This window comes from Orcinus orca, chromosome 11 (genome assembly GCF_937001465.1).
Source record: "Orcinus orca chromosome 11, mOrcOrc1.1, whole genome shotgun sequence".
Taxonomy (NCBI): domain Eukaryota; kingdom Metazoa; phylum Chordata; class Mammalia; order Artiodactyla; family Delphinidae; genus Orcinus; species Orcinus orca.
In genome coordinates, this window is record NC_064569.1 from 96,464,812 (window position 1) to 96,590,925 (window position 126,114).

Below are 126,114 nucleotides of genomic sequence, written 5' to 3' on the forward strand. Positions count from 1 at the left end.
TACAGATTGAAGATGACAGAAGAAATAAAGAACCTGAAGACAGATGAATAAAAATTATCCAATCTGAAAAACAGAAAAAGATTGAACAATATATATGTATTAGTTTCCTGTCACTGCTGTAACAAACTTAGTGGCTTAAAAACAACACAAATGTATTATCTCACAGTTCTGTAGGTCAGAAGCCTGACACAGGTCTCACTGAGCTGAAAATCGATGTGTCCACAGAGCTGTGTTTCTTTCTGAGGCTCTAGAGGAGAATCCATTGCTGGCCCTTTCCAGCGTCTCGAGGCCACCCACATTGCTCAGCTCATGACTGCTTCCTTCTTCTAAGCCGGCAACATTTCACATCGCTGTGCCTTTCTTCTGTAATCACACGTGCCACTCTGACTTTTCTATTTTGCCCCCTTTTCTGCTTTCAAGGACCTTTGTGATTTCTTTGAGCCCACTTAGATAATCCACATTAATCTCCCCGTCTTAAGGTCCTTATTATTGCATCTGCAAGGTCTCTTTTGCCACGTGAAGTAACACATTCACAGGTTCCAGGTATTAGGACACGAGCGTCTTTGGGAGGCTTTTTTCTGCCTACTACAATGTACTTTATAGTTTTTCTCCTTTTTGAACTCCTTGTAAAGTGTATTACACTGTCATTCTCTCTCTTTAAAAAAATAAGTTTATTTATTTATTTTTGGCTGCGTTGGGTCTTCGTTGCTGTGCGGGCTTTCTCTAGTTGTGTCGAGCATGCGCTACTCTTCGTTGAGGTGCACGGGCTTCTCATTGCGGTGGCTTCTCGTTGCGGGGCACGGACTGTAGGCACGCAGGCTTCAGTAGTTGCAGCATGTGGACTCAGTAGTTGTGGCGTACAGGCTTAGTTGCTCTGCGGCATGTGGGATCTTCCTGGACCAGGGCTCGAACCCGCGTCCCCTGCATTGGCAGGCGGATTCTTAACCACTGCTCCACCAGAGAAGTCCCTGTCATTCTCTTTTGTGTACTGCTGCTTTCACTCACCATGATGTTTGTAACTTCCATGTCTGGTAATGTGTGTAGCGCTCATTCATTTTTTTGTCATTGCTATATTGTAGTCCATCAAATTTCATATACCACAATTTATTCATCTTTGTCGATGGACATTTAGATCATTCATCTTTTGGCTTTCACAAGCAATACTACTTGTACATATATCTTAATGCATATGTATACCATTTTCTCTACGTTTTATACCTAAAAGATAAACTGTTGGGTCATAGAGTATCAATCTTCAACTTTAATAGCTGATGTCAAACTGTTTTTCAAAGTGCCTCAATTTATACACACACACACCCCCCACCCCTGCCACCAGCAGCTTCAATTGCTCCACATCCTACCCAATACTTGGTATTATCAAACTCTAAAAATGTTGCCAGACTTCCCTGGTGGTGCAGTGGCTAAGAATATGCCTGCCAATGCAGGGGACACGTGTTCGAGCCCTGGCCCGGGAAGATCCCACATGCCACGGAGCAACTAAGCCCATGCGCCACAACTACTGAGGCTGTGCTCTAGAGCCCGCGAGCCACAGCTACTGAGCCCTCGCACCACTACTACTGAAGCCCACGTGCCTAGAGCCCGTGCTCTGCAATAAGAGAAGCCACCTCACTGAGAAGCACGCACACCGCAATGAAGAGTAGCCCCCACTCGCCGCAACTAGAGAAAGCCCGCGCGCAGCAACAAAGACCCAACGCAGCCAAAAATAAATAAATAAATTGATAAAATTAAAAAAATTTTTTTTTGCTGATCTGGTGGGTATGTAATCACAGCAACCAGTGTCTAGTTAAGTCAACAGAAAAACTAGGTATTTCAACAGAGGGAATTTAATGAGGGAAATTGTTTACAAAAATGTTGATACAGAAGGAAGGGCAAACTAAGAAAGATTGCAAGATTAGTAATTGCAAGAAGCTGACACAGCTCCTAGGGCTGATGCAACAGGAGGAAGGTTGACACATCCTCCAACACTGGCTGCTCAGAACTGATAGAGGCGCACTTGACATTCTCTGGGAACACAGAAGGGGCTCCTCCTATGATGCTGTTCCTACAGTTCTGCAAGGACAGTCACTATTTCTGGTACATTCACTGTAGCTTGTGAGAGCACCTCTTTGTAGCCGATGGCTCAATCCCAGTATCCACCCGGTCACCCTGGTCAGAATCCTTGGAGCCATCCTGATGCCCTCCTCTTCCAGTCTCTTCCCCACTCCTCAGCCACCCCAAACCCTGTCTGTTCTACCTTCCAAATCTCTCTAACCTGGGCTGTCTCCTCCCTCCTGTCATCGCGGACTGCAGGGACTCCTGACACATCTCTCTACTCCAGCTCCCAGTACTGGGTCTGGCGAAAACTGCCTGCCCACAAGATGTTTCTTTGATGATCTGAAAACAGAAGGGTTGGGGGCAGATGAACCATAAGATCCCCTCCAGTTAGACATTCTGGGATAAAGAGACAAAGCGGCTTCCCTTTCTAACCTGAGTCAACAGGAGGACAGTGGTGGCCACACTGATGGTGCAGCTGGACCAGTTGTTGAGCTACTGAGATGTTCTCACACCTGCTAGTGAGGAGCCTCCGCGAGCCCCTCCAGGGACGCCCTGCAGACCTCCCCAGCACTGAGGGGTTAAGGTGGACCCCAGCCTGGTGAGTGCTTAAACATTTGAACATCACTCTGGAAGGGTGAGTCTGGGAGGAGAGTTAGTTTCACTGAGTCAAGGTCTGTTGGTTTGGGTGAACTCTATTCTGTGACTTTTTAAATTAATTGATTAATTAATTATACAGTAGGTCCTTGGTTATCTATTTTAAATATAGCAGTGTGTCTTTTGTGACTTTTTGTTTTGTTTTAATAGAGGTATAACTGACATTCAATAATATTTTTAGTTTCAGTTGTATAACATAGTGATTCAACGTGTGTACACATTGTGAAGTGGTCACTACAATAAGCTTAGTTACCATGTGTCACCTTACAAAGTTAATACAATATTACTGATTATATTCCCCATGCTGTTTTTTTATTATTATTTTACTAACATCTTTATTGGAGTATAATTGCTTTACAATGTTGTATTAGTTTCTGCTGTATAACAAAGTGAATCAGCTATACATATACATATATCCCCATATCCCCTCCCTCGCCCCCTCCCTATCCCACCCCTCTAGGTGGTCACAAAGCACCGAGCTGATCTCCCTGTGCTATGCAGCTGCTTCCCACTAGCTATCTATTTTACATTTGGTAGTGGATATATGTCATTTTGTGACTTTTAAAGTCTAAATGAAATGAGGTGAAAACCCAGACTCCCTGGGCAAAAGGGAAGCTGTGGGTATTCTCAGAAGGGGCTTGCTATTTAGCCCCTCAAAGAAGGGGCTTGGGCTTAGTTGCTCCGTAGCATGTGGGATCTTCCCGGACCAGGGCTTCCCTGGTGGCGCAGTGGTTGAGAGTCCGCCTGCCGATGCAGGGGACACGGGTTCGTGCCCCGGTCCGGGAGGGTCCCGCATCCCACGGAGCCGCTGGGCCCGTGAGCCATGGCCGCTGAGCCTGCGCGTCCGGAGCCTGTGCTCCGCAACGGGAGAGGCCACAGCAGTGAGAGGCCCGCGTACTGCAAAAAAAAAAAAAAGTTTCCTTGCCTTGTTTGTGGCAAGGAAACAGAGAGCAGAGTCAATTCCCTCCATCTCATCAGTCACCTTGGGGCTCTAAGGAAACAGGTCAGGCCCTGCCTCAGGGCAGGAAGGTGGGGGGAGGAGGGAACAGCTGGCTTGGCAGACGGTGCTTCAGGCCCGTAGGACAGGGCAGGCTGGCAGCCAACTCAGCCTAAGGACAGCAGGGCAGACGCAGCTCTTGTGACTACACGTAGTGGAGTGACAGAGTGTATTAGCAGCCCTGAGCTCAGGTTTCAGCAAAGGCTTTTAATAGCTCCGGAGGGTTTGCCAAGCTGCCCTGGACTATGTCACTTACTCTGAAGCTACTTGCCCAGGGCCAGGCACACCACAGGGACCCAGCATTTCTGTCCATCCCCATCTTCAGGCATTCAAGTAGCCCTCGCTGAGACCCCGGGCACACCAGCCCCTCAGTCCGACCAGGTTGGGCCAACATCCGTCACTGTTTCAGTTGGCTCTGGCTATACCCTATGTCCTCTAAGTTACAACCAGCATCCCTGAATCCGTGCCCAAACCAAAGAGGATCTGCTGTCCTGAAGCCTCAGGAGTGTGCGGGCGCTCCCTCCACGCAGAGCCCCGTCTTCAGGGGGTGAAGGGGGGAACTGCCCTGAGCCCATGAGGGTCACCCTCTGTCAGGGCCCCCGTGACAGGGTGTGTATTTGTGTAGAGTAGGGAACTCCCTAACGTTTTTTTCTAACGGTGTGAAACTACCTGACCCACAGGGGACTGAAAATGAGATATGTGCAACGTCCCACACAGAGACTGACCCACAAAACTGGAGACCAGAGGCCCACTCTCCGGGCACTCTAAGGAACTAAAAAGAAAAATACAATTTTTGAGGTGCACTGGTTTTCCGAGGTTATGTATCATTCCTTATTCTTTCATTTATTAATTCATTTAACAAACAAACTTCCAAGCTCCTTTCACGTGCCATAGCTGTTCCAGTAAACCTACTGCTGTGTGACCATCCACCCAAGGCTTAATGACAAAGGCCTGTCTGCGGATGACTCAAATCTACAAGTGAAATAAGAAAAGATGGCTGATTTGACTACATAAAAATTTAAAAACTTCTGTGTGGCAATAGATTCAAATGACAAGCATTTAGGAAAAAAATATGCAACTCATATCACAAAAAAAGAACTAATCTCTCAAATAATTAAGAGTTCTAAGAAATGGGGGGGGTGGGAATAGCAAAAATAGAGACAGCACATTCTAAAAACACAAATGGCCCTTAAGTTCATAAAGAGATCAAGCCCATTAACCCAAAAAGAGAACTTCTAATTATAAGTACCCTGTGATACAATTTCTCATCTATCAGACTGACATAAATTCAAAAGCTGGATACTGGCCCCCTCTGTCAAGGCCACAGGGGAGTAGGCAGGCTTGTCCAGCACAGGTAGAGGGCAGAATGAGACAGTCTGGCGATGTGGAAGCATCCAGCAACTTCACAGTTGTGTTAGCCTTTGCTCTAGCTCTCCCTCCTCTGGGAGATAACTTACAGTGATCCCTGACCGTGGTATACTATGCAGCATTGCTGTGAAGCAAAAAAATGGGAAACATTTCTTTTGAGAATCAATTTTCTCCCCGTAAGGGACAGATAAATAAAACTGTGGCTTATTCACACAGTTGAAGACTACATAAGTATAAAAATAGCATGAGGAAACTTTTTTTTTTTTAATGAATGTGGACAAGGCTCAAGGATATACTGCTAAGGCACAGAATAGTGAGTATAGCAAGCTATTCCTAGTGCCAGAAAAGTGGGAAGATTTGCCCACACGTACATTACAAACAAAAAACAAAAAACCCCACGGGGCTTCCCTGGTGGCACAGTGGTTGAGAGTCCGCCTGCCGATGCAGGGGACACAGGTCCGTGCCCCGGTCCGGGAAGATCCCACATGCCGCGGAGCCTGCGCGTCCGGAGCCTGTGCTCCGCAACAGGAGAGGCCACAACAGTGAGAGGACCGCGCACCACAAAAAAAAAAAACCCCCGAAGAATACTAAGAAATTAATAGAAGTTTCCTGAAGTGAGTGGTGGGAGTGGGTTGGCCAGGGATGGGGTGAAAACAAGATACCCCACTGCACACCTTCTTGTGTGTTTCTTCTTTGAACTACATGAGTGTGTTATCTCTTTAAAAAATTAAATATGCATAACTCAATGAGAAGGAAATATACCATGTCGAGTTATATGGGACACAGCTAAAATCGTCTTTAGAAGTTTAAAGCTTTAAATACATTGAATAAGATACAAGGGGGAAACTTTTTTTTTTTAGTTAAAGTTGGAACAGAGCAAAACAGGCTTGTTAATAATGGCTGTACATTTCACAGTGCAACACACAGGCTATATTATATTTAATCAAATTAAACTATAAGTCAAGTTTCTTGTCAGGGTTGTTTTTTCTTTAATGAAACTCTTAAGTTTTGGTATAATTTTAACTCACAGAAAAAGTTGCAGAGGTACTACAGAATTTCCTCTATGCCCTTCACCTAGTTTCCTGTGATGTTAATGCCTTGCATAACCATGATACAAAGCTAGAAATTAACATTGGTACATTACTGTGAACTAAACTCTAGATTTTAGATTTTTCCAAGAATGTCCCTTTCCTGTTCCAGGATCCAATCCAGGATACCACACTGCATTTAGTATCAAGGATTGCTTTTATTTCATAAACTTAGCCGAGGGACTTTCCTCTTGCTGATGAAGGAGGAACTCCTGGGCACATTTCTGGCTCTCACTTATTAATCCCTTCCCACCTCTCTGGATGTGGTCACTATTTTAACCTGAGGAACATAGCAAGGTAGTAAGGACGTAAGACCTTAAGACTTACTCCCTGACTTCCCGCACTGTGTGCTGCTGCTTTGGTGAGCCCAGAGGGACAGGCTGGGAGGGAATGTTCTTTGTAATTCTCAGCCAATTCAATCGGCAGAAGTTGACTGAGCCTCAACTGTGTGCAAGGTACTCTGGTAGATGCTAAGGGGGAAAACAGAGTTGAGTAAGACCTTTTCCTAATTTTAGGAGCTGACCCACCCAGGGAGTGGACCCAGTTGAATACACCACCACACAGGGGGTGAAAGGCAGCATACCAGCAGCAAAAACAAGAGATGGGGAGATGCATCCCACCTGAGAGGACTGAAGAGGGCTTCCTGGAGCAGGTGACTTTCGAACCATGCCTTGAAAGAAGGGTAGGGTTTCAAGGGTTGGCAAAGGGGAACGGAATTCTGGACCGAAGAAATGGTGTAAGCAAAGGTGCAGCAGCGTGAAAATGTGGGCACATGCAGAGAACCAGTAGCCCGGGATTCCTGGTGCTGGATATGTGTGTTAAAAGGAGGGAGACTGACCTCAGGGAGGGCCTCCAGTGCTGGGCGGGAGATCCACCTCCCTCCAGAGGGTAGTGATGCCAAAGGTCAGAGCTGCAGCCATGCTGTAGGGTGAGCTGGTGGCAATGGGATACGTGGGGTGGAGCAGGGGGCCTGGGGGAAGGGATTTCTCTTGTCTTCCTGGGGTGATGGGCACCCAGCCCAGGGGGGTCACTGGAATGGAAGGGGGCAGAGGCAGGCAGGGAAAGGCCGCGATGGGATCACGGTCAGGATGTGAATGTGAGGATGAGGAAGGAGGCGGAGGTGGGTGACTGAGGCGAGCCTGAGGGACAGAGATGAGGCAGCGGATATGGTCTGTGCTGAAGGGGCCGGTTGGGCTGAGGGAATTTGAGGTCAAATGTGCTAGAAGTCCCCACTCAGAGGTCAGGCTGGAGCCTGGTGCCAGGTATAAATGTGGCATCATCCATGAAGAGGTGGCAGTGTGTCCCCAGGGCAGAGGAGGAAGGAGCCTCTTCACAGGGGCCATGTCCCCATTACTTCCGTCAGCTAAAAAAATATATTCACAACCTAAAAGTTGAGAGTTATGTTTTATTCGGTGGGAATTTTTTAGGACTTCAAGCCTGGGAGGCAGCATCTCAAGTAACCCTGAGAGAACTGCTCCGAGGAGGTGAGGGGTGGGGGGACCCAGGATAGATGGGAGTTTTGCAACAAAGGGCAGGTAGTCTGAACATCAAAAGATTATTGTTAATTAAAGAAAACCAGGGACTTCCCTGGTGTTCCAGTGGCTAGGGCTCCGCGCTCCCAATGCAGGGGGCCCGGGTTTGATCCCAGGTCGGGGAACTAGATCCCGCATGCCGCAAGGAAGATCGCACATGAGGCAACTTGAAAAAAAAAAAAAAGATCCCACATGCTGCAAGGAAGATCCCGCATGTGGCAACGAAGAGCCCTCGTGCTGCAACTAAGACGCAGCGCAGCCAAATAAATAAATATTAAAAAAAAATAAAATAAAAAATAAAACCAGATATCTCAAGTTAAGGCATTCAGTACTTTTCTGTGTATGGGAAGATGCAAGAGTCTGGGCTCACTGAGATCATTCCTTTGATACACAACCTCAGCTATCTGGGGCCAGTATCCCGTGTTTTCACATCCTGAGTTTCCTCAGGGCTCACCGTAGGGAGTGGCTGCAGTCTGATGGCTGCTAGATGGCAGGTGTTCTTTCCTTCCTAAGTCCGCTTAGGACTCACCAGCTCACCACTGGCTGTGGCTGCAACTGCTGATGAACTGTGACATATAGCGGTCAATATTCCATTGATCACTTCTGTCACCTCAGGATCTGTGACCCCCTGCATAACTTGTCAAGGAAGCCAAAGCATTTCTGGAACTCATGGACACCACTGTGCATGTAACCACCTAGAGATGGTCTCGTCAACCCCAGCTCCCAGCCTCCCCAGACCCCCACCACTCAGTAAGGTCCAAAATCCTTAGCTCCACACTCAGACCCATCCTCACCCTTATCCACATTTTCCAGCCACCAACTTTCCCTGCATTGTGACCCGCCCCCCAGCATGTCCACCAGCCCTGTCTTCAGGACCAGGGTCTCTGATCACCTCCCCCCCTCGCCCCCGCACACACACACCCCAGGGAGAATTTACTGTACAGCTCTCTCTCCAGCCCTCAGCCGGCTGGATTCTGGTTCCAGTTAGGAGCTCTGCTGGACTGTGACCCCTCAGGGACCACATGGATTCTCTCCTAGGCTTTCCAACTAGCAAATGGTCCTGAGTGAATAGGAAATATTTTCCCTTACTTGTCCTAGACTAGCCACTTTCAGAGACTCAAAGGATGCACACTACAGTGCCTTTATTATAGGATTTAGCACCCCAAACATCCCCTTGGGGTACTTGATCCTCTCCAGGCTCAATCGTCTATAACCCTTCCTCACCTGGGGGGTTCCTCATGTTCCCAATTTATACATTCATTCCTTCACCCATACAACAACTATTAAGGCTGGCTCATGCCAGGCAGGGTGAGGACCCCAGGACACAGTGAGAACACGGTGGACGCAACCCCTCCTTCCAGGAGGACATTAAACCACTAAATAAAGAGTCACCCCACCTTTAGGCCTACGGTACTGGTCAGTGAGGACCCACGGGGTGCCCCGCTCGCTGGGGCAGCTCCTGGGCCTTCGCCAGCTCCTGGTCCCGCGCAGGGGCAGGGGTGGCCATGTGGACTGTCCAAGGGTCGCGGTTCCACCACCCACGTGTCAAGCAGGGCCGGCTCCGCTCCCTGCGACGCGGCCCCGGGTGTAGCCCGAGATTTTGAAGGTCGTTTGGCCACAGCCCCCGGGTTCCCCAGCCACTCGGCTCACAGCCTGCGCCGGGCGGGCGGGGACGGCTTTCCCCGCGCGGCGGCGGCGGCGGGAGCTGAAGGTCAATTCCGACCACCTTCGGGATCCAGCCAGCCCGCCGGAAGTCCTGCGGGCGGGGCGGGGCGGGGCGGGGCGGGGGTCTGGCCGCTGAAGGGCGGAACCCGGAACTCTGGCGTCCCTAGGCTCCGGCGCGTCTTAGCTGGATGGAGAGACGGCCGCCTTGAGACCGCGGGACGCGAGCGATGGGTGAAGGTTCCCAGTCCGGGGCCCCCGAGACCGGAGTGTGATGGGGGAGGCCACGTGGGCGCTTCCATCCGCCCACCCACTTACTTGGGACCGCGGGGGGGAGGGGCTCGCCGCCCTCCTGGCGGTAGCAAGTCCTGCGTCCGCAGCCTCTGGAGCAGGCCGAGCCACACCGGCGGTGGGGGGCGCGGGGGGACGGGGGGGGCGGGGACCTGGCCTCACTTGACCTCCCAGGGTTCCGGGAGCCCCAGGTCAGAGAGGCAAATTCGCGGGCGTCTGGGGGTAGGCAGGTCTCAGGCCCGGCCGGGAGAGCCTGAAGGGTGAAAATGTTAGCCCTGGGCGACGGAGGAAGCAGCCCTGACTTGAGCAGGCCGGAGACAGTGTAGTGCCCGGTGGTCGGGACTGGGGCCTGGGGTCGTGCCGCCCGCGCTAAATCCTCGCTCCGCCCCATTCTCTCTGTGTGACCTGGAGAATGGCCTGCACCTCCCTGTGCCTCAGTTTCTGGGTTTGCGAAGGGACAGAAAAGGAAACTGAGGGTTGAGAGGTTTTACTAACTTGCTCAAGGTCACACAGCCAGCAAGTGGCAGAGCCCAGGCCTAGCTAACCCCCCAACCTATTCTAGAAAGTTCTGCTGTGAAGCCCTCCCAAGGTTTTCCTCACCCAGTGGACCCAGCTTAGCTTTCCTCATCTGGCTCTCTCCCCATAACCCCCGGGGGCAGCGCAGGCAGCTGAGCCCCCTGGGTAGTGCCAATGCTCTGGACACACTGGGTGTGGATGAGGGGCTCCGGAAGTGCAGGCTCCATGAATGGTCGCTCTGTGTTTCAGGTCTAATCTCAGAGCTGAAGCTCGCTATGCCCTGGGGCCACATTGCTGCCAAAGCCTGGGGCTCCCATAAGAGCCCCCCAGTTCTCTGCCTTCACGGGTGGCTGGACAATGCCAACTCCTTTGACAGACTCATCCCTCTTCTCCCAAAAGGTGGGCGTGAGGCTGAATGGAAGCCAAGGGGTGAGGCAGTGGGACTGCAGGAGAATCAGGAAGGGGAGGTGGCTGACCTAGACGCCTTCCCCTACCCTTTCCCTCTGTCTCAGACTTTTATTACGTTGCCATGGATTTCGGGGGTCATGGGCTGTCATCCCATTATAGCCCAGGTTTCCCGTATGACCACCAAAACTTTGTGAGTGAGGTCCGAAGGGTTGCAGCAGGTGAGTAAGAGACAGAGCCTGTATGTTCATCTCTGTGTGTTGTGGGTGTGTGTGTGTGGGGGGGGGTGCTCTGGGACATGCCCTCATCCTTGGAGTTGGTTGTGGTGGCCAGGAAACAACGCTGGCTTGGGCGTGACTTGAGGTCTGGCCCCAGTTCTGCCAGGAATTCATGGGTGACTTTGGGAAAGCTGGAGAGAGCTGGCAAGAAGAGCTCGCTTCTCCCTGCGAGTTCCACCCCTGCTGTGGAACTGGGACTCCTTTAAGTGGGTTTCCTGAGTGGGGCATCCCAGATGCTGGGGAGGGATTTCCAGAGCACAGCGACTGCAGGACAGAGGGTGCGGGGAGGCTGGGCCCATCCAGACCTGGCTCCGTGTGTTTTCAGCCCTGAAATGGAACCGTTTTTCCCTCCTGGGCCACAGTTTTGGTGAGTACGCTTTGGCCAAGACCTGACTGGTCTTGGGCTGTGGGGCTGTGAGGAAGGGAGGGGAGTTGGTACACAGGTATCTTTCCCTTGCACTTCTGGAACCGCAAGGAGAGATGGAGGGGGTTCATCAGACATTGACCCTTGGGCACCATGCCCTCTGGCCTCAGGTAGCTCCCCAAGGACACGTGGCCCCGTAGATAGCAGTCTCCGGATCTGACGAGGGAAACAGGGTCATGTCTGATGCAGGGAGCCCGTGGCCCCAGAGAGGGAGCCTCAAGTTTGATAGTGAATGCAGAGCCCGGCCTGCTGGTGGGGGACAGGAGCCTGGCCCCTGGCTCGGGGCTGGCTCGACCCCTGGGAAGGAGTTTTAGAAGGACTTTGAGAGCTGGGGAATATCAGCTAACTACTCTTTTGTCCCCCCAGGTGGCACTGTGGGTGGAATGGTGAGTAGATTACAGTGACCGTCCCTGCTCGTGCTCCAGGTGGGGTGGGGAGAGCAGGACGACGAAGGGGAACTTGCCTGGAAAGGGGAGTGCCTCCTCACATCGGGAGTTCCAGGCAGCGTTTTAGTGACTGTGCCAGCTTCCTTTGTAGTCCCGTGATAATCACTGTTGTGAGGGCATTCCTGATGGAGTTAAGTGTTCCAACAGTGCCCATCTCCTCCGTCACAGAGAACCCTGGAGTCCAGCCCAGGGTCGGGAGCTTGATGCTGAATGCGGACTGGGAGTAGGGGAGAGAAGGGTGCCCTGAAGGGATAGGAGATTCTTGCTGGCCTCTTGGGCAGCACCCTTTCCCTAGCCTAAAACACCGGTGTCCCCACAGGAAAGTGAGTCCCTTTCCCTGCCTACTCTCCCCTTCATCTTTCCCCTTTTGTGTCACATTATAGTTTTCCTGTATCTTCCCTGAGATGGTGGATAAACTTGTCTTGCTGGAATCCTCGCCATTTATCCTGGAAACTAACGTAAGGACAGGGCTTTTCATGCATGCTGTCGCTGGGGAAGACCTGGGTCCGGTCCCAGGTAGTGCCCTCAGCCCTGCCTCCCTCAGTGGGGCGGGAGGAGGTGGCAGAGGGTAGACAAAGGGCCTCAGGGCCCCCCCCCCCAGAGGACAGGGTTATGCTACTTACACCCTAGGAGTGGGCAAGGAACAGGGCGTGTGGGCCTGGGTCATCCTTGGGAACCCTGTGTGTGGCCTGGAGTCTGCAGGATGCCAGGTGGGTCACGAGGCGGCAGGGGTGAGAGAGGTAGAAGCAGTGGGTTGAGGAAGCTCTGGGGGCGCACGGTTGGGTGCGCCCACCTGCACTTGTGCTCAGTCAAGTACCTTTGAGCTGTGCACACACTGCACAACTGCACACAGTAGACCTGAGTGTGGACCCGTGGGAAAAGTGCTGACCCCTCTCGCCACCACCACCAATGACAACAACCAGTGCTAACTCTGCATCTGAGTGCTGGCTCTGCCGTTTCCCTGCTCTGTGACCCTAGGCAGGTCACTTTGCCTCTCTGGGCCTCAGTTTCCTCACCTGTAAAATGAGGAGGTTGGAGTAGAGGACTGTGGAGGTGCCCTCCAGCTCTGACAGGTGGTCATTCTGTTCCCGAGGGCTCAGCCTCACATGGGTCCTTCATCAGTTTCAGTTTTCTTGTCCATAAAATGATCACAGATTCCATAAGGGCAAGAACCATAGCTGTCTCTTTACCACCACCTGCCGAGTCCCGGCACACCGTAAGTGCTTGATAAACGTGCGTTGCATGAGCAGAGAGCTCGTAGGTTACTGTGAGGATTCACTGAGACAGCGGTGGCTGCCACTCTTGCTTCTTTACTGGTTTCACCCACTGAGTTGACACACACAGTGCCCCCAGGGGCTTCCTCCATCTTCAACCTGATCCGTCCAGCTGTCCCAGGCCTCAGGCAGGGCTGGGATGGCTGTGACCGAGGCAGTCACAGGGCTAACTGGCAGGGACTGATCCCATGCCGCCGCCCGCTGGGTCAGAATGCATCTTGGGCCAGGCGGGTGTGCAGCTTTGGGGCTCTTGAGGGTGGAGGGTGGGGCTGGGCGAGGGAGCAGGCCCCTTTGCGTGCGTGCAGCTGGGAGCCCCGCCCTGCCCACCCAGCAGAACCCATGAATCCTTAGGAACTGGAGAACATGCTGAGCTACAAGCGGAAAGCCATAGAGAACATGCTGCAGGTGGAGGCCTCCAAGAAGCCCTCTCAAGTGGTCAGCCCAGAGGAGATGCTGCAGGGGTGGGTGCCGGCGGGTGAGACTGGTAGCGTCAGAGGCCTGGGGGAGCTCTGGACCACGGAGGGAAGAGATCTCTGGGGCACGGAGGAAGCTTCCTTCTCCTACTGGCAAATCCACAGCAAGCCTGCTTCTCCCTGTGCTCACCTGGCGCTCCTTAGCCGCCCCAGCTGGGGCTTGAGCTGCGTTCTCCCCACCCCTCCGCATGCTCTCTGCCCCCCTCTCCACACACACACACACCCACACCGATGCGAACATCCCCATCGGTACAGGCCTGTGTCCTAGTGGGGTAGCCTTTTCCCTGCCCTCCTCTCCTTTCATCTGGCCTCCCCTGCCCCAAGGCATCCAGTGTCCTCCTTGTCTCCCCCAGGTTCCTGAAGAACAACAGTCATGTGGGAGAAGAGTGTGGGAAACTCCTCCTGCAGAGAGGAACCACACAGGTGGCCACAGGTAAGGGACTCGCTGTCCAAGGCCGTTGCTTATTGGCACTGTGCTTACTGAGGAATGATGATGGCTAGGCTTTATGGCTGCTTGCTCTGGCCCAGGCATGATACTTAGTGCTTTACAAAAAGTATCTCCTTTAGCGCTCCTACTGCCCTATTTTCATCCCGTTTAAAGCAGGGGAAACTGAGGCTCAGAAGGGCCAAGCGGCTTGTGCCAGGTCAGGCGGCTACTGCCTATCCTGGAAAGCCACGTCCTGCGGGGAGCTTGGTCAGGGGTCTTGGGACTAAATGTTGGGGTGCAGCACAGCCCTGCTCTGCTGATCCTGTGTGGTGGGTGCCTGGTGTCCGAGGCTAGGCTTTGAGGACTCCCGTGGGGCAAGCGACTTTGAAGGTGGTTTTCAGAATGGAGAAGTGGAGGTGGGGGCACCTTGGCTTCAGGGCAGCATCAGCCCTGTGTTTTCTACACTTTATCTCCCAACATATTCATTGAAGAAACCTTTTACTCGGAGTCCGCTCTGTGCCCAGCCCCTTGCGAGGCTGCAGGAGCATGGTGAACCAGAGCAGACACCCGCCCTCTCCTGGTGGCCCAGTACCCGGCCAGCACAACTCCAGGGGGCGCCACCCACAGGCGCCCTTGCTGGCAGCGACTGCCCCAGGAACTCAGAGATTGTGGGCAAGCTCCTTCCCACAGTCAGACTCCCTGGTCTTCTTAGGTGACTTCAGTTTGTAAAGAACCAAACGAGGCAGGGGTCAAAACCCCAAATGCCTGTGGGAGCTGAATAAGTTGTGAAATTATGCCGGCTGCTGGGAGTGGGGCCGTGAGAAGTGGTGGGGATTGTGGCACTGAGACCGTGCGCCCTGCAGGAGGGCGGCTCCCAGGGCTTATCACATGGGAACTCGGGGCTCCTGTGGCCAGAATTTCTAGCTGCTCAAAAGGAGCCAGAGGTCTGCTGTGCTGTAATTTTTTTTTTGGCTGCACCACGTGGCACGCAGGATCTTAGTTCCCCAACCAGGGATCGAACTCGTGCCCCCTGCAGTGGCAGCGCGGAGTCTTAACCACTGGACCGCCAGGGAAGTCCCTGCTGTGTTGTAATGTTTCTCAAAAGTTGCCAACACACCATTAGGTCAAGTGGAATATACCTAAGGGGGTTGGAGACCCGTTCTTGTCTTGGTTACCGTCTCTGAGCGTTTGTCTGGCCCTTCCTGCAAATCCATCATGGAGGAGGGAGGTCGATGGCAGAGGGCGTGGGCCCCAGCTTCCCTGATGTGCTGGTACAGATGGCGGGCCAGAGGGGCCCCCGTGCAGAAGTGGGCTAATCCAGAATTAGACGTGCACCTGGCCTGGGAAGCCGATTTGGCCAGCCCAGGGTCACATGAAACAGTGAGCAGACGTCCGCTAAGCCACTTGTCAAGGGGGTGGGCAGAGGAGGTGGGAGGGGTGGGCAGTGGGCAGGCGGCTGGATCGTTGTGTCGGGCCCAGCTATTCCGCAGCAGTGTGGCCCTTTGAGGCCCGGGGTTAACCTAAAAGAAGACCAAGCAGGCTCCCAGACCCAAGTGGGCGGGGTGACAGCGGGGGAGCCGGCATTCCAGGACCCTCCTGAGCCCGTTCCCTCAGGCCCCAGAGCCTCCGAGAGCCCCCATTCCGTTCTGGAGCTGCACACACCTCCGTCATCCAACCCCATACCCCCCAACTCTGAATTCCTTCCCTAGGGCTGCCGTCACAAAGTCCCACAGATGGGGCAGCTTCAACAGCAGACATTTACGTTTACTGTCTCACTGTTTCAGAGGCCAGAAGCCAAGGCCAGAGTGTTGGCAGGGCTGTGACAGGCTGTCCGTGCCTGTCTCCTGGCTTCTGGTGGCCTCAGGTGTTCCTTGGCTCATGTGTGACCCTCTCCCCACGTCTTCACAGAGTGTGAGGTGAGAGCGCTTTGGAAAAAACGGGGTAAGGGGCTCAGGATGTTCAGTAGAAGGGCCTGGGTTGGCCTTGTGGAGAAGGTGACTCCTGAACCCCATGATGCAGATGAGCTGCCGGCAAGGGCTTGGTGCACGAGCTCCATCAGGCTTGTGGGAGAAACGAGGCCGTGAGCCAGGGCAAGGAGGGAGGCCAGCTCCTATCTTATCTACCTCTTATCTGCGTTCCCATCACAGCCCTGGCCCAGGCCTTCGAAATGAGGTCAACGTGTTAGCGTTAGCGTGAAGGAGGGAAGGTCCAGCTCCGGGTGGGGTTAATGACCAAGGACTGTGTGTTGTCAGTATCCACGGCCTGCAGCCGGCCCACCATGGGGGTGCTCAGACCCTGTCACAGGCTGGGCTGCCCTGGGGCTGTGGGCATGATTTCTTTTGACTTGCGCAGTTTAAACACAACAATTTGGCACGAGGGGGATTTTGAATAGGTTGCTCATATTTAGAATAGAGAGAGTTTATGTAAAAATGGAGATTTCCGGTTTCTTTTGAAAAATGGCAACACCTGGCAGCACATTCTGCCTTCCGCATAGGCAAGAACAGCTGCGCGGAGACCCTGCTGTGTGCGAGCGGGCGCTGCACCCACTCTGCCCAGCCTCTGCGGTGAGTCCGTGACCTTGGCAGGTCCCAGCAGAGGAAGCGGGTGGTGCACCCACCATCCTGATACCTCCCGGTATCCACCAACATAGAGGCTCTCCAAACTCAGAGATTTTTATGGGGGCTTTATCACATAGGCGTGAATGATGGTTAACCCAGGCTCTAGCCGCTCTCCCTTCCCCGAAGGGCTGGGCTGGAAGTTCCACGTTCCTAATCATGGCTTGATCTTTCTGGTGACCAGCCCCCATCCTGAAGCCATCAAGAACCCACCAAGGGTCACCTCATTAGAACAAAAGACACTCCTATCGCTCAGGAAATTCCAAGGGATTTAGGAGCTCTGTGTCAGAGATCAAATGTTCGGACAAAAGATGCTTCTTGCACTTTCACCACTTTAGGAAATAACAACAGTTTTTAGGAGCTCTGGCTAGGAGCCAAGGACCAGGACTAAAATATATGTTTTGTTATATCACAGTGTCACAGTCCCTAACTGTTGGCAGGGAAGTGGGGAGTCTATGGTCCTGATAATATCTCCTGCGTTCAAGACCATTTCATTTTTTAAAATTATTTGTTTAATTATTTATTTATTAATTTTTGGCTGCGTTGGGGCATTGTTGCTGCGTGCGGGCCTTCTGTAGTTGCCGCGAGCAGGGGCTACTCTTCGTTGCGGTGTGCGGGCTTCTCATTGCGGTGGCTTCTCTTGTCGTGGAGCACGGGCTCTAGGCGCACAGGCTTCAACAGTTGTGGCACGAGGGCTCAGTAGTCGTGGCTCGCAGGCTCTAGAGCGCAGGCTCAGTAGTTGTGGTGCACGGGCTTAGTTGTTCCACGGCATGTCGAATCTTCCTGGACCAGGGCTCAAACCCGTGTCCCCTGCATTGGCAGGCGGATTCTTAACCACTGCGCCACCAGGGAAGCCCCTGGACTCCTTATTTAAGTGACATCTGCGCTGGCCCACTGGTCTGAGAAACACCATTCCTGCCCTCATAAAGGTCATTGTCACAGGAGAGGCAGACAGAAAAGCAGCCAGCTGCGGGAGTGCCTGGGGCCACGTCAGGATGTGTCAGGTGGAAGCAGGCTTGAAAAGAGCTGGAGGACTTGACCACAGGGAGGAGCAATTCTTAGGGCAGAGAAAACAGCATGATGGGGGTCCCTAATACCTGGGGGGTCACCCCACCCCCAAGAAAACCCCCTTTTTAAGTCTTTTCACATCCTCTCAGCACCTGAAACCCAGGCCTGGAGGAAGGAGGAGGGCAGTGAGCCTGGGAGCAGGGGCACCCAGGGGTCACCCCTGGTCCTGTACATGCAGCAGGGCCAGTCATCTGTGCAGGGAGGTCGTGGCCGGAGCTGAAGGCAGCCCAGAAGCCTCAGCCGCGGTTTGATCAGGCTGAGATGATCTAGTAGTGTGGAAACCAGAAAACCTTCCAACGACATGGTCCTTCTAAGTATTTTGAGTCACAGATGCCGAAGAACCTCTATCAACAATTAGCTGTGGGGCTTCCCTGGTAGCGCAGTGGTTAAGAATCTGCCTGCCAGTGCAGGGGACACGGGTTCGAGCCCTGGTCTGGGAAGATCCCACATGCCGCGGAGCAACTAAGCCCGTGAGCCACAACTACTGAGCCTGTGCTCTAGAGCCCACGAGCCATAACTACTAAGCCCGTACACCACAACTACTGGATCCCACGTGCCTGGTGCCCGTGCTCCACAATAAGAGAAGCCACTGAAACAACGAAGAGTAGCCCCCGCTCGCCGCAACTAGAGAAAGCCCGCGCACAGCAGCAAAGACCCAACACAGCCAAAAATAAATAAATAAAATAAATTTAAAAAAAAAACAGCTGTGAATTAAAAAGAGACCAAACCCCTTGTTGTCCTGGAAGATATGATCTAGCAGAGGGTAAATGATAGAGTGCATTAGAAAGTGCCGGGAGGGACTTCCCTGGTGGTCCAGTGGTTAAGAATCCACCTTCCAGTGCAGGGGATGCGGGTTTGATCCCTCGTCGGGGAACTAATATCCTACATGCCACGGGGCAGCTAAGCCTGCGCCACAACTACTGAGCCAACATGCTCTGGAGCCCGTGAGTCACAACTAGAGAGAAGCCTGCGCACCACGATGAAGATCCCAGGTGCAGCAGCTGAGACCCGATGCAGCCAAATAATAAATACTAAAGAAAGAAAGAAAGTGCTGGGAGTTACGGAGAGAAATAAATCAGCGGGGGATGGAGGGGCTCTGGTAAGATGTTTGTGGGTGTAAAGGGGAGGTCCAGGAGGCCTGGCTGGGATGGTGGCATTTGAGCAAAGGTGTGTAGGGAGGAGGGAGCAGCCTTGCTTCTCCTGGCCGGCACGTTCTCCTGGGGTGACCCACGTCACCGTATCATCTCCCTTTGTCACTCCCTGCGCTGCTCACATCAGGCAGCCTCCAGGGTCTGAGATTCTGTGACCTCCCTGAGACCCTGCAGCCCTTTTTTTTGTTTATTTTTAGTATTTATTTATGCATGCATGCTGCGCCGGCTCTTAGTTGCGGCACATGGGAGTTTCGTTGTGGCACACGGGCTTCTTAGTTGCCGTATGTGGACTCTTAGTTGCGGTACGTGGACTCTTAGTTGCAGCATGCAGACTTTTAGTTGTGGCAGGCATGCGGGATCTAGTTCTCCGACCAGGGATCGAACCCGGGCCCCTTGCATTGGGAGCACAGAGTCTTATCCACTGAACCACCAGGGAAGTCCCCTGGCAGCCCTTCCTTGAGGAGACATTGCCCAGGCGGGAACTGCTGGGTGTCCATCCTCATTAGGTGAGGCCAAGTTGCCCCCACTGGGACCGTGGCAGAGAACCCAGCTGGAGCTGGGACGACCCAGGCCTCTCAACCCCTCCAGCCTTTCTTTTTTGGCTCGATTTCTCTCCAACAAGTGAGGATGCAATCCTTAGCTCTTAGGCACTTCCTGGTGCTTAAAGATCCGAGTGAACATTTTAAGGTTCTCAGAGATGAGACTACGATGCCGGGTGGGTAATTGTCCCACCACCATCATTCTGTGCTGCCCTCTGGGATGGCCGGGGAGGCACCTGCATGGGCGTTCCTGTCCGTGGCAGGGTAGCTGTGGGCAAGCTCTGCTCTGGCTGAACCCCAAGAGGATATTGGGGGTGGTCTCTGCAGGTCCAGGCTGAAGAAATGAGCCCTGGCTGCACGGGGCCCAGGGTCCCAGGGGAGCCGAGCTGAGTTCCCCCCGCCCCCCGCCCCCTGACAGGCGGCGCTGAGGCCATGTCTCCATGCTTCCTTCCAGGTCTGTTTCTGAACAGAGATCGGAGGATCACTAGGGTGAGTGCTGCTGTCTTCCCACCCTTCACAGTGTGCCTGTCAGCTTTTTTCTTTTTCTTTTTTTATGGTAGTAAAATATACATAGTACGATATTTATGCTATATGTAAATTCTGTGCCCAGTAATCCCAGTCCTAGATATGTACCCGGCAACAGTGTGTGCTGTGCGCTCCATAAGACATGTATGAGAACATTCCTGGCAGCTTTATTCATCATAGCCCCAAAAGAGGAATCACCCAAATGTCCATCAACAATAGAATGCATAAACTGTTACACATTCATACAATGGAACACCACACAGGAATGAAAAAAGCACAGTTACAGAGCAAAAGAAGCCCAAACCAAAAAAGAACACAATGATTCTATGTATATGAAGTTCAAAAAGTGGCAAAATTGATCTAGGGGGGTGCCCTTGGAGAAAACCCCTGAAGGGAGCCTGCTGGGTGCTGAGGGGTTCCAGGCCTTCATCCGGGTCATGGCTGCACGGCCGCATCCGTATGTCAAAGGCCATAATGGACTGACACCCAGGTCTGTGGACTTTGCTGTAAGTTATACTTAAATTACAAAAGAAAAATACAGATCTGAGGATGTAAGTGGACTAGGAAAAGGAGGTCAAAGGAGAGATGGAGAGGAAGAGAAAAAAGAAGCCAGAGGGACTTCCCTGGTGGTGCAGTGGTTAAGAATACACCTGCCAATGCAGAGGACACGGGTTTGAGCCCTGGTCCGGGAAGATCCCACATGCCACGGAGCAACTAAGTCCGTGCACCACAACTACTGAGCCTGCCCTCTAGAGCCCGCGAGCCACAACTACTGAGCCCACGTGCCACAACAGCTGAAGCCTGCGCGCCTAGAGCCCATGCTCTGCAGCAAGAGAAGCCACCGCAATGAGAAGCCCGCACACCTCAACGAAGAGTAGCCCCCGCTCGCCGCAACTAGAGAAAGCCCGCGCGCAGCAACGAAGACCCAATGCAGCCAAAACATAAATAAATTAATTTAAAAAACGAGGCTGAGAAGCTGGGGTAGGAGGAGGTGAGGGGCAGTTCACGCCTGAGCTGAGTCCTGGCACCACCTCCTGTTAGCTGTTGACTGTGACATAAGGACTTAGCGTTTCTGATCCTTTGGGGAGGAGATAATGTGTGACGTGTCTGGGTCCTCAGTAAATGCTCATTCATTGGGCCTCGTGGTTGATAGGGGAGCCTCTGCTTCTGGAAAAGCCCCTGAGGTCACTGTGGCCCGAGGAGCAGGAGGTGGCTGGGAGGGGTTAGTGCAGAACGACGACAGTAAGTGGCTGAGCAGGCAGCTGTGTGCCTGTGTCTTCACAGGAGTCGCAGCTTCATCGTGATGCTGTAGCACAGCGCGACAGTCCGTCCGTATGGGAGCTCTCTTGAATTAACCCGCTCAGTACACGCTCACTGAGCCCGCCTCTGTCGCGCCGTGTGCCGAGAGCTGTGAACACAGAGAAAATCCTGAGAGCTGCTGCCCTCAGAGGCTTCTTGGCCTAGAGCGGCACAGTCCAATAGAAGTATAATGTGAGCTCGTGTTAATGTCACGTCTTCTAGTGGCCGTATGAACAGTGAAAACAGGTGAAATCAACTTTAATAATATTTTCTAACTCAGTGTATCCAAGGTGTTACCACTTCAGCATGTAATCAACATAAAAAATTATTGAGATATTTGACATTGTTTTCTTATACTAAGTCTTCGAAATCCAGTGTGCAGTTTACACCTACAGTGTGTCTCAGGCTGGACTAGCCCCATTTCAAGCTCTCAGTAGCCACAGATGGCAGATGGTTACCGTGTGGACAGTATAGACCTCTTAAATGGTCGTAAGACGGGGAGGTCAGGGCTGTGATGGAGGCCAGCAGTGGCTGCGGGGACACCAAGGTGCACTCTTTCTGCACTGTGGCCTAAGCAGGTTTCTTTCTCATGGAAACAGTCGGTGGAGGTAAGTGGGCTGTGCTTGCCGAGAGTCCAGAGACCAGGCTGGCTGGGCAGCGTTACAGGGTAGCCCGTGGACCAGGAAAGGAGGTGTGGAGGGGCCACGCCTCAGTCCCAAACCTAAGCCCAGAAGTAGCCCAGGTCACTTGTCTGCATTTAGTTGCATGGCCACACCTGGCTGAGGGGAGTCTGGGACATGTCTAGCTGGGCAGCCATGAGCCCAGGAAGAGGGAGAACAGATTTGGAGGTGGAGGGGGGGGAAGTCTCTGGCCTGAGGGAGTTAAAGCCCTCTGTTGAGGCAGTGATACGGTTGGGCAGTGGGCTTGGTCCTGGTTAGGTGGCGGAAGGGGCCCCCACTGTTCCCAAGAGAGACCGGTTTCTGCCCCCGCAATGCCAGAGCCTTGTGGTGAGAATTCTCTGGGGTTTTGTCTCTGCAGCCAGAGTATTACTTCAATTTCATCAGCAGGGAGCTGTTTGTGCATTCCATCAGGAAGCTGCAGGCCCGCGTCCTGTTCATCAAGTAAGTCTGAACCAAGCGCCCCAGACAGACGTGAGTGCCAGGAATCTCCAGGTCTCCTGGTGTGAGACCTCTCCACCATCTTTCTTGGGCAGCCCCCCGGCCGCTGGTGTGTGGAAGGCAGGCAAGGCAGTGGGAGGGCTTGGGCAGCTGGGGATGGGAAAGGACCGCACCACACTTTTCAGCAGGTGTCTGTATCTGTGGGGGGCACGCCCAGGTAAGGCAAAGAGACTGGCAGACACTGGAGTCTGGCCCTTGCCCTCCCCAGTCCTCCAGCCATCCCGGGTCCCTGACATCCCCAGGCCTACACTGCTCCTGTCTGTCCTCCCTTCCCCCACCTGCTAGCCAGAAGCCATCCACTGCCTCTGGGTGCCACAGCACGGTGAACATCCTTTGGTGTGGCTTAGGTGCCACCACCCACTCCACTGCAGCCATCCTGGACTGGCAGGAACTGTGACTTCCAGGGACACATCTGCCGAGCACAGGGGTTTAGAAGGCATGGACTCGATAGGGGCAGATCCAGACCACAGTGAGATACACTGCACACCCCTAGGATGGCCAGACTCTCAAAGTGAGATAACAAGTGTTGGTGAGGATGCGGAGAAACTAGAACCCTTGCATGCTGCTGTAGGATTGTAAACTTTTTTTTTTTTTTAAATGGCTGCATTGGGTCTTCGTTGCTGCGCATGGGCTTCCTGTAGTTGCGGCGAGCGGGGGCTACTCTTCGTGGCGGTGCGCGGTCTTCTCATTGTGGTGGCTTCTCTTGTTGCAGAGCACGGGCTCTAGGCGCTCGGGCTTCAGTAGTTGCGGCGCGTGGGCTCTAGGGCATGCGGGCTTCAGTAGTTGTGGCGCACGGGCTTAGTTGCTCCACGGCATGTAGGATCTTCCCGGACCAGGGCTCAAACCCATGTCCCCTGCCTTGGCAGGCAGATTCTTAACCACTGTGCCACCAGGGAAGCTCCTGGTATTGTAAAATGGTGCAGCCGCTTTGGAAAAGTCTGGCAGTTTCTCAAGCCATTAAATTACCATGACCCCGCAGTTCCACTCGTAGGTGTTTCCAGCATCTGTGCACACAACAGCTTGTACTGATGGCACACAGCAGCATCTTTCCTAATCGAATGAATAGTGTTGGAGGCAACCCATATGTCGTCCATCAATGGACAGATAAGCAAAACATGCTCCATCCATACAACGGACTACAGTGACAAGCGGAATGAAGCACTGATACACTATGACATGGACGGACCTTGACAACATTAGGCTAATTGAAGGAAGCCAGTCACAGGAGTCCAGGGAGCGTATGAGTCCATTCACATGCAAGTCCAGATAGGGAAACATACAGAGACAAGGCCGATCAGTGGTTGTGTAAGACGGGGAGCTCTATGTGGAAACTGTAGGTGCGGGACTTTCTGTTGTTGTTGAGGTGATTAATTATGTTCTAAAATTGACAGTGGTGATGCTTGCACAACTCTGAATATACCAAAATCCATGGAATTGTACACTTTAAATGGGTGAAATTATCTCCATAAAGCTGCTAAAAGAGAAAGAGAATGCACGGACTCTGAGCCCGTTCAGATCCCAGCTCTGCCATTCAGTGGCTGTGACCATGGCCAGGTCCCCTGAGATAAACCTGAATTGCTTCACTTGAGCAGGCCTCAGTGAGCTGTGAGTGCCTGCAGGGACTGAATAACTCAATCCTGAATTAAACCTGGGCTCCAAGGGACCCAGCTGTGGGAAGATTGGAGGGACGCCCAGGCCGGTCTCAGTCTCAGAGCCTGGAGCCCGGGGCTGGGGGAGAGCATGCAAGGAGGTGGTCCCAGATGAACCTTTCTTCTCGTTTCCCAGAGCAACCCAAGGGTTTTACGACCTGAGGAGAGAGAATGATGCCAACACGGAGCTCGTGCTATTCGTGACCAGCTCACTGAGATCCACCCTGAAAGAGGTGGGTACGCCGGGCTCAGGGCAGCTGGGCTGCAGGAGGGGCTGCCAGGCTGCCCCGGGCTCCAGCTCACCCATCTCTTCTCTTTTCTTGCACTGGGACCTCTGGTCTGGCCCTAGGTCTAACAGGTGACCCCCAGGAGCTACCAGGCCTCACTCCCTGCTGCGGTCCCTGGAGACCTGGGGGTCACATGAATCAGCACAGAAAGCAGACTTCTCATTGGCAGAATCGCCTGGCTTTACTGTCCTCACATACTCCCTGCGCCACACCCAACTCAGCACCGCCACGATTTCCTAGGGTCCCACACGGGAACAGATGACCAGTCTCATCAGTGGGTGCTGGCCTCCCAGTTGGAGGGCTGGGACGTGTGCTGTGACTTTGCCCTTTGCCTGGGTTCCTGGGAGCACCTGGCATTTTATGACCATCATCCACCATAAACACCTGACCCTGGGGCCTGTGCAGACGACTGGGTGTCACTAGAGGGAAGCCCGTGTGGCTGGCTGGCCAACTGCAGTGCCTTCCTGCCTTGTCGGCCTTTCTCCCGAGCAAGGGCGAGTTTGAAAGGCTGATGGTCTATTCCTTTTGCAAGTGGACCTTATAAGATGCTCAGAACCAGCAGCAGCCCCGACTACCAGCCCCCTCCCCAGCCTAGCTCTACAACTTCAGCTCAGAATGGCCTAGAACCCCAGGGTTTGGGCTCTTCCCTCCCAGACAGGCCTTTCTCACTGGTTTTGAGCCAGGCCCTGACACCCCCCAGGGGGTGCTGTGACTGACTGGGGCCCGCGAGGCCACGGGTCAGGCATTGCCAAGGCTCCTATGGTGGACACTTGGAACCACTGGGAGGCAGCAGGCCATGGGAAAGCCCCAGTGCGCCAGAGGGGCCTGCAGAGCCCTCCACTGGGTCACCTCACCACGTGTCCCCTCCCTTCCCCAGAGGTTCCAGTACGAGCAAGTCCCCGGCAACCACTACGTCCACATGAACCAACCCCAGCACGTGGCTGGTATCATCAGCTCCTTTTTACAGAGCAAGGAGAGGATCCCAGCCCACCTGTAGCCCTGGGCCAGGGGCTACAGACGCCTGCTCAGCCCCAGACTCCCAGCTCCCAAGCCCAGGCCAGGCGTGGTGGGGACAGGGCCCCCTGGTCCTGAAGACCAGCGTGGCCGGAAGAGAATCCTGTGGCAGAGCTGGGGGGGGGGGGGACGGCGGGGGGGATACAAGATTCTGACGCTAACATCTGTGACTTCAAGGGGGAGACGGTGTCTGGGTGTGGGAGTTACCTGTTTTGTGACTGGGTAGCAGGCAGAGGGAGGGGCTGGGATAGGCCCACTGGCCTTTTGTAGCCTTCTCTTGCCGCCCAGCTGGATGAAAAATAAAATGTTCTTGTATTCTTTCTGCGTTTGAGGCTGTCTCACTGCCCATGGGGCTTCTCCGTTAGGCGGAAGGGAAGAACACAGCAGACACTTAGCCCTGAGAGGAGAGTCCAGAGACAGGGTGGGGACAGAGCCCATGACAGGGAAGGAGCCACTTCCTGGGCCAGTGGCTTCCGGAGTCCAGGTCCTTGCGCCGGGCCCCAGGACTGCCGAAGCACAGGAGCCAAGGGGTGACACTGTCCTGTACCCCACATCACGTGGGCTCAGATCTCTGGGGCTGACGTGTGGTCCCTCAGCCTGGGCACGGCCGCTGAGATGAGTGTTGCAGGCCCTGTGTCCTCGCTGGCCACGCACTGCCACCCAGTCCCCACCCCTCTCCACAGGGCCCGTGGGGGGGTGAGGCTCAGTAGGGTCGGAACTTGCGCTGGGCCCGCATCAGCTCGATCCTCTGCTTGTCCTCCTGGAACTTCTTGCGCAGCTGCGCGAGATCTGGGGCGAGAGGGGGTAAGACGAGACAGGGCCGGGATCAGACAGGCCGGGCGGAAGCTGCCCCCGCTGCCCCCCACTCGCGAGGGCAGCAGCCCCTCCCTCAGTCCCCACTCCCCGCTGGGGGCGCTCCGCACGGCCGCCCCCCTCCCCCGTCGCCTCTGCGGTGGGAACGGGAACCAGACTGCAGCCCAGTTGGAGGGCAGAGGCTGAAGTGGAGCAGAAGGGACACCCGAGGTTTCAGGCGGAAAATTCACCAGGTCGAAGAGAAAGCAGAGAAAGCCAAAAGGCACTTGCCCCCTTACTACCCCGCCTCCAACACGCCCCCCAAGGTGAAGGAAGAAGGTTCTGGGGCTGCTGGGAGACCCCCGGGACACCTCTCCCAGCCCCTCCTCACGGCAGCTATCAGGCCGGGGGCGCGCGTCAGGAATAAGGGGCCTCCACCCCAAGACTGCCACAGAATTCACGCGGCTACTCCGGTCACCGAGGGTGACCGGGTCGGGACGCCGGGTGTGGGGTTTTGAGCCCAAGGGAGGGGAGGCTGGTGGAGGCCCGTCAGGCGGGGCCAGAGGAGCGCAGAGCGAAGGAGCGGTGGGCACGGTGTGGGCAGGAGCAGTGAGGCAGGTGAGGGCGCGGTGTGACCGGGCGGCGGGGTCAGGGCCTCCCCCGTGCAAGGCCAGGACCCTCTCCCGGGTCCACGGGGAAGCCATCCTGCCAGCAGGAGACCAGGCAGCCCGGGCCGCGAGCTCGGCATCATAGCCCCCGAGAGCAGCCACAGGTGGTCAGGGGCTCCCTCTGCGTGTGGCCACCCTCTGCGTGTGGCTCCTTGCCGGAGGCTGACAAGGGCCTGGAGGTGGGGCTACATCCCAGGTGCCTGTGCAGCCTCAATACCCAGAAGCACCCGCAGCTGCCTCGGGAGCAACAGGGAGCCCACGACACGGGGACGCTGCCAGGCTGGGACCGTAACCCCAGAGCCTGTTAGGAAGTCTGCGCCCAAGAACGCCCTACCCGCCCGCAGGCCTGGCGCCTGCCGTCAGGAGCTCCGTGTCTGGCCAGGGCTGGCAGAGCGGCCACAAGACCGCGTCCACAGCCTGGGCGCCCAGGGCAGGGGGCCGAAGGACAGGGGCCTGGAGCGCGCCCTTACGCTCCATCTTGGTCTCGCGGTGCTGCCAGGCATAGAAGTTGAGCAGCTCCTTGCGTGCACGCTTCCGCTTCTCCCTCTCCAGCACCCGCAGGCTGGCCGCCTCCGTCCTCGGGAGCACCGGCCGCCGGCCGCGGCGGGTCACCTTCACCCAGCCCTCCTCGTCAGGGACCCCTTCCTCCTCCTTGGCCTTAGCCTCCTCCTGCAAAGAACGTGGCCCTGGGATGGGCAGGTGCCTGGGAGCCGCCCTGCAGCCCCAGGAGCACCTCACCTCCCCCTCTCTGCTCTCCCTCCCATGCCCAGGACCGCCCTGGCCCGCACCCAGCACCGTGTGAGCGGCTGAGTGTGGGGGAAGGGCGGGGGGCAGACGTGCCAACGCTGCCTCCTCCTCCACCCTCGACCGTCCTTTCCCTAGAGACCATTCCGAGACTAGATGTTACCCAGCCAGGAGGCCCAGGGCTCAGCAGAGAGAGAGGAGCCTGGACTCTACCAGCTGCCCGTGTGGAAGCCCCACCTCAGCCATCTTCTCGTCGTACGTCTCCATGAACGTGTCCACCTCGACTCTCAGGGCCTCGGGGTCCGGCAGGGAGTCTGCGTAGTCTCTGATCCACTCTGAGGGAGGAGGGAGCGAGAGGGAGACGGAGTCCAGGCCCGCCCCTCGGGGCCCCGCCCAGGACCTTGCAGGCCAGGTGGGGTCTTCTTGCACAGGCCGCAGGGAGGGAGACTCGTGGGCCAGGGTTCGGGGCGTAAGCAAGCTGGGCCCTCACCTATGCCCACCCCGAGTGCCGAGCTCAAGCCTCCCACACCTGCTCTGAGGGCGAGGGGACACGGCAGACGCCAGCCCACAAAGCTCCCCTCCCCGACCCAGGGCCCAGGAAGGAGGCGCCCGCTGGCACCCGAGGTACTGACTGTGAATGCCGCTCTTCACAGGGTGACTGTCTGTCGAGACCAGCAGAGGGCCCTTCAGGGCCAAGGCAGCTGACACCCCACGTGGCTTCTGGAACACCACGTAGGCCACCTGGAACCCCTGGGAGGAGGAGAGATGTCAGTGCCGGGAGGCTTCCCATCCTCCCAGCCATCCCAGGCCTGGCCCAAGGGCTCCCCCCTGCCCTCAGCCTGACTTGTCGCGGGGCCGGGGGAGATGTGCTGGGCTGTTCCTGAACGTGAAGGTAACCAGGAGGTTGTTCTAATCCAGGGGAGGGGCGGCCACACTCCTAGTTATGCAACTTCTGCTAAAAATGACCCGATCCCACCTCTTCACCAGGGAGAGGTGAGACACTCAGGACTTTTGTTCCAGGTGTGGGAGGGACTCAGGGAAGAGCGTGTCTCCCTGGGCCAGGAGTGGACAGACAGATGGGGCGCTCACTAGTTCAAACTCCACTAAACGGGAGGAGGTGTGGACTCAAGGCACACAGGGAAACGAGGCCCAGGCCACCAAGCCTAAGAAAGAATCGACCTCAATGCGGGACGCAGCGGGTGGCTCAGGGAGGCCCCTTGGGCAGTGAGCAGAGATGCCCCTGAGCTTTCACCCAGGACAATGGAAAGAGCCAGACAGGACACGGCAAATCTGGGAAAGGAGTGGAAGCTGTTTACCTGACAGCCCTCCTAGACCACACCGGCCAGGACTGGCCTGAGCACAGGGAACGCTTACAAGTCCCACTGCCACCCCTGACACCACCTTCCCCTTACACACTGGGGACACTGCCCTAGCCCGACCCACACCATCATTCAAGCAGACCCCAGTAGTGGAGGCTCACAGGAACTGGCTTGGGGTGAAAGAACTTTGACTTTGGCTCCTTTGGGCTCTCAGCAAGATCTGGCTTCTCCTGTAACTCCACCGACTGGACAGGGCCGCAGGGGGACAGCAGGCGGGACAGGCACTCCTGCCGTGGCCGGAGAGAAGCACAGTATGAGCGGCTACAGGGCCTTTCTGGAGCCTCCCTCTGCCCTGGGCAGCACTGCCAGGGGACCGGGGCCCAGAAGGTCTCGGAGTCCAACCTGGGGGCCTGCACAGACGGCCTGGGCAAGCCACCACCTCCTCAACACAGAGGTCACAACCCCGGCCCCCCACGGCCCCAGACAGCAACCTTGTGAATTTTCATGTTCAAAGCTGTGGGTAAAAAGTCCACTGGCCGGGGACTCGGGAGGGAGGACACAGAGGTGAGACAAAATTCAGGTATAAGCTTTTTGGTTTTATGACAGGACCCTGCTAGAAGCACGTGCCCAGGATACGCTTGGTCTGTTCCTGAAAGGGATTTCTCCGTTTGAAAGTGAATGATCCGGGACTTCCCTGGTGGCGCAGTGGTTAAGAATCCGCCTGCCAATGCAGGGGACACGGGTTCGAGCCCTGGTTTGGGAAGATCCCACATGCTGCGGAGCAACTAAGCCCATGCACCACAACTACTGAGCCTGCACTCTAGAGCCCACAAGCCACAACTACTGAAGCCCACGCGCCTAGAGCCCGTGCTCCGCAACAAGAGAAGCCACCGCAGTGAGAAGCCCGCTCACCGCAACTAGAGAAAGCCTGCGCGCAGCAACAAAGACCCAACGCAGCCAAAAATAAATAAATAATAAAATAAATTAAAAAAAAAAAAGTGAATGACCCGTAAAATAGGAGTGGGTTCTCAACTTTTTAAAAAAATTATTACAAGAACAGGTGGGGACATTTTTACTTTTATTCTGAGTACTCTGATTTTATACGAAAACCAACTAAGTTTTACTACCTGAATCAACCATTTAAAAAGAGTTAAATCTGGGAATTCCCTGGCTGTCTAGTGATTAGGGCTCCATGCGTCCACTGCAGGGGGCACGGGTTCAATCCCTGGTTGGGGAACTAAGATCCCACATGCCGCGAGGCACAGCCGGGGGAAAAAAAAAAAAAAGAGTTAAATCTACTCCGTTGGAATCAGGATGCTGGTTATCCTTGGTGGGGGGAGGGGCATGACGGGACTTCTGGGGGTGCGGGTGATGTTCTGTTTCTCCACCTGGGTACTGATGCCACAGGTTTACTCAGTTTGTGAAATGCAGTGAGTGCTACACTTGGGTCCAGGCCCTTCTCCATACATACACTAGTCTTCAGGAAAGGTTAAAAATGACACCCTCTCCTCTCACTGTTACTTTGTCTCTTTAACTGTAGAGGAATCGTTTAGAAATTAGTATTTCTTTTCTGTAAAAAAAAAACATCGAAAATCCAGCAATTCCCTTAATTTCTCTTCTGTAAAATAATGAAATACCAAATTTAACAGCTTTTGTGAAAAAAAATTAACAGACATGTCTGCCTAGTAGACTCAGAGGTAATTTTATTTTCTTCTACTTTTCCTATTTTTTACTATGGACATGTATCAGATTTTTATTTTTTTTAACATTTATTTATCTATTTGGTTGTGCTCGGTCTTAGCTGCGGCACGAGGGATCTTCGTTGTGGCATGCAGACTCTTAGTTGCAGCATGCGGGATCTAGTTCCCCAACCAGAGATCGAATCTGGGCCCCCTGCACTGGGAGCACGGAGTCTTAACCACTGGACCACCAGGGAAGTCCCGTCCCTCAATTTTTTTAAAAAAAAGACAATGATTATGTTGTCAGATGTCACACAAGTAGTTGGCACAACTTTCACAATACTCAAGAAAAATGTTTGAGAACATGTGTCTCTGTCTTCGTATGGAATTATGGTAGACAGAGACAGTTATGCATCGATCACTTTAAGCAACAGAACATTTCAGCTGTATTATTAACAGTACCTGCAATGGACATGTATCAATTTTATAATCAGGGGAAAAAAATACATAACTCAAACAATTCTGGGTAACATACAAAAAGCTCTGGGTTCCCTAGGGAATTATATTTTTTACAACACACCTTTAAAAGGCCAATCTCCTGTCACAAGAGAGGCAGCCTTACAGATACCACCCCTCAGGGCTTCAGTTAGCTGTTTCCACTGCACCACTAAGGACTTGGTGGGGGGCCCATAGGAGCCCAGCTCTGCCTGGAGCCCCCGCCCCAGGCTCAGGCTCCCTCCCAGACACCAGTTTACCTCTGTGCAGTACGGGGGCACATTGAGGACAAAAAGGGTCCGTTTCTGAGGCCAGGAAGACTTGGTGCCTTCTCGAACTTTGTGCTCTCTCACATAGAGGTAATGAGAAGACTGCTGCTTTTCAGAGAATTTGATGGGAATGGCTGGAAGGAAAATGGGGACGGGGAGGGACAGCATGAAAGTCAGGTTCAGGCTGTCCGTTTCCAGTCCTGTGTGTCTGTCTGTCCATCCATCCTTCACTGAGCCCTTCCCCTAGGCAAGGCCTGTGCAGGGTATTATGCAGGCTGGGAGGGTGAACAGATAATCTGCCCAGAAAGGGCTCCCAAGCTTGCAGGAGAGAGAATGTGAACAGGATGCGAAAGGAGAGAAGTTCCAACTCCGCTGCTCTTGGGGTAAACAGCCAAGTCCTTACCGTGGCCGCCTCTGCAGCCTCTTCTCACCCCACCCTCCCCCTCCACACCACATGCTGGCCCCTCCGGCCTCCTCTCTGTTCCTCCAATAAGCCAGGGCCTCACACACGCTCTCCCCTTCCTGAAACATCAACCCTCGTCCTTCCACCCATCCTTCAGGTTTTCACTTCACTTCCTCAGGAGAGCCTTACACGCCAGGTTAGATCCACCTGCTCTGCGCCTTCTTACCTTCTCTCACGGTCTCTATGTCTCTATTTGTGTGATTTTTTTTTTTGGCCACACCATGGCATGCGGTATCTTAGTTCCGCGACCAGGGATCGAACCCGTGCCCCCTGCAGTGGAAGCACGGAGTCCTAACCACTGGACCGCCAGGGGAGTCCCTTGTGCGATGATCAGGCCGATAGCTGGCATTCCCATAAACTTTAACCCTCATCAAGCTAAGGACTGTTCTGCTTTTCTCACCACCTTCTTCAGAACACAGTGAGGATACAGTTGCAACCCCTGCGCTCAGGAAGCTCACATGGCGAAGGGAGAAAAGGACAACAAGTAAGCATGTAACAAGGTCGTATCAAATAGGAAGGAAACACACAGAGTGCAGTAGTGCAGGGTGATGGGTGGCAGAAGCCTGAGGACAGGCCATCGATCGGGACCAGCTCTTCGAGGAAGAAACATTAAAGCTTAGACCAGAATGACAGGAAGCCGTGGAACAGCGCAGAGCTGTCTGAGGAAGAAGACCCAGTACGTTACAAAAACGCTGAGGGTGTAAAGAGCTTGTTGCCTCAGAGGAACAGAAAGACAGAGCTGTAGGTCAGCAGGAGCCAGGCTATGCGGGGCCACGCAGGTCAATGGTGGGAAGTGTGGATCTTGTTTTAGGTGCTAACTTTCGCCTCTGGAGGGAGTTCAGTGGGTATGGGCGTGTGAGGCAAGCTCTGATTTAAATCTGACTTTAGAAAGAACATTCTGGCTCCTGGGTGGAAAACGGAAGGCAGGAGAACCAGTGCGGAGGGCACAGGCCAGGTGAGCGCCGAGGGGGCTGGACTAGGAACTGCAAAGGGGAGCTGGTAAGCGGACGGGCGCACCTCAGGGGGAGAGTGTAGACGGACGCGGGTTCGCCCTGGGAGAGTGTAGACAGAGGTGGCTTCACTCAAGGGAAGCGTTAAGCAAACTAGGCTCGTCCCGGGCGAGTGGAGCCAGATGGGAACAGGGCGCCGCGCGGGTCCTGGGGGGCCCCGGGCCTCACAACCTTCCGGGCCTCATGTCCAACTGTGTGGCTGCTCCTGGGGGCCCAGAGCCACTGCCGACCCCGAGCCTCCTGCCGACGAAGCCTGGCCGTCCCCCGGCCCCGCGTCCCGCAGCCCCTCACCTGAGTAGCCCGGCGGACTCAGAATCCCCTTCTCAGACTCCCGCGCCGCACGCTTCCTCCCGCGCGCCACCATCTTGCCAACCGGAAGCCGCGGCGGCCGCTGGGAGTTGTAGTTCGGCTCAGGGAGCCGTTTCCGTGACGACGGCGCCGCCTGGGGCCCCGCCCCTCGGTTTCAGGCCCGCCTATCCCGGCCCCTACTCCCCGACCCCCCCGCCCACTCCCTCCCGCCGTCCTCCCAGGGCGCCACCTCCATTTGCTCGGATTAAAGTCTGCGCGTGAATGTGGGGGTAAATTCCGTAGAGCTGGGCCGCTCACGGGTGCGACCTCTACTTTCCGTTCATTCATTAATCCATTCCACAAATAGCAGTGGATACTCCTGGCACTGTCCTCAGCGCTAGAGATACAGGGGTGAAATAAAATAGAGCCTTCCCAGAGTTTATTTTCTAACGAGGGAAAGAAACTATGACCACAGGGACTTCTCTGGTGGTTCAGTGAGTAAAACTCTGCGCCCCCAATGCAGCAGGCCCAGGTTCAATCCCTGGTCGGGGAACTAGATCCCGCATGCATGTCACAACTAAAGATCCCGCATGCCGTAATGAAGACCCGGCGCACCCAAAAATAAACAAATAATTTGAAAAATTATAATAATAAAAAAGAAACCAGTAAACATCTAAGAAGCAACATATAAAGCACACGCATCAGTGCAAAGTGTGGGGAGTGTGGTGAGAGAAGGTGTTGTCATTTTAAATAAGACGAAGCCCTCATTGAAGTGACATTTGAACAAAATACTGAAGGAGGTGGGGGAGCAGGGCGTTCAGGTGAAGAGATTCTGGGCAGAGGGAACTGGCGAGGGGCCCTGAGGCTGGAGCCTACCTGGTGTGGTAGAGAAGTAGCAGAGAGCACAGGGAGCCAGAGGAAGAATAAGTCAGGGGGTAGGGGGCTTGATGGGTCAGGTAGGATCGGGTAGGCCACTGGAAGCACTTTAACTGTTACTCTAAGTGTGATGGGGGCCACTGTGGGATTTTGAGCAGAGAGGAGTCACTGTATTACAGTTAGACTGTGGGGGGCAAGGGCAGCAGCGGGGTTGTTTAGGACACCATCGCAATAATCTGGGGGAAAGATGATGGCTTGGTCACCAAGGAAGTAGTAGTGGAGGTGGTGAGAAGTAGTTGGATTCTGGGTATGTTCTGAATAATTCCAATGGGATTTGATGACCGGTCGGGTATGCAGTGTGAGAAAAAAGAGAGATCCAGGACTACTGCCAGGTTTCAGTGTCTGAGCAACTAGAAGAATGGTGTTGTCATTTACTGAGATGGGAAGACTGTAGGAGAGGTGGGCTTGGAGCAGGAAAGGGTGGGCAGATCTGGACTTTGCTGTGGACCACGTTGAGATGCCCATTAGACATCCCAGGGGAGAGGTCAGGTGGGCAGAGAGATATGAAACTGAAGATCACAGAAGAGGTCTGACTTGGGAAATACATGTGGGAGCTGGTGATGTACAGATGTTATTGAAAGCTATGAGAGAGGGTGTCATCACCCAGGGAGTGAATGTAGACAGAGGAGAGAAGTCCAAGGACTCTATTTATCTGATGACCAAAGGCCCACTCAGACCATGTACCCAACTCCCCTTGAAATTTCCAGTATTCCCCTTGTCCCAGTGTACAGTTACTTCTTGGAAGTCGCTGTGGGTCCCTTTGGGGAAGGCCTGGTGGAACTGCTACTACAAATGTTTGCTCTGGCATTATAGCATTCTTCTCAAGGGAACCCAGCCTCCCTTTCAATCAGTGACCTCTGGGTCTGAGGACTGACTTGGGTCTGGAAACTGGACGAGGGGTTGAGATTTTTTCCATTAGCAGCTGGCGTTAGCCTCCTGTTTACTTGTTTTCCCTCCTTCTTTGATGATAAAAGTCAAGAAATATCATGGTTGCCATAGTCCCTGGGAATACCATGGTCTGCGAGCCATCAGCACAGAACCCTGCAGGCCCACGCTCCCTGGCTGCCGCTTGGCCTTGCTCCCGTTCTGGTAGTTACATCAACCCCAGCCTCTGCTCTCTGGAATCCTGTCATCCCCACTGACCTCTGGGAGCCCAGCTCCAAGGTACTGTCCACCCCTGTGGCCTCAGAGGCAGCCCCCCGAGCCCCCTGTGGCATCAGTGATCCTCACTCGTGCATCCCTTGTGCTTGAGTGAAGGCAGCTCCTGTGGGCCCTCTGAGCATGCAGCCAGCTGGGTTCTCTGGTCTTACGTCCACCTCTGAGCCTTTTGGTCCCTTCTCAATACCCTGCCAAGATCGTCCTGTTACCTCCCTCGTATTTAGTGGGGCCACCATTTCTTCCACACTTCAAGGAGCCATCTCAGTGGCATATCAGGACTGGCTCCAGGGCTCTTGCCAGATCACATCCTGAGCCTCGGGGGAGTGGCTCCATGTCTGTAAACTCTCCCTCACCCAACCTAATATTCTGCTCTCTTCCCACCGGAGCCCTCAAGACCCACCTTGGACATGGTCTTGTTCTGCTGGCACATCTCGGCCAGTTTCTGCAGCCAGTGTGGGGAATCATCTCAGTTCTCTCATGGCAGGGGCAGGACTTCCCCAGTTGGGCTGTGGGGAGACTCAATCATAATTATTGGTCCAGAAGCAAAGAGGGAATTTAGGGGAGCAAATCTTGAGGAGGGAAAGCATTGCTTCAAGGCTTCTACCTTAGGGGTTGTATTAGTCAGGGCTCTCCAGAGAACAAGAACCAGTAGGATATAGAGAGAGAGAGATAGGTAGATAGATAGATAGATAGATAGATAGATAGATAGATAGATAGAAAGAAGAGATTTATTATAAAAATTGGCTCATGTGATTATGGAGGCCAAGAAGCTCCATGATCGGCTGTCTGCAAGCTGGTGGTTTGGTTAAGTCTGTGTGTGGAGGTCTGAGAACCAGAAGCGCGGATGTCTGAGGGCAGAAGAAGATGGATGTCCCAGCTCAAGCAAAGGGAGCCAATTTACCCTTCCTTTGCCTTTTTGTTCTATTTGGGCCCCCAACAGACTAGGTGATGCCCACCCACACTGGTGAGGGTCATGTCTTATCCGGGCTACCAATTCAAATGCTGATCTATACTGGACACACCCTCACAGACACACCCAGAAAGAATTTGTTTACCAGTTATCTGAGCTCCCTTATCCCTGTCAAGCTGACAGACAGAATTAACAATCACAGGGAGCTCCCTGCTGGCCTAGTGGTTAGGATTCTGGGCTTTCATTGCTGGGGTCCAGGTTTGGTCCCAGGTCAGGGAACTGAGGTCCCGCAAGCCTCATGGGAAAAAAAAAAAAAAGAATTAACCATCACGGGGGGGACTTTGCGTGGTCTCCAGGTAAGAGGCTGCTATTCTTAAGCAAGAGGGAATGGGCCACTTCTACTGGCTCAGGGGGTTAATGGGAATCTGGGGTTCAAGATCCTTAAGCCCATCTACCAGATGTCCCCCTGCTAGGTTTCAGTGTCCCACTCCTTCCCTTCTGTGACCACGACTGGAGCACAGGCTTTAGCAGAGTCATCTTTTTGGCCTGCTTCAGAACTCCACTCTTCTCAGGCAGGTCCTGGGCCCTCACCAGTACAGGCTGCAGTAGACAAGAGTCTTTAAACACTGATATTGAAACCTCCTGGCTTTCACACTGGGCCATGGATTGATAAATGTCTGTCCTGAGCCTGTTGTTTTCTCCCTCAGCACATCATTGCCACTTAATAATAATCAAGTTCACTTTCCATATAAATTACCATTGCCCCATGTATCTCAAATGTTAGAGACATTGCCTAAGCCAGTGTACCCCCTTCCTCAATGTGCCCCATCCCAGGGCAGAAGAGATGAGTCTTAGTAATTATGAGATTCAGCATGCCAAGTGTTATCACAACAAGTTTCAGCTAGCTGTTGCTGCATAACAAATTTCCCCATAACTTAACTGCTCAAAACAATAGCTGTTTTATTACCTCTCATGATTTTGTGGGTTAGGAATTTGGGCCAGGTGATTCCTTTGCTCCATATGGCATTGACTGAGGTCATTCAGTTTGCATATGGTCTGGTCTGAAGGGGCCAAGTCAGGTTCACATATACGTGGCATCTTAGCAGGGATGGCTGGAAGGCTGGGCTCACGTGGGACTGTCAGCTAGAGCACCTACCCATGGCTTTCCCAATATATGGTCTCAGTAGTGAGTCTTCATACGTGGTGGCTCAAGGCCACCAGAGGGTGTTCCGGGGGTAGGAAGTGGGGAAGTGGCCAACCTTTCAAAGTCTGGGGCCAGAAGCTGGCTGAGTCATGTCTGGTCAAAACAGTTACAGAGCCTACTCAGATTCAGGAGGGGCACAGACCCCACCTCTTGAAGGGAAGAGTGTCAAATAATTTGCAGCTATCTTTAATCCACCATAATACCTACTCCAGTTACTGTCACCAACTGGATCTTTGTTGCCATCTAGCTGTTGAGCCTTCCAATTCCAGAATCTAATTCTGAGTATCTATTTCTTAGACTCCCTTCTGGTACCAATTGTTCTAGAGTGGGTTCTCCCAGAAGCAGACCTTGGAACAAGGATTCAGGCGCAAGTAGTTTATTTGGTAGGTGATCCCAGGAGACACCACTAGGGAATTTAGTGCATGGCTGTAAGTTCCAACACTCCACCTTGAGTAGACTGATAGCTTTGTCTCCTCTTCCCTCTTTAGCCTTTGAAATCCAGTATTTAAGTCCTTCTATCAACAAATACCTGTAGGGTAGCTATAGCTTCACTGCTAACTTAACATTCCAATATCTAGATTCTTCATTTTTGTGCCTGGAGATATTCCTTATTTTCACAGGTGTACAGCACTGAAAGGAAGGTTGTTATATGAAGAGTTTCTAGGTGTTTTGTAAGGAGAGGGTTTTCCATATAACTTAGTTCTGCTTATTGCTGGAAGCAAAGGTCCTATTTTTTCAGCTTCATATGATCTCTGGGAGATTTTTTCTAAAGATGGCTGCCAACAATTCCTCCCACCCCTGTAAATACCTGCCACTCCTTTCATCAAGAGCTGGAGGCTATGTCCCCACTTGAATCTGGCCAGTCTTGTGACTTGCTTTGACCAACAGATTGTGACAGAAGTCATATACTGGGGTTTTCAAGCCCAGGATTTAAGTTTATAGCCTCCAACCTCCTGGGATCTAGCCATATAAAGAAACTTGACCTAGACTTCTGAGAGAGAGAGACCACATGGAGAGAGGGAGGCTGCCAGCTGAGTCGTGTGAATTAAGTTGTATCAGTTGTTCTAGCCCCAGCTGTACTGATGGAATGAAGCTGTAGGAGTGAACCCCACTAACACCATGTGGCGGAGAGACGAGTCATCCCTGCTAAGCCCTGCCCAAGTAGCAGAATACTGAGAACATAAATTATTCTTGCTGTTTTAAGTCACTACATTTTTCATAACAGCTTTATTGAGATATAATTCACATACCATAAAACTCGCTGTTTCAAAGTATGTAATTCAGTGGGTTTTAGTATATTCACGAGGTTGTGCCACCATCACTGCTATCTAATTCTAGAACATTTTGAGAATCCTAAAAAGAAACCCCATATCCATTACCAGCCACCCAGTCTTCTCCTTCTGCCTTCAGCCCCTGGTAACCACTAGTCGCTGTGGACTTGTTTATTCTGGACATTTCATATATATGGAAACGTACAATATGTGGTCTTTTGTGACTGGCTTCCTTTGCTTAGCATAATTTTTTCAAGGTTCATCCATGTTGCAGCATGTATCAGTACTTCATTCCTTTATTTAAAATTGTGGTAAAATAAACATAAAACTTACCATTTTAATCACTTTTAAGTGTACAATGTAGTGGCATTTGGTACATTCACATTGTCGTGCAACTGTCCCCATTATCCACCTCCAGAACTTTCTCACTCTCCCAAATTTAACGTCTGTACCCGCTTTCCCCTTTTCCCAGCCCCTGTTAACCACTATTCTACTTTCTGTTTCTATGAGTTTGACTACATTAGGTACTTCATATAAGGTCCTCCTGCATCTTATTTCACTTGCCATGTTTTCAAGGTTAATTAATGTTGTAGCATGTATCAGAAGTTCCTGTCTTTTTAAGGCTGAATAATATTTCATTGTATGTATATACCACATTTTCTTTATCCATTCATCTGTCAATGGACATATGGGTGTTCCTACTTTTGGCTGTTATTAATAATGTTGCTATGAATATTCATGTACAAGTTTTGTGCAGACATGTTTTAATTTCTGTTGGGTATATATCTAGGAGTGGAATTTCTTGGTTATATGGTAACTCTATGTTTAACTTTTTGAGGAACAGCCAGACTGTTTTCCAAAGTGACTGTCCCATTTTAAAATCCCACCAGCAATGTATGAGGTTTCCAAGTTCTCCACATCCTTACCATGACTTGTTATTATCTATCTTTCATTAGAAGTATCTTACTGGAAGGTACTGTACTGAAGTGGTATCTTACTGGAGTTTGATTTAATTTCCCTAATGACTAATGAGTTTGAGCATCTTTTCATGTGCTTGTTGGCCATTTGTGTATTTTTTTTTTCTTTTGAGAAATGTCTATTCAAATCCTTTGCTCATTTTGGGAGGTTATTTGTCCTTTTATTTTTATTTTTTAAACTATATATTTATTTATTTGGCTGTGCTGGGTCTTGGCTGCAGCACGCGGGATATAGTTCCCTGACCAGGGATCAAACCTGGGCCCCCTGCATTGGGAGCACAGAGTCTTAACCACTGGACCACCAGGGAAATCCCAGTCCTTTTATTGTTGAGCTTCCGTTATTCATCTTTTCTGAATACAATTCCCTCATCAGATATATGATTTGCAAACATCTTCTCCTATCTCCTGAGTTGTCTTTTCACTTTGTCAAAGGTGTCCTTTAAAGCACAGATTTTTAAATTTTGATGAAATTTATTTTTTGTGGATATCCAGTTGTCTGCACCATTGTTGAAAAGACTATTCTTTTTCCTCACTGAATTGTCTTGGCACCCTTGTCAAAAATTGATTGACCAGGGGAATTCTCTGGTGGTCCAGTGGTTAGGACTCCACGCTTCCAGTACATGGGGCACGGGTTCGACCCCTGGTCGGGGAACTAAAATCCTGCAAGCCACCGGACGCAGCCAAAAAAAAAAATTAATTTACCGGATATGTGAGGCTTACTTTTGGACTCTCCACTGCATTCCATTGATCTATATGTCTATTCTTATACTAGTACCATACTATTTTTTTTTTTTTAATTTTCTCTTGGGCTTCCCTGGTGGCTCAGTGGTTAAGAATCCGCCTAACAATGCAGGGGACACGGGTTTGAGCCCTGGTCCGGGAAGATCCCACATGCCACGGAGCAGCTAAGCCCGTGCGTCACAACTACTGAGCCTGCACTTTAGAGCCCACGAGCCACAACTACTGAGCCCGCGTGCCTAAAGCCTGTGCTCTGCAACAAGAGAAGCCACCTCAGTGAGAAGCCCATGCACCGCAACGAAGACCCAACACAGCCAAAAATAAATAAATAAAATAAATTTAAAAAAAAAAATAATTTTCTTCCGTTTTCAAGACTTTCTATACTTTAATAGTTGGGGGTTTTTTTTGGGCCATGCCACACGGCACGTAGGATCTTAGTTCCCCGACTAGGGATCAAACCTACATCCCCTGCATTGGTAGTGTGGAGTCTTAACCACTGGACCACCAGGGAAGTCCCATTACCACACTGTCTTGATAGCTTTGTACTTAAATTTTGAAATCAGGAAGTGTGAGTCCTTCAATTCTTTTTCAAGACTCTTTTGGCTACTCAGGGTCCCTTTAAATTCTTTAAAAATATGTTTTATAGTTTTCAGACTATGCGTTTAACCCTTGTTATATTTATGTATAAGTATTCTAACACTTGTTACATTTATGTATAAGTAGTTTATTCTTTTTGATTCTATGCTAAGTGGAATTGTTTATTTTCTTGTGATTTTTAGATTTTTCATTGCAAGTGTATCGATATCCTGCAACCTTGCTGTGTTTATTAGTTCTAGTTGCCTTTTAGTGGATTACGCATTTTCTATATACAAGACAATGCCATCTACAAATAGAGATGAGTTTACTTCTTTCTTTTCAATCTGATGTTTTTTTCCCCCCCACTGAACCCCCTGGCTAGAACTTCCAGTACAAAGTTAAATAGAAGTGGTGAAAGTGGACATCCTTGTCTTGCCTTTGATCTTAGAGGGAAAGCTTTCAATCTTTAACCCAGGGACTATTGATTCCACTGTGACCAAGGAGCTTGTATGGTCTCAATTCTTTCACATTTGTTGACTTTTGTTTTCTGGGCCAGGATATGGACTATCTTTGTATACATTCCATGGATATTTGAAAAGAATGTGTCTTCTTTTGTTGGGTGAGGTATTCTATATTAATTGGATCATGTTGGTTGATAGTGTTGTTAAGTTCTTCTACATCCTTACTGGTTTTCTGTCCAGTTGTTCTACCTATTGTTAAGAGAGAGGTGTTGAAGTCTCCAGTGGAAGTGTGGATTTGCTATTCTTCTTTCAATTCTATCAGTTTTTGTATCAGTTTTGCAGCTCTGTTGTTTCGTAAATACATATTTAGGATTGTACCTTCTTGGTGGGTTGACCCTTTTTTCATAATATAGTGTCCCTCCCTGTCCCTGGTAACTTTTCTTTGCTCTGAAGTCTAATATATCTGATACTAATATACCTACTTCTTTTTTGATTGTTTGCATGATATATTTTTCTATCCTTTTACTTTCAACCTTATAGTTATATTTGAAGTGAGTTTCTTGTAGATAGCATGAAGTTAAGTCACACTTTTTCATCCACTTTGCCAATCTCTGTCTTTCAATAGATATATTTAGACCACTTGCACTTAATAGAATTAGTGATGTTAGGGCTTGAGTCTCCCATCTTTTTTGTTTTCTGTTCTTTTCTTTTTTCTGCCTTCCTGTGGGTTACTTGAATTTTTTTTTTGAATTCCATTTTGATTTATCTATAGTGTTTTGGGGTGTATTATCTTTTTTTAGAAGTTGTTCTAAGAATTACATTAAATACACATAAGTTACCACAGTATACTGTTGACATTTTATCAATGTTGTTGACATTTCTAAGCGTAGAAACCTTCCTTCTCTTGATATCCCTTAGTACTTTCCCATTTATAAAGTAATTGTTTTAAATATTTCCTTTACATATATTGAGAACATCAATTTTATAATTTTTGCTTCAACCATCAACCATAATTTAGAAAACATAAAAGAAGGAAAATATTTACCGAAGTTTCACTATTTCTGCTGTTCCTTCTTCCTTCCTTTTTGATGCTCCAAGTTTTCTTCTTTTATTTTCTCCTTTATGTTCAGAGCTCTTCTTTAGCCATTCTTTTTTTAAAATAAATAAATAAATTTATTTATTTATTTTTGGCTGTGTTGGGTCTTCATTGCTGCGCACGGGCTTTCTCTAGTTGTCGTGAGTGGGGGCTACTCTTTGTTGCAGCGCGTGGCCTTCTCATCGTGGTGGCTTCTCCCGTTGCGGAGCATGGGCTCTAGGCATGCAGGCTTCAGCAGTTGTGGCTCGTGGGCTCAGTAGTTGTGGCTCATGGGCTTCAGTAGTTGAGGCGTGGGCTCTAGAGCACAGGCTCAGCAGTTGTGGCGCATGGGCTTAGCTGCTCCGCGGTATGTGGGATCCTCCCGGACCAGGGCTCGAACCCGTGTCCCCTGCATTGGCAGGCAGGTTCTCAACCACTGCGCCACCAGGGAAGCCCTAGCCATTCTTTTAGGGTAGGACCGCTGGCAACAAATTCTCCTAGTTTTCCTACATCTAAGAACGTCTAAGTCCCCTCTACGTTCTGAAGGATATTTTTCACTTGATACAGAATTCTCAGTTGACGATACTTTTCTTTCACTACTTGAAGTGTGCCACTTCCTTCTGGCCTCATGGTTTCTGATGAGGAATCTCCTGTCCCTTTATAGGTAAGATATCATTTCTCTTTTGCTGCTTTTGAGATTCTCTTTAGTTTTCAGTTTAGCTGTGATGTGTCTTGGTGTGCATTTCGTTAGGTTTACCTTGTTTAGGCTTCTCTGAATTTGCAGGGGTATTTTTTCTTTTTTTAATCTTTTGGCCATGCTGCGCGACATGTGGCATCTTATTCCCTAACCAGAGATTGAACCCACGCCCCCTGCCTTGGAAGCGTGGAGTCTTAACCACTGCCAGGGAAGTCCCATGCAGGTTTTCATCTTTTGCCGTTTCTGGGAAGCTTACAGCCATTGTTTTTTTTTTTTTTTGCCATGCCACATGGCTTGTGAGATCTTAGCTCCCCAACCAGGAATTGAACCCAGAGCACAGCAGTGAAAGCCCAGAATCCTAACCACTAGGCCACCAGGGAACTCCTGACAGCCATTATTTCTTCAACTGCTTTTCAGTCCCACCCTTACTTTTCTCCTTCTGGGACTCTGATGACACAGACTTTAGACTTTTTGTTTTAGTACCATAGGTCCCCATAGTCCTTCATTATTATTTTTTAAGTCTATTTTCTCTGCTGTTCAGGTTGGGTAGTTTCTATTTTTTAACTTCAAGTTCACTGATTCTTCTCCATTGGGGGGGGGCGGTAATTGTATTTTTCAACTTTATTTGGCTGCACCGCACAGCTTGTGGGATCCTAGTTCCCTGACCAGTGATAAAACCCACAGCCCCAGCAGTGAGAGAGCTAAGTCCTAACCATTGGACCTCCAGGGCATTCCCTGTTTTTTTTTTTTAATACATTTAAAAAATTTATTTATTTTTGGCTGTGTTGGGTCTTTGTTGCTGCACACAGGCTTTCTCTAGTTGCCGCGAGCAGGGACTACTCTTCGTTGCAGTGTGCAGGCTTCTCATTATGGTGGCTTCTCTTGTTGCAGAGCAGAGACTCTAGGCGCGCAGGCTTCAGTAGTTGTGGCACGTGGGCTCAGTAGTTGTGGCTCGCAGGCTCAGTAGTTGTGGCACACGGGCTTAGTTGCTCTGCAGCATGTGGGATCTTCCCAGACCAGGGCTCGTACCCGTGTCCCCTGCATTGGCAGGCGGATTCTTAACCACTGCGCCACCAGGGAAGCCCTGTATTTTTTGACTTTAAATGGTTCTTTACATTTTCTATTTCCTTGCTGAGACTTGTTGCAGTGTTAATTGCTCATCAACACATTTATGATGGCCACTTTTAAATCCCTGTCAATAATTCTAACATCTCTGTCATCGTGGTGTTGATGTCCATTGTCTTTTCTCCTTCAGGGTGTGATTTTCCTGATCTTTGGTATGAGTGACTTTTGACTGAAACATGGACATTTTGGGTATTATGTTAAGAAGACTCTGGATCTTATTTAAATCTTCCTACAGCACACCTCCTCTGACGGGCATGAAAAGGCACTGCTTCATTACTGCCAGGTGTGGGTGGCAGTGAGCTCCATCATCCCACCACACCTCTACTAAAACCCTGGTTGGGAGGGGCTGGGGTGCCCCATTTCTCCTCCCGTGGCCTCCACGGACATCAACTTAAAGTCCCAGATCCCTATCCGGCCTTCTCTTGACTCCACCCCTGCAGAGATCTGGGGGTGCCCCCAGTACAGCCTAGCAAGGATTGGAAGTCCAGGACCCAACTTGGCGTTTACTGGTGAAGGTGGGGCTGCAGTTCTTCCCGTGGTGTTTCACTAGTTTTCTTTCCGTCTTGTTAAGCTAACCCCTTTCCGGTCCTCACTTGGGTTTTTTGGTTGTTGGTCTGCTTCTCTAGCACCCAGCTTGGCTTATATGAAGCAAAAAGAAAACCCAGGGAACTCAATGCCAGTCGTTCATTGGGTCCCAAGGTCCCCAGCCAGTCTTTCTTCTCTCCACCTTCCAGTCTTATGTTTGTTTTATATAAAATATCCAGGGTTGTATTTAGTGGAAAGGATAGGGATAAGTACTTCCATCCCATCTTCCCATATAGGAATGTAAAATGGTGCAGCCACTGTGGAAATCAGAATGCTGATTCTTCAAAATATTAAAAATAGAACTGCCACATGATCCAGCAATTCCACTTCTGGGTATATATCCAAAGAATTGAAAGCAGGGTCTTCAAGGTTTTGAAGAGATATTTGTACACCCATGTTCATAGTATTATTCACAACAGCTAAAACATGGAAGCAACCCAAGTGTCCAACAGATGAATGGATAAGCAAAATGTGGTATATACATACAGTGGAATATTATTCAACCTTAAAAAGGAAATTCTGACACATGCTACAACATGGATGAACCTTAAGGACATTATGCTAAGTGAAATTAGCCAGTCACAAGACGACAAATACTGTCTGACTCCACTTACATGAGTAGTCAAAATCATAAAGACAGAAAATAGAATAGTAGTTGCCAGGGGCAGGGGAGGATCTCAGGAGAGGAATGAGGAGCTGGTGTTTAAGGGAGAATTTCAGCTCCTACAAGATGAAAAAGCTCTGGAGGTGGATGGTGGTGATGGCTGTACAGCAATGTGAATGTATTTAATACCACTGAACTGTACACTTAAACATAGTTAAGATGATAAATTTTGTGTGTATAATTTCTTTTTTTCTAATGCATAGTTGATCTAAGAAGTAAATTTCACCCGTAAGTGTAACTTCCAAGGCAAAGGCTCCCCTGTTCCCTATGAACAGACCTTACTATGTTGGAGCTGACCATGCTTAATACGCAGTGAGGCACTTTAGGCCCAGAAGGTACCGAGTTCCTCTGCCAGGTGCTTCCAATACACTGATGCTCACATTCTCTCAGCTGCGGAGACTGCAGTTCAGTGAGTCCTGGGAACAACTGTCCCAAGGTCATAGCTGGTGAGCCGTAAAGCAGAGGTAAATCCTCGTTTCCTTGTGCCAAATTCCATGAGGCCTCTTAGCATAATCTTTTGAGAAATGACAGCTCTAAAGTAGGAATAACAAATGTTTATTCAGAAATGGGTAACACAGTCTCCTCCATCCCTTAATGCCTCTTCCTCTCCTTTTGAACAAAAGAGACACAGATGGGGAATGCAGGGGAGTGGGAGGTGAAGGACACAAGGATTGGCCTACCACCTTCTGTTTCCCACGATGCCATCCTGTAGAACAGGGGGGCAAACAGGCTCTGCCCTGCAATGTACCATATGGCCAGCCAGAGGACAGGGCCCAGATGGCCAGGCAGCTGCAGGTGGGCTCACTGAAACCCTGTGATAAGCAGAGCAGCCTGGCATGGTACTGGAGGGGAGACAGGAGGATAAAGCCATGCAGTCGGGATACGTACCGTCCCTCCCGAAAGCAGAGTCCACGCAGTGATCTGTCTCCAGTACCTGCGAAACCAGGTCCTAGTGTCTTATGGACATTCTCTGGGGCCAAGGAGGGGAAAGTGTAGGAGGCGTGTCTCCCAGCTGCTGAAGAGAACTAAGTTTGCACCCATTCAAAGAGGGAGAAGGGAACGAAAGCAGCCTTCTTTAAAGTACTAGAAAGTGGAGCAGCAACAGGCAGATTCCTCGGGCTTCCCAGGCCTGGGCAACCTCAGACCTGGAGGACTGAGCTCGGTTCAAACCCTGGGTCCCCCCTGCTTGACAGATTTAACTCTGTGGAAACATGAGTTTCCAGGTTTTTCTTCACTGGACTGGCCCCAAGTAGGTCATGAGAGATCCTTAGTGTCTCAGGTCCCGTTTATACTTTCTAGGCTTGTGCCTTCCATACCACCTGCTACTGATCTGTAGCCCTCCCAGAATCCCGCTCCCCAAAACATGCCAGCTCTGCTAGGCTGGCTTCCCTTTACAGTCCCAACAAACCGGCAGGAAACTGAGAATGAATGTCACTGGAGCGATGCTGTGCTGGTATATTCTGGGGCTGCCCCAGGTTCTACAGTTTTGCCCCAAATGCCTGGAACCATACTGAGGAAACAACTCACCAGCTTGCCTGGAAAGGCTGCTTTGCTCTTTCACCTCCCTCCCCACCACCCATCGTTCCCCTACCCCGACTGCCAAGGCAGGAAAATACCCTCCCGTCAGGGTGGGTCCCTCACAACAGTGGAGCAGTGCCCCCTGGTGGCTGCTGGATATATGCCGCCTCTCAGCATCCCTAACTATTGTCCTGTTCCTGTACCTAAGGCCGGAAGAAAAAATCTAGCAGTAAGTCAACAACTCCTATTCAAATAACCCCCCAGACCCACAGAGTCACAGAACAGGAGGCAGACCCTTTGAAACACCCAACTAGCAGAGAGCTGGCATTTGCACCAAAACCAGGGTGTGACAATGCTGTACTGCATGAGAAATGGCAGGCTAATGATGAAAGCCCCTCCCAGCAGTGACACCCAGAAGGCCAAGAGAGCTGGGGTGGGGCACTCGGCACAACGCAAGGGAAGAGGGGAGTGTGAACTCAAGAATTTACTCTAGGTTGACAGAGACAGTACAGGTCCCCCAAACCAAGAGCCAGCGGTGCACTCTTCCTAGCGAAGCAAGTCTCACCCTGCCCTTGCCACAGGATCCTCTCCAGACCACACTGGTCTGGAACCAACTGCGGTGAGAGGACAAGGGGCCTGTGACCTGATCCCCACCTAGGCCACCTCCACTGACCAGGAGAGTGAGCGGCAGAGATCTTGAGCTGACCTGGTTCCTATTAGGATGGCAGGGGCTTCCATTCCCCACTTCGAAAAGTTTAAAAAAGAGAAAGGGGAGTCAAACCCTCACCCCTGAAGAAAGAGCAGTGTCCTTCAAACAGCCCCTGGCCTGCATTCCATTGGGCCTCAAGAAGGCCACCCAGAGAATTCAGGGCACCATTTCCAGATAGAAAAAAACAATTTAGGGCTGAGTTTAGGGGGAGACACTCTGAGCAACACAAGCTTACCTTGGTGATGAGGTGGAGAGAGAAGAGACATACTACAGGAAATGTTAACATACAGAAGAGCACAGGGTAGAACACAACACAGAAAGGCGGGTACCATCCAGTGAGGAAGCTCTCTACCCCCGGCGACCCTTCCCACGCTCAGGGGCCTCCAGTCCAATGGCCCATAGGTCACAAGCTTTGTTTTGGGAAACAGAGCCACCCTCCTCTGCCCCCGCTTCTGGCTGTCTCGCTCCCCAGCTCAAAGTTTGATTTTGAATTCTGTGGGCTGTGTGGTCACAGAGGCCCCTGAGGACTTGAAAAGTGCCTTCAGGATGGTGTCAGGGTCCACTTCGGCAGGAGGGTTGGATGAGGCGGCAGAATTCACCCTGCGAGGCAGCTCACTCTCCTTTTTCACTGAGGGGCTGTCGCTCAGCCGTCTGTAGAGAGCAGAGAAAAGTCAAAGTCCTTGTGGGTTTCCCTTACGTAGAGAGAGGTCCCACTGTTAGCTGAGGATCTCTCAAAAGCTGAGCACCAAACATAATGCTTTCCGTACCCTTTTACTCCATTTCTTATAGCAAACCTATCATTTTTTAAATTTGCTGATGAGACAATTGAGATGCAGTCTGCTATGATCTGGGGTTTTAAGTTTAGGAAAACTTAAAGTTTTAAGTTTAAAGTTTAGGAAACTTTAGTTTTAGTTTAGGAAAACTTAAAGTTTTAAGTTTAGGAAACACTGCATGTCCCTCAGGGATGGTCAAACACACTTCTGAGAAGTCTTATAGACTTAACTGGGTTTAGCCCAGTGGTTCCCAAACTCACTAGGTCATAAAACGCACATTTTTCAGAATACAACTTAATCCTGGAACACGGTTTAAGGAACTTATGTAAGTCACACGACGCAATATCCAGGGTTCAAAGTGCCGTCTTTCGGTATTTCAAAGTCTATTTCAGGCCTGCCCCACACTACCCCTCCCACCTTGGCAAGGCTAACATTCTCCCTGGGTCTGTGTATCCTTGTCTACAAAAGGACTTCCTTCTGAATGTCAGTCTAGACATTTTCTGCATCTCAGGCTTCAAAAAGTCCTCAGTCCTAGACCAGGCAACGTATGCCTGGGTATGTAACAAGACAAGGGGTAGCACCCAGCACTGCCCCCCAGAGTCAATCATGAGGAGGCAGGGTTTTCCGCTCACCCGGACAACGCACACACAGTTATGCAAAGAGGGACACAACTGGCCTGCTCGCCACTTTCTTCTCGGGTGTTTCTAAATTATAAGGCTGGGAACGAGGTCTTAATGTTAGCCCCTGTGGGGTCAATCCCCTGCAGAAATGATGTGACAAGCTACTTTGTCAAATTTAAGCTTCCTGATTGGCTGCCTGCTATCAGAGCAGAGGAAATGGAATGGAGCTGTGATACAGGCAGTTTACCCCTCAGAACAGAGAGATGATCATGCAGAGTAGGCAAGCAGAAAAGCTCCACTTGGTTCCCAGCACCCCACCTTTGGAACTTACAGCAGGATGGGCTGGTCTGAGGTGATAACATTCCCATTCATGTGGAGGTTGCATTTCATTGGTTGCCCTGAAAAACCAAAAAAGAAAAGGCTCTGCCATGGGACTTCAGCTCCTCACGCAAAAGGACATGGACTGCCATTTTCATTACCAGGAGTCAAAGCGTACACCACTGGCAGCTCTGGCTGCACAGCTAGGGATGGGGCTGTCAGGTTTTGGCAAAGCCAGAGACTAAGAAAACCCCAGGGTTATGAGGTCCATGAAACCTTGCCAATGATGGCACCAAGAAGTCAAGTGGCAACAGAACTGGCTTCATGCAGGAGATCAGAGTCAAAGTAAGGGAAAAAGTGGACTCAGCATGAAGCAATCCAAACTTGTTTGTGAAACAAGTAGTAAGGGAAAATGCTTACGGTATAAAATTAAGTGAAAAAAAGATTCAAAGTCTATGTTCAGATGTCTACTATGTCCATGAAGGATTAACCTTACAAGGACTGGATTCCCACTTTATATAGCATGTGATAAGTGTAACAGTAACAGCACAAAAAAGGGGAAGAGGGAATAGAGCCCTATAGGAGTAATATTTCTAAATCTCACTGCAACTGCGTTAATACTAACCTGAAATAGATTCTGATAATCTACAATGTATACTGTAAACCCTTGAGCAACCATTAAGAAAGTGACTCAAAAAATATAGTGGAAAAAAATCATTAAAAGAACTAAAATGCTGCACTAGATTTTCATATAATGCAAAAGAAAGCCACATAAAGTGTGAACGGATTAAATAATCCAATAAAAAAGCAGAGGCTGAGATAACCAAAAAGGATCTACTGTATAACACTATACTCAATATTTTGTAATGACCTATATGGGAAAAGAATCTGAAAAAGAATGTGTGTGTGTGTGTGTGTGTGTGTGTGTGTGTGTGTGTGTGCGTGTGTGTATTTATCTCTGAATCACTGTGCTGTACATCTGAAACTAACATTGTAATTCAACTATACTTCAATTAAAAACATAACATCTCTGCTTGCTCTTAGTACACAGGTGGCCCCGGAGGGTTTAATGCACCAGGAGGTCAAACCACCCATCTCAGAGGAAGGCCTGCTGTGAGCAGTGAGGAGCAGCAAGGTGAGGTGGCTGCTTTCTCCCTGACTTACCATCCAGACACCGGTTGTTATACTTCTTATATGCAGTGATGGCATCGTCCTTCTTCACGAAGACCACCTCTGCTACCCCAGGATGGACCAGCCGAGCTCGCTTCAGGGCTCCACAAACACAAAAAAGCTCCTGTGAAGAACAAGAGGAGTTAGTTAGGGTTGAGGGAGAATTTTGAGCAGTCATCCTTCCAGCCTGCCATTCACACACTCCAGACAGGGCTCTGGGTTGACTGATGGCCGCACTCTGACTGAACATGCCCAGCAGCCAAGATTTCAGGGAGGCTCCATTTTAGGTGGTCCTGGGACATCCACAGGCCTCAACCTGGGACCAGATGAGGGGAAGAGCTATTCTGGCAGTGAGAACTGAGTCTGGGCTTACAAGCCTTGGAGTCCCTGTGACTCCAAGTCACCCCCAAAGTCCTCCTGCCTCAGTGCCCACTTTCTCAACAAGGGTAATAGTTATGGAATATGGAATTTCTGTCAAGAGTGTCTGTAATGAGAATGGACAGACATATAGGCTCATCAAAGACAGTGGCTAATATATCATCTGGAAATCAGTTAGAAACACAAATTCTGGAGTTCTATATAGGGTGACCAATCATCCTGGTTTGGCTAGATTGAGGGGTTTCAACTGAAATCATTTTCAAGGCAGTGCTTTGTACACCTGTGTCATCATCATCATTTATTCCAACTCCAATCCCTCCTCATTTCACAGACTGAGGCCAGAGAGGGAACCCAATATGGATACAGACTGCAAAGGCCAACTAGCACCCAAGCCATATCTTCACCTGCAACTGCCTTCACAAGTTGGTTATAGGGACAAAAAGAAGATTTACGAAAAGGTCGTTGAAATGATTTGTTTCTAATGATAAAAGGGAAAATGCTACATATCAAAACCAAGATACGGAACTGAATACTAAGTGTGATTCTAACTCTATTAGTTTTTCTTTTAACATTACCTATTTGGGTAGAAAAGAGGTGAGGATGACTACTATTGGCAGTTCACTATGATTATTGGCAGTTTACTATGAGTAGTAATCATTACAGGTAATTCGTTTTTCATTCCTCTGTAATTTCAAAGATCCTGCATACAAAATGCCTGCCATACAGTAAGTATATAAATAATAATAGCTATAATTAACTCAATAAATAAAAGCTATTATTACTTTTATAATCAGGAAAAAAATTGCTTTCTTTCTAATTTGTCAAGTCTTATACAAAGTAGGCAACAATTTCTATTCTCATGTGCACTGTGCACAAAGTGATCACCCAGCACTCACATTTCACAATTAAAACCATTAACAAACGTGGCGGCCAGTGTGGGCTGTTATAGAACCTGGGACTCAGCTGCAGGGAGAGGCTGGAGTCCAGCTGCATTCATTCTGTGATCTAACAGTTGAGTAAAAAGGACACCTGGGTTCTTTAACAGTCTTATTGGTGCCTGAATGAAAATGAGGTTGAAAAGTCCTGGCTGAAAGACAAATACCGTATGCTAACACATATATATGGAATTTAAGAAAAAAAAAATGTCCTGAAGAACCTAGGGGTAAGACAGGAATAAAGACACAGACCTACTAGAGAATGGACTTGAGGATATGGGGAGGGGGGAAGGGTAAGCTGTGACAAAGCGAGAGAGAGGCATGGACATATATACACTACCAAACGTAAAACAGATAGCTAGTGGGAAGCAGCCGCATAGCACAGGGAGATCAGCTTGGTGCTTTGTGACCGCCTGGAGGGGTGGGATAGGGAGGGTGCGAGAGAGGGAGACACAAGAGGGAAGAGATATGGGAACATATGTATATGTATAACTGATTCACTTTGTTATAAAGCAGAAACTAACACACCATTGTAAAGCAATTATACTCCAATATAGATGTAAAAAAAAAAAAAAGAAAAGAAAAGTCCTGGCTAAGTCTGGGCCACCCTTCACTAGGTACCTGAATTGGGTTTTGCCCATGACTGCCAAGGGTGGGACAGGATGGACCAGAAGCGCAATCCAGAGGGGCCAACCACTAGGTAACACCAGTCCATTTCATCCCTTTTACTTTGGAGCTATCATGAAAACCCCTAAAGGAGGAAGAAATTCCAAAGACTGAGGAAAATATGAACCACTGGATTTTGCACAGTGGGACTAAATGATCCCATTCTAGCACAATTCCATGGCCCTGAGATTTAGGTTGGGCACCTGGCTCTGTTTTTGTTGTTTTAGTTTTTTTTTTGGGGGGGGGGGGCCACACTGCATGGCTTACAGGATCTTAGTTCCCCGACCAGGGATTGAACCCAGACCCCGGCAGTGAAAGTGCCGAGTCCTAACCACCGGACCACCAGGGAATTCCCCTGGCTCTGGTTTAAAAGCTGTGAGGAAAAGGGTTCACATACCTGGCCTGACTGCTCTCCTTTGGAAGGTCTGCTTCCAAGGCTGGCCCTTGGCTGGCATCTGGGAACTTAGATTCTGGGAGGGCTCCCATAACCCTAACTGATAAGAGTGGCGCACTGAGCCTAAATTGTTTGTGCCGACAATGCAGTTTATGCTAAACACTTGCTTTCCTTCTGAGTCTGGAATTTTGGTGTTAGGCAGAGGGTGCCTACATGACTCGTCCCTGATAAAAACCCTGGGCACTGAGTCTCTAATGAGCTTCCCTGGTTTCACACATGTCATTACAACCAACTGCTGGGGGAATAAAGTGTATCCTGTGTGGCTCCAATGGGAGAGGACTCCAGAAGTTTGAGTGTGCTTTCCTCCAGCCTTTGCCCCACGAATATTTTCCCTCTGTTAATTTTGCTTTGTTCCTGTAATGAATCTTAGCCCTGGTTCAACTCTATGCTAAGTCCTGTGAGTCCTCTTAGAGAATCAGCTAACCGGGGGGTGCTCTTGGGGACCCTTGAAACAGAAGTGGCTTGAGATTTGAAATTCTGGCAGGCCACAGTACTCACAACAATGTCCTCCTCGGTGACTCGAGGGTGCAGATTATTCACAGTCATCTTGGTGCCTTCCAAAGGGCTGAGGACAGGCTGCCACAGACAAAAGAACGTTACCGGAAGTCAGTGAACAGCAGAGCTCACTTCAGGCAAACGACCAGGAAGGCCCAGAGGAAACCCCCATGGACAGCCTGTCACAATTGGGCCCCTCTAATCATGCCCCCATCACCCTATGCCAGGGAATGGAACCTCTCATCATCTCCCAAATACGCCGGGCCCTTTCGGGCCGAGCCTCTGCCTGGAAGGCCATTCACGTTTCACGACCCGCCCGGCTCAGATGGCGCTTTCTCTTTAAAGCCTTCCCGTATCTGTTCAGTTGAATTAGATGCTCTTTCCTCAGTGCTCCTGGCAGCCCTCTGTTGTATCACCAGGCACAGTGCTCTGTCTGCAGCTCTGTTTTCCCTATTTGCCTGTGAGCTCTCTGAGGGCAGGGGCCACTGGATCTTGGTTTGCTCATTTGTAAAACGGGGGTGGCAACGCCCACCTCAAAGGCACTATGAGGACCCAACAGGATGCACACAGCACACTGCCCACCCAGCACAGGCTAACTCTCAACTAGTGTGGTCACTTCCTCTCCTTCACCTTCACCTTCACCTCACCTCAGCAGGCGGCAGCTCTTTGGGGGGATCCTCCTTGTTCACTAACGTCCGGGACATGTTGGTCAAGGCTTTTGTTCGAACAGAGGAGGGGAGAGCAGGAGCTGTGTATGCATCATTCTGAACCACTTTGGTGAGAGGAAGGGCCTTGGACATGGAAAGCTTGGAACTGCTCACCCCAGCCTAAACAAAGAGGAAGAGAGGAATCTGAAAAGCTAGGGACCCAGACACCCCAGGGGGCTGACAACCCCCAGTATCTCAAGGCCTCCCACCTCCCAGTTCCATTATCGATCTAAAGCCAGAAAGGTGCCAGCTGCCAGGGAAGGGGCAGGAGGAGAGAAAAACGGCCTGCACGTGTGTTCACAGAAGCCACTTTCCAGTGTGGGAAGCCCTTTCCAAGAAGCTTCCACGCAGTTCTGAACAGGAGCCACAGGCTCACCCATACCGTTTAGACTTTATAAAAACCCTACAATTTGGAGTTAAGAGGCCAAAAGCTCGGGGTCAGGTTCACTCCTAGATACGCTTCTATCACGATGGGCTGGCTGGGAATAGGAACTCACTCTTAAGAAGGCCTGGACTCCCAGCTTTTTGGTCCCTGTTCTGCACAGAGGAACAATGTGTAGCCCTGCCTCCTCAGCTCCCAGACTGTCAGGGACATGCTGGCAGAGTCAGCATGTGCAAACCAGCAGAAACAGCTCCATCCCTCACTCCCCTGTTACCCCTAAGTGTGGATGTGATCCCTTGGAAATATAAACCAGTGAACTCCCTGGTTTTAATGTCTCTGAGGAAAAAAAAATGCATGAGGCAGAAGTGGCAGGTGGTCTTGTCGTAGGAAAAAGGAGGAATGCAGCAGCCAGACAGGCAGATGATGGGACAGGGTCAATTCACCAGCTTCTGCCAATCCAGGTGAATCTAGATTCATGCTGGATCCCACATTTCTCAAGCTGTTTTCTGAGTCTCAAGAGCCAGTGAGTGTAGTGGTTAAACACATAGCCTGGGAGCCAGACTGCTTAGGCTTAAATCCTTGATCCACTACTTACAAGCTGAGCAGATTTATTTCACCTCTCTGTGCCTAATTCCTCATCCGTAAAATAGGGGTAATAATAGTACCCATCTCACAAGGAGGGAAGGAAAGGAAGTCTTAAATAAGTTAATATAAACACAGGGTTTTTTCCAATTAGGGTTAGCCACTAACTGAGTTAGGAAAGGCCCACCCCCTTTGTAACAAACTGGCATCATTCAGCTTCACACATCACACTAAGAGCTTCAACGGTAACCAGGAAATTAGTCCACATATTCAGTGCAGGGACCAAAACTGAGTCTTTGGGTCTCTGAAGACCAAACAAAGGCACTTAGCTTGGGCACCCACTTGCCTCCCTATGTGTAATCTGGCTGCATGCACTGAGCTGAGCATGATGTTCAGAGGTCCCTGATATTCCGAGGAACTACTTTCTTTCCTTCTCTGCATCAGCATCCTAGTCCATCGAGCTTTCCCTGCATGCAGGCTGCACCTGGTGGAGCCTTCAGGCAAGGCTCAGTTTATTCTTGCTAACACACTGCCAAGGGAATCCAGACTCAAGAATGGAGCCAGAGCTGCTGACCATGGAAGGAAGGGGACCAGGCAGAATGTCCTGCCACAAAGGAAATAAAATGTGATTCTGTCCTGTGGGATCACTCATATTTCCCCTGCAGTGACTCAGACACAGCAATTGGGAGCTGCAGCTCTGCACTTCACTATCTGTGGGATCTTGAACAAGTCAGTGGATGCGCTGCTGGTCTCAGCATTTATAAAAGCCAGGGGTTGGACTAGTTCCGGTTTTGATAATCTCATGACCCAAATGAAGAAATATTTCTGAATTGAAAGGCCCTACTCTCCACCACCTCTCCCATGAACCTGATCAGACACACCCAGAGTGTAGGAAGAAGGTAAGATGTCATACCACGTGGTGGAGAAAGCTGCCTGAGGCTGCAAATTTCATCTGTTTACTAGGAATGGGAGCTATAACATCATCATCTTCATCCAGGTCATATAAATTCTGAAAATAAAGAAATATAAGCTAACATGGTATGCAGGCTCTCAACAGACATTTGGAGTAAGGACAACAGGGAGATGAGGGCTGGAGTAAGTGAGGTGGGGGGAGAAGTGGGTGCAGGGGGAGTGCCTGGGGAAACTGGTCTGGGAGACTGGGGCTCAAGTCCTGGCAGGCTGCCTCCCTGCCCCCAAGGGCGCAATGAAAGTGCTGCAATTCCAGTTACATCAGAAGTACCTTTCTACAAGTGGGTACCTTGTAGTTACCTATCAAGGGCCCCTAAAATGTCTGTTTATATCCTTTGGCTTACAAAGTCTGTGCCAGGCAATCTGGCCTATAGAAATAAACCCAAACTCTAGAAAAAGCTTTTTTCCTCCAAGATGTTCATAGAAGGATTTCTAACAGTGGAAATTACAGGAAAATGGTTGAAATAAACTCGAATGTCAACTCAATGGATCAAGCAGTTATTAAAATGTTTACAGTAAATGTGAAACAGAAAAACACTTGAGTTATAAAGTGAAAACAAACAACATGAAACTGGATAATAACATAATCACAACTACAACTATGCATTAAATAAATAATAATCACACACACACACACACACACACAACACAGGAAGGAACCAGGGCAGAATTTCAACAGGGGCTGGCTGTAGAGAGCCAGAGTGTGAGGACTTTTTTATCCCCTTCCTTAACCTTTCTCTGTTTTGCAAAATTTCTGTATAAGCACATACTACTTTTATAAAAAAAATAAAAATAAAAAAATTTCAATTTGCCTCTCTCTCCCTATGCATTTAAGAAATTTCTTTTTAAAACTCATACACTGCAAAAAGTGTCAAATGTAATTAATCCCTCCTCCAACTCTTCAAATTGGAACCTTGGGCCAGGCCTCAGTTAATCCACTTGGAAGGCCACATCAAAACACACAAGTGTGGGGGACTTCGCTGGTGGTCCAGTGGGTAAGACTCCGTACTCCCAATGCAGGGGGCCTGGGTTTGATCCCTGGTCAGAAAGCTGGATCCTGCATGCGTGCCGCAACTAAGAAGTCTGCGTGCCGCAACTAAGAGTCTGCACATCGCAACTAAGAAGTCCGCATGCTGCAACTAAGACCCAGCACAGGCAAAATAAATAAATAAATATTAAAAAATTTAAACAGACAAACAAAACCACACACGTGTGTATACACACACACACAGTCCACCTGTTTGGCCTGGTGGTTATTGACGACGTTGATCTTCATTCCAGCAGGATGGGCATGAGTTGGTGCCATGGCCTTCTGCTGTGGAACCTAGAAATACCCAGTGGTCACAATTCATCCCACAGGGCCTGCATGTGTTCTCTATATGAGTAGAGGATCACTTAACTTAAACTATGGTGGGCACTCAGTTTTGGTCTGTGGTAAAAGGCCCTACAAGACCGCCTTATGCCCAAAGCAGGAAAGCGACAGGAAGACTCATCATCCCAGAGACCATGTGACAATGCATTTGCAGGGCTCAATGAACCTGGCTTAATAAATGTTCACTGCTGCTGCTGTTCCTTTTACCAAAGATGCTGAGAAGATTAAATGATATTGTTTCCATTCCCTTTGGGGCAGCGGCTGTGCAGGTGGCCAAGACCCTGCACTAAGAGCCAGGTCTGATTGGGCTTCTATCCTGGTCCTCCCTCCCACTGACCAGTTGTGTAACTGTGCACAATTACTCACATCTCTGAGACTTAGATTCTTCTTTTATAAAGCTGGGTAATAATCCATGGTTGCAGTGAGGAATACACGTTAAGTACCTGCTACATAGCACGAGCTCAGTCAATGTTTTGTCCTTTCCTCTCACTTCCCTCTACTACCATCTCACTTAGAAAATCACTTAATTTCTCTGGACTACCCCCCACCCTTTTCTTTTACAGAAAAGTGAGATGATATCTTGCCTACCTCATATGGTTACTACACAAACAGCTGGGGGAACTGTCACTTTGCCTAAACACTCCTGGTCCTTGGCCTGAAACTACAGCTGTTACTGGTTTCCAGGAATCTGTGACAGGAGCCACAACCTACCTGGATGGTTTTAGTGAGCTTCAGAGCAGGGGTCACTGTCCCGATGGGTGGGCTCATGAAGGCAGCAGGGGAATTCCGCTTCAAGCTGATCTTCTCCCGGGCATCAGCCACCTGGTGGGGCTTCTGGGGCACCGTGCTCTGCTGCTTGCGGGAATTCAGCATCTCTCTGGCATCTTGCACTTTCCCTTTGATCCGGAACCTGGCATCTTTCTGCAAAAGCTTTTCCCGGGCATCCTTGACTCCCAGCTTGAGCCGGGCATCTGAGAGGCCAATCTTCTGCCGAGCATCAAATCTCTGCTGGAAGGTGGCTGTGCGTGCTGGCTGGCCGAGAAGGCTCTGTTGGATCCCAACACGAGATCGGACACCTCCAACTCCTGGTCTGGCATTGAGCCTGCAAATAAAAACTGCAACATTAAGAGGATCTGGATATCAACAGCAGGCTGTGGAAGTAGAGCCATGGTAATACCGGAAACAAAGAAAGTCCTGGAGAAACCAGAAAGCTGCTCCCTGTCAGAGGAAACAATGAATAGAGACTTCCGTAGTTTTATGACTTTTAACTCTGCACTGTAAACAACGTTAGGAGGGAGGGCCTGCTGGTTTCTATCACTAGGTAAGACTGTTTTTGCTCCCAGACCAGGTGTTTTTAGACAGTATGATAGACACCGCCAAACAATACCACAAAAAATAAGAATATTTCCCAGATATCAAAACCCCACACACCTGAAGAGCAACTTCAGTTTCCAAAGTGCTTCCACATCCTTGCTCTCAATCAGCACTCTCAGCACCCTGTGAAGCAGGCATTATGATGCCCATTTTACAGTAGAAGAAACAGGCTTAGAGAGCTTGAGTGATTAACGAAGGGTGCCCAGCTGGCCTCTGGCAGCCTCCTGCCTCCAGGGCAGGCAGATATCCCCACTGGGCTGGGACCAAGAAAGCCAACACATGGGTCTGGCTTAGAGCCAGAGGACTAACAGACTAAGATATAAAGACTTGGTAGACAGAAAAATAATCACTCTGAACTGTTTCTATTCACAATACTCTGACTCCAAATGTGTAGGTTTTTTCCTTACGCCAACTAATTCTCTAAGTCTCTAGACACCAACTGGGTGTCTGACAGCTCAATTCTGACACTAACTCCCTAGAGTTGGCACAGACTCCACAGGTTAAAGGCTCAGTCCCACAAGACTGCCCTCAAGTCAGAGGTCAATTCCAAGTCCTGGGCTTCCTGTTCATCTGATCGACAGGCTATAAATGGAGGGTTCACACGACCCCCCCTCCTCAAGTTACGTAATTTGCTAGAATACCTTATAGGACTGAGGAAAACAGTTTACTTATTATTACCAGTTTATTACAAAGGATACAATTCAAGAACAGCCAAAGAGAAGATATGTGTAAGGCAAAGTACAGAGAAAGGGTATGGCAACACCACCCTCCTGGCACATGGATGTGTTCACCAACCCAAAGTTTCTCCAAACTCAATTGTATAGGGGTTTCTAAGGAGGTTCCATTACCATAATTGATCAAATCACTGGCTACTGATGATAAGCTCAATCTCTAGCCCCTCTTTTCTCCCTGGAGGTCCAGGGTAGGGAGTGGGGTGGAGCTGCAAGTTCCAACAGGCTAATCATGCCTAGGTCTTTCTGGTGACCAGCCCCTGTCCTGAAGCTCCCTAGGGGCCTACCAAGAGCTGCCTCATTAGAAAAAAAGATGCTCCTATCACCCTTATCACTCAAGAAATTCCAAGGGTTTTAGAAACTGTGTGCCAGGACAAAGACCAAATATATACTTATCACAGTCTGCAACAACAAAAATGTCAATCCAGAAACTGTTAAAACTGGAAAGGAACAAAACTCCATAAAACAAGTCCCATTCTCTTCTGGGGCTCCTTCGTTGGCTCTTCTAATGGCTTGCGAGGAAACAGAAGACGCTTCTAGTCCAATCCTGGAAGTCCTCTCTGGGATCTGTGGGCTTCTGCCCACCCCACCATAAGGCTTCCAGCCACACAAACAGTCCTGTGGCAGGTGCCCTGCCTGGGGACACCAACTCCTACGCCTCCTCTTTGGGAAACCCTCTCTGATTCTTCCAGGACAGCCCTCCTTTGTGTCTATTATCCTTTGTGTTCTTCCTTTCTCTCCCTACCCTGGACTGGGAGGGAAGTGGCGGATGGGGCTCATTCCTGATTCACTGCCCCGTGCTTTGTAAGTGTTGCTGAGCCCTGACTCAGTATCAGAAACATCTAAGGAGCTTCTTAAAAATATAGATAGCTCTAAAAAAAGGAAAGAAAACTAACAAACAAAAAAATACAGCTCTCTAAACCCCACCCCAGAGCTACTGAGTCCAAAATCTGGGTGAAGGCCTGGGCATATGCATTTTTCACTCGACAGGTGATCCTGGAGAACAGCAGTGTTGAAAATCTCTGACCTGGAGTTAGAAGGTAAAACTAGTGAATAAACAAGTTCCTATACCATGTCCCACATCACTGCACAGGCCTCCCAGGAGGCATCCTTCATAGTGGGCAAGCCACTGGGTTCTCCTACTGCATCTTTCTTCCTCAGCCAGCTGAAGTGAGACTGTCCACCAGCTCCTCTGCTAACAGCAGGAGTGCAACCAAAGGTGAGTCTTCCTGGCACCAGTAAAAGAAAACCTGGACCTTCATCTTGTTATTCTAAGCATAGTGGAAAAACACCTGCTGCCACTACTATGCCGGAGCCAGACCTAAGGCAGTGATGCATAACGTCATTTTTCTTTGAAAAATGGCAAATTAGGATTTAAGTACTTTCCGGTGGGTTTATACAAAAAACAGGTGGAAGGGACTTCCCTGGTGGTCCAGTGGTTAAGACTCCGCACTCCCAATGCAGGGGGTCTGGGTTCGATCCCTGGTCAGGGAACTAGATCTCACATGCCACAACTAAAAAACAGATCCTGCAGGCCACAACTAAAGAAAGATCTCACACGCATCAACGAAGATCCCACATACCACAACTAGGACCTGGAGCAACCAAATAAATAAATATTTAAAAACAACAACAACAAAAAAACAGGTGGAAGAGAGAGTGGAAGGGGTCATTTACAGAATCAATCAGATTAGGTTTAAGGTGGGTAGGTGGGACTGCTTGTCCATCCCTGCTCTATTTTCTCATGTAGAGACTCTGGGAGACTGAGGGGACTTCCCTGGTGGCACAGTGGTTAAGAATCTGCCTGCCAATGCAAGGGACACTGATTCAATCCCTAGTCCGGGAAGATCCCACATGCCGTGAAGCAACTAAGCCCGTGCGACACAACTACTGAGCCTGCGCTCTAGAGCCCACGAGCCACAACTACTGAAGCTGCGAGCCTAGAACCTGTGCTCCGTAACAAGAGAAGCCACCGCAAAGAGAAGCATGCACACTGCAACGAAGAGTAGCCCCTGCTCGCCGCAAGTAGAGAAAGCCCACGTGCAGCAATGAAGACCCAATGCAGCCATAAATAAATAAATAAATTTATATATGTTAAAAAAAAACCCAAAACTGAAATTGAGTTATCTGTAGTGAGGTGGATGGACCTAGAGGCTGTCATACAGAGTGAAGTAAACCAGAAAGAGAAAAACAAATACCGTATGCTAACACATATATATGGAATCCAAAAAAAAAAAATGGTTCTGAAGAACCTAGAGGCAGGGCAGGAATAAAGATGCAGACATAGAGAATGGACTTGAGGACACGGGGAGGGGGAAGGGTAAGCTGGGACAAAGTGAGAGAGGGGCATGGACATATATACACTACCAAATGTAAAACAGATAGCTAGTGGGGAGGCAGCCGCAAAGCACAGGGAGATCAGCTCGGTGATTTGTGACCACCTACAGGGGTGGGATAGGGAGGGTGCAAGGGAGACGCAAGAGAGAGGGGATATGGGGATATATGTATATGTATAGCTTTGTTGTACAGCAGAAACAGAACACTGTAAAGCAATAATACTCCAATAAAGATGTTAAAAACAAAACAAAGTCTGTGGGGCCGTGGGAGGGCTTAGAGGTAGCCCAGGGTTTCTGGAAAGAGTAGTGTCAAAAGGCACCCTAGGCAGACCAAATGTGGAGAGCGCCCCCTACAGCCCACAGCTTGTAGTGTCTTTGCTCTCGCAGAGGGGGAGGGGGGAGCTGAGGAGGCATTTAAGTTCTCCCCATTTCCCCACCCTCAAGAGCATTCCTTCACTTCTCCCATATAACTTCCACAGCTGAAGGCTCTCTCCTTGGAGCCCTCAAAGCACTGAATAAAGCTTCTATTAAAGCACTTACCACGCAGCATGACAATGATTTGTTTACAAGCCTGCATCATCCACAGGATTAAGAGCTTCCCAGGGGGTACATCCTACAGCTCCTCCCCTATGTCAACAGTGCCCCAGGGGAATGACAAAGGCTCAGAGAGCTATGTCAGGGATCCTACAGGGCTACTAACTTACATTCTCCTTTTAGGCTCACAATCTCTGAGATCACCTGCCATCACTTCCATTTTACAGAGGAGAAACCAAATCAAAGAGCTAGTGGCATGGCTGGGACTGGACCCCAGACTCCAGACTCTTCCCATTATAACAGATTCCAAGCTTCTCTCTTTCCTACTCCAAGCCCCAGGGGAGGTAAGACGGGAGAAGGGGTGGCTGCCCTGGAAGGGCTTCTCCTAGAGAAAACTGCCCCTGCAAAGCCAGTCCTCCACCCAGCCCTCACCAACTGGTCCAGTGCCCTGCTAGGATCCTGGCCACCAATCGCTCTCCCAGCTGAGAGAGGGGCACCCACACAGCCATGGCACAGGGCCACTCTGGCCCTTACTCCAAAAGTGGGACCCACAAGGATCTTGCCGAGCTGCAGGAGCTTCAGGAAAGGTCTCCCGGAAGAGAAAGCAGCTGGTCTCTTTGTAATGAGTGGACATTACAAAGGGAACCAGGCTGCATACACACTGACAGTAGAATACTTCATTGACGACCAGGTTCACCACACAGTGGAGGTCAGACACATCCTAACCCAAACCTGAGCCTGGCCTCCTGAATGAAGATTTCCTATCTTCATCTGTCTTCTCCAAATCCCACCTCCTCCCATCACCAGGGTACCCCTACCAAAGGTTCCTGATATTTATAACTACAGGAGGTGGGATGATCTTATCGTGTGATACACCATGATTTTACAATACCATAAAATTGGGCAAATCTAGACCCAATGGCATAATTATGCTTTCAAAAAGTCAAGTTACCCAATTTCACCAGTCATTCAAGCAATTAAACATTATTGCCAAGAAAAAAAAGAAAAAGCTACTGAAAGCAACTATTTTGAATAATTAAAGGAACAACGAGATTCTTTTTTAAATGGATGTAGGATTATCAGCTTATCTCTCTTTTTTTAAAAAACAATTATTTTATTTGTTTTTGGCTGCGTTGGGTCCTTGTTGCTGCGCAGGCTTTCTCTAGTTGCAGGGCGTGGGCTTCAGTAGTTGTGGCACGTAGGCTCAGTCATCGTGGCTCACGGGCTCTAGAGCGCAGGCTCAGTCGTTGTGGTGCACGGGCTTAGTTGCTCCGCGGCATGTGGCATCTTCCCGGACCAGGGCTCGAACCCGTGTTCCCTGCATTGGCAGGTGGATTCTTAACCACTGCGCCACCAAGGAAGTCCCAACAATGAGATTCTTGAAAACAAAATTCATATCCTTGAACAGAGAATGAAGAAAAGGGCAGATTCAAAAGTTTTCTGGTTCATTCCAATTGGGTCTGAACAGTAAACCTTTGCAGAAGGAAGGGCGGGGGAGATTAGGCTTCTGAAACCTTAATTTATTCATATTCCTCAACAATTTCCCTTCTCTGATAATTTGTAATGGCTGTTTGAAGTGTTGCATTGAGAATTCACAGAAGTCTATGGTTGATAAGCAATGTCTGCCATGGCCACACAAGGGGCAACTGGCTACCACGGTTTATTAAAGATTTTACAAAGAAGGCACTCTCAACTAACAGTTTTGAGCACTTACTACAGATCCATAAACTCTGACCCACCTCCTTTAACCCTCACAACTCTGAGAATTAGGTTATTATCCACCTTTTATAGATGAGGAAACAGATTCAAGGAGAGTAACTATCCCAAATAACAGAGCTATAATGGTGAAAGCTGGATTTGAACTTCACTATACCTAGTTAAAATACCAATAAATCAAGCGTGGGTCAAAAATAAAGAACAGGACTCAAGGAGTTAAGGAAGGGTGAATACTGTCCCCAAGCTAAGGAAAAAATGAGGACTCCAGTCACATCCAGGGATATAGCGTACCCTCTAGTGACGAGAGGGTGAGCACACACGCTGAGGCTGGCGGACAGGGTGCTCACCAGAGACCCACACACCATACTGCTTGTCTAGCAAGGAAGACCACCAAGATGTCCCGTGCTGGTATTTTTATCTATTTGAACAGCACAAAAAGGTACATTTTGGGGAGGGAGGTGATACAGCTGTGGACGCAAGAGCACGAGTAAGCTACTTTCCCTCAATTCCATGTATTCAGTTCCCTGGTTATACCAGTTCTTTCAACTCCTTTCATAAGCAGCTTTAGGGGGTTTCAGTGTTCAGGCTTTTTATAATCATTGCTCCTCTCCCTGCATGAAAAGACAGCCATTCATCCCAGCAAGCAGCAGTACTGCTTATATGGCAGGCATTAGTCATCAGGAATTTTTCAAATAAACACTCCTGCTAGAAGCAGGTCTCTAAAACATAGAACCAGTTATGTTACCCTCCTGCTCCAAGAACTGCTAAGAGTTCTCTAACAAAGCCCAACCCCTCAGTGGAACCACTAGTCTGGCCCCCACTGCCTGCAGCCTCACCTCCCACGGCAGACTATCTGATGTTCCCGAAACACATTCTGCACTTCTGGTCTCAGTAAATGTTCGGGATGGGGAGAGAGGGAGGTTTTGAGCAAGTCTCTTAACTGCCTGGTCCCATCACACCTTAAACAATGCAACTGTACACTGCTTCCAGACGCTCCCCAGGCACGCCACCAGGTCCTAGGAAGAGTGGTGTGGGCGAGAGGGCAAACGCCCTCTGGAGCCTGTGCCCCTCCCCCAGTCCCCTGCTGGAGCCTGGCATACACATGACCAGGGAGGGTCTGTCTGAGGCTAGGAATGCCTCACCCTCTTGGATCTACCTGTGGAGAGCAGAGTGGCAGCTGGCTCTGGACAGATGTCCAGTCCAAAGGATTCGGGCCCACAAGGGGGACCCTGGACTACTCTAAAGTGGATTTTAATCCATGGGGGTCTCTGGGTTAGAACGTGTGTGTTGAGGTCATCTTAGGGAGGAAACACAGTTTAGTTCTAACAATTACTGAGGGTCAATTCTGAACTATGTGCTTTAGAGACACAAGGAAAAACAAGACACGATCCTCTTACCCTCCAAGAGAGTCTTGTGCAGATGTTTCATTTTAAATTATAATTCTTCCCTTCTAAGCTAATGTAGCAACTCATTTACCTCCTCCTTGTTTTAGATCTAATTTCCTTCACCTTATTTCAATAAGGAAACCAGCAGTGAGTACCAGGACCAGAGCCCTGGCCTGAACTCAAAAGTTCCCTAACCTCCTCTCCCCACGGCTCCAAGGACTCTCACATATGCATCTGGCCCAGAGCTGCTCACCTCCAGCACACTCAAGGCCCAACTTCCCTACTAAGGCTGCCGTGTCACCTTCATCTAACGACATGGAGGGAGTGACAGATAGCTATCCTGTGAGGGGTGAACTGAGCAAACCAAAGCCGGGGTGACTTGACTAACCAAATCAGTGATACTCTCACATCTAAAGGAAGAAATCGACAAGAGGGGCAGGCCCACGCCACAGCTGGTGCCCAGTGCTGCCCTGGAAGGACTCATCTATGGGTCTTGAACAACTGGAGCCACTAGAGATGTGCTGTGTGTGGGGAAGGAGAGCACCTCACCATGGCCTGGATAAAGTACCATGAAATCATTCCCCCCTTTCTCTAATTTCATATTAATCAAGGAACCTTTTGATGATTAACTGGGGGCCAGGTAATAACGATGATGATGACACCTTTCTTGACTCACACAGTCCGATGAACACAAAACAGAATGGCTGCTCTGAAGAACAAGCAAATTCCATGACCTGTGAAAAGGGGTTATTCACACTTCCACGGGCTCAGTCCTTTGCTATTTCCACTAAGAAGAGGAAAGAAGTTTTCTGAGATGGTCATAGGTTCTTTCTTCCTAAATTATTAAGCACAAAGTTCTTCCTGGGACATCCATGCTACATTAAACCAAAGTTTCCAGTAAGGTGATTTCTTCTAGAAAGCATGTAAAATACCCATTTGTTTACTGTAGGAACTGACGTTTGTTCACTGAAATTTGTTCAGACCTTTCAGTCCTTGCTGGGGACTCCCTCCCCACCCCATCTAGTTTTTCCCTTTGCTGGCTGTGCAAGCAAACTAAAAATGGAGATTCCAGCAGGTTTAACCCAAACACAGCATGCAGTCCAGTTTCTTCTACACTGTCTCTTGGCCTGCACTTCCCCCAATCCAATCTTCACATAAAAGCAAAGCAATATTCTCACACTGAAGACTGGATGTTACTTCTGTACTTAAAAGCCTTCCTTAACGATGATGATAACTAACATCTATTGGGCACTCAGTACCCATCAGATGCTTTCTGATGTACTTTAGATACATTGATTGACTAAGTCCTGACAACGCCTAATGAAGTGAATATTATCCATGTTTTATAGATAAGGGAAGAGAGGCATGAAGTGGTTAAGTAATTTTCATAAGATCATATGGAAAGTGGGAGAAGCAGGGATTGAAACTTGGCAGTCTGACTCTAGGACCCCAATGCTTAGCTATTATGTCCCCTGGGGGAAGGGATTTGGGCTTCTACTCCTTTAAAGTCATTTGCTAAACCCTTACTATCTGGTACAAACTTTAAAATATACATTCTTACATTCTCATTTAATTCTCTCAACCACCTACCAGGAACCATTATTACAAATGAGGAAACTGCCCAGCTCAGAAGTCACCTGGCCAGGGAGGCACAGACCCAACAATGGGCCTTGCCAAGGGACCAGGTCTGCCTGGCTGCACAGTCTCTGCTCTTCCCAGGGGTCCACATATCCTCCCTTCCCTGCATGCCCACCCAATGCCCAACACAAGACTGCACACATCAACACCAAAAAAAGTACAGACCGCCTGCAGTCAGGAACTGAGGGAAGTAACTGCAGGAAGCGCAGGTCCTGGGAAGCTGGCCCATTCGGCAACTGTCGAGCAAACCTGTGAGACCTGGATGGGCTTAGAAGTGGCCCGAGGACCCAGCACCAATTCCACACCAGTTACTAGAGGGAAGACCTAGGAGAGAACCACTCACACGTAATGGTAGAGTAAATTAATGCTGGGTGCCTGTCATGAACCAGAAGCCAGGTGAAGTGCTGGCTGGTGAATTCCGTGGTGGCGGGCGCAGTGGCTATGTGTGCAGAGGTGAGGGTGGGGGGATACCTTTCAGAGAGTAGAAGAATCCATTTTCTAGCCACAGGCACGCAGGCAGTGTTAATAAATTCACGTCTGCTGAGTGAATGACTATCTGAGAAAACTACACCTACCTTTACAGCCCGGCTGTTTACAGGACATGTGAACTAATTTAACGCGTGCTGGAAAACTACTGGCCTAAGTTCCCACTCTTTCATACAGGTGAACTGGAGCGCACAAAGGCTGGAAATGACTAACAACATTTGAAGGTCCAGAGGAAGTCCGGAGCACCTAACTGCGAACCATCCCCGCGACTCCTCACCCAGATACAGAACAGTCTTCTCTGCGAACCATCGAGAAACAGCCGGCCTCCAGCCCCGTCCCACCTGTTTCTCTGCCCAAGCCTGAGGCCAACTCAGCCAGCTCATAAAGTGCACTCGGCACCGATCTCAGCTCTCCGTGGCTTCGGGCAACTCACTCCGCCTCCAGCTCCTCATCTGGAAAATGGGGAAAACATTAAAAGCGGGCCAGCAGGGCTGCGAAAAGAGCAAAGACCGCCTGGGCAGCAAAGCGCTTAGAGAACCTGAAATGCCGCACAAAAGGAGTCGAGTGTTAGAGAACAAGCAGGCGCAAGATTTGGAAATTAAAGGTCTAGGTGTGGATCTCGGCTTCGGCACTAACAGACCGGCAGAGTCTGAGCAAATCACTTGCCCGCGCAACTCCAGTCGTCCTAACTCTGAGGCCGCGCTGAGACCGTGGGGCAGCGCCCAGCTCCTCAGACGAGGGGCTGCGCCGGAGAGACCCTCCGGGCCGCGGACAGCGCGTCCCCTCCACAACCGCAGCTCCGCCCCCCGCGGGGCGCCCCTCGGGCCGCTCCCACAAGCCCCGCAGTCCGGCCCCTCCGCCGTCAGCGGTCCGACCGGCCTCTCCCCGGCCCGCCGGAGCGACGGCGCCTGCAGCCAGTGGGCAGCCGGGCGGCCGGGCCCGCGGCGGCGGCGGCGGCCGGGCCAATGGGGAGCGCGGCTGTGGCAGGGGGCGGGAGCAGACGGCCCTCCGCGTCGCGCCCAGACCGTTCCCTCCTCCGCCCCGAGCCCCGCTAAGACTCGGGCCGTGAACCCCGAAAGGAGAAAAGGCCGCTTACCGCCCCTTCGCCGCAGCCCCTCGCTTCCGGATGAGCTCGTCCAGGGAGATGTCCGCCATCTTGCACCGCCGCGCGAGCCGCGAGCAGCTAATCGTCCCTCAGCCCTGGAGCCCGCCCCTTCGGCCGCTACGGAGCAACTAGCGGCTTCCGGCGTTCGGCTGACGAAGTCTCGCGACAGATCAAACCGAGCAAGAACCGGAAGGGGCGGGGCTCTCCCCGTGAGCCTTTGCGACGTCCGCTGCTTATCTGCATACGGCGGGTCGTAGCCCTACCGTTCCCTCTTTCTCCAGACGAGCAAATAAAATGAAAAGCAACAGAAAAGAATTAAATGAGTAAGACAATCTTCAAAGGAAAGAGGTTCTCGGTTCGACGGTCAACTTTGCCACTCACCGTAGGGCTAATGAGAATGGGATTCATTACCTAGGAGGTAAGCGTTAGTAGAGATTTATGCCTTAAACTTATGAGTAAGGAAAATAACGATTCGGGGTGACGCCCGAATCCTCACTGCTAATGTGAGACGAATTTTTGAGCGGGTAAAGGTTGCCCCTACGGTGACCCGCCTACTTTGCGGGATGCCTGGGTGTTGCGATCTGCCCGTACCTCTTGCATTTAAAAGGTAGAATTTAGAAATTAACCCAATTGAGGAAAGTTAAAAACGAACTAAGGAATTACGTTGTCGATTAACGGTGGTGGTCAAATCTCGCGCCCCTATCCGGGGTTGTTAACCCGTAAAAGGGTTAATATTGGGTTAAGATAATACAGTCAGTTTTTTGGAGCTTACTAGCGGCGTCGACTGGGAGTGTTACCAGTTAATTGTTAGGGGGAGACAACGTGCAGTACACGGGAGCCTCGTTGTGTGGGTTATAATGCAGTGCTTACGTACCACGGCTCACACTTCTGGGCCGTAGGACGTTTACAACCGAATGTTTTTGCCAGCCTGACCGTTGTCTTCCTGATCTGCACAATGGGGCACATGAACTACGTCGCTGCGAGGGCCAAATGAAGTGTTCCGAATCTGTATTTTTTTTTTTTAATTTATGTAATCTCAGTCTCCAGCACTGATCCCGGTGGGAGGTTCAGTATGTCGAACCAGTGAATGAAAAATACAACAACAGCAGGAAACGGAATTCCTTGGCGATCCAGTGGTGAGGACTGCGCGGTTCTGCTGCAGCGAGCCCGGGGTTAGATCCCTGATCGCGGAAGTAAAACCCCCGCGTGTAGCGCGGTGTGGCCGAAACACCACAAACAGAAACATAAAACAAAGACTAAACGTGCAACGCGTTTTAGACCAGCGCCGAACAAAGATTTAAGTGCCCTATGAATCACTGCTGTAAGTACAACGGGTGAGTGGAGTTATGTGTTCTCGACAGAACATCACACCGCAGATGAAAACCTGGCATCAGAAAGAAGGTCCGTGGAGAGACGAGCTGGTGAAGATTGGGCACCGGAGGAGGGAAATCCAGGTCCCCGCCTTCGCAGCCGTGATTGGCTGCTGGCTGGCCCTCCTTTTCTCAGTCGTGAAACAGGACCATTAACTCCTCCCTCCGCGAGGTGCCGGGAAAGAACGCGGAAACCAGGAACCAACCCTTGGCCGGCTGCACAGCGAAGGGCAGGCAGGTGCGCAGGATTAGGAAAGGGCCAGAGGAGCGCGGGAGTTAAGGCCCTTTCGCACCTCCACGCGAAGAAAGCGAAGTGTAAAAATAGCGCTTAAATAATTTCCTTAAACTACCCCAATAGTGGAGTCATTGATGTCATGTAATTCTGTGACTGCCGGATTGCCCTCCTCCAGAAGCGTTTCGGAACTTCGTGGGGTCTTATTTGGGTGTCGGGACGGCAGGGATCCGGTCACGTGGAGGCGGGGACGGGATGGGACGTCCCACTGGGTCTCCCAACGCTCGGGACATTCCCGGGGCGGAGGCGCCGGTTACGATTCTTTGATCCTGGGTTTCGCTCCATTTCTTGTATGAACACGCAGGACTTTTTTCCTGGTGTAAACAAATATGGGATTGCCAGCAACGCACTTGCGCTGTAGCCAAAGGAACTGGGTCCTGCCTTACTTGGAGACTAACCAACAATTGTGACCCGCCTGGGAAAACCGCACCCCTGTCGGCAGAGCGGGGAAGGCGGGCGGCATTAGAGGCTGCGCCAGTGCGGGGACCATGCGTCCATGCAGACTCCTGATGCTTCCGTCTACGGGCCTTGGGGCCACCAGCATTTACATGCTGAAATGTGCATCATTTTATGAAGTCCTTTCCTTTTTTGCTTTTATAGTATGTTTGGGTTTTGCATTTTTGTTTTTAATATTCATTTATTCGGCTGCGTTGGGTCGTAGTTGTGTTGTGTAGGCTCTTCGTTGTGGCGCTCAGGGCTTCCTCTCCAGTTGTGGAGCGCGGGCTCCAGAGAGCGTGGGGTCAGTAGTTGCACGCAGGCTCTAGAGTGCGTACGGTTAGTTACCCCGTGGCATGTGGGCTCTTAGTTCCCTGACCAGGGATCAAACCTGCGTCCCCTGCATTGGAAGGTAGATTCTTAACCGCTGGACCACCAGGGAAGTCCCCTTTGTGTTGATTTTTTAAAAAATTCTGTATAGGTGGGTGGTATCAGCAGTGACTTCAGGAGCGTAAAGCGGCTGTTATAAATGTTGTTTTTAAATGGTGTCACGTCTGAGAGGGTGGAGAATCACTGGCTTATTCACTCACCCATTTTACAGGTGGGCAGACAGACTTACAAGAGGGTAGGGACCAGGTCCAATTTACGTCCTTCTTCCCAGCTTCAGCAGACAGCCTCTTGTGGGCTCAGGCAGTGTGCAGCAAGTCTCAACGCTCAGGCCCGTTTTCTTATCCTCCAGATGGGGACAGGCACCAGGAGACCTAATGTGTGTCGGGCGCTCAGCAGTGTCCTCAGCAGACGGTAGGTGTGGAGAGTCAAGCGCTCAGCAGAGTCCTCAGCAGACGGTAGGTGTAGAGAAGAGCCATCAGGGCCTGAGAGGCCCAGGCTGAGTCCTTCCCCTGCCCACTGAGGAGTCCCAGCCCTGCTCCAGGATGTGTGAGGGCCAGAGACAGAATGGAAGGTGAGAGATGAAAGGGGAGAGTGGCTCTCTAGCCCCGAGGCCTCCTGTGAACTGCCCCGTCTTCTCTTCCCCACTCCACTCCAGCCACACTGGCCCTCACTGTGTCCCAGGGCCTCCGCACTTGCTGGTCACTCCCGCTGGAGTACCCCTCTAGCCCTGCCTCCCTCTCCAGTCTCATCCTCACTGTCCCCTCAGCCACCTGCCTTCCTTGATCTGTTTCTGGAAGTTTCTTCCACAAGCTTGTTCTAGCCACAAGGCCTTCACACTTGCTGTTCCGCCTTGAACACCTACCCCAGTGGGGCCAGCTCCTTCCCTTCACATCGCAGCACAAAGGTCACCTCCTCAGAGGGAGTTCCTGCTGCCCAACTCTGAGAACAGCCCTCATTCCCACACTGTCCCGCCTTCTTTTGTTTTTTAATTTTATTTTTATTTTTGGTTGCGATGGGTCTTTGTTGCTGCACAGGGACTTTCTCTAGTTGCGGTGAGCGGGGGCTATTCTTCATTGCAGTGCGTGGGCTTCTCATTGTGGTGGCTTCTCTTGTGGAGCACGGGCTCTAGGCACGTGGGCTCAGCAGTTGTGGCTTGCAGACTCTAGAGCGCAGGCTCAGTAGTTGTGGCACACAGGCTTAGTTGCTCCGAGGCATGTGGGATCTTCCCAGACCAGGCCTTGAACCCGTGTCCCCTGCATTGACAGGTGGATTCTTAACCAGCGTGCCACCAGAGAAGCCCCACACTGTCCCATCTTTAACTTCCATCTTGGCATTTCCCATCACCAGTTACTTGTCTAGTGTCTTTATTGTGAACACCCCAGGAGCAGGGAAGGGTGTGTCTGGAGCAGCCTTGGCCCTGGCCCTGGCCCTGGAAGAGTGCCTGAATGAATGAAGACACTCCCTTCCTCACCTGTAGCTTCCCCAGGACAGGGCGACACCTGCCTTGCCTCAGGCCCGACCTCCACCCTGAAAGCCATTCACTGCCCTGAGCCTCAGTCTCTCTGTTGGAAATAGGTGCTACTGACTTCTCTCTACTTCTCTCAGGGCTCTCCAGAGGACAGAGTAAAAAGGAAAACACTGGGGACACACGGGGTTGTCCAAAGTTGGGACTGGGGACACCTTTTAACACGGCTGAGATGATGTGAATAAGGCTGGGTGTAAGGGGAGGGTTAAAAGTTGGACCCCCACTGTCCACACTCCATCTATTCCCAGGAATCTACCCTAAAAGAAGTCATAAGAAAGGAGGGTGAAGGACTGCCCTACTGGCGCAGTGCCTAAGAATCCGCCTGCCAGTGCAGGGGCCACGGGTTCGAGCCCTGGCTTGGGAAGAGCCCACATGCCGTGGAGCAACTAAGCCCGTGTGCCACGACTACTGAGCCTGCGCTCTGGAGCCCGCGAGCCACAACTACTGAGTCTGCGTGCCACAACTACTGAAGCCTGCGTGCCTAGAGTCTGTGCTCCACGACAAGAGAAGCCACCGCAATGAGAAGCCCACGAACTGCAACGAAGCGTAGCCCCCGCTCGCCACAACTAGAGAAAGCCCGCAAGCAGCAACGAGGACCCAACGCAGCCAAAAATAAAAATAAATTTAAAATAAATTTTTTAAAAAAAGGAGGGTGAACATGGCCACTGTTATTTACAAAATCTGCAAACTGGAAACAGCCTAACTGTCCAACAACAGGGATTTGCTACATAAGAAAATCATGAGCCATGTGGGCCTACGGCGAGTTTCTGACCACAGCGGGAAAGCACATCTGACATTAGGGGAAAGCAGAGGCCACACAGTGGATGTCGTGGTGTCATCCAAGTTCTAAGTGCTGGCCTCTAGCTTCCGGCATTTTTTCCCCTGTGTATACTCTTCTGAACTCTCCCTATATATATATATATATTTTTTGGCTGCACCACATTAGCTTGTGGGATCTTAGTTCTCCGACCAGGGCTCAAACCCAGGCCCCCTGCAGCGGAAGCACAGAGTCCTAACCACTGGACTGCCAGGGAAGTCCCCAAGTTTTCTACTATAAACACAAACGTCAGAAATAAATGCCAGGCCTTACACAGCCCCTTCCTCTCCCCCTCCCTCCCCCACAAGGACATAGGTCACAGAGCCTCCAGGAGCTACAAAAGTGTTCAGATTAGCAAAGTTTTACTTCAACGTTATGTGTGCTCATAAATGACTCTGAAAAGCCGATATGCAAGAGGATGACACGCTGTGGTCTAAAGGCAACGTCGAGGCCACTGAGAATGTCCCTCAGACAAGAGGCTCTGCTCAAAATCTCCCCCACCTGGGGTGAGGGCAGCAGGAGGGGGGTCCGGGACAGAGGGATAAACACATCATCTCAGCTCTCCCATCAGGACTGGCGGCCCGGGACCCCAAGCTGGTCGATCAGAGGTCAACTGCTTGGAACTCCCAAAGCTGCCCGAACGTTCTGGTGTTTCAGGGAAATGCGAAGGCTCCCGGAGGGCCCGTGTGCCTGATGGAAGGGCCCTTGGTCAGCCCCCTCCTAGTCCAGCCCCAGGGGGAGCCCAACTCCCTGCTGGCCGGGCCTGCTGTGCCCTGGGGTCAGGGCAGCCTCTCACCCCAGCAGCCCCGTCAACAGGACGTGTTGGTGTTACCTACCACATAGTGTCAGGTGCCGAGGCCTGGCTGTGGCCCTGAAGCAGGCAGTGGGTAGGGGCCTGGCACCTGCAGCTATGGGCTGCCCGTATATTTATGTTTATTTCCAGAGTGTGGTATGCTCTGGGGAGGGTGGGCAGCATGGTGCTGGCAGCCTCGGCCCAGTAGTGTGTGTGTTTTGTGTGTGGGGGGGACATCTCCAGTGAGGCCCAGACAGAAATCTGCCCTAAAGGTGGCCGACAGCAGCCACCTGTAACAGAGCCCTGCTCCCAAAGGGGCCCCTCGGGGGCCAGCCCAGCGGGGTGACCTCCCAGGCACGGGCAGGCCAGGCTGAACCCGGCTGCAGCAGGAGACGTGGGGGAGAGTGGTGTTAACAAACGACAGCAGGAGGAGTGGGTACGGACAGGGCGACAGGGCGCGGTGAGTGTGGGGCGGAGCCACTGGCCAGGGCCCGCCCATCAGAAGGCGAAGCAGCGCTCCTTGGGGTGGCCCACGCGGTCCAGGTTGGGCAGGCAGGCGTACTGGATCATGGGCGGGGGTCCGCACATCAGCACCAGCGGCTCCTCCTCTGGGGGCGGAAGGTGGTCCCGGATCATCTCCTCGTTCACGAAGCCCTGGCTGTAGTCCCAGGCTGCGGGGTGGGAGACCAGGTGAGCCCGAGTATGGCTGTGTGACCAACTGCCAACTGCCCACCCGCCCAGCACCCTCTCCTCCGTGAGGAAGTTCCTGTGCCATGAATTCCTCCCTTCTTTCCACAAACACTGAAGAATGAAGAGGCTGAGCCAAGTAAACCCTCAGCCCGATCCCCTGCCCCCAAGCCTGGCTCACCTGTGCCACAAAGGCAAGCCCATCAACTTTCCCCCACCACGCTTCACAGCGTGCAATGCATTTCATTTCCACTGGCCTCTCATGTGGCCCTCAGAAACGCCCTGTGGGCGGACAGGGCAGGGGTTACTGATCCCGTTTTACAGATGTGGGAACTGAGGCCAAGAGGACCCAGAGTTGAGTTGTCCCAGGTCACACAAAAAGGCATGGACAGGGCTGGGACGTTAGCCCCAGGTCCCAGAGGTCCCCCAGCCAGTGCCAGGCTGGTCAGGGTGACATTTCCTACCCCACCACCCTCCATGCTACCTACTGGCCCTGTGCCCACTGTCTGACTCTTCCCTCTACTGCATGTCGGTCCACGAGGAGCTGTGTCTGGTCCACAGCTGTAGTCCCAGTGCCCAGACAGCCCCATACACAGTAGTTACGCAATAAATGATGAGTAAAGGAATGCGTCCCAAATAAGCAATCGGTGAGCCTGAAAACAGCAAGGCCAGGACCCAGGCTGAAGCTCCAGATGCAGGACCCTCGTGGCAGCAACAGCTCCTCTAGGTCCTGCCGGCCTCCCTGTCTCGCACACGCACGTGTACATGCGCAGTGTGTCTCCAGGTTTCACCTGAGATCCAGAGCCACCTTTTATTCTTACAAGTCACTGCTGGTGCCCGCGGAGAGAACCTGGTGCCCCGAGGCTGGCAGGGCTCTAGTCCCACCCAGGCCCTCAGGACTGACCTGCCAGCAGGGGCTGCTCAGGGAGGGGAACCAGCCAGTTCCAGGAGCACGGTGGGCCCACGGGGATGGCAGGCTGGCAGGGCTCTGCCAGGAGAATGGGGCTCTGATGACTGGGGCCCGAGGAGAGGTGGAGGAGGCGACACCCAGCCCGGCTCCACTCTGGCTCCGATCTACGCCTTGGCTTCCACATCTGCGCTCAGGGCCGTAACTCCCCCATCACGGCAGACAATGCTCTCTGCATCACATCATGTACACTCCATGGGGGGGTCCCTTGCGAAGGGCCAAGCCAGTCCCAGCTGGTCTTGGGATGAGGAAGAGTCTGCTGTGCTGAGCAATGGGGTATTCTTTACCTCATGGACACTGAGCTGAGTAACTGACCCCATCTCCCTTTTCACTTTGGCTGCTGGGAAGCTCAGAGTGATATACATGGCCACCCACAGCAAGTATGCATCACAGCCCATGCTTCTGTACAAACCTCATTCCCAATTCCATTCTATGGCCCTGCCCTTGTTTTTCTTTCACTCCCACTTTCCATTTATACCACTCCGACTCACTCTATGAGTGTTTGTAAGGTGCCTAAAATCCCTCTGGAACAAGGCGGGACATAGGTAGGTAGATAACATTTTATTAACAGATCTAAAATTACTTTGAAAAAACCTGCATGGGACTAAACCATATTTGCTAGTGTAATGAATGTACAGATATGTAAGACACATCTCAATTTCACAAGGACGTTTTTAGATAGTGTATTTTTCTTTACTTGTATACTGAAGGTGACTTTGTAGGGGAAACAGAGTCAGCTGGCCCCTCTCCCCTGTTCTTTTGCTTAGCTCCACAACTGCCTGCTGGCCTGGTACCATTTTCCTCCTCAGCGTCTACCCTTTCCAGCTTATACCTAATGTTACGGCAATACCCGAACTACTCTCGAACTGTGGTCAGGGTAATAATAAACGTAAGTGTAGAATACCGGGAGACTACCCAACTGTATTTCTCCTTGGCCAGTAACTGGTTACTCTTAAAACTGTCCCCAGGAGGCACGTCGGTTTGGCATTGCCAGGTGTCACCACCAGAGGGCAGTGTCCACTCCTCCTGTGGCCAGGCCGTGTGCAGGCAACAGGAGTAGAGACCCCTGCAAGGACACTCCCATCATGGCCAATGAGCCTACCTGACCACACTCTAGAACCTGCAACCAGAAGGGAGCTAAACCAGCTTTCATTTCCCCCTTTTGAATGAGACGTGGGTACAAGATAAATATTCCTTTCTTGGGCTTCCCGGGTGATGCAGGGGACACGGGTTCGTGCCCCGGTCTGGGAGGATCCCACATGCCGCGGAGCGGCTGGGCCCGTAAGCCATGACTGCTGAGCTGGATGGGAGAGGCCACAGCAGTGAGGGGCCCGCGTATCGCAAAAAAAAAAAAAAAAAAAAATCCTTTCTTTACTGGAAGCTCGGACTCCCAGAACCAGTGCCTCCTGTGCGACCTCCAGTCTCTATGACTCCACTTTGTCTTTTCTGGGTCTCACTAATCACCTGCTACTGTACTTTATAATTTACTAATAAACCTGTTTCCTGTTCATCCTCCCCAGCTAGAACATCAGCTCGGGCCAGGCTGGTTTCGGGAACACACAGAGTGAAGGGTCCGACCAGGAGGAGACCCACTGAGACACGGGTGGGCCCAGGACGGCTGGTTCAGCCAGAAGCCCTGGAACAAGACTGTCAGGTCCATGGATCCACCAGGGGCCCAGGATCCGATTTGGTCAACCCAGGAGGGTGGCTCCTCTCTCAGGGATGGACCCTGTTGAGATGGGTACCCCCAGAGCCCGCCTGCTCATTTCTGGGGGAAGCAGAGGGTGGCCTGTTCCCCACACTGTGGTGGTTGAGTCCCAGGGGACTGGGTGGCTGTGTGAGGAGGAGGAGGCAAAGCAAGGGCAGTGTGGCAGCAAGCTGGTGCCCACGTGGGTGCTTTGAAAACGTCCAGTTTCCAATATTTAAAAATTTCCCATGAAAGTGCAGGCCCCCAGCTTCCCCTGAAAAATGGAAAGGCTGGCCTCCAGGGTGGTACTCCTGCACAGCAGGGCTGCCCGCAGCTGGGAGGGGGCTGCCCCTCTGCACAGGCAGATGCTCTCCAATTCGTCACAGTCCCCACCACTCCCTATAGTCTCCTAACCCTGAAGCCAAACATCACTGGTGTTATCTACCAAGAAGCCTCAGCTGCTGCTTTTCTTACAACAGAGAAGAAGTTAAGATATTTTTTGTAACCACATCTACCTAAGGCATGAGAATGGAGTACAGTTTAACTCCCAGAGGGCAACCTTGTTTCAGGTTTTAGGGGCAGCCCTCATTCACCGCCTCCTATGTGACCTTGGCAAACAGCTTAAACACCTGGATAAGTAGAATGGAGGTAACTGAACATCAGCCCAGCCCACACTCCAGGGCTGATGATTAGAGAGAAAATGGGTGTAAAGTGCCTTACAGGGTATACACTGCAACGTGGAAACACTCACCCTCACCCCAGCACTGGCCCTGGAGACCTGCCCCACAGTGAGCCCCGGCCCAAGGGGAGAACGCCGGCCTTGTTTGTCCAGCTGAGAGCAGGGCAGGCAGGGGAAGGTCTGGGGCTCTGGAGGAGGCGGGTGTGAATTCAAGCCCTAGCTCTGGGGTTTTCCCACTGTGTGCTGTGGGGCACTTGCGTTCCCTCTCTAATCCCTCTTTCCTCATCACCTTCCTCTCACAGGGCCACAGTGAGCACCAAAGGAGACCATGCAAGCAGAAGCCTCCACAACGGCAGAGGGCTCCGCCAGGTGAGCATGGGCCGACACCTCCACCCAGCCCACCCGCCTGGGCGCTCTCACCTTCAGGGGCTTTGTCCACTGTGTACCAGAGCTTGAAGCGCGCAGAATGTTCGTTCCTCAGTTCCTCCAGCTCGGGCCGCAGCAGGATGTCCTTCTCAGTCTGCAGGGGGACAGGACCCAGTGGTCAGGAGGGACAGCGACAGGGACTGCCTTTGGAGACCCTCGTCATCCCGCCCACCCATGGGCCGCACACTTGGCAAAGCTTCCAGGGAAAGTCCAAGTCTTTCTATGTTCTGGCGTCTCAGCTTGTACGTCCACAGTCTAGGAAATACAGATACCACTTCCCCAGATCACACCTGGCCCTCCGCAGCCTTGCCCACGCCAATCCCTCTGCTTGGCCTGTAGCTCCCCACTTTCCGTCCCCACTGATTTCGTTTAGCCAGCCCCACGTGGCCCTGTAGAGTTCAGCTTGTCACCTCCTCCAGGAAGCCTTCTCAGACCCCCAGGGAGCATCAGCAATCTGCTCCTGAAACAGCCCCTCTTTCCATTCCTAACCACACACTTTGCCCTGTATGTCTGCAGGTCACTCACAGACGGACAGGGCCCCTCAGGCCAGTGGGTGGCGTGACTGATCTCATAAGACTGTTGTGAAACTGGGGGCCAAAGAGCCCTGTCGATCAGAAAAGGTCACAAACCTCTCCTGAACCCCAGGCTGGGTGAGGGAGACCACGGGAGAGCCGTGGAGATTGTTCTGAGCGACCTCTTTTCCTCTTTTTTTTTTTTTTTAACATGTTTATTGGAGTATAATTGCTTTACAATGGTGTGTTACTTTCTGCTTTATAACAAAGTGGATCAGCTGTACATATACATATATCCCCATATCTCCTCCCTCTTGCGTCTCTGAGCACCCTCTTTATGAACAATCCTCTGACCGCCCTCACTGCCCTGTTCCTGAGGATAAACTCGAGGGAGCGGAGTTCAGGATAGAAAATTCCACACGGTTAGGGCGTTCAACACAGCAGCTGCTCTACAATCCCCAGGTGGGTTACACCAAGGCGCACACCAGCAGCGCGCACAGGAGTGTCCACCTCCCTACACCTCTACCAGCACTGGGTAATGATCCTTTAAGCTTTGGCAATCAGGTTAATGGAAAGTAAAGCTTATGTTTTATTTTTATTATTAATAAGTTTGTCACTGGTCTAGTAATATCTTATTAGTTTGTAAAAACTTTTTATATGAAGGATATTAATTTTCATTGGTGATGCATTATATGTCTCATCCCCAGTTACTTATCTTTCTGCCTTATTTATAGTTTGTGTTTTTCCCCAGGGGAGCTTTTCATTTTTAAGCAGATGGTTCCATCAATCTTCTCCTTGACGGGCTCTCCCTGGTGTCTTGCTTAGACTGACCATCCTTGTTCACTCATTCATCAATACTTCCTGTAAAAATGCTCACCTCCTACTTTTTTTTTTCTAAGAAAAGGGCATATGTTGAACTCATACTTTATTTATTTATTTTTTAATTAATTAATTTATTTATGGCTGTGTTGGGTCTTCGTTTCTGTGCGAGGGCTTTCTCCAGTTGTGGCAAGCGGGGGCCACTCTTCATCGCGGTGCGCGGGCCTCTCTTGTTGCGGAGCACAGGCTCCAGACGCGCAGGCTCAGTAGTTGTGGCTCACGGGCCTAGTTGCTCCGCGGCATGTGGGATCTTCCCAGACCAGGGCTCGAACCCGTGTCCCCTGCATTGGCAGGCAGATTCTCAACCACTGCGCCACCAGGGAAGCCCGCACCTTCTACTTTTAAAGCTTCCATTTTTTACATGTGTATCTTTAACCTAAACTTCATTTTTGTACAAGGTAAGGCAGGGATCTACTTCGTTTTTTCCAAGTGCATAGCAACTAACTCAACACTCCTTCTCCTTTCTCTTTTCACGTTTGGTATGTCACCTGCATCAGATACAAAGTCTCTCCTACACTTGGGTCTGTTTCTAGGCCAGGGCTGTTCAACGGAGTTTTCTACAATGATGGGAACATTCTACAATAGATCTGTGTTATCCAACAGGGTAACCACTGGCCACATGTGGCTATGAAACCAATGAAATGTGGCTAGTGAGACTGGGAGAGCGAGTTTTTAACTTTGTTCAATCTTAACTAATTTAAGTGTAACTAGCCACATGTCCCAGCACAGTCTGGATTTCCTGTTGTGCCATCCAGACGTGCAGTTAAGTCCAGTAAGCCCAGGTCTCACGTGTGGCTCCAGAACCATGCCGTTTTCATCACCGACACTTTTCAGCATGTTCTAATATCCAGTGCGCTAAGTTCTTCCTTGTCACTCTTCTTTTTCAAAACTTTCTTGGCTGTGCATGTGTACTTTGTCTTCCAGGCCATACTGCATCATTTTGTCATATTAAAGGGGAGAAAATATCCCCACTGGGACTTCGAGTATTACTTTATGAAGAACTGACACCTTCGGAATATCTGTCTCCCTGTCCAAGAACCAGGTCGCCCCGCCGTTTATTAACACTCCCTAATGCCCTTCTGAAAAGTCGTGCTTCCCTTAGGCTGGGGGCAGAGCCCCGGCCTCCCCTGGACTCAGGATGCCGTCCTCAACCTGCCTCCCCACCAGCCTCCACTCCCATCACTAGGTCACTCCAGGAAGAATGCACACGTCTGCAACGTTAAACGCTCCTATCCAAGGCCATCTCAACCCTCACAACCGTCCCGAGAGGTGGGTCCCCCGTTACCCTATGTTACGGATGGGCAAATGGAGGGGCTGCGGCCCCCGTCCAAGCCAAGCACGGAGGTCACTGAGGACGGGGGAGGGAGGGGCAACGACTCAACTGGAGCAAAGCAGCAGTTCCCACAGTGTGGCCTGCAGACCCCTGGGGTCCCCGAGACCCTTCAGAGGGACCTTGAGGTCAGAACGATTTTCATATGATACTTAGTTGCATTCTTCACTCTCCTCCCTCACGGCTTCCAGAGGCTACAGGACTCGTGACACTGCACTGACTAAAGTGCAGAGAGAGATACAGAATCCACCGCCCCTGCTAACGGGCATAAAGATGCCCGTCCAGGTGACAGAGGGCTGACGGCCTCCACAGAGACTGCCCCAGCACTACCAAGCTGAACGCTGCCCACCCTCTCAACCCCACCAGCCAGCTTGGAATTTCTGGCTGCTTCCACCCACCCCTAGTCAAGGCCACCTCAGTTTGCCTCAGAGCAGTTTTCTGCAGCTGTGTGGGACCTCAGCCCGGGGACCTCAGCCCGGCCCCCCCGCCTCCAGGCTCGATGTCCTCACAGATGACGCGGAGTGGAGCCTGGGCCAGATGGACCCAGGGGCAAACTGACCTGAACCACATCTGAGAGGCGCAGGGGGCCTGGGCACGGCCCCCACACAGGTAGGGGGTGCCTCGTCTTAGCTTCCCCCAAAAGGGGCATCACTGTAAGATCCACGTATTCAGTCATGAAACACTGAACCTAGAAAGACCCTTGTGATGACCTTGCTTCATCATCTCATTCCACAGCGAGGGAGCAAAGCCCAGAAAGGGAGAGTGACTTGTCCAAGGCCACACAGCAGGCCAGGGCGGGCAGGCAGCGGGTGTGGGGAGGAGGACATGCATTCAGGAGCCGGGGAGCCCAGGTCCAAACCCTGTCCCAACTCCCCCAGCTCAGGGACCTCGCGCAGGTGGGACCTTGGCACGTCATCTGTGAAAACGGCCCTTCGGGCTCCTCCCACTTCACTGGTGGGTTCCAAACTCTGTGTGCGGTGAAGGGAACCCTGAGGTGCCAAGGAAGCAGCCAGAGGAGCTGTGGGTGCTCCAGGGGCCTCACCCCTCCACCAAAGCAGCCCCGCTCGGGTGAGACGCTCTGAGCTCCGCACTGAAAAGCCTGACCCCACCAGCCCCTGTGAGGGCTGCGGTGCACAGAACGTTCAGAGCACCCCTCACATTTCAGCCTCCCTGAGCATCTCCGCAAAGCTGTGCAGACCCCTGAGCAGTGCCTGCTGGGCCTCGCCCCCTCTCAGCAGGAGTCGGGTTTGCAGACCTCAGGTCCACCCACTGACCTGGTTGGCAAAGAGCAGATGGCACACGGTCGGATCATCCGGGTCCTTCATGATCGCACGGATCACCTGCAGCATTGGGGTGATTCCTGCAACACAGCCACCCCCCACACACCGCGTGAGCGCCTGCTGCATACGCGCAGGCCCAGTGTCAGGCAGATGCCCAGAGCTGCCAGGACAACTGGGACCTTGGGAAGCTCCCAGTCACTTGTAATCTGTGCCGCATCCCACACCCTGGCCCCGAACCACGACATCCGCCCGCTAGGGACTCAGTGAGGGGCTCCGGGTCCACATACCCGTTCCTCCTGCAATCATGCCCACAGACTTCACCGTTGTGATGACAGGGCTGGATTTCTTGTCCGGACGGATGGCAAACGTTCCTGGGGAGAGAAGGGGTGAGGCCCAGTTCTCAGACATGCTGTGCCTGGGGGTCGGAAGGGCTGGAGAAGCTGCCCCCGCCTCAGGGGTTTGGGCGCGGCGGCCACCACAGCCCCCAGCCAGTCAGGGTGAGGGGGATGGGAAGGCGGCACCGGGACCAGCTCAAATGCAGAGAGGAGCTCGAGGACGAGTTCCTCACTGCGCATGGCTGGGGAGCAGGGAGGCTGGAGAATCGGGACAGCCCAGCTCAGCCCTACCCCTTGTTTGTTCTCAGCCAAGCAAAGCGGGTCTGTGGGCCGCATCTGGTCTGCAACCCCTGTGCCGGCCACCTTGATTCCTAACAGCCAGGGAAACGGAGGCCCCAGAGAGGAGATAGCTTGCCCTGCGAGAGTCACCCATCCAGACAGCAGCAGAGTCGGGACCTGCACCCAGCATCCACCGCCCCCACTGGGTCCTCGGGGAGTCCAACCCGGATCACCTTTGCCCTGGTAGACCAGCAGCCCATTTGGGCCTCGGAACTCAATGGTGTCTCCAATCTTCATGCTTTCCAGGTACTGGGACATCTTCCCTCCAGCGGGAAACTTGGGGTGGGTGTCTTTGAAGTAAACCTGCAAGACACCCACAGTCCTCAGCTCCCCGTTCCCAGGGCTGCCGGGGTGAGCTCTGGGCCACAGTGGGAAGACGCTCTTCTGGGGTCTTCTGTGGTCGTGTGTGGCCTTCTCACACGATGCCCCTTCCACCCATCAAAACTTACCCGTCTGTGTCCCGTCCCCCGCAGTGGTCTGCCCTCCCCATAACATCCCCTTGGAGGGCAAAGCATCAGCCTGATGTCCAAGGCAGCGACCCGAGGGCCTGCTGCATAATGTTCTGCCAGGAAGCATCTCTGTGAACACCCCCCGCCCCCTCCCCCGGCAGGAGATCCCCATGGCTGTCAGCTCAGTAAAGGCTCTGGGAAGCCGGCCCTCCTGGTGGATGTTCAATTCTTTCCACTTCGTGCTGCCATAAAAACATCACTCTTGGAACAATTTCCTTCCCTGTGTCTTTTGGGATTTCAGCTTTGGAAAAAGGGATGTGCTACAACGCTCGTACAGAGAGATGGGCAGACAGGGGAGGAGCTCCAGGGCTGGGATGGCTGCACCACGGGGCATTTCTGCTGGGCTTTGAAGGGCAAGCAGGAGTGATGAGCAGAGAAGGGGGAGAGGCAGTGGGGGAGGGACAGCATGGGCAAAGGCCAGGGCGTCTAATAGGGCTTGGGGCCTCGGGGGTGGGGTGGGGAGAAGAGCTTGCGGCTCCAGCACAGGGGATGTGTCTGTGTGTCTGGGGTGCGGGGCAGGGAGAGTGGAGGGAGAGTGGGCAGAGCCCACTGCGTGCCAGGCTGGGGGCCTGACCTTTAGCCAGGGCCAAGGGGGCCAGTGAGGTCTCCAAGCCAGGAAGGGCCTGGTCCTGGTGAGTATTCCATCGCTACTTGAATCCCCCCAACACCTCCTCCACATCTGGCTCGAGAGACTTCAGCAAGAACAGATGCTTGAACTCTCACCACCTTCCCTTTCCTTCCGGACAAAGCCCCAGACTACCAGGGCCTCCAAGGATCTGCCTGGCCCTGCTGACCTCTCCCTTTTCGGTCCCTCAAGTCCTCAAGCCTCCTCCTGACCTCAGGGCCTTTGCACCTGGAAGGTCCTTTTCCTCCGTCTCCACCTGGCTGCCGCCTCCTCAGCCGCCAGACCTTGCCTCACTGTTGCCTGCTCAGGGGGGCAGCTCTCATCACCCCACCCCCGCCCCAGCTCTGGTGCCCATTCTAGGTGCTCAGTCTCTTGTGCTTGTCCCCTGAACAAACACTGACCTCTGTGTGACCACCTGTTCAGTGTCCATTCTCCAGCCAAAGACAAGATACCGAGGCCGGTGGGCCTGGGCACCCAGCACAGGGTCTAAATGACACCAAGCGAAGAGGAGATCCAGGCCAGAGCCAGGACTGACAGGCCCAGCTCCCTTCCTGCCCTCACAGACACAGCGCCCAGCCCAGGACCCTGTAAGACCCAGGGCTGAAGCTGAGGCCCAGCGGGGGTCTCTGCTCCTGTCCCCCCACCCAAGGGTCCAGTGAGGGGGCCCTGGGGCCTGCACAGTGGAGTTGAGAAAGCAAGCCTGATCCCCGGGGGTGCTGAGCCAGGGCGGCCATGGAGGTTTGGGCCTTGACTAGGGAGGGTCTCTAACATCCAGCCCACCGGCCTGGGCTGGTTCACACTTTTGGGTGGGTGTGTAATCAGAGAACACGGATCACTGCTGGAAAGTCTGTGTTTCTAATTTCCATAAACCGGGCTCTAGTTGTCATTTCTCCTTCTGTTCAGCATCTTGTTTTTTAAGATCCTTGCTGCTTGTTCTACGTCTCTCTGGTCTGTTGCCTCTAATGGCTACATCTTCCCACAGCGCACACCCAGCCCCCGACCGGTGATGGATCCCAGAAAGCCCCTCACCCCGGCTCCCGGACACGGTCCCATGAGCTCCTCATACTGCACCCCCAGCGGGCCCGTGGGATGCTTCCCAGGGGAAGGGCAGGTGCCCAGCTCACTGGGCTTCGCCAGTCCGAGAGCAGGAAGGTGAGCCCTCCACGGGCTGGTGGGCCTGCCTGGTTCCTCTTCTGCAGATGCTCAGCCTGAGCCCGACCCCTGCCCTCTGCCGAGACCCCAAAGCTTGGCTTGTGCTAAGAACTATGATCTGCTATTCACTCGGGAACCAGGCACAGTGAGCACAGGGCCTTCAGAGATCAGACTGTGGGGCCTTGGCTGCGAGGTGGTCACCCCTGCGCCAAGCAGCTGTGGCCCCAAGACCTCACCTTGATGACCAGGTCCACGAAGCCCTTGTCGTCATCGCTGGAGACGGGCGTGTAGGGCCGAATGACTAGGTTCCCATCGATTCGAGCCGAGAGGTAGATGTGCTGGCCTGCAGGACAGCAGGGGTGAGTGTGGGCTGACTACCCCTGCAGGGCCCCCTGGGTCTTGTCAGCCCACTTCGCTGCACCCCGTCCAGCATTCAAAGCCTAGCCTGACCTCGGCTCCCACTGCTCCCTTCGCCACCCCCAGGGACTCCCATCATGTCCCATCTCTTTGCCTTTGTTCGTGCTCGTGCCACTGCCGGGGACACTGAAGCAACTGGCCTCTTATCCTGACACTCACCCTTGAAGGCCCAGGGTGGCTGTCACCTCCTCCCTGAAGCCTTCCCTGCACTAACTGAAATGCAAAGCCCCCACCTCTCTGTCCCAGCACCGGCTCCACGTGTGCTGGGTTGGGGCCGCACTCACCGACGGGGAGGCCCAGGATGTGCTGGGGTGACGGCAGAGCAAAGCGGAACCGGCGGGTATCATGGCTGATGACCTGCAACGAAGCGTGAGCTGCTGCATGGCACCCAGGGCAGAGGGGTCCCCAGACTCAGAGTGCCCACCCCTCCCCAGCACCTGCACACGCGTGGGCAAGGGCACAGAGGTCAGGTGCACACTGGGTGTGCCTCTGCTCTCACTGGCCCAGAGAAGGGCACTGACCCACCCAGGGCCACAGGGCAAGGTGGTCGGAGCACGGAGTGAGCTCAAGATCCCAAAGGGAGGGACTTCCCTGGTGGCGCAGTGGTTAAGAATCCGCCTGCCAATGCAGGGGACACAGGTTCGAGCCCTGGTCCGGGAAGATCCCACATGCCGTGGAGCAACTAAGCCTGTGCGCCACAACTACTGAGCCTGTGCTCTAGAGCCCATGAGCCACAACTACTGAGCCCTCGTGCCACAACTACTGAAGCCTGCGCGCCTAGAGCCTGTGCTTTAAAAAAAAAAGATCCCAAAGGGAGGCTGCCAGACAGCCCAGAAAATTCCAGGGACAGGAGGAAAGGATCCACCTCCGCCACAGCTTGAGAAGTGTCCTGGGGTGGCAGAAACAGCTCAGGGACTGGGCCAGCAGTGGGGCAGAACTGAGACAAGGCCCCATGTGCCAGGCCTGGGACTCAAGAGAGGGGCTCTAGAAGCCACTACACTAACAGCTGCCCCCCGCCCCGAGAAGTGGGACAGCATGACCGTGGCTGGGCTGCAGAGGGCAGGAGGCATGGCAGCCTTGCTGCCCAGGAGGTCACTGGGGCTGGCCATGGCCAAGACAGGGTGTGCACCCAGGGTGTGGTCAATGGGTGAAGGCCATTCCCCCTCCAGGGTGGGGCAGAGGCTGCTTAAGAGTGAGGCTGGGCTGAGGAAGGAGCCCAGTCCTGACTGGGGCCAGGGAGGCGAGCATCCCACAGTGAGCTGTGTCAGAGCTGGGAACCGAACCCAGTGCCCGGACTCCGACTTGGGCTCCGGAAGGCCCCTGTGAGGTCTCCCCTGCACCAGGTGCAGCAGGATGGTGGGTGTCGAGGGGCCGTTTGGAAGGCAGGCAGCTAGCTGTCCAGCACATGTTGACGCCCACACGAGGAAGGTCCAGTGATGGAGAGTGTTACCACCCGGAGGGGAGACGCCAGACCTCTCCAAAGGGACAGAGCGTCACTCTAAGCATCACTGACACGTGTGAGCCAAGGCAGGTGGCCTGGATCTCAGGAGAGACGGTGCCCAGCCACCACTTAGGACGCAGTGCTTGTCGGCGGCCAGTGGGCCTCTCTGCCCCACAGTCCGGGCCTGAAGCTGCAAACGGAGCCCCAGGGCCTCCCGCAAGCAGATCCCAGGATTATCAACTGGTCCTGGGCTCAAGGTCAGAAACCCACGTGCCAGATGTTTTTGGAGGAAGAACAGAAGTGAGAGAAAGACCCTGATGATTACTAGCCCAGCACAGCAAAAGTCATGAGGCTAACGTGTGTGAGGGCTCGGCACGGTGCTGGCCGTGATGGCCCGAGCAGTAGACTCACAGAGCTGTGGGCAACCTTGCTGATCGCCTGGTCCAGTCCCGTTCAGAGAGGGGAAGGGCCGACAGCCGGGACCCCTCCCTGGGCCACGGCAAAAGTATCAAGAGCAGGCCCACCTGCTGGCCCACCACTAGGCTACAATGGGGGAGGGGAACTGCTAGCACATGTGCCTCCTGATCAATCCAAGGGGCCTGGAGGGTCCACCGTGTGACATCCTGTGACAAAATACAAGACAGTCATCAAAAATAATGAATCAGGGCTTCCCTGGTGGCGCAGTGGTTGAGAGTCCGCCTGCCGATGCAGGGGATGCGGGTTCGTGTCCGGTCCGGGAGGATCCCACATGCCATGGAGCGGCTGGGCCCGTGAGCCATGGCCGCTGAGCCTGCGCGTCCGGAGCCTGTGCTCCGCAACGGGAGAGGCCACAACAGTGAGAGGCCCGCGTACCGCAAAAAAAAAAAAAAAAAAAAAAAAAAAAAACATTAAAAAATAATGAATCAGCTTTGGGTTAGACATGTAAAGGTGTCCATATTGTACAGCTGGGTAAAAACTCAAGTTATTAAAAAAGAAAAACTAAGTATACACACACCTGAACCTCCACACATCATGTACACAGGAATGTACTACCAGAACGGCTCACGGTGACCCGTGAAGGGGACCCTCTGCAAAGGGGTTATGGGGGAGGGGAACGTTCACACCTCATGAACAGAGCACATATAAACATGTGCTTTTATTTTATAAAAGTAAAATTTTTATAGCGAGCACATATAAATCATACATTACTTTGGGAATTAAAAAACAACAACAAAGAAAAAGAACTTTATAAAAGAAAAAGCTTTTAAAACATTGTTATTTCATTTTAGTAAGAAAAAATTGTGTATAAGATATATTGAGAGGATAAGTGTGGTCTCATCTGGGAAGCAGTAATTTTTTTTTCTTTTTCTTTTCTTTTTGCCTCTCTCTGGTTTTCAACTTCTATGAAATCCTGGTACAAGTACAGTCACAGGAGCCCCAGCTCTCATGGGGAGCCCGGGTGCAGACTGGAGCCCAGGACTCAGGCTTCCGGCAAGTGACTGACTTTCTCTGCCCCATGACTCAGTTTTCCCTGTCACACCCCTCCTGAGGCAGCTGTGGTGGCCAGAAATAGCACATGGGAGGGGCTCTGATGAGAGAGAGTAAGGAGGGAAACAGCCTTACAGGGTGGGCGGCTGGGCAAAGGAGGGAGAGGATGGTTTTAAATCACGATCAGAGGTCTGAAAAGGAAAAGCATCAAGTGGGGAGGGCAGGAGCAAGCCTGTGGGAGGAGCAGATGGAGCCGCCCCGCCCGCCCCGCAGGGAATCTGACAGATGCAAAAGACTCTAGGGGCCCTGAGTGGGTGACCCTGCGGGCGGGGAAGGAGGAGGGGAGGAGACCTTATCTTTAAGGAAGGGGCACTGGGTGGGATGGGAGCCTCGAGGCCTAGGCCTAAGTCCTGGTCCTGCCCCTAACTCACAGTGTGACCTGAGTTTCTCCTCTCTTGTCCTCTGTTTTCACAGCCATTAAATGGTTACTTGGACCCAAGAGTCCTTACAGGGTCCCTCCCACTCTGACCTTCTGGGGAATAGTGAGTGTGGTTCAAAGAACCAGCTCTGTGGGCAAAGACCTGAGTTCAAAGCCCTCTGCTGCTTACTGGTAACCTTAGAAAGGGACCACCTTGCTTTCCCCGTCTGTAAAATGGGCAGATAATGGGACCTACTTCACAAGGGGCCATGCCCTGAGCACATAGTAGGTGCCTGTGAAATGCTGTGATGCTGACAAGGACAGAGAGGTGCCCATGCCCCACGACGCCCTCAGGCCCCACACTGACCTCCTTGTCAATCAGCCGCAGGGGGTACTTGATGTCCGGGTTCTCGAGGGTGATGGCTGGGGTGGAGCGCTGGAACAGTTTCATGAACAGGCTATACAGGAACCAGACTGGGGAGAGGACCACGTGGCCCAACTGAAACGACAGGACAGACCCACGAGGTCAGCCTGCCCCCTGCCCTTCCTCCGAACACACCTCCGGGCCTCTCCCCTACCAGGAACGCCCTCTCCCCATCATGTTCATTCAGGGAACCCCAGCTCCATTTTGGTGCCAGCTGGGAGAAGTTACAAAAATCAGACTCATGAAACCTATCACTGTGTTACTGAGTCGTTGCAAAAGCTCCATTTTCCCTGAGGAATGGGGACAAAGAAAGCTACATAACTGAGCATGTAGCCCTTTTCACTTTGGCTGCCAGGAAGCTCAGCATAAAGTTCCCAAGTACCTGTGCTTAATCTTGAGCACTGTGTATCTGTGCTCCCTTCCTCCCTCCCTCCCTTTAGTCAATTTCCCTGGCCCTATTAAGTGATGTCAAGTGCTAGCTCTATTTAGACAAACAGACAAACCCCTGAGCCCTGGGGTTCTGCCTTCAGATGCGGGGGCAGCCGAGGCACTGAGCTAGACACTAGGAAGCTCTGCTCCTTGCTGGCTGTGTAACTCTGCACAAGTCCCTTCCCCTCTCTGAACTGAACTGGACCAGGTGATCTGCAAGGTCCCCTGAAGCTCTGAGAGTCTACTCCTAGCATCATGCAGAGCCCTGCACAGGGGTTAACCTCATGACAACCCTATGGGGTAGGCATTGTCATCACCACCACTTTACAGATGAGGAAACAGCTCAGAGAGGTGAAGCAACTCACCCACAGTCACACAGCAGGCAGGTGGGGAGCTGCAACTCAAACCTGCGTCCACCTGCCTCCCCAATCACACTCTTAAACATCAGGCCTCACCCTCATCATCACTCACCCTCTTGCGTGGCTCTGAGAACCTCTTCCTTGCCAGCCCCCTGCCCCCCATATCGCAGCCTCACAAAGACCCTAGAGGCGGTTTGGATTTTTTAAAAACAGAGAAAACTCACATCCCATGGCCAAATAAAACTGCTTAGGTTTACCTGGAGAGGACACCCTTGCAAGGAAAGTCAACCAGCCTGCTGCTCTTTCTAGCTATTTTTGTCCCTGGGAAAAGCACTTAGCCTCTCTGCCCTGTTTCTCCATCTGTGAAATGGGAGTCATAAGCTACACTTTCTGGCTGTGAAGATGGAGATCGGCTAACCCAGGCCGTCCCCCAGCAGGCACTTGACCTCACTGGGTATCTGTGTGCAGCAGCTACCCTTGGCCATCCGGAAGTCGAGTCCTGGGCAGCCTCCACTATCTGGACCACAAGTGAGACTCAGGAAGAGAACAACAACAGCCTCAAGACCGCTCAGACCAACCCTACAGTGGAGAACCTGGCAGACCCCACCCTAACCAGGGAGCAGCACAGGAAAGGGGCCAGCCGACACTGTGCACCTCCTGACACGAAGCAAGAAGGGCCCAGCACCACGCTGTGCCTTCCTTCAGGAACACACAGCCTGCCTCTGACACAAGGAAACACCGAGGGCCTTTCGCCGCGAGAACTGGCACCACTCTTCAAAAACGTCAAAGCCAGGGCTTCCCTGCTGGCGCAGTGGTTGAGAGTCCGCCTGCCGATGCAGGAGACGCAGGTTCGTGCCCCGGTCCGGGAAGATCCCACATGCCGCGGAGCGGCTGGGCCCGTGAGCCATGGCCGCTGAGCCTGCGCGTCCGGAGCCCGTGCTCCGCAACGGGAGAGGCCACAGCAGTGAGAGGCCTGTGTACCACAAAAAAAAAAAAAAAAAAGAGAAACGAAGGCCGAGGAATGGGTCCAGATTAAAGGAGGCTCTGGTGGGTCGGAGGGTGCTCCCCTAAAACTCATGTCCCCCCAGATCCTGGGGGTGGAAAAGGGTTTTGCACGTGTAATTAAACTAAGGATCTTGAGATGAGATCCTCTTGGATCCCCCTGGTGGGCCCCAGATCCCACGACAAGTGTCCTTCTAAGACAGAGGAGAAGACTCAGAGGAGAAGGTTGTGTGAAGACAGAGACTGGAGTGATGTGGTGACACGCCAAGGAGGCCAAGGACTGCTGGAAGCCACCAGAAGCAGGATGAGGAGGAAGGCCCCTCCCCTAGGCCTCCAGAGAGCACACCCTGCCAAAGCCTTGATTTCACACTTCTGGCCTCCAGACTATGCAAGAATGAATTTTCATTGTTTTACGCTACCTAGTTTGTGGTAATTTATATGCAGCCGTAGGAAACGAATACAGTAAGTCCCCTACATGTGAACAAGTTCTGATCTGAGATCACGTTCGTAAGTCCAATTTGTTTGTTAAGTCCAACAAAGTTGGACCCAACTAACACAATCAGCTATACAGTACTGTACTGTAATAGGTTTATAATACTTTTCACACAAATAATACACAAAAAAAACCAAACAAAAAAATAAAGAAAACATTTTAAATCTTGCAGTACAGTACCTTGAAAAGTTCAGTAGTACAGTACAACAGCTAGCATATAGGGGCTGGCCTCGAGTGAACAGGCAAGAAGAGTTACTGACTGGAGGAGGGAGAGGAGGTGGGAGACGGTAGAGCTGAAGGATCGTCAGCCATAGGAGACGGAGGGCAAGCTGCCATTTCACTCACGCCTGACGTTGGTGTCTTTCACTCACACACGTTCGCACCTTTGAAAGTTTGCAACTTGTAGGGGACTTACTGTACAGAGGCCAGAGACAGAACAACTGAATACAATGTGTGGTTCTGAATTTGATTCTGGGCCGGGGGGGAAAAAAAACAGTTGTAAAAGACAATCCTGAGACAATAGGTGGCATATGCGTGAAGGCCCATAGATTAGACAATAGCACCGTATCAGTGTTACAGTCCTGATTTGATCATCATCCTGTGATTATGCAAAAGAATGTCCTTGTTCTTAGGAGATAGATGCTGAAGTATTTAGGGGCAAAGAACCATCATATCTGTCGTTTACTCTCAAATAGTTTAAAATACACACACACACAATAAAGTAAATATAGCAAATGTTAATATCTGGTATATCTTGATGAAGAGTATATAAGGGCTCTTTATACATCCTTTCAACTTTACTGTACGTCTGAAATTATTTCAAAATAAAAAGTGAAGAAGGAAGTCCACACTAGTGGTTCATATAGTGGGGTCAACAACCAAAAGTTCTCCCAAAATACTGGTTCTCAAGAAAATTGTTTCACAGCTTGTTCACTCACCCTCCCTAGTGTACCTCCCTGACTTTAGTTCTCACAGCAGATGACCGTGTGTATTCTTCTTATCATAACACTACAAATTCCCCTTTTTGCCTTGGCTGCCAGGAAGCTCAGAGTCAAGTTCCTTGCTTGCATGGAGGCCTCTTTGCTTCCTTTGCAGGCCTCTTGAGGTAGCATGTTCTACAGAGAACAGACCTGGAATGAGCCCCTGCCCTATTGAGGGTCAGGTGAGAAGATTCTCACCTCTCAAGGCCCAGCCTCACTGCTCCCTCCCTTCCCAGAAGCCCTGCCAGGACCCCCCACTCTATCAACTGGGGAGGACACTCTGGCTGAGTACCTGGGGCCTCTCTGAGCCTCCGTATTCTTGGCTATAGAAGGAAGGTGAGGGCCACTGCCTGGCCAACAGCCCAAGGGAGCTGGGATATGAGATGAGATGGGGGGCTGAGGTCACCGAAGGGTCTATAACCTGTGGAATGTGGGCATGCACACAGGTTTTTCTACCACCCTCATGGGGCCACCATCACCCAGGAGACGGAATACCCAAATGAAGGAAGGGCAGAGGCACCAAGATCCCACACCGGGCCTGGCCCTGCCCCCAAACCGGCCCAGCTGCTTCAAGTTGCCCAGCCGAAGCTTTGGTTACAGGCCTTTTGTTGGGCTCAAAACACCGTGCCTCTCCCGCAGACAGAGCCTCCAGGCTGGCTGCAGCCACGGCCTTGCCCCACGGGGCCCCTCGTCTGTTAACCAATGGGTCTAAACAGAAGGCCTGAGGGAGCTGGCCCCAGCGCACCCCTCCGGCCCGCACAGGGCCACACAAAGGGTCTCTGGCCACCTGCCCACTTAACCCGCACCTACCACGTCCTGGCTACCAAGTGGTATTTCACCCACCCTGGGTCGCATTTAAGGCCCGTTGGCAGCCCTGGACTCTGGGGTCAGGAGACTTGGGTTTGAGACCCAGCTCAGGACTTCAGGAGAGAATCTTCACCTCTCCAGGCTCCATCTTCCTCAAGTTCATGAGGACAGTCCCACCTAGGGCTGGGGAGGAATCGAGGCTGCAACAGGCCATGTTAGAGCAGACTGGCCAGTGTCCCCGAGCTGGCGCTGCTCCAAGAGTGGGACGTGAATTCTCCGGCATAATCCTCACTTCAATCCTAGGCTGTAGGTACTGGGATTATCATCAAGTTACAGATCAGGAAAGCCAGTCCTCAGAGGACTCACAGCCATTTCTCAGAGAGATTAAGTGACGCACCCATGGCCACGCAACCCAGGCCTGTCTAGCCCAAAGTGTGGCTCTTCCCAAGCCGCCTCCCCGGACAGATGCCCTGGAGCCCACAGCCCAAACCCCCTTGCTCCAGCACAGTCCAATCTCCCGGCTCTTGCAGTGAAGCCCCAGCTGCCCAGACTAACAGGCTGCTCCGCCACCCCCAAACGCCCACCACGGCTCCCCACTGCCAACACTCCAGGTCCCCACTATCCGGTCACAAGCCTGTCTTGCCTTAGGCCTTTGCACACTCTCCCTTCTGCCCTGAATGCCCTTTCTCTTCCCTCATCCAACAACTCCTATTCCACTTCCAGAGCCCAGCTCAAACGTCAACTCTTACCCTCTAGCTAAGCGAGCCCTCAGCAGACATCCGGAGCCCCCCCCCCCTCAACCTCTGCAAACTCCACGGGGATGAGGGCGACTCTGATGATTCCTCTGCTCCAGGCCTCTCCCACATCAGTCAGGGAAGCCATATCCATGGAGAACATTGTTTAGGGAAAAAGTTGAGCGAAGCTACGTTTGCAGGAAATCACCATTGTTGGGAGTCCTGGAAATAAACTTAAACGACATTAAGAGCCCAAGTGGAGTTATGTTTGGTGCTCTCTGGAGTTTTATTTCCCCCCAGCACAGCCGTTTAAGTGGTCAGCCAAGTTTAATAACTAAGACCCCCTGGCCTGCAGCTCGCTTCACAGTCTGCAAAGCACCTTCCCTTCCATTTCCTCACTGACCCTCCGCACTGGGAGACAGGCCAACTGCATTCTTCATTTGACAAACGAGGAAACTGTGGCTCAGGGAGGCCCAGGGTGGAGTCTGGGCTTCGGTTCCCAATTTTCTGTCGTTCACCCCAAATCTCTCACCTGCCCCAAACGCCAGCCCATGGTTACGTGCTGAGCCGTGAAAATGACTCATTTGTCAACAGTTCTGAAGATGAGTCCTCAACACTGGCCTTGGCCCTTACACCGAACTTGCGGATCCCAGGCGCCAGCTTCGTGTGCCCTGGCTGCCAGCCCTGGGCTCACACGGCTGGGCCAGGTTCCCACGTGAGGTCACAGACAATGTGCGACGGCAGACCCAGGAAGGCGGAGGACCTGGTGTCTCATCTCTAGCACTCAGAGCAGAGACACTCAGTAAATATTCGTGGATAAATTCACGAAGGGACAAGAACAAGCCCCTGCACTGCAGTCTCTCTCTGACTTTTCTTACTTTGTCTGAAAGTTTCCGCAACCAGGACAAGGGACCAGATGCCTCCAGGGGGAGGGTAGGGCTCGCCCCTCCACGGAGCACAGGGCTGAGGGGTTGGATCCTGAACTCCTGGCTGTTTCCACACCTGCCTCCCAGAGGTGTGGTGGGACTGCAGCCGCTGCTGGAAGGAGCTGTGCCAGTGAGCGGTGGATAATGTGAGCGGCCTTCCTTCCAGTCCCCGTGCCCAGACGCGACACTCTCGTATCTCGCACAGTCCTTGAGCCCGGGACGCGGGCGCTATGGCCACTCCACTTCAGTGAGGACACTGAGACAGGGTGAGAACTGGCACCCAGCTCGGTCCGAGCACTGAGCCCCAGCCCTGCACAGTCCCTCTGCGCCTGCGGACAGTCAGGCCGCTGAGAGAGCAAGGGTGGACTTTGTACAAATTCCTCTCTGGAGGCAGCTGTGAGCCGACCCTCACTGTCAGTCAGTCCTTCAGGTCACAAACCCCAGTGGGCACAGCTGTCAGGGCCCATGTGGGATGCGGCGGACACAGGTCAGGGGACCGCGTCCCTGGGGAGCTCAAGCCAGTGTGGGAGATGGACACGGGCAGAGAAAAGGGTGCCGTGGAAAGGCGAAGCTTCGTCTCTGGAAAACTGGAGGCTTTACCAGACTCACAAGGGGTTGGGATGCCCTGTTCCCCGTCCAAGGCACCACTCCCACCCCTGCAAGCAGTGGGCAGAGTAAACAGGAGGCAGGCGGCCAAAGCCAAGGTCCCACCCCAGCTCCTCCTCAGCTGTGCTGCTCACACACACACACACACACCACGTCATCCCAGCTCTCCCCAGGGGAGCTAGGGGACAGCTGCTTCGCCAGGCCTTGACCTGGTGCCCCATAGGCCACACAGTGCCCACCAGGGAACCCACCACCTGCCTTTCCCCACCTCTGCTAACACAGGAAGGGGAGAGGGAAACGGGGTGCCAGAGTCCCAGGATGCCTCCAGGGAGCCCCCAGCTCACCCACCACAGCCGAGGAGCTGGGTAGCCCTACTACCCCCATGTGGCACCCAGCCAGCTGCTCACCCCCTGGAACTCCCCACCGGGACCCTGCCATCCACTCTACCCAGGTCAGGTCTGGGTGGGCAAAGGGACCTGCCAGGACCCCCCAGCTGCCAGCCCCCTGTGCTGAGGCTTCCCTGCCCGCTGCCCGCCAGCTGTCCAGCTGGGATCTGCGTGTCCACCTCCCTCATGGCCCCCTTCTCGGGAAGCAGGAGCAAGTGGGAGGGAGTGGAGGAAGCTCTGCAGCGAGGGGCTCCTGGCTCTGCGCTTCTGGGAAAGGGAACCCAGGAGGAGGGGCAGGTGGACAGTGGAGCTGCCCTCCACAGGGGAGACCCAGCCCCGCTTCCCAGGGGCTGGGTGTCTGGACCACGGACTAGGCACATAGCTGCCAGGGGCAGGGGAAAAGCCTTGAACTCTACCTGTGGTGGCGGCCTGTCAGGGTCCACTGAGCACTCACAACTGTGCTGGGGGAAGGGGAGCCAGAGTCGGGGACGGCAGGCTAAGCCCCCAACATACCCCCAGGTGGCTGGCAGGTTCAAGTGCCAACCCCTCGGCGTCCCCACTTCCGGTGTGTGGGAGGAGGCCTCTCTCAGGGCCTGCACGTCTCAGATAAGACGCCTGGTGCCCAGAGCCCGTGCTGGCCTCCCGCAGACGGCGTGGAGCCGCTGTGCCAGGAGGCCTGCCTGGGGTCTGCTCCGGGTATTTGGGCTCAAGTGGGGACCCCGGCAGGGCCCACGAGGAAAGAGCAACCCTGCCACCCTTTGGATAGAGGAGGCTTAGGAGTTGGTGAAGGTCTCCTGACGCTCAGACGGGGCTCTGCCCCTCATGGAGGGGCTCCAAGGGGTCCTTGGCTCCTCGGCAAAAACACTGAGCAGCCAGATCTTGGGGACACAGAGACAAACCCAACCAACACGGCTAGAAGGTGAGAAGCACTGCGGGAAAACAGCAGGGGCGGGGGTCTGGGTTCCGGTCCGGAGGCTGAGCAGTGAGGGAGGAAGGGGATTGCTGGGAACACGGTCAGGACGTTACGCTGAGCTGGGGTGATGCCCCCAGGCTAGCCCTGGGCAAAGCTGCCCCCTGGGCTGAACGTCACCCAGAGTCCTGGGCTGGGCCACACATTCACAAGCCAACACCCAGGCCAAGAGGCCTTCTGCCGAGTCCCCAAGGGGGAGCCCCACAGAGCCGGAGGGAGGACGTGGAGGAGGACGCCAGGCAAGAGGCTCTGGGCCTAATCCTCCCAGTGGCAGCCCTGCCCAAGTGCCCCCAGCCAGCGCCCAGGCACCCGCATGTGTGGGTGGGGACTGCCCTCTGGCCACAGCCTCAAAGTGGAGCGCAAGCCACGCACCACCACTGTGGCTTCTGAGAAATTCGAAAGGCCTGAGGGCGAGGGAGGGTGGCCCTGGGCCGAACCAAAGTGACAGCATGACGATGGACTTTGCAGCTCCACAAGTTCAGACTCCGCCAGCCCGGCCCGTGGCCAAGTCTTGAGTGGCATTTCTTCATCTGTAAAATGGGGCCAACGGCTGGGGCCTCTCATGTTTGCTGGGTTAAGAGAGACCAGAGCCTAGCTTGCAGCCCACGGAGAGGGTTCAGGGGCTGTTGTCGGTAAAAACTGCGATCCAGCAACACCGCAAGTGTGCGCGCACACACGCACACACACTCATTCCACACGCACACACTCCACGTGCACACACCCACTCCACATACACTCACTCCACACACACACACACACCTCACACCCACTCCACACGCACACACTCGCAGGTACTCACGGTCACACTCCCGCACACCTGCTCACTCTTTCACTGTCACTCACCCCCATACACACTCCTGCACACGCACACGTCACACCCACACACCCGGTCACACACACGCCCTCACAAACTCACACTCACACATACGCGCTCCCTCCTTCACACTTCACACGTGTTCAGTCGCACTCACACTAACTCACACACGGGGGCACCGGCCACGTTCACCCCCGCACTCGCTCAGCACTAGCGCACACATCCGTACTCATCGGCCGTCCGGGCTGAGGGGGGCGGCGGCGGCGGCGGCGGCGGGCGGGGCGCCCCGAACGCGTGGCCGCCCGCCTCCGGGTGACGCCCCTTGACCGGGAGTGCTGGGCCCGGGTGCAGAGGCCCGGGCGTGAATCACGGCCGCACGGGGACGACCGGGGCGCGGCGGGCTGGGTGGGGCGGGGCCGGGTGGGGTCCTGCGCCCCGCTTCCGAGCCCGGACCCCCCGCCCCTAGCGGCCGGGCGCAGTCGGCGCTGCCCGAGACGGGGGTCCGGCGCCCGCCGGTCCGCAGCGACGCCCCGGGCCCGCGGCAGCCGGCGTCCCCTCCCCGCCTACCGTGCTCAGCTGGGCCCCCATGGTGGCGCCGCTCTGCACTCGCTCCGCCGCCGCCGCCGAGACCGCCGCGCCCCGAGCCAGCCCCCCGGTCGCGTCACCGAGGAGGAGGGGCGGGCCCGAGCGCGGCCCAGTCGGGGCGCGGGGGCGGGAGGCCGAGCTAGAGGCCCGGCTCCGCCCCGCCCCGCCCGCTTCCGTCCGCGGGAAGAGGGTTGAAGGGAGAGGATCCGTTAGAACGCGAGGCCGGGCGCCGGCGCAGTCGCCCCGGTAGCCTGCGGCGGGGCTCTGACCCGCTGAGTGGCCTCGGGTGGGACGCTGGCAGTCTCTGGGCCTCGTTTGCCATCCTAAAGGGGAGAAGATGGCGCCCCCTACTGATGGGATCTAAAATAAAATCCGGAAACTCCACCGCGGCCTCCAAGGCCTGCAGGAGGAAGCCCCGCTTGGCCTGACCTCAGCCTGCGCCCCTGAGCACGTTGCTGGGCCTCACAGGCCTTCTTGTTCCTCAAACTGCTCGGCTTGGTCCCGCCTCCAGGCCTTTCCCTCTCTGGAACACCATCCCTAACTGCCTCAGGGTCAGCCCTGGCTTCTTGCTTGGGCATCAGGTGAGATGTTCCGTCCTCAGCAAGGCCTGCCCTGACTCCCTCTCCAGACAACCTCCTGTGGTCTTCCTGGCACTTAGCATTAAGCTAAAGTCACCCTTTGTGTTTCTTCAGGGATGGTCTGCCCCCAGCCCCACCCCATCACAGTGGACTGTGGGCTTCCTGAGAGCAGGACTCTGCTTTGAAGTCCCCTGCCTGCCTGGAACCCAGCACAGAACATAGAGTAGCATATAGTAGGTGCTCAATAAATACTTGTTGAATGAGTGAATTCAACAGACAGTGGGCAGGTGCCTGCTCTGGGTAGGCCCATGCTGGCCCGCCGGGGCTCTCTGGCCTTGCTTGCAAAGGAAGTAATCAAATAGGAAAGCTTTACTTGAGCGTGTGCAGCCAGTAAGTTCTCATGACTAGGTGCTTCCTAGGCCACCCACGGCACAGGTGCCCTCTCCAGAGACACCTTCCACAGAGGCCAGGGGAGCCACAGGCCACCCCGAACCTTAGCATTTCCCCCAGTCACTTCTCGTTTTCTCCGTGTTCTTTGTTACACCTGGACTGGTGATGGTTATCACGAATGTGGATGTCTGATGTTGGATTTTCTTCTCGTGAAATTTGGAGGTGACGAAGTTGCCTTTCTCCTTTATTTTATTTTATTTTTTTGCGGTACGCGGGCCCCTCACCGCCGCGGCCTCTCCCGTTGCGGAGCACAGGTTCTGGACGCGCAGGCCCAGCGGCCATGGCCCACGGGCCCAGCCGGTCCACGGCACGCGGGATCCTCCCGGACCGGGGCACGAACCCGTGTCCCCTGCATCGGCAGGCGGACTCTCACCCGTTGCGCCACCAGGGAAGCCCGCCTTTCTCCTTTTAATCATCACCTAAATGGCCTTAAATAAACAAAACTTAAATACTATTTAGACTAAGGCTATAAATGCTAGTCCAACAAACAGTCCTAAAAAATCACAATTAGGATGGAATCTATTTTTTCGTCTTGTCATTTAAATTATTACATGCACTTGTAGACTCAAAAAGGAAATAGCTTTCCTCCTAAAGTTATCACTGCTGTTGTTGCCTCTCTTAAGATCATATTAACTGTCCATTTCTTTTCTTATTTATCTGTCTGAACCTTTTCATAATTGTTGCAGTATATAGGATTAACATTATAACAATATAAATTATTGAAGCATTTTGCTCTCACTACAGTAAAAGCTGTTGTGTTTACACCTTACCCCACTGAAACACTCCAGTGTGTAAAGCACAAAAGGAGATTTCACTCCTGGTTACATCTGGAAGCTTCCCTAGAAAGTATCCCGCCTGCCAGGCTTGGCCTCGCATGAAGGAGTTGTGGTCCAGTTTCTTTGGGAGGGGCAGGGCGGAGTTCTCCCCAGACTCCGGGAGCTGCTCATCTCCCGTATGACTGTAGGGTGGCCCCAGGGGCAGAGTGTTGGCGGGTGAGGGAGAGCGGGGAGAAGAACCAGAGGTGACATTGGTTAGGTGGCCCATTCCTGCTCTTGGAACTCAGACCAAGTGGGGAGGGTTCAGCTGCCATTCACTGTGTGAGCACAGGCCAAGGCCTTCCCCTCTCTGGGAAAGGGTCAGGGAACAAGGTCTTTAAGACCCCTTCTACTTCTGATATTTTATTCTGGGTGGGTGTTCCTTCAGACTTTTTATTTGGAAAAATGTCCAATGTACAGAGAAGTTGCAAGCATAGTACAATGAACCACCGGATTCACCAGCTGTTAGCCTTTGAGCCCTTTCCCCCTCCTCCCTATCTACCGTTTACTTTGGCTGCACCGTGGAGAGTTAGTTGCAGATATGTAGCCCTTCACCTCTACACACTTCACCACACATCTCCCAAGAACAAGGCCATTCTCCTACATACCACTGTGCAAGTATCAAGTTCAGGGAATTTAACATTGAAACAACACAGTTGTCTAATCCCCAGTCCACATTCCCCTTGTCCCGGTTGTCCCATAATGTCCTTTCTAGCCATTATTTTTTGCGGTCCAGGGTCTAATCCCAGGTCAGGCATGGCCTTTACTTGGCCAGGGGTCTTTAGTCTCCTTTAGCCTGGAGACAGATGGGATCAAAGGGCAGGTGATGGGTCACCTGCCTGTTGGCGCCTGCCTGGTCTCCCTATTGTAAAGGTAACTTTTACTTTGATACCCTGTGAATGTCCTAATTCCCAACAAACTTTCATCCAGTGCTTTTAGTTGATGATCATGTCTGAATCAATTATCATTGAGGTAGTTTAACTAACTGGTTTACGAGGTACTTTGGGAAAAAACAAGCCAAAAAGGACCTTTGTCTTAATTATTCCTCAAGGCCCTTTGGTGAGCCAGAGAACAGAAACTCTCACAAGCCTGTTTGCCTTCTGCAAAGGCAAACATCCGGTCAGCTGAGAATCCCCTACTCTACTGAGGTGTTTGATCCTTGGGAGAGGTTGGGAAACGGGACAGAGAAACCATGAGTTTCATTTTATAGAGAAGGAAACTAGGCCCAGAGAGAGGAGAGAAGTGGGCAGCAGTGGAATAATTCCTCCCAAGGAGTCTCTGGGCTCCCGCCCCTTCCAGGTACCAGGGCAGAGGTTTGGAAAGGAGGCTTTCAGGCTGACTGCGGGGCAGAGTTTTCAGGGTCCAGGTTGGGGCTGTCCAACCCTTGCCAGTCCCCCTGGTCCCTATTACCTATGTAGGACCTAGGTTGCCAGATTTAGCAAATAAAAATTCAGGATGCCCAATTAGATTTGAATTTCAGATAAACAATGAATCAGTTTTTTGGTACAAGTATGTCCAAGATATTGCACTTAAATGTAGCTATACTAAAAAATTAAAAGGGGACTTCCCTGGAGGTCCAGTGGTTAAGACTCTGTGCTTCCAATGCAGGGGGCGCAGGTTCGATCCCTGGTGTGGGAGCTAAGATCCCACATGCCTCATGGCGCAGCTGAAAAAAAAAAAAAAAATTAAGCTAAAAAAACCCTCATGATGTTGTCCAGGGTGTTTGGACTGACATTAGGGTTGCCAGGTAAAATATAGAACACCCAGTTCAATTTTAATTTCAGGGAAACAATGAATAATTTTTTCTCCCTGCTGTGGGGAATTAAAAAATGCATGGCACGTGTTATCAGATATAGGAAATAAGGCAGGTAAAGTCAGTGGGGCCTTGAATGCTGGGATGAGCTGTCCTTCTGAGAGTAGCTGACAGCATTGAAAGAAGGTACTTAAGTTTGGAGGCCCTTTGCCAGACAGTTCTAGAAAGGGACCAGTCGGGGGAGACTGCAGTGGCTGGTGACATGCCATGAGGCTCAGGCCAGGGGTCAGGGGATGAAAAGAGCATTCAGGAGGCAGGACTGATGGGGCCTGAGGCCCACCAGCTGGTGTGAGTGGGCGGGAGGCTTCTGGCCTGGCATGGGAGGGGGCGGGGAAAGCCTGAGGAGCAATGGAGTCCAGTGTCTAGAGTTCAGCAGGGGCTGGGGCTGAGGAGGAGAGAGTGGCCCTGAGTCAGGGAAGGAGGGACTCAGAGGTAGGGCAGTGTGATGGGTGGTGGAGTAACCTCCTAGGAGGCATTTCTGCCATAGGAGGAGCTGGCTGGACCTCTGGGCCCTGGGAGGGGAGGGCTGGGTCTCCCCACTCCTGGAGATGGACGGAGGTGAGGGGCCCAACCAGTCAGGCCACCTGCCCACCCCCTCTCATAGCTGAGTGTCAGGAGAGGCCAGTGAAATGATTCATTGCAAGCTAAGGTATTAACCCCCTCGGGCATTTACAATTTGAAGAGAGAGCTTGTTAAAAAAAAAAAAAGCAGCAGCAGCAGTAGCAGCAGCAGAGACTGGAATAGCTTTTTAGCCGGTGACTGAGGCATTACTGGTAGAATCAGGCACCTGCTCAGGCTGTGAACGGGCTTCAGCAGGGAGGGGGTGCTGGGACCAGAGGTTGGCTCCACTGTCACCAAGCCTGTCCTGCAGAGGCCTTTCTGGAAGCCACAGTCTGCTCTGGTGCAATCTCTGTGCCAGCAGAACTGGGAGGTTGATGAAACAGGAATGGGTGCCGCGCGTGCGCTGTGGCAACCGCATCAGAGTTCTCCAGAAGTATTCACAGCACAGTCCCAGCCTGCAGGATCCAAAACCCATGGAGCCAGTGGAGTCTGGCCTGCACCCCTGGACCAGCCGAGCCTGAGAGTGAGTCATCGCTTACCCAGGGCATCCTGTCTCCATCTCATAGCAGAGAGGCCGTGGCTCAGAAAGGGAAGGGCCTGGCCCAAGGTCACACAGCTGGTGAGGGTTGCGGCTGGAGTTTGAACCCAGTTCTCCTTGCTTCTGAAACTCAGCTCTCCCCACGGCCACTTGCCCCCAGAACTAGGCATCTGTTTTCCTTTTCCTTGTTGGCTTGAGCCACCTTACAGAGAATGTCAGGGACTGACTCGGGGGTGAGGGTTCTGTGTTACTGCCCCCATATCTTGTCTTCTCCAGACCAGAGATTTTCAAATCTTGGCTCTTGCTGTGTGACCTTGGGCAAATTACTCCCCTTTCTGGGTCTCAGTTTTCTCGGCTGTAAAACGGAGGATCATCTAGAACCTAGTAGAATCCAATAGAGCAAAGGTTGCAAACTGTTGGCCAAAGGTCAGCATCCAGCCCTCGGAAGAGTCTGTTCTGGGTTTTGGCTTCATTTGAACCAGTTGCCAAGTGAGTATTTCTGGCTTCTTGTGACAAATCTGAGACTCTTGCTGTACCAGCTCCCAAAGGCAGGCCCTGCAGGTGCTGGGTTTGCAGCCTCTGGTGGAGCTGATTCTACGACCTTCCCAAGGTGCCCCCATAGAGTGTAATTTTCACACTCTTTGCTCCCTGGGAAGCAGGAGATGGGTTCTAGGTGTGGCTCTGCCCCCAACCAGCTGTCTGACCTTGGGCCAGCCATCATTCCTCTCCAGGTCACATCTATAAACAGGGGCGACACACCCATCTCAGAAGGCTGTGGTGAGGATGAACGAGATGCCAGGTGTAAAACTGCTTTACAAAGCTGGATGTGTGGAGAGGTGGATATTAGACCTAGCAGCACCATTACCTGAGTGTCTGTGGTATGCTGAGGGCTAGGCCGGGGAATCACAAATGAATGCGGCTCAGTCCCCAGAGACACGCAGAAGCACCAAGCTGAAAACAGTGGGTCCAGGCCATTCACTTGTGAGTGAAGACAACGGAGGCCTCATCAAGGTGACATTTGAGTTGCTACCACCCGATTCATTCATTCACTCCTCATATCTTTACTGAGCCCCTACTTTGTTCCAGCCACTATTCCAGATGCTGGGGGTATAGCAGTGAGAAAGACAGACAAAAATGCCTTTGAGGGCTTCCCTGGTGGCGCAGTGGTTGAGAGTCTGCCTGCCGATGCAGGGGACACGGGTTCGTGCCCCGGTCCGGGAAGATCCCACATGCCGTGGAGCGGCTGGGCCCGTGAGCCATGGCCGCTGAGCCTGCGCGTCCGGAGCCTGTGCTCCGCAACGCGAGAGGCCACAACAGTGAGAGGCCCGCGTACCGCAAAAAAAAAAAAATAAAGCCTTTGAAAAGCTGACATTCTAGTGGGGATGGGGTGTGGAGAATAAACAAGAAACGATTTTTTAAAAACAGACATGTAACTTCGCTGAGAAAAGGAAAGACAGAGCAGGGTCAGAGGGTACAGGTAGTAGTGGGAGTTGCTGTTTTATGTAAGGGCCAGGGAGGCCTTCCTGAGGTGATGCTAGCAGAGACCTAAAGAAAGTCAGTGAGCAAGCCCTGTGGATAACTGGGGAAAGAGGGTTCCAGGAAGTAAGAGCAGCAAGTGCAAAGACTCTGAAGCAGGAGTATGCTTGGCTTCTTTTATTTTTTAATTAATTAATTAATTAATTATTATTTTTCTGGCTGCATTGAGTCTTCACTGCTGCGCATGGGCTTTCTCTAGTTGCGGCGAGCATGGGCTACTCTTCGTCGCAGTGCATGGGCTTCTCACTGCAGTGGCTTCTCTTGTTGCGGAGCACAGGCTCTAGGCACATGGGCTCAGTAGTTGTGGTGCTCGGGCTTAGTTGCTCCGTGGCATGTGGGATCTTCCCGGACCAGGGCTCAAACCCGTGTTCCCCGCACTGGCAGGCGGATTCTTAACCACTGCACCACCAGGGAAGCCCACTTGGCTTCTTTAAGAAGCAGCAATGATGTCAGTGTGTTCCATTACTGTGAGGCTAGCTTTGACCACTTGGCCAAGCCATGTCTGCCAGGCTTCTCCCTGTAAAGGTCTCTATTTAATAAGTCATCCATGGGATGGTCCTTTGAGACTGTGATTATATGATTTGACTTAATCCTCACAGCAACCCTAAAGCAGTTTTAAAACATATCTGTAAATTCTTTGATATCCCATCCATTGGGAGATGGGGGTCTGTGTCCCCTCCCCTTGAATCTGGGTTCTGTAACTTCTTGACCAATAGAAGCTCTGTGACACTGCCATTTTGGTGGGAGCCAGACCATAAGAAATTGGTGGCTTCCACTTCCTGTCTTTTGGGATGCTAGCTCTTGAAACCCAGCCACCATGCTATGAGGAAGCACAAGCAGCCCATAGAGAGGCCCATGCGGAGAGGAGCCAAGGTCTCTGACCCTCAGCTTGGCTGAGCTCCCCAGCCAACAGCCGACACCAATTTGCTGGCCATGTGAGTATACCACCTTGGAAGCAGGTCCTCCAGCCCCCAGCTAAGCACCCCAGCTGACACCCTGTGGAGAGATGACCCACCCCCCACAAGCCCTGCTCAAATTTCACATCCGTAGGCAAATTTAAAGACTATTGTTTTGTTTTATACCACTAAGTTTTAGAGCGGTTGGTTACACAATAATAGTTGACTGGAGCAAACCTCATGAAGAAAACCTCCCCATTTTACAGACGAGAAACTGAGGCAGAGAGGGTTGAAACGTCTACCCAAGTTCTCACAGCCAGTTAGTGGGGGAACCAGCATTTGAAATCAGCTTCCTCATGTTATATTTTGGTGAACGGAGGTTTTTTTATCTTAGCGAAGTCCAATTTACCCATATTTTCTTTATGATTAATATGTTTTGTGCAGACATACTATTTTGAAACTTTTTTTTTTCACATATGACTACGTAACGTCTTTTGATGTTAAACACATAATGGTGTTTGACAGTTGCCCGATGTTCTGTTACATGGGATGCTATCATTTATTTGACCAAGCTCCATTGATAGGTATTTAGTTCTTTCCTGACTTTTCACTGCATTGAACAACACTGTGGGGAACACCTTGCACATATATCCCTGCATTGTTCCAATTATTTCATAAAAATAAGTGCTCAGACATGGAATTGCTTGGGCAAAGAGTGAGCAAAGTTTTAAAGCTTCCTAGTAATATAGCCACACTGCCAGTGGGTACATTATGTAAGTGGGAATGGGTTTTCTGAGGCTGTCATAACAGATTACAACAAACTTACTGGCTTCAATAAACAGAAATTTATTCTCTCACAGTTCAGGAGCTCAGAAGTCTGAAATCAAGGTTGGTTCTCTCTGGAGGCCCTGAGGGAGAAACCTTTCTGTGGCAGCATAACTCCAATCTCTGCCTCTGTTTTTTTTTTGTTTGTTTGTTTGTTTTTGTTTTTTGCAGTATGCGGGCCTCTCACTGTTGTGGGTTCTCCTGTTGCGGAGCACAGGCTCCAGACACGCAGGCTCAGTGGCCATGGCTCACGGGCCCAGCTGCTCCGCGGCATGTGGGATCTTCCCAGACTGGGGCACGAACCCGTGTCCCCTGAATCGGCAGGCGGACTCTCAACCACTGCACCACCAGGGAAGCCCTCTGCCTCTGTTTTCATGTGGCCTTCTTCTCTCTGTGTCTGTGTCCTCTCCTCTTCTTCTTTTTATTTATTTATTTATTTATTATTTATTTATTTAGCTGTGTCGGGTCTTAGTTGTGGCACTTGGGATCTTTGTTGGGGTGTATGGGCTTCTCTAGTTGCAGCGCGTGGGCTTCTCTCTCTAGCTGTGGCGCACAGGCTCTCTAGTCGTGGCACGTGGGCTCCAGAGTGTGTGGGCTCAGTAGTTGCGGGGTGTGTACTTAGTTGCCCCATGCCATGTGGGATCTTATTTCCCTGACCAGGGATGGAACCCATATCCCCTGCATTGGAAGGCGGATTCTTAACCACTGGACCACAAGGGAAGTCCCTCTCCTCTTCTTTTAAGGACACCAGTCACTGGATTTAGGGCCCCCTAAATCCAGGATGATTTATTCTTGAAATCTTGATATAATTGCATCTGTGAAGACCTTTTTCCCAATAAGGTCACAGTCTGAGGTTCCATGTGGAACCCACTACAACCCACTACAAACCTGGTCTTTCTTTGTCCCTTGGTTAGAAAGGTTGTTGGGGGTAGAAAGGATATCCCCAGGGCTTCCCTGGTGGCACAGTGGTTAAGAATCCGCCTGCCAATGCAGGGGGCACAGGTTCGAGCCCTGGTCCAGGAAGATCCCACATGTCGCGGAGCAGCTAATGCCGTGCGCCACAAATACTGAGCCTGCGCTCTAGAGCCCATGAGTCACAACTACTGAGCCCGTGTGTCACAACTACTGAGCCCGCACCACTAGAGCCCGTGCTCGACAACAAGAGAAGCCACGGCAACAAGAAGCCCGCGCACCGCAACGAAGAGTAGCCCCTGCTCGCTGCAACTAGAGAAAGTCTGCGCAGCAATGAAGACCCAATGTAGCCAAAAATATAAATAAATAAATAAATAAATTTAAAAAAAGAAAGAAAAAAAGGAAAGGATATCCCCAACCTGAGCTCAAGCTAGGGCTCAGACAGATCTGTGCAGATCTGGGCAGGTCTGGATGGAAGTCCCTGATGGTGATGGGGCAAGCCTGGCTGATAGCTGTTTGTGTGAGGGGCTGAGCAGCCCCCTGGGAGGGCAGCTATCCTTGGGAGCAGGGAGCTGGGCACCTCGTATGACAGTACCTGCACCTCCTGAGCGCCTCCCAGCACTGTCCAGGCACTTCCTCGGGTGCCATGTGAGGTGAGCTGGACCCCAAAACAAAGTTAACCACCGAGGGAAGGGGCAATTCTGAGTCTCTCTCATGGTGTCCATCACTGGCATTGGTCTCTAAGCCATCCCTGGGGCTGGGCTGCCTGCCATCTTGCCACTACCCATGTGAAAACAAGAGCCCGAGCAGGCCAGTGAAAGAAGGGCTGCCCACTGCAGCCTGATCATTAAGGAGAGTCTGTGCAGGCTTCAGCAAGAAGGAAGCAAACCATACCCAGGTATTCTGATGGACAGACGGAACGACTATGGGTACCACATGGGAGGGGTCAAGGGCCCGAGAAGGCGTAGGACCCAGAGCGCTCCTGGTTGAAGAGCTGGTGTTATTGAGGGCTTCCTGTAGTAACTCATTCAATCCCCCCATATGCTGAGGAAACTGAAGCACCGAGCTATTCAGTAACATGCCAAAGGCGACACACTAGTGAGTGCTGGAAGGGACTCAAAGCCAAGGCTGGCTTGCTCCAGGGTCCATGTTCTTAACGTGGTCGCAACTGCCTGGGACGGAAACCCGATTCAAACCACCTGCGCAGGAAGGAGTTTACTGAAGGCCCCTGCCAGGTCTCCCTGCCCCACTTCTTTGCCTCTTTTTGCCAACAGTAGGTGTCGTCCCAGGGGGTGGACCTCCTGGCCCACAGCTGGGTCTGAGTAGAGAAATCCTAGAGAAGGACCTTGATTGGTCTGTTTTGCCACGTGCCCATCTTTGGACCAATGAGTGATGCCAAAGGGCTGGCACTCTCCAATTGGCCCAGTTTGGGTCAGGTGCCTACCCCTTGGCCAATCACTCTGGTGAGGGAGGCGGAGTCAAGTGGGGAGTTGGTAACTCCCCTTGGGATGGAAGGGGTGGTGCAAGGTGGGTGCCGGGAGGGTTCCCAGGATAAAGGGCAAGCAGGCCTGTGACCACGGTGGGGTGGTGCTGGTGGTTAAAGTGAGCTGTGAGCTGGGTGGCACCCAATGGGAGTCACCACTGGATCCTAGAGCTAGAAAAGGCTCCATCCCTGACTTGGCTTGGGCGAGGGGAGGATCGGAAGGTGCTCTGAGAACCTGAAAACACTGTGTGATTTTGTCCAAGGAGGAAGGGAGCCAGCCCCACACGAGCTGCCCTGTGCGTGTGGCAGCGGCCAGGGGCTTTTCCTGCGTGGAGAGATCGGATCAGAGGTGTTGATCTGGGCTCTGCTTTCTCTTGTTTTCCCCTGTATTTTCCTCCTTCCCTTTCCCTGTGCTCACTGCCCCAGGGGAAGGGTGAGGCAGAGCAGAAAGCCAGCAGCCTGCCTGGAGCAGGGGGAGGACTCCCAGCATGGACAGAGCTCCTTGAGGACACACGGAGGAGGAAAGTCTCCCAGCCCTGACTGGAGGGGTGGACCCAGGGCTGGAGCAAGTGGGGAGCAGCTAAGGGAGAGTGTAGATCCTGGGGCCAAGGCGTCTGCCCCCAGCGCTACTGCTGGCTAATAGGATGGCTTGTGTGAGTTAGAGGAAGATGCCCGCACCTCTGCCCCATGCTGGGATCCAGGGCGTGGGGAGCGGCCACACTGCGCGTCCAGCTGGCTTTCCACTCCCGCCTCTGCTGAGCTCTTGCACAACAGCACGAGATGGTTCCAACTGCACCTGCTTCCTGGGTGGGCTACACTGCCAGAGAGCAGGGGCCCTCCTGGTGTATCTGGGCCACTGGGACCCAGGCAGTCTCCCCAGAGAAGCCTCTTGAACGCCACAGGGATGAAGAGGAAACAGGGAGCTGCTCAGTTTCAGCCATCCTATGCCGATTTGTGAAGATGGGTGACCAGCAGAAACCTGTGAGGACCGGTGACCAAGGACCAGCCCCACCCAAGTCCCTCCTCTGAAACTCCTGCTCTGAAACTCCCCTCCCTCCTGCTCTGAAACTCCCCTCCCTCCCTCCCTTGTTTCCTTCCTTCCTTCCTTCCTTCCTTCCTTCCTCCCTCTCTTCTTTCAGATTGTTCAACCTTTGCCTATCGGGAGCTCTTTCAGTTGGCCTGTGTCCCCCTAAGGTAGTGTATGTGTGTATGTGTGTGTGTTTGAGCCCTTCCTTAGTTTCTGGCACTGCAAGGTGCTCCAGGCTCATTTTGTATAATCCCTGCCCTAGTTCTAGAACCAGGCATTTCTCCAAGGAGACTGGGTTCCTTTTAGTGGAGAACGGCATTGGAAACCAAGGTCTGGCTGCGTAATGTTCCACCGTGTGGATCTATACGTATCCATCCATCTAGTTACGGATGTTTAGGCTCTTTCCACTTTTTGGCTATTACGAATAATGCTGCTATGAACAGCACTTGTGTACAAAGTTTTGTGTGGGCACATGTCTTCACTTCTCCTGGTGATAGACCTAGAAGTGGAGGTCATACGACTCTATGTTTACGTGGCTGAGGAACCGCCAGTTTTCCAAAGTGGCTGCGTTATTTTACAGAACCACCAGCAGTGCATGAACTTGCAGCTTCTCCACATTCAAACCAGTGCTTGTCATTGTCTGTCTTTTTGATGACAGCCATGCTAGTGGGTGAGAAACGGTATTGACTTGTATTTCCCTAAGAGCTAATGGTGTCAAGAGCATCTTTTCGCTTGTTTGGCCATTTGTGTATCTTCTTCAGAGAAATGTCCATTCAGACCCTATGCCCACTGTTAATTGGGTTGTCTTGATTACTGCTTTTTGGTGCCCCTTCCATTTGGGCCTGAGGAGATAGCCTCTCTGGCTTCTTCCAGTCCCGACCTTGATTTTAAAGAAATGAATGGGGCACAGTGGGCCTTGGTAGGGGGCCGCCTCATCAATTCCCAGAGGTTTTGGCGACCAGGTGTGTGATGAGAATGTGGCAGCCGCGAGGATGAGGGGCCCTAACTCCGTGAAGCAGGGAGGGGGCTGGAGGGCATGCTTTGTCCCTGTAGAACTGTAGGAGTTGGGGACCACTGGGGCATCTGTTCTTGAACAGCTGACACAAAACAGAGGCAGAACTTGCTCCCTTCTCTGGCACCCCATCCCTCCATGCCCATAGGAGCCCTGCTGGGCTCCTCCCCAGGCCACCCGCACCTGAATGAGATCCAGGACGTTTGTCCCCAAACTGGTTTGTGCCTGTTGAGTCTTTGCTATTGTAACCCCTGAAGTAATTCAGTGTTATGTAAGCTGCTGAAACTTGAGGGCAAACAGAAAAATTGTGGAGGTTTCTGTGAAAATAAACTTGAATCCCATGGAAAAGTTTGATATAGGTAAGTTGCTTGACAGTATTCTGCGGAATGGGGAAATTCCCCGGCGATCCAGTGGTTAGGACTCTGCGCTGCCACTGCAGGCTGCACAGGTTCCATCCCCGGTCGGGGAACTAAAATCCCATGTGCTGCGCAGCGCAGCCCAAAAAACAACAAAAAAAGAAATCTGCAAATTAGGTGAGTGAAATGACTGTTTAACATTGAGAAGAAATCATCAAAATCTAGACAGGCTCTGTACTTGGATGGCTTCTCGAGCCTCTGAAGGTTTGACCTCTACCTGGGAGCCAAGCCTAGAAGCCCCAGATGCTGCCTGATGGGGGTGGGTCAGGCCAAAAGCATGATCCTGTCTCCAGGCAGCAGCCCCAGCCTCTAGAAAGGTCTGGGTCCTCATTGACAGATTCCAAGGGGATGTCCACTTAACACCAGTTAAAGCAAACTGTTTAAGGCACGTGTGTGCCGGGACTTCCCTGGTGATCCAGTGGGTAAGACTCTGCGTTCCCCATGCAGGGGGCCTGGGTTCGATCCCTGGTCGGGGAACTAGATCCCACATGTGTGCTGCACTAAGAGCCTGCATGCCGCAACTAAGAAGTCCACATGCCACAACTCAGTCCACATGCTTCAACAAAGAAGTCCACATGCCTACAACTAAAAGATCCTGCATGCCACAACTAAAGATCCTGCGTGCTGCAACTGAGACCCGGCGCGGCCAAAATAAATAGATAGATAGATAGATAAGTAAATAAATATTAAGGCACAAGTGTGCGTCTAAGTCCATGGGCTTCTTCACTAACTGACCATCCATGTCCCAGCTGGGGAGAACGAGACAGCTTGACTATATGACAGCACCCTGTGTGGGGGGATGGATGAGAGAGACCCAGTGTCAGGGAGAGGAGGGAAGCACAGTGAGGGCCAGGTTTCAGTTTCAGCTTGCCTGCCACCTCCCTGGTCCCGCACTGCAGCCCTGTGTGGGATACGGGCAGAGATTTCCCAGAGGCCGGGACTGGGGCCCACAGCAGCGCGGGAGCTGCCCATGGCTGATTGGTGGACTGGCGGTGCAGGGCTCTTTCATGCTTCTGGCTCTGGCCCCAATAAAGAGCATCATGGGAACAAACAGGCAAAAAGAGCTGAGTCTAGAGAGAGCCCTGGGGTGGGTCCCTGAGGAGTCGGCCTCCAGGATTCAGTCTCAGTGCAGCTGGTTGGGCACAGGAAAGAACACAGGTCTGGTGTCCAACAGACCCGGGTTCAAGGCCCAGCCCCTCCATCCACTGGCTGCGTGACTTGTGCACGTGGCTAGGCGGGAGTCTGTTTCCCCATTTGCAGCGTGGAGATGATGACACACACATCCTCTGTGTGACATACACCCCTTCTGTGGGTCTGTGCTCTCTCCTCCACAAGGGGGCGCTTCTCAGGAACACAAGGGCCAGTGGCGAGTGCTTTGGAGACAGAACTGCTGCTCAGGCCCCTGACACTCCAGGGCTTTGCCATCCCAGCCCCCAAACCCAGCTGCCAGCCAAGGTGTGGGCTCCTGGCCCTGTGAGAAGGAGTCCAGGCTCTGAGACACCAGGCGTGGGTATGGGAGTGGGGGGAGGCAGATTCCCACTCAGTCAAGAGGCTTTCACTGTCACGGTCACTTCCCCGCTCGGGGCCTCAGTTTCCTCATCTGCGCAAAGGGATGACACCACCTACCAGGTGTCTGGGACGCTCAGAAGAGCACACGCTCCATTTCCCAAACTCCAGCCATTCCAGGGCCTGCGAGAGGTTTGTTCCACCGAGCCCCACCTCTTTTGTTAAGTCTTTAAATGGATTCACTTTTTTCCTTAAAAAAGAAACTATGTCAGGGACTTCCCTGGTGGCGCAATGGTTAAGAATCCGCCTGCCAATGCAGTGGACACAGGTTCGAGCCCTGGTCCGGGAGGATCCCACATGCCCTGGAGCAACTAAGCCCCTGCACCACAACTACTGAACCTGTGCTCCGGAGTCCACGCGCCACAACTTCTGAGCCCGCACACCTAGAGCCCATGCTCTGCAACAAGAGAAGCCACCGCAATGGGAAAGAAGCCCGCGCACTGCAACGAAGAGTAGCCCCCGCTCGCCACAACTAGAGAAAGCCCGTGTGCAGCAATGAAGACCCAACATAAAAAAAAAAAAAAGAAGAAAGAAACTATGTCATCAGAAGCAGAGAACAAGTATCACTTGCCAGAAATAGAAAGTAACCATAAAGATAAGCCCAGTGGAAATACTGTGACTACATTTTAACTGCCTGCTGTGGTTGGCCAGAGGCCTGAGCAGGGCCTGCTCTCCTCTGGATATAAAGTGTGCTCAGCCCGAGTCACAGAGGTGGACAGGTGTCCTCACACTGAACCAAGCTTTCTCTTCTACCCAGACAGAAGGCTGGAAAGAGACGTGGAAAGGTAGGAGGTTTCTCTCCATGGAAGTCCACGTTAGTTAATGCCACATCCATGTAGCAGTAAATGACCTAAGGACCCCCTGGCCCCAGCGGGACGTGTCCACACTCAGGGGAGCTGGGCAGGTCACCCCACTCGTGTGTCCTTCTGTGTAAACTAGGACCTGGCCGCTCTGGGTTCTTGGTCAGTTTCTTAGGGTCCGGTTAACAGAAAGTCAAGTCCCACAGTCCATTCCTGCTGGGAAGGCCAGGGGCAGAGGACCCCACGGCAGCGCCCCTGAGGTCCTGTCCCGCAGAGCCCCTGTCCTATCTGGACACACCTCTCTACCCACAAGGGGATCCTGTGCTGTTGGTGCACTCAGCACATTGCATGGAGGCCCCTGTGGGCCTGCCTTTAGGAGCGGCAGGCATGTGGGCTCAGGCCCGGAAACAGGTGGTGACGGAGAGGTAGATGGGGGTGGGCATCAAGGGAGGGAAGGCCAGACTTCTCCCGTGAGCCTGTGAGCAGCCCCGTGAGGTCACAGCCACCTGTCTGGGCCCTCGGCTTTAGGGCGAAGATGGAGAAGGAAAAGGAGGAGTTCTGGTGATGGAAGAGGTGAGGGAGCAGGGCCCAGGGCCTGGCTGGCCAGCTGAGAGGCCAGAGGTGTAGGGCCAGACCGCCCTTGTCCTGATCTAGGCCGGCTGTGTGATCTTGGTCAGCACAGGCCCGGCCTCTCACACTCAGGGCTCTGGAGGGTGAGCAAAAGATGCCACCTGGTGGTCTGCCCGGGCCCCTGGGCAGGTGCTGGGGAGGAGCAGGTGAGCGGCTGCAGGAGGGAACAGTGCGGCGCAGAGGGGAGGCGTCCTAGGCCAGGCGGCGTGCAGATCTCTCTGCAGAGCTCCCGCCGCAGCCTTGTTATCCAGCGCCCCCAGGTGGACAATATGAGAATGACTGAAAACCCTGAAGAGACAGGAAACTGGCATTGCCCTCACTTCCCACGCAGAGCAGCGCCAGGCAACCCCATCTGAATCTGGCCTCCACCTCCTACCTGCTCCGGGGCCTCAGGTAGGCCACTGGAATTCTCAGTTTTGTCATTTGTAAAGAGGGGTTCAATCCCAGGAGGCCCTCAGCTAATTGGCAGTCCCTTCCTGCCCCTCACACCGTTTGTTTTCACTGGTGTGGCCAAGTGGTGACAGGATGACGGAGCCCCGCGGTGACCTTGCAGGTCTCAGAAAGTCTACAGAAGGCTGGAATACTAACATCCCTGCCACCCCCCCCCCCCGAACAACCAGTTGCTTTCCCTCCCTGCGCCTCAATCTCCTCCTCTGTAAAATGGGGTAAATGACATGGTACGTAAAACACTCAACACTGAGAAGACCTTGTCATCTTCCAGGTGGGACTATTCTGAGGATTTAATTGCAATAAGTTAATTTAAATCAAATGCGACAATGCATGCAAAATATGTATATATTTAAAATATATATATTCCTAGGGCAGAGACACCATAATAAATGCTCGTCCTGCTGGGGCTCTGAGACACCTCCAGGCTCAGCTGTTCCAGGTGGGGGTGGGCAGGCAGCACCTGGTGGTGGCACCCGGAGCAGAAAGCAAAGTGGGCCAGCTCCTCCCATGCCGCCTACCTCATGTCCCAGCCCGGACCCCCAAGGGGCCTCCTCATGGGTCTCTGTGCCTCAGTCAGCACACAGAGGCTGGGGCCCTGTCCAGATCACACAGCAAAGCCGGGCCAGAGACCTGGGATGACCAGGGTAGACTTGATATAAAGCCTGAGGTTCTTCGTCTGAGCCCACATGCCCACCGGAACCTGCTCTCTCTGCCCCCTTTAGATCCTGCCTCTGCCTGGAGGGCAGCGGCCTTCTCCTCCCTCTTTATCAAACCCGGTGGAAAGGAGGGACACGTCTTTTTCTCTTACCCTCCTACTTGTGACCCGGGGCCTGCTCGATACCTCTCCACTCACCAAGGCTAGTCTCCTGTGTTAAGCTGTGTTCACAGGTGACACACGGGTGGCTGCTGAGCTGGCCCAGCTTCTCCTGCAGGAGAGCAGGGCCGTGGGCGCCGCGGAAGCTGTGGACTGTGCCAGCAAAGGGTGGGTAAGGCCTGGCAGGCGACCAGGGGTGCGGGTGCCCCAGGAGCTGTAAGGTCACAGGCATTCAGAGCAGGCAGCATTGGGCTCAAAGAAAGAGACCCTAGCTCTGCCACCTGCCCCTTGTGTGACCCTGGGCAGGTGACCTGACCTCTGTCAGCCTCGTTTGCTGAATTGTAGAGAATCCTATCTTTCACCAAATATATTATGGGAGAAACACCAAATAAGCATCTCAGTAGATGCTAAGGTGGTATTTGATAAAGTCCAACATCCATTCTTAATTTTAGAAAATGACTTTATTGATATAGGAACAGATTTTATGCCTTAACATGATAAAAATATGTAAACATATGACACTAAAAACCAGTATTATATTCACTGGTGAAGCAGTAGATGCATTTCCATTAACTTCTGGAATAAGGCAAGGACGTCCTGTCACCACTACCATTTAATGCTGTTCTGGGGGAGCTAACCCAGGCAATTAGGACACACAAATAAAATAGATTAAGTGTTGGAAATACAGATGCCAAATTTCACTGTGTTTAGATTATTACCTGGAAAAGCTAAGAGAATCAATTAGAAAAACTGTTAGAAACTTTAAGGAGATTAGAAAAAATTAATACTTAAAAATCAAGTGAAACTACTCTGTGTGAGATTATAATGGTAGACACATGTCATTACACATTTGTCCAAACCCATGCAATGTACACCTAGAATGAACCCTAATGGACTTTGGGTGACAATGATGTGTCAGTGTAGCTTCATCAATTGTAACATATGTACCACTCTGGCGGGGAACATTGATATGGGACAGGCTGTGCACGTGTGGCACAGGGGGTATATGGGAAATCTCTGTACCTTTCCACTCAGTTTTGCTGTGAACCTAAAACTGCTCCAAAATATAGTCTATTAAAACAATCAATTGTCAAAAAGAACTTTAAAAAATGGAAAAAAAATCAATTGTCTATTTATAAATATATAGTAATTGATTAGAATGTCTCTGAAGAAAGGACCTCATTCATCATGGCATTTAAGAAAACATCCTTTAGCAAGGATCGTGTACGTTCTATGTGAAGAAAGGGGTATAAAGACTTAAATTAAAAGACAGGCTTTAGGGACTTCCCTGGTGGCGTAGTGGTTAAGAATCCGCCTGCCAATACAGGGGACATGGGTTCGAGCCCTGGTCCGGCAAGACCCCCCATGCCGCAGAGCAACTAAGCCCATGCGCCACAACTACTGAGCCCACACGCCTAGAGCCCGTGAGCCACAACTACTGAAGCCCGCACGCCTAGAGCCCGTGCTCTGCAACAAGAGAAGCCACTGCAATGAGAAGCCCACGCACCGCAATGAAAAGTAGCCCCCGCTTGCCGCAACTAGAGAAAGCCCGCGTGCAGCAACGAAGACCCAACACAGCCTAAATAAATAACCCAGCGTCATTAAAATGTCCATTTTTTCTAAATTACTTATTCATTTAATAAAATTCGACAGGATATTTAAAATTAATCAAACGATTCATCTAGAAGAGTAAATGTGTGAGAATAGCTGTAGGAAAATTCTGAAAAGGAAGAGTAATGACGAAGGACTGACTCCATTAGCTATTAAAAGAGAGAATGCTTGTTATTATAATTATCTAAGGTAATTGAACATATATTATATTCCAGGCCCTGTTCCAAGGGCTTTATAAAGATCACACCATTTGATCTTCATTACAACACTTGCAGGAGTAGGGATTAGGGTTTTAGGGCCATGGCTCACGGGCCCAGCCGCTCCGCGGCATGTGGGATCTTCCCGACCGGGTCACGAACCCGTGTCCCCTGCATCGGCAGGCGGACTCCCAACCACTGCACCACCAAGGAAGCCCAACAATGGGCTTTTTAAAGTAGAACTCAAGAGAATGAAAAGACAAGTCACAGACTGTGAGAAAATACTTGAAAAACACATATCTGATAAAGAACTTGTATCCAAAATACACAAAGAACTCTTCTAACTCAGCAATAAGAAAACCCAGTTTAAAACAGGCAGAAGATCCAAACAGACACCTCACCAAAGAAGATACACAGATGGCTCATAAGCACAGGAAAAGATGGCCAATATCATATACATTCAGCAATTGTAAATTAAAACAACAGTGAGATACCACTACAGACCTGTTAAAATCCAAACGGCTAAAACCCAAAAAACAAACAAACAACAAACAAAACTCCACATACCGACATGGAGGTGGAACAACAGGAACTCTCATTCACTGCTGGGGGAAATGCAAAACAGCCACTTTGGAAGACAGTTTGATGGTTTCTCACAAAGCTAAGCACGGCCTTACCATAGGATCCAGCAATCACACTCCTAGGTATTTACCCAACTGACTTGAAAACTTATGTCCACACAAAAACCTGCACGTGGGTGTTTATAGCAGTTTTAGTCATAATTGCTCAAACCTGAAAGCAACAGTGATGTCCTTTCCTAGGTGAATGGATAGTGGAGTATACATCCATACAACAGAATATTATTCAGTGCTAAAAAGAAATGAGCTATCAAGCCATAAAAAGACACGGAGTAGCTTTAAATGCTATTGATTAGTTAAAGAGGCCAGTCTGGAAAGGCTATATACTATATGATTCCAACTATATGACATTCTGGAAAAGGCAAAACTATAGAGACAGTAAAAAGATCAACACCTGGGTTCTGGGGGAGTGGGGAGAAGGATGGATAGGTGGAGCACAGTGGATTTTCAGAGCAGTGAAATCATTCTGTGTGATACTGTAATGGTGGATCTGTGACGTTATACATTTGTCAAAGCTCATAGCACCACGCAACACCAAGCATGGACTCTAGTGTAAATGGTGGACTTTTGTAAATAATAGTGTATGAACATTAGGTCATCAATTTGAACAAATCTAATGCTCTGATGGTGACGTAACCATCAGAGATCTAAGTGTTGGGAAAAAATCCCTTCCAGGTAAAAGGGTTCAGAACATCCCACCTCAGAATATGCTGCTTTGGAATACTGATTACTTTGAGCTGAAGGTACTTGAGAAACAGAAGATGCAGGAGGGACTCTCTGCCCTCCCCTTTCTACCTAAAAGCAGGTCATACATTTCCCAAGAGAAAGGTGCCCTCCCTGCACCAGGAAGAGAACATTCTTATCACCAGAGACTGGGGGGCGATGCTGAAGGGGATCTGTACAAACTGCTAAAATTACCCCAATTGGGACTTCCCTGGTGGTCCAGCGGTTAAGACTCCTCGCTCCCAATGCAGGGGGCCCAGGGTTCAATCCCTGGTCAGGGAACTAGATCCCACAGGTGGTAACAAAGACCTGGTGCAGCTAAATAGATAATTAATTAATTAATTAATTAAATACCCCTGATTTTCTATTAGTTTTCCCCATGTATTTCCTTGCCACTGTCCTACAACTTACTGCCCGGGCCCCAGCCCCTTCATCCTGTCACATCCCCACAAAGTGTCTTCTTTATGTAAAAAGGTATATAAGCTTTGGGGCCCAGTGGCTTCTTTGGGTCTTCATTTTTCTTCCGGAGACTCCCATGTTGTACACCTGAAGATACTAAATAAGTTTATATGCTTTTCTCCTGGTAATCTGTCTTATGTCAGTTAATTCTCAGCCACAGAACCTAAGAGGGTAGCAGGAAGTTTTCCTGCCCTACACAGGGAAACAGAAGCGGAAGCAGGCGGTGAGAGGAGGCCCCCACCCCACGGAAAGTCCTATTGCTATCCTTATACGAGAATAATTGGTTCTGTGCAATGCAGGGTAGACATCAATGGAACCCTTTGGAGTCCAGAAATAGACCTAAGTATAAAGGTGGCACCTCAAATTGAGGAGGGGGAATGATGAATAGTCAATAAGGAGGCTGGGGGAGACTGCTGAGAGCCCTCCGCCCGCCTGTCCCATGACCTAAAATTCCACCACCACAGCTCCTCACTCTGGGTTAAGGTGCAGTCACGCTAGTCATTGTCAACACCACTCTCACAACAGGCCTAGCTTATCCCGTACTCTGTTCCGGGGTGGGGTGGGGGGGTCCGGCACATGAGTGGGTCATGAGTGAGTGGGGAGTTGAAGGGCCTGGTCTGGAAGGTGGGCACCACCCGGGGATTCTGGGAAGCTGGGGGATACCGCCCCAGCCCTGCAACTAACCTGAGCAGCATGAGGGATGGGGGGGCGGCAAGGCCTGGGGAGCACCATCTGGTGATGACCCCCGCGAGGTGAGGTGGGCAGAAGGGTGGACCACACTTACAGAAAGGGCGGTGTGTCTACGTGTGTGCACGCGAGTGTCGTGTGTGTCAGTGTGTGCACAAGTGAGCGCATGTGTGGGGTAGGCCGTGAGTCAAGCGTGTGCACCCGGAGCGTGCGTGTGTGCGCACAGTGTGCGCGTGTCACCCAGAGGAGGGGGAGTCCGGGGCGGGAGTCCGGGGCGAAAGGCCGGGTCGGTGCTGATTCGGATCTGCCCTCCCGCCCGCTCCTTCTCGTCGCGCGGGTATTCATAGAGGAGGCGCACCCTCTGATTCACAGATCTATCGATACAGTCGGTCCTCCCAAACCAGGAGGACCCTGGGGAGAGGTGGGGGGAGGCTCTCAGAGGCGCCGGGGGTCGAGGATCAGACGCGGGGGCGCGCCGAGCCAGGGAACGTACCTGCTGGGAGGCTCCGGCCCCCAGGGGGCGCCCTCGGGCCAGGAAAAGGCTCCCTGCGCCCGCGCCAGGTCCTGCTGTCCCTTCAGCCACGTAGCCGGCCCTGGGAGGCGGGTGTGCGAGTCCGCTGGCGCTTATCCACCACGCCCTGCGTCTCCGCTGCTCCAGATATTCCAGTTCATTCGGCGTCTGTCCATCGGAGCCCTGCGGACCCCTCGGTGGGGAGGAGAGGACGCTGTACCCGAGGGCTGTGGGGCTCCGGGGAAACTGGAGGCAGGAGCAGAAATTCTGGCCAGGGGCGGGGTTCACGGCCAGGGGGGCTGCCTGGGGAGGCCTGGGAGGACGAGGAGCTTAATGCTTGGAGGAAGTGTTTCAGGCAGAGGGCACAGCTGGAACAAGCGCCCGGAGGTGGGAGAGCTGGGGATGCTGGGAGCGCCGAAAACCCAGGGTGGGAGAGGCCGGCCGGGGCTCTGGTGAGGGGTCGGGGGTCCGCCTGCCGAGACCTGCGTCCCCACCCCCGTGGCTGTGGTCGAGGGCGCCCGCAGACTCCCCGGGGGGCGGCGGGTGTCCCCTGGAGCCTCCGGGCCCTCCGTCTGGGTCCCCCGCGCAGCCTCAAGGCGGCAGCACCGAGCCTCCAGCGCTCACGATAATCCTCTGTGTCTCCAGCTCCTTCCCTCGCCTTCGTTTCTCCGGTTTATTCCCCCGCTGCACTCAGCATTTCTAGCCCTGTCCCTCCAGTTCTCCTGCGCCCCAGGGGCTCCAGAGGTTGTTGGATGAAGCGCTTGAATGGAGGCCGAGTTGGCGTCCGCGGGGCGGGCCGTGTGGAGGGCTCAACGCTAGGCGTCTCCACCTGGCGGGTTCAATGAGGTCGCGCAGGTCTGGGCTGAGGACAGAGCCTAGCAAAAGAACATGCTTAATCCACGTGAGCGCTTCTTAACAGCAGTCTCCCCCAAACCTCTCATAAGTGCCAGTCAACGCCCCCTCCAACTTCCACACTCTGGAACTTTCTTCCATCCCTTTCCACTACCCTCCCTTCAAAACAAATTACTTCCTTTCACTAAAAATCGAGAAACACACCCAGCCCCTCCCTTTCTTTAAGAACTCTTAATTGTCTCCCCTCAGGGTAATTTCTGCTTCGTGAGGAAGTTCCGGCTACATACCACCTTAAACCCAAAGGAAGCAATAATGGTGCAATTCAGGCAGAGCGCCAGGGCCCTCTGATCCAGCCAGCTGAGGGTGAGGTACTGCGGGTCTCCAAGTCCAGCCCCCCTGTCTCCATCCACCTGGGCAGGCACAGGTGCTGAGCCCAGTGGGAGAGGGGGAGGGGGGTTCCTGAGCCAACATTTTCCAGGGGACTTCCTGCAGCACCTGAGCAGGTGAGACCTGAACGGGTGAGGCCACGGGCAGATTTGGCTGGAAGATACAAGCTACTGCAGGACCTACACCATCTCAGGCCACCTGTCCTCTTGGCCATTGATGACGAGGGCTACCTGTGCCCTCTGTGAAATCCTGCTGTGTTAGTGCAGAATTCCAAAGAGGGGGATATTACTGAGGGCAGAGGGGGAGCCTGGGCCAGAGCATTTAGGCCTGCCTTTGACACTGACTTTGACCTTGAACTTGTTACTTATCTCCCTGAGCCTCAGTTTCCTCATCTGTAAAATAAGAATAATTGTACCCATTCTGTCTCTGCAACCTTTTTAATGCCTCTGAGCTTCAATTTTCTCACCTATAAAACGGGGTTAATTATAGCCTTTCCTGTCTATCTTACAGTTTTACAATGAATTCCATTCATCTATTCATCAGATGATGATGATGATGATAATGAAAGGAGAGTGCTTGCTATATGCCTGACACCGTGCAATACACCTTAAATCATCCATTCCTTCCGACCACTCTGGGAGGTAGGTGTCTGTATTACCACCATTCCACAGATGAGGAAACTGAGGCCACCTACTCAGCATCACACAGCTGCATGTGATTCAGGCCCAGGCAGTCTGGCCCTAGGCAGGGACTGGTGCGTGGTAGTCCATGATATAGTTGAATGAGTGACACTGCAAAAGTGCCCTGTGAAGAGAGGGTCTGGCCCAAGTCCGAGTGGGGTCTGGGGGTGTTCACACCCCACCCCCTGCTCATTGACACAGATGAGCTTTGCAGGTTTGTGCACTGTAACACGCAAAGGATGGGATCTGCCACGTAGTCTGTTTTCATTCCTATCTGAGATCGGGGACTCTGGTGGGCCCCCTGGGTAGTCACAGGGCACGGTCTTTGGGAGACAGCTTGGGACTCCCTGATGTCGTTGAAAGAGCATGAGTTTTATTCCCAGAGAGACAGGAGTTCAAATCTTGATGACCTCTCTGAGCCTCAATAACCTCATCTCTAAAATGGGAATGTTTATGACAACTTAGTAAGGTGGGTGTGTGACTTAAACAAGAAAACGTGGGTGAGAAAACCTGCATAGTGAACTGGACCTGTGGCAGCCTCACCTGCCCACTTCCTGCATGCCCACTGGCTCCCTGGAGGAACCTCAGAGCGACCAGCCCTTGAGCCCTCTGCGTCCCCTATTTGACATCACTGACCGTTTCCTCTGGGAAACAATATTATGGCAGTTGAAGCAGAAAAAATTAACTTTGCCTGGGAAAAACTACCTTCTGGTACCTTTTGGTCATCTCGGCTCCCCAGGTGCCCTGCTTATTGCTCCGGTCACTTGCTCTGCTTAAATAAACTGTTCACAGAAGCAGACTATTTGCAGGTGAAGAACTTGCTGAAACTGACACAGGACCTGTGGCAGGACAGAGGCATCAGAATGCATTCGTTCAAATAATAAGGCAGATAAGCAGCATACCAGGCTCTGTCCTCGGCTCAAAGACAGACAAGATGTTTTTGAAAATGTTCATCCTGACAACCTCATTCCTAAAGAAATGAAATACATAATAGTTTGAAGAGGATACCGGGCATTTTCAACATTCTGCCTGGTAGTCACTTTAACCAGACCTACATGGTCACTGGACACTTTTTCTATCTTTCACATCACCACAGCCACCGGTTTTGCTAAGCATTGTGGTATAAAGACTAAAATTTAGGCCCCGTATTATGTACAGCCTTGACTTCTGGTGAAATTGGGAGAACCTCAAATGGCCTGACAGCAAGTCCCCTGCACAGGAACTCTGCTCCTGTGGATAAGGTCCCCTAGCTAAACAACCCACCTTGTCCCATGGACCTGGTACAATTCCTGCTTATCCCTGGGAAGCGGGTTTCAGCCCCCTGGCAGCCCGAGGAATTATACAAACAAACCCCATCACATCCGCCCATGGGAACCAGAGGCACCTCACCCTCTTGATACTACAGAGCCTGGCTTCCCCGCCCCTGGTTGTTCACACTGTTCCTGAGGGCAAGTTAGGTGTGGGTCTGCATGGTGTGCAGTGTCCTCTTTCCCTGGGCTGTGAGTATATATGATGCATAAACAGATTGCTGTCTCATCTGTCCAGTGCTGGGTGTTGTGTTTTCAGCCATTCCCACCACCTTCAGGTGGGGGATCCCTCTCTCACCAAAGAGGTGAATAGGAGGGGATTAAAACAAGCATCTGCTTTTATCCCACTTCAGCTACATAACTGGGGTCCTATTTTCTTCAGCATCCAATAGCACTCTCCTCACTGTTCTTTAAGCTTTCACAATTTCCTCTAGGCCCTTGCTGCCATCTGGTTCCCAAACTAATGCCACACGTTTAAAGTTTTAATTTAATTTAATTAATTAATTAATTTATTAATTATTTTTGGCTGCATTGGGTCTTCATTGCTGCACACGGGCTTTCTCTAGTTGTGGCGAGCAGGGGCTACTCTTCATTGAGGTGCGCGGGCTTCTCATTGCAGTGGCTTCTCTTGTTGTGGAGCACGGGCTCTAGGTGCACAGGCTTCAGTAGTTGTGGCATTCAGGCTCAGTAGTTGTGGCTCTCGGGCTCTAGAGCGCAGGCTCAGTAGTTGTGGCGCATGGGCTTAGTTGCTCCAGGGCATGTGGGATCTTCCCGTACCAGGGATCGAACCTATGTCCCCTGCGTTGGCAGGCGGATTCTTAACTACTACGCCACCAGGGAAGTCCCTAAAGTTTTTATTTCAATAGCATCCTACTTCTACATATCAAATTGCCTTCTGGTCATCTATCACTGCATTAAAAAACACGCCCCCCCAAATTTAGTAGCTTAAAACAATAGTGATTTCTTTGCTCACAGTTTGCAATTGCATAGGCTCGGCAGGATCATCTCTCAGCTCCACATGGCATCAGCTGGGATAGCTGACTACCCGGAAGATCCACTTCCCAGATGGCTCACTCACAAGGCTGGGATCTCAGTGGAGACTGTGGGTGAGCTGGGAGCCTAGTTGCCTTCCATGTGGGCCTGTCCATGCAGCTGCTTGGGCTTCCTCACAGCATAGCATCTGGGTTCCAAGAGGGAGGAAGTGAAAGCTGCCTGTTTCCTTAAAGGTCAGGCCCAGAGTGGCCGTCACTTCCACTGGGTCCTAGTCCCAACCCAGACTCAAGGGGTTACAGGTAAGCTCCACATCTTGATGGAGGAGGGGCATATGTGTACAGAGAGGGTAGGGATTGTTTGGAGTCATCTTTGGAGACTAGCTACCACAACTAGCATTTATCAAGCTTTTCCTATGTCCCCAGTATGGTGCGGGTACTCCCACATGCAATCTCACAACAGTCAAGTAAGGCAGGAACAACGATTATCCCCATTTTACAGATGTGTAAACTGAGTCACAAACAGGTAGGTAATTTGCCCAAAGCCATTTGGCTTGTAGGAAGAGGGCCCAGAATCAAACCTGAGCAGTCTGCCTCCAGAGCCCACCCTCTGAACTAGCAGCAAAATCCACTAGTCATTACAGTTTTTCTTGAGATGCAATTTTGACATTAACAACAAAGTGGAACTGTGCCCAAGATGCTAGCGAGTTCCAAATAAAACAAAATGTGGCATTCATTATGTTTCAGCACAACTCATTCTGGAAATTTGTGCCATAGAATGACTTGCATTTTCCCCTAGGAGCCCTCTGGGGCGGACATGGCCAGTCCCTCCCCAATACCCATTTCTCTATCTTATGTAGCAGTAGACATTTTAGCTGGGCACCTGGCTTCCCAAATAACAACTGCTTTTTTTTTTTTTTTCCCCAGCTTCCCTTCAGAACAGAAGTGATGGGAGTGATCTCTGGGTCAGGTCTGCTGGCTGACTATGGGTG

The 126,114-nt window shown here is 52.1% G+C and overlaps 4 protein-coding genes, 1 long non-coding RNA gene and 1 other non-coding gene across 15 annotated transcripts; 3 read left to right on the plus strand and 3 right to left on the minus strand.

Annotated features, from left to right (window-relative positions):
* Nucleotides 1–9,462: 9,462 nt before the first annotated feature.
* Nucleotides 9,463–25,535, plus strand: SERHL2 (serine hydrolase like 2). 3 transcript variants are annotated; one of them, XM_004279552.4, is made up of 12 exons: nt 9,463–9,590; nt 10,413–10,562; nt 10,676–10,789; nt 11,172–11,213; nt 11,637–11,656; nt 12,100–12,174; nt 13,342–13,451; nt 13,817–13,896; nt 19,718–19,752; nt 22,126–22,208; nt 24,051–24,147; nt 25,079–25,535. In XM_004279552.4, the coding sequence occupies exons 1-12, from the start codon at nt 9,587–9,589 to the stop codon at nt 25,196–25,198; spliced, it is 930 nt and encodes a 309-aa protein (XP_004279600.1). In that variant the 5' UTR covers nt 9,463–9,586; the 3' UTR covers nt 25,199–25,535. The 3 variants fall into 3 exon arrangements, 2 of the variants coding, with proteins under 2 accessions (XP_004279600.1, XP_012392117.1); XR_007470180.1 differs by lacking the exon at nt 25,079–25,535 and adding an exon at nt 23,657–23,870 and having other exon boundaries at nt 9,465–9,596; XM_012536663.3 differs by having other exon boundaries at nt 9,469–9,596.
* Nucleotides 24,364–33,099, minus strand: RRP7A (ribosomal RNA processing 7 homolog A). The gene is made up of 7 exons (XM_004279553.4): nt 32,946–33,099; nt 31,173–31,315; nt 28,900–29,025; nt 28,052–28,169; nt 27,657–27,754; nt 27,146–27,344; nt 24,364–26,004 (listed from the first exon to the last, which is right to left on the minus strand). The coding sequence occupies exons 1-7, from the start codon at nt 33,016–33,018 to the stop codon at nt 25,919–25,921; spliced, it is 843 nt and encodes a 280-aa protein (XP_004279601.1). The 5' UTR covers nt 33,019–33,099; the 3' UTR covers nt 24,364–25,918.
* Nucleotides 33,100–38,701: 5,602 nt separating this feature from the next.
* On the minus strand, nt 38,702–68,803 carry POLDIP3 (DNA polymerase delta interacting protein 3). 3 transcript variants are annotated; one of them, XM_004279554.3, is made up of 9 exons: nt 68,664–68,803; nt 58,079–58,469; nt 57,233–57,319; nt 55,940–56,035; nt 54,003–54,182; nt 53,359–53,436; nt 50,422–50,551; nt 49,271–49,337; nt 38,702–48,197 (listed from the first exon to the last, which is right to left on the minus strand). In XM_004279554.3, exons 1-9 carry the CDS (start codon nt 68,720–68,722, stop codon nt 48,020–48,022), a joined length of 1,266 nt encoding a protein of 421 aa, XP_004279602.1. In that variant the 5' UTR covers nt 68,723–68,803; the 3' UTR covers nt 38,702–48,019. The 3 variants fall into 3 exon arrangements, with proteins under 3 accessions (XP_004279602.1, XP_033261076.1, XP_033261077.1); XM_033405185.2 differs by lacking the exon at nt 57,233–57,319; XM_033405186.2 differs by lacking the exon at nt 49,271–49,337.
* A 137-nt stretch (nt 68,804–68,940) lies between these two features.
* On the plus strand, nt 68,941–73,331 carry LOC125960483 (uncharacterized). Of its 2 annotated transcripts, none has more exons than XR_007470185.1 (2): nt 68,941–70,357; nt 71,509–73,331. It is a non-coding gene; the product is annotated as an uncharacterized LOC125960483 (long non-coding RNA). The 2 variants fall into 2 exon arrangements; XR_007470184.1 differs by having other exon boundaries at nt 68,941–70,280.
* Nucleotides 69,111–69,260, plus strand: LOC117196500 (U12 minor spliceosomal RNA). The gene has a single exon (XR_004476733.1). It is a non-coding gene; the product is annotated as a U12 minor spliceosomal RNA (small nuclear RNA).
* A 515-nt stretch (nt 73,332–73,846) lies between the features above and the next one.
* On the minus strand, nt 73,847–120,907 carry LOC101274785 (NADH-cytochrome b5 reductase 3). 5 transcript variants are annotated; one of them, XM_049694563.1, is made up of 9 exons: nt 120,890–120,907; nt 89,812–89,943; nt 86,403–86,475; nt 85,938–86,044; nt 83,589–83,718; nt 83,029–83,112; nt 82,736–82,821; nt 78,735–78,834; nt 73,847–74,965 (listed from the first exon to the last, which is right to left on the minus strand). In XM_049694563.1, exons 2-9 carry the CDS (start codon nt 89,893–89,895, stop codon nt 74,793–74,795), a joined length of 837 nt encoding a protein of 278 aa, XP_049550520.1. In that variant the 5' UTR covers nt 89,896–89,943; nt 120,890–120,907; the 3' UTR covers nt 73,847–74,792. The 5 variants fall into 5 exon arrangements, with proteins under 5 accessions (XP_049550520.1, XP_004279604.1, XP_033261082.1 ...); XM_004279556.4 differs by lacking the exon at nt 120,890–120,907 and adding an exon at nt 98,942–99,108; XM_033405191.2 differs by lacking the exon at nt 120,890–120,907 and adding an exon at nt 97,007–97,098.
* Nucleotides 120,908–126,114: the final 5,207 nt, after the last annotated feature.

What these genes read in the sequence shown, in the direction of transcription:
- SERHL2 (XM_012536663.3), top strand. An exon ending in CATCCCTCTTCTCCCAAAAG is followed by an intron (nt 10,563 to 10,675) that starts GTGGGCGTGAGG and finishes CCTCTGTCTCAG; the next exon opens with ACTTTTATTACGTTGCCATG. An exon ending in CCAGAGGAGATGCTGCAGGG is followed by an intron (nt 13,452 to 13,816) that starts GTGGGTGCCGGC and finishes TGTCTCCCCCAG; the next exon opens with GTTCCTGAAGAACAACAGTC.
- RRP7A (XM_004279553.4), bottom strand. Translation starts at nt 33,018, where the DNA reads ATGGTGGCGCGCGGGAGGAAGCGTGCGGCGCGGGAGTCTGAGAAGGGG. An exon ending in TTCACCCCAAGCCAGTTCCT is followed by an intron (nt 28,170 to 28,899) that starts GTGAGCCTCCAC and finishes TCCTCCTCCCAG; the next exon opens with GGGTTCCAGGTGGCCTACGT. An exon ending in CCGCGAGACCAAGATGGAGC is followed by an intron (nt 26,005 to 27,145) that starts GTAAGGGCGCGC and finishes CTCTCGCCCCAG; the next exon opens with ATCTCGCGCAGCTGCGCAAG.
- POLDIP3 (XM_004279554.3), bottom strand. Translation starts at nt 68,722, where the DNA reads ATGGCGGACATCTCCCTGGACGAGCTCATCCGGAAGCGAGGGGCTGCG. An exon ending in GGGGCTGCGGCGAAGGGGCG is followed by an intron (nt 58,470 to 68,663) that starts GTAAGCGGCCTT and finishes TTTTATTTGCAG; the next exon opens with GCTCAATGCCAGACCAGGAG. An exon ending in TCAGACCAGCCCATCCTGCT is followed by an intron (nt 48,198 to 49,270) that starts GTAAGTTCCAAA and finishes TGCTCTCTACAG; the next exon opens with ACGGCTGAGCGACAGCCCCT.
- LOC101274785 (XM_004279556.4), bottom strand. Translation starts at nt 98,962, where the DNA reads ATGGGGGCCCAGCTGAGCACG. An exon ending in TGGGGGCCCAGCTGAGCACG is followed by an intron (nt 89,944 to 98,941) that starts GTAGGCGGGGAG and finishes CTGTCGTTTCAG; the next exon opens with TTGGGCCACGTGGTCCTCTC. An exon ending in ATCTGCTCTTTGCCAACCAG is followed by an intron (nt 78,835 to 82,735) that starts GTCAGTGGGTGG and finishes GTCCCCCTGCAG; the next exon opens with ACTGAGAAGGACATCCTGCT.